The sequence below is a fragment of the Seriola aureovittata genome, chromosome 19 (genome assembly GCF_021018895.1).
Source record: "Seriola aureovittata isolate HTS-2021-v1 ecotype China chromosome 19, ASM2101889v1, whole genome shotgun sequence".
Lineage (NCBI taxonomy): Eukaryota > Metazoa > Chordata > Actinopteri > Carangiformes > Carangidae > Seriola > Seriola aureovittata.
The window spans coordinates 18,099,982-18,218,124 of NC_079382.1; the positions used below are offsets into that span (position 1 = coordinate 18,099,982).

General features: G+C 40.8%; 2 protein-coding genes across 3 annotated transcripts; both read left to right on the plus strand.

Moving 5' to 3' along the window:
- Positions 1-2,481: 2,481 nt before the first annotated feature.
- nudt14 (nudix (nucleoside diphosphate linked moiety X)-type motif 14) lies at positions 2,482-29,595 on the plus strand. Its single transcript, XM_056405832.1, has 5 exons — positions 2,482-2,854; positions 13,352-13,395; positions 18,698-18,762; positions 19,969-20,263; positions 23,049-29,595. Exons 1-5 carry the CDS (start codon positions 2,774-2,776, stop codon positions 23,296-23,298), a joined length of 735 nt encoding a protein of 244 aa, XP_056261807.1. The 5' UTR covers positions 2,482-2,773; the 3' UTR covers positions 23,299-29,595.
- Positions 29,596-39,383: 9,788 nt separating this feature from the next.
- On the plus strand, positions 39,384-87,916 carry jag2b (jagged canonical Notch ligand 2b). 2 transcript variants are annotated; one of them, XM_056363232.1, is made up of 26 exons: positions 39,384-39,836; positions 40,463-40,783; positions 59,234-59,288; positions 63,837-64,094; positions 65,342-65,402; positions 67,955-68,085; positions 70,018-70,137; positions 70,423-70,536; positions 70,724-70,837; positions 72,205-72,318; positions 72,756-72,802; positions 72,897-73,070; positions 76,224-76,386; positions 76,483-76,644; positions 77,044-77,157; positions 77,316-77,429; positions 77,679-77,792; positions 78,750-78,866; positions 79,516-79,543; positions 80,123-80,208; positions 81,500-81,613; positions 81,814-81,929; positions 82,534-82,791; positions 82,880-83,011; positions 83,681-83,831; positions 83,959-87,916. In XM_056363232.1, the coding sequence occupies exons 1-26, from the start codon at positions 39,768-39,770 to the stop codon at positions 84,483-84,485; spliced, it is 3,774 nt and encodes a 1,257-aa protein (XP_056219207.1). In that variant the 5' UTR covers positions 39,384-39,767; the 3' UTR covers positions 84,486-87,916. The 2 variants fall into 2 exon arrangements, with proteins under 2 accessions (XP_056219207.1, XP_056219208.1); XM_056363233.1 differs by lacking the exon at positions 72,205-72,318.
- Positions 87,917-118,143: the final 30,227 nt, after the last annotated feature.

Genomic DNA, 118,143 nt, shown 5'->3' on the forward strand with positions numbered 1-118,143 from the left:
ACTGCGGTTCATGTAATGATCTACAGAGGTTTTTTTAGGAACAGAAAACCCCATATGTCTCCAGTCAAAATGATATTTTATTAACCAGTATCAGTACTTTATGAGCATCTTCACATAACACAATGAATGGGTTTCTGATCCATTTCTTGATCCATTTTACGGGAGTATATGTGAGTCGCCATATGCATACATGTTGAAAAGTATTAAACTATACCATAAAAGTTCTGATTTCATAAAGCAAAAAAAATGAGAGATGGACAAACAGGATGAGGTTGTGAATTAAGAGACAGTAAGACATAAAAAAGAAAAAGAAGGATGAACTACACGGACAGACAGGAAGAGAAAGTTTTGTGGCTTCAGGAGGCTCCAGGTTTTGGTATTGTACTAAGCTCAGGGAAGTCTGGCCTGCGTCAGCCGCCTGCAGACAGTAATTGGCCACGACTGTCAGGACCCTGCACTCGCATGTTTATGGAAGGATGGGATTAACACGTTATGGGCCCCAGTACCCGTCTGAGAAGCTGATAAGATTTTTGGAGGCCCTTTTTGTGGGTGATGTTTAGATGAGGCCCAAAAGAGGATCCAGTGTACGGAAAGTTCACCATGCAGAAAAAAAGTGCAGTATTCACTTTCTTCAGGTGACTATGTTCAGGACACAGAGAAGTGATTTATTTGCAACAACATACATCCATGTACTTCTTTATTCTGTAGTGTCATTTTATTCTCTCGTTCTTGTGCCACAGTTTCTTTGTGTCCACTGTTCTGAGAATGGCAATAAACCAGAGCAGGGGGACTCCTGCACAATACTTCAACTCAGCAGTCCCTCCCGTCTTATCGTGCACTCCAGCTTGGCCGGATTGGGCAATATAAATTGGACGTGCCCAAAAGAGACGCCGGTTCCTCTTTTGGGTCTACACATTGTTTCGTCTAGGCCTGTATTTATTTAGATGTAAATCAGCTTGCAAAAGTGTTACGTCCTGTCCTTGTGTAGTGGGCGGAGGACTGGTGCTCATTTGTTGGAGGAAGTCAGCTCCATCGAGATTGGAGCTCTGCGGATTGTTTTCCATTATAAGGCTGTTATTGATGTGAGAGGGTGACATCATGCAGCCTCACCCTTCAAGGCTGGGTCAGTGAGAAAGAACTCCCACACCAATCTCTTACTCAGCATCATCGTGAGGATGCTGGGCTTCTCATCATGCTGCCATGAATATGAAGCTGTGTAGGGGTTTTAAAGGTGCAGCCTGTCAACTAAAGAGTCCCACAACTTAAACTCAAAACACACAATCGGATTAATCAAATACATTTTTTATTTTTTTATTTCAGTGGCTCACATGGATGAATTATGAGATATAGGTAAAAGACCTGGTCTTAGTAGTAGTTTTGGTCTTGATGCTGCTTTTCAGTCTTTGTAGATGTTTTTGCATCACTTTGCAGTCATTTCTCAAATGTCTGCAGTCATTTGCTTTTCTTAGTCATTTTGCATCTCTTTAAGGTGATTCTGCATTGCTTTATGGTCATTCATTCATTCATTCATTCATTCATTAGTCATAACGCTTTATCCTTGCATGGTGGCTGGAGTCAATCAATCAATTTGTTCGACCTGTACAAAAGTGAAAGTGTAAAAGTGAGAATGGCATCAGTTTCCTCATCTAACTCTTCTCAAGAAAGTAAGGAAGCATGTTACCCAAAATGTCAAACTATTCGACTTTGGAAGTAATAATACAACTGCATCCCACGCTCTTAAATCTCCTGACGATGACCATGAACACCAGTAAAAGCGCCACAAAAGAGCTAGTAGACTATACAGTATTTCAGTTGAGAAACACAACCAATGCAAATTGGCATCTATAAATAAACGGCTTTCATTATAAACTAGGTGTAATACTTAAAGATTTGGTCTTTAAATAAATCTTGTTCATTTATTTTCACTAAAAGGTGCAAAAGTGCAGTTTAAAATAATTTTAAAGCTTCTTCTTTCAAAGCATGATGCCCTTGATGAATAATGCACTTTGCCTCTAGGACAATTAGTAACAATTACGTCACCTTTTTTTGGCCTTCTACTTGTGCTTCCCCTGAGCCAATCAGTGGCATGTTAAAAACACCAAACATAACGGTGAGATGTAGCATTCATTACACCAGGGTTTGTCTTTGTCTTTAGTTCTTGGTTGTCATCTGTGTCTACTGTTAAGCATACATTTTGATCATTTTTGTGATTGTTTCAGCTAGTGTGAGCTGGGACAGACTCCAGCCACCCCTGCACAGGATGAGCAAGTAGATGCATAATGGATGGGTGAACATTAAACTGTACGGAATACTATTTTAGTTTGTGCTTGTTGGCCTTTTATTTACATGAAGTTTGTTGTTTGTTTGTGTCATTTAATGGTCTCTGATTATGAAGGAACCAAAAAAATCCCACACACTGCATTCACTTTATTAGCAACTTTTCAGCATGCAAAATACATTAGGATGCAAGAGGGGGAAAAAGGAGGGAATAAAGAAGAAAGAGAAAGATGAAGAAAAGTTGTTCTCAAAAGATGTTATTTCTACATCATAAAAATGAAGTGAAGAGTCTGCAGGCAGTGTTGTTTCAGAATGTGTTTGAATCTATATTTCTGGCGAGTAATTAACTATCATCCGTAGTATTGCTCATTTCCACTCTCGCCATCCTCGCTCCTTTGAGTCTCATGTCCTCTCCCGGCTTCCGTAGACATTCCTTCACTGTCAGTTAGTGTGCGGTGACAGACAACCATCGCTGAGCCACCAACCCAGCCAAACTATGGAGGAGATTAACAACATTGAAGTCGTTCCGTGCACAGAGTCCGACTATTTGAAACCGTTCAGGGTGCACTATAACCAGGTGAGTTAATTCTGTCTGATAACGGTTGATAGAAGCTGCTGGATGCTGTAGGCTAGCCCAACCCCCTCCCATTCATTATGCTAGCAGGCTAGCATAACATGAATGAATTATGACCTTAAACACAGACGTTGACAGCAACAATTGTCATTACTGTAACCGCAGTGACACAACCGCTGTATTAGCTGTGTTTTCATATATGGTGGGCTCAACAGTTGCCACTGTGGTTGACGTGAACCTGAGACGGCTAAGAGGCAGCTAGGGGCTAACATTGCTAACGGTAGCTTGCTGCAGAGGTTTTTTTTTCTTTAGTTGAGCATCACGTTAACGTTAGCACATGCTTTACATTAGTGTAAGGAGGTGTGGATAACACGGGTCAGCAGTGTTATGTACCAATGGAAGATGTTGATGTCCGTTTGTTGAAACCGGTTGATGTGATCTCTTAAATTTGTCTTTTTGTGAATGTAGTCTGGTTGTTGTAGGATCTGCAGGTGAGAGGTCTTTGACACCTTCAGGTTTACATTGAGCTAAATTGACCATTTATATGACGGACATTGTAGAGCCTTTGCCTGTTTAAACCTATGGGAATTTACACATTTAAAATGACTCTGTAATATCTGGTTAACCACACTATGATCAAAGTACAAGTCCAGGATGTAACATGAAAAACTGCAGGGAAATGTGTTTGCAGCTCAGGACAGGCGCAATATTTTGCATGAAAGACAAATTATTCAAAGGCTTTGTTTTAGCAAGTCTCTATGTCTTATAGTCCTTCTCAGACCTGTTAACTCTGACAGAGTAGAGCTCCAACAATTAGTTGATTGGCAGAAATTGAATCAGCAACTATTTTGATAATTGCATAATCCTTTTAGTTTTAGCAGGTTCTAACTTCTCATATGTTAGGATTTTACCTTTTTCTTTGTCACCAATGATAGTACACTTAATATGTTTTGGACTGCAGGTCAGACAAATCAAGACATTTGAATATGACAAATTTATATCTTCCTAAGGTAGAGAGTATATCATCATTTTGCCCAACCCTAATAGGAAATCAATAATGACAGGTTAACATTGAAGCCTAAAAGTCACTCTCTAATATCAAACATATCTTATAGGCTCGTGCAGCACTTCTTGTATAGATTCAGAAGCCCCCTTAGGTCTACTTCTGCTCTGTATTGAACCATGCTGGCATATTTAGTGCTTTGTAGAGGTATAGTGGGTGCAGGTCTACTCACTACTTCATCCATCCTCTCATTCATCTATCCATTTTTGGCTGCTTATCCAGGTCATGATGGCAAACGGGGCGGGCAGAGTGGATGTTGTATGACTGAAATCTTCTTAACTTAACATTTTATCAAAGGGGTTCAAAAGCTGTCACACTTCATAGTAACTGTACCAGTGTTTAGCAGTAGACACTCAGTATTTTTAGTTGCATATTGGAAATGGAAAGGTATGAAATTATAACCCTACAGCATCAGCCCACGGTAATATTACCATGGCTTGTTTGTCTGATTTTTATAGGTTTGCCATGTGTCTTTGAACTAGAAGAAAGCAAAGTGTGATGACTGTGTGTCCTGATGGTCTTGAGCAAAGTGAGAAATGTTGCCTTACCCAAACAAAGGCAGCAGTCCAAGACGAAATTATTTTTAGGTTTCAAAATATTTGTGCAGTTCCGCTGTTCCTGGGTTATAGAGTTGGCTTCTGTTTTGTAAGATCTCAATAGTGACAGTAGCACAAAGGAATCATTGTGATGAAACTCGCTCTTAGAAATCAGAAAATGCATGGACCTGCTTTTTGCTTCCATTATAGATGAAAGGAAGATGCTATTTAACCTAGTGTTGATGTAGTCAGATTTATGTTGTTATTTTTTAAGTTGTTCTAGAAGTGTTTGTTTTAAAGTGGGAAAACATAGAGAAACTGCAACTGGTGTACATCTATGATTTGAAGATGCTCTTTTGTGGTGTTGCCTTCAATTTAATTGGAAAACTTAAGTACCAAGACTCACACCTGTGACGTGGGGGGGGGGGGGGGTTAAGCTTGTCAGGAGAATGGTGGAACGGGTTAAGACAGCAGATGGACGACAAAAGAGATGATGGTGGACTCCCTCTCCGTTCTGCCCTCCCTTTCATCCTCGTCATCACTCCTCCGCAGCTCAGGAGGGGTTTGTTCAGGGACTCCCAACAAAGGCTTTTCAGTCACACTGAGGGAGCATCTCTTCCCAAAACCTTTTTATGTTCCCGAGTACATCTGCAGCCCAGCCACTGGTCAATAACTGAAATCTACTCACACGCACAGAAACCCACTCTAAAAGTGCATGTCACGCGTAAGAGGCCCTCTTCATCATTAGTGTGTATTGGTGTTTTGTCTCCTCTCCCTTGCCTCGCTCCACAAAGCAGGTGATTGTCCCTTGTTGACTCTGGGAAACCCCTCTTATCTCTGTCGCCTGGTGCTTATGTTGAATTACAGGTTGATACTTAGAGCAGGATAATTGCCTTCCATTTATTCATTATAATGATTTGAATTATTCATCTGTAATTATGTATCTCGTGGAGCTTACGATCAGTGGCCCCTTGCTCCTTCAATGAATAAGATCTATTATTAAAACACACAATTTCTCACATGACTAGTTATTTATTGGCTTGGGCTTGAATCATGGCAGTAAAATGACCCTTGTGTGTATGAGTGTGTGCATGTATTGTAGATGAAGAGATGATTTATGGCGTAGTTAATGGTGTTTCAGTTAGATAACTTATTAACTTTCAGAAGAATTGTATCTTATTATGCAAAATTATTATAAATATTATGCATGATATTTTCCCATATCATGACATATATCAAGAATGCAACAGTAATTTTTTTGTCTACCAGCTACTGGCAGCTAATGATTATTTTCATCATCGATTAATAATCAGTTCTTCAATTATTTTATTTATCATTTAGTTAGTTAATTAGTTAGTTAGTGGCACTTTATAGTCCATAATGTGGAAAATCTGATGATCATTTTCTTGATTAATTGGTCAAACTTTATGTCTAGAAAACATCAGACAACAGTGAAAGATGTCCGCCCCACTTTGCAAGATGACATCTTCAAAAGTCCTGCATTGTCCGACCAACAGTCCAAACCCAAAGATATTCAATTTACTATATTAAGAAAAGCAGCAAAGTTGCATTTGATAACCTGGAACCATCTAATTGTTTTGTTTTTTTCCTTGAAAAATGACTGAAACAATCAATCATCAAAATTGCTGCTGATTTAATTTTTTTGTCTGTCCACTAACCAGTAAATCGACTTGATATTGCAGCTTTTGACTGATAAATGATCTATGATCCAAATTTTCAGTCATCGACTGTTTCAGCTCTTTACCAGTAAATACCTCACATCAATGCTACTGAATGCACCATTTTGGCAGACGCTGTTTAAAAGCGGTTAAAACAGAAATAGGCTGTAAACGGTTCCTCCTACCAGTCAGGTTTGAGTAGAGGGACACTAGCATGTAAACTGACTTTATTTGATTTGAGGTTTTCATGCTTTCTGTGGATTTCACTGGAGGACACAGTCATGTGGGTGTGTACTTGAAGAGTGCGTCCTTGACACTGTATTCGGCACTCATACATAGGTCCCACTAACAAGGCTGCTTTAACGCTGCACATCCTGTAATTCAGCTCGATCAGTTTATGCAGGTGCAGATGCTTTTGTCATTGTCATTTTTAGACCTTGCTGATCATTAGTTCACTGGTTGTAATGTGTGGATGATACTCATGTCTTTGTCTTTGTTGAGGCTGGTGAGAGGACAGAGAGTGGAGCTAGAGCCACAAAAAAAAAAAAAAAACTGGAGAGCTCATGTTGAGAATCAAAGAGTGCTATTGTGTTTGAGGAGGTAGTTGATTTTTTTTTTCTTCCTGCTGCAGCTGCCGGCTTTATAGTGTAGTAAGCACAGGAGGTGTGTGTGTGATGGTTATTAGACTTTAAGTACCTAAAAGATCAAGACCATACATCCCTTCCTACAATAGCCATTCACACAGGAGCATTTCTGATGCCCAAAGCCAGAGGGACCACATTAATTTCAAGGTCCTGTGTAGCCTGTTCCTGCTTCCCTTCCTCTCCCTCTCCCTCTCTCTCTCTCTCTCTCTCTCTCACGTTCTCTGTCTCCATCCATGTCTCTCTCTCTCCCCGTGGGCTAATCTCTCTGTCGTAATCCATGTCGGCCATGATTCCCCGTCTCCCCTGGGCCATTCAAGCTGTACCCGCCCCCCTTCTCTCAGCAAGTGGCCCGAGTAATGAGGAGAACCCCACCATCTGTGAGTGGTGACAGGACACTAGAGAGGGAAGGTGTGTGTGTGTGTGTGTGTGTGTGTGTGTGTGTGTGTGTGTGTGTGTGTGTGTGTGTGTGTGTGTGTGTGTGTGTGTGTGTGTGTGTGTGTGTGTGTGTGTGTGTGTGTGTGTGTGTGTGTGTGTTGACACATTCATACTGTTTTGTCTGTCATTCTATTGTTTTTCTTTATCCTGCAACTTTCTTTTGGAAATCACTCTGGATGACTTTCTTTTCTCTTTTGCTTTCTTGAAGTGATTTTTCTGTCAGATTTCATACCTTCCACCATCTGCTGTAACCACAACCACCACCTTCTGGTTACAGTCGCTCACATTGACACTGGAAGGACAGCGCACTTTTCCTGTTTGTGCTGTAAATCAGTTTCAAACTAGATCTGTGTTTTTTTCACACTAAAAAGCTGTGCTTTTTCAAGAAAGAGTGGATGAGTCTGAAAATACCAGATGGTCTATATAAACATGCTTTGTCATAAAAAAGTTGATGTTATCTAATGTCTTTTGTCTGACCAACAGTCCAAACCCTATACAGATTCACTTCAGTGTCATGTATGACAAAGAAAAGCATCAAATTATCACATGTGAAAAGCTTAAGAAAACCCTTATTTGATTGTCAGAATGGCAATTAATTTTCCGTAAATTAACTAATTGATTAATTGACTGATCATTGTAGCTCTTATTCCATGTCATGTGTGGACAGAAGCAAAGTTAAAGAACAATAACCTTTTTGTTTCAGCTAAACACTCATTTTACATGTCAATATACAAAATCAGGTCGTAGCTTACAGCCACTGTTGGACAGTAACACACCATCACAGTAATGTGATTACTTTTCCCCATAATGAGTAGTTATGCTTTGTTACCTCAGCTCTGTTAACTCAATGTGTATATATATATATATATATATATATAAGTGTACAATGTTGATTTTGGTTTGGTCTCTCTATGTTCAGCTGACTGGTCTAAGATGTGCTAGATTGGGGCCGGGGGTGTGAGGAGATGCTTAGCCTCTACCAAAACAGGAGAAATTGGACTCCCAGTAACTCCAAAGTTGTCTCATTAAATGTTGTGTCTTCTCTAGCTGACATGTTAATAGTAGCCACTAGTAAACCCACATTCAGCATCCCCTGATCTCCGGGCTGCTGCTGCACAGCCACTGGCGCTAAGCTAGCATTCGATGATCAGTAAATACCTCCAGACAATAAGCTGGCTGCATGTTAAATCATAATGTCTGTGTCATGTCATGTGTTGTGGTCAGGAAAGATTCAGTAGGTTTTTTGACTAAGTTACGGGAACTGTCAGTTGTTTTGCAGTTGCCTGCCTCTACTGTAATATTTCATAACCACAAACCATATGTTTGTTTCTAGATATTTTTGCTCCATTTTTAAAAACAAAAAACTTTATTCTACACAAAGAAACTTTCTAACTACTGAACATTTATTAAAATATTTACTTAAAGGATGCTAACAACAGAGAGAATAGAAAAAATGAAATGCATGGCGATATGATTATACAGATAAATTAAAGGAAAACCTGGAAAATTAATAGAGAAACAAGACAATACCCCCAACCATAGAGGACATGGGGTCACTGAATGGTTTGAGAATGAAAATGATGAATCATATTCTATGACCAGATGGCAACCCAGTTTAACACCTATGGGAGATTTTGGACTGACGTGTCAGACAGCGCGCTCCACCAGCGTCATCAAAACACCAATGAGGGAATATCTTTTGGAAGAACGGTGTTCATCCCTCCAGCAGAGTCCAGACACCTGGACTCTGAATGCCAAGGTGTACTGAACTGGTGGCCCAACACCTTACCGAGACACTTAATGTTCCTTTAATATATTACCTGTCTGTACGGTCCCATAGTATCCTGTTGAATGACTGTAATATATCATAGCTTTTTCCGACAGCAATGTAGAATTCAATGCAACATCACAATCATCATCATTATAAAATGATAACTTTTAAGTGGAAGATTTTGTCATGTAAAAATCCATTCATTGACAGGAAAAATGCTCTTCCTCATACATTATTCAATAACCACTCCTTACAGAGCATCAAGACACGAGAAGTGCATCCCCGCCTCAGTAATGACAAGTAATTTATCACCCACACGCCTTCGCACTCATTTTCCTTTCATCGATGAAAAGTGAGAGGGGCGCGGCTGGCTTGGCCTCACGGAGGAATGATGTGCGTGTAAGAAGCTCGCACACTTTTGTTGACATGACAGAGCAGCTACACCAGTTGACTGTCTGCGGCGCGGCCAGAGCATCTTTCATGACATGACTGCACGGCGAGGAGTTTTGATGATGTCGACGCTTTACTAATGGTTGACACTGGGAGGAAAGGTGGCAGGTATCGCATCTTGCTTGATCAGGTTCACATCTTGTGAGGTCATAAGCATACGGATCCGTGGAGCATGAACCTGCAGTTTTAGTTTATTTTAACTAGATCTGCAAGGCAAAATGTATCCTCTTTGTAAATTAAATTTCCTCACTATCACACACTTTTTATATCACAATTAAAAAAATTAATTAATTAAAATCCCCAAAATGTAATTTTTATCTGTTTTTATCTAATTAGCAATGATATAAAACAGTGTACAATATATACATATATATATATATATATATATATATATATATATATATATATATATAACATAGCTTACATTTTTAAACAATTTTTCAGACCTGGTGGTAATTGATTTTTTTTTTTTTTTTGTGTGTCAGTCTTACCTACAGACGGGTGATAAATTAAAGGAAAAATCAACATAAAGTGTCTCAGTAAGGTTTTTGGCCTCCACGTGCTGCCAGAACAGCTTCCCTGCATCTTGGCATTGATTCTTCGAGTCTCTGAACTCCACTGGAGGGATGAACGCCGTTAGAGATATTCCCTCATTTGTTGTTTTGATGATGGTGGTGGAGAACGCTGAGGTGTTCAATTGGGTTTGAGATTTGATGACTGCAACGGCCACAGCGCATGATTCACATCGTTTTCATACTCATCTAACCATTCAGTGACCCCATGTGCCCTATGAATGAGGTCACCGTCATCCTGTTTCTCTACTCGTTTTTCCTTTAAGGTGTCACCCGTCTGTAGCGTTTACAGTACTTAAAGGTGACACCATAGTAATACCAAAACTAAACCTACACAAACTTTGGCTTCATGCTCTCATTTCACACCACAACATAGTGATAGATAGTTAATGATGCGTGAGCGGCATTATGCTAGCTTGGCTTCACAATGAAGCCCTGTGGTTGTGACCTGTTAGGTCGTGCACCAGTCGTTCACTGTTTGTTGACAGTAGATCTACAGTGGTCCTCATCAGATGTATCTGTAGCCCAGCTTAAACAGAAACTGGGTAGAAGTTGGGAAGGATTCGTAGTTTCTATGGATTGAGATACGGTTTTCCTGATAAATGACACAAAGCATTGCAGTGCTGTCTTCAGGCCTTTTCCTTAGATGCACTTGTGACTGTATACTGTTATCATCTCTGTAATTTTAGGGTTGGTTATAGTATTCAGTTGAAAATACCACTGAACAATTCAGTGATTCATACTGAAAGCAGGTTAATCTGCTGTTAGACAGAGCTGGTTATAGGTCTGCAAAGCAACAGCCCTGCTATAAATGCTACAATTTGAAGGTTAAGTGTAGAGCTGAAATTATTGGGCAAAAGATTACCCGCCAACAATTTTGATAATCAGGTAATTGTTTTAAAACATTTGCTGGACGAAGCTTGTGAAATGCAAGGATTAGCTTGTTTTCTGTATTTTGTGTTAATATTGTAAATATAGCACATTTGAGTTTTTGATTGTGGAACAAAACCAGTAAACACCCAGGGCTATGGGAATTGTTTGTTTGTTTGTTTTAACATTTCATCAACCAAATAAGAAGTTCATCAATTAGTTAAAATAAAATCAACGGATTAATTGATAATGATCTTTTTTTTTTGATGGGGTTGTATCCATTTTGGGGCCAAAGTTTGTGGCATTTAGTTACATGATATTGTACAGATGTTTCTGCTGTTTTGTCCACAACATACAGTGTTTCTACAGTAATATTAAACCAGCCAGATTTATAACATAATATTATAAATCCCTCATCTCTTTAAGAAGTGCTTTCTTATGTTTGACAATGAAAAAAAAATGTTTGCACACATCAGAAAGTTTTGGATGGAAGGACACAAACTCCTGCACAGTCAGTCAGTTGTACTTAAAACTGCAGGTAAGGGTTTTATTCCCTTCAGATAGAAATCTAAACGTGGTTCATTGCAGCTCTAAGTACGTCTTTGGCACAGTGGCACATCCTAACTCAGATCCTGTTGCTACAACAGTAGCTCTATTATGTTTGATTCTATCAGTGCAATTAGCTTGCCATTTCACCTCCTCCCATGTCTTGGGTGGTGCTGAAACGCACTTGCACACAAGAAGGCACGTCTATTGTAGGTGAAATAAGCCTTTTCTTGTAAAGCTGTCATCTTTGTGTCTGAAAGAGCTCGTGGGTGGAGGGAGCGATGTAGCCTAAATTTGAATCAAGGCCATATTTCCTCAGGCATAGAAAATGTAGGCCAACTTTACCATATTTATACAGCATGTAATGTGGAGACAGGAGTACGTGCTAAGCTAATGATTCTGTTTAATTTACTTATCTGTGCTGATTTGATGTGAACAATAAAAAGTAAAAGTCACGTTATATTGAATGCAATTTTTTTTTTTTTTTTGTCTCTGACTTCCCCGTCCCGTGACCCTCAGCTCTAAGCCCACTAGTTCCTACCAGTGTAAATCTTTAAAAACAGGTCACAAATATATACTATTATTGTATTGTATTGGTGCACATAGTTAGAGATAGTTGTAGATTCCCGTATATTTCAACCTGGTGTATTTTCTGTGAGGTGCTCTTGATCAGCTGTGATGAGCACCTGTTGAAAATGGTCGGAGGAGGGACAAACCAGGTTATCGGGGGATGTGCTGGAATAACTCTGATCTGCTGGCGCATCTTACCGGACCTATAGCATGTGCGACTCGCTTCTTGATGCCAGATACCACAGGCATCCTCAGAGGTCTTGTAGAGTCCATGCCTTGGCGGGTCAGAGCTGTTTAGGCGGCATGCCGAGGACCAACAGCATATTGGGTGGTGGCCAAAATGTTTTGGCGTTTTGCCTTTAATTGATAGTATATGGTTCAAAGTCAGACAGGAAACGTGGGGAGGGAGAGATGTTGTACTTGACTTAACAGATTTTGCATGAGACAGTCCCCGACTATGTTTAAATGCTAATATTTTAAACTAAAAACCAATCGGGCTGAAGTCTCTCTTGACAGTCTTTTGTGGAGACCGAGCCACAGCTCTAGCCATTCATACATCAGTGGATGAGAACTGCTTGTTGAGTTCACACCAAAAGTAAAGTCAAATTAAACGATGAATGAATTCCTTATCATTTTGATTTTCCTTAATAGAGTTTGGCTGCCCGAACTGCAAGTACCTCGCCTCACCTGGTATGAATGAAAATGAACCAGACTAGATCTCAGGACGCCAGAGATGTACACACCTGTGACGGCAGTTCAATTGTACTTGCGCTGCTGGAAATTTAGTTGAGGCGTGTTCAGCTTCACATCTCGTTGATGTGATGATGTGACCATAGGGCATATAAACACTTAGTTACAACAACTTCTTTCACTTAAGTTGAATAATTACAGGATGTGTTTCAACATTTAGTCATCAGGAATCTCTCCCTGAACATACAGCTATTTTTCATGTTCTGCTGACGGTTAAAAAAAAATATTATGCAAGTAATGTAATACAGTTCTATAAACACTTAAGTTTGCAGTTTCTTTCATGTGCTTGTTGCTGTACTACAGTTGATAAAGTTTAAGAATGTCATCTGATGCAGACACGCAGATGTTTTCGTAAGGTGTGGTTTGTGATATTACTTCAACGTGCCCAAGCAAGCAGCAGTTGTGGGGCAGTTGTTGCCTTTACAGTAATCAAATTGAATAAATCACATATGATTTGACATCCTGTCATGCTAGTCATATGACACAAAGGAAGTGAGATGTTGTGATACACTGATTGCGTCTTATTGCGCCTAACTGCTGTCTGGTGCTGAGGGGGTTGAAATAGTCTTTATTGTGTTTATTTATGCTGTTAATTTTGTGTTATTCCTTCACAGAATGGCACAAAGAAATCCTGGGACTTCATGCGAACCCATGACAGGTAAAAATCATTTCTTTCATTACTGCTGGATGGAAGCAGTGCTCCTTTCCACTCTTTCTGTGTCCACACATAAACACACAAATCTGTCAAAACCATTTTTCTTTTTTCAAAATGGGCTATATAATAAAACCAGATTAGACACTGATGTGGAATAGGTCTAAAACACAGTGGAGTTTGGTTTGCACAGCCAAGACATCACTTCTAAAGAATGTCTGCCAATAAAATAGCTCTGAGATGTAAAAACATCAGCATGTTCATCATGTCAGGAGACATATTGCAATCTGAAGAGCTTGTCTCTAAAGCATCTGAATCTGATCTAGCTCTGGGGGATCAACGGATGAGGATGAATGTGGTGATGTGAGCGCTGAGGAGCTTGATTTGCACCAATCCTGACCCGTGCTCTCCGTGTAGCTCTAAATCTTATTTCTTCTCTCCGTCCTCTGCTTTTGGATGTTATTGCAATGCAACTGAGACACACATTTCAAGAGAAATACTGTCTGTCTGTCTGTCTGTCACAACAAACTGCTGTAATTTTTAATCCTAGTTCAGGGAAGCTTTCTGGTGCAGCATAAAATATATATATGTAATAGTAAAGCAATATGTTCATACTGTGTGGGCATTTCAACAGAAAGTCAAAGAAGACAACTTGTGTGTCATCACCTGTAGCTGTAATTAGCATCTCTTCCTCATGGTATTTTTATTCTGTCCTACACTGGGAGGATGGTCAACCCAAACCAACCTTGTTTTTTTAGGATCTAGCGCCCTGTTATTCTACGTGGAAATGGCTATAAATGTCTGAGCTTCACAGGGGACACTGTAAGAGAAATATCACACATTTGTGTCAAAGCCTCGGTTCCTACGCTCTGTTTTTGCTCAGGGTACCATAATGCCCTGAGGTAAGTCTCAGGTCATTTAAACCCTCTTTCCTCCACCCCTGACCCCAAAAAGAGGTCCCTGTAGTGATAGTACCACAGAGACAAAAGCAGTAAAGAGAAAATAGCCCATGGGAACATCCAGCTATTCCTCAGGTGGAAATTCTGCCTAAGTGTTATTCCCCCACAAGCGGATATTGAATGGATGCAGGACTGTTTTGCATTTTTGTTTAAGTGTGCGTAACATTTTTCTTCTCAGCAGGCGTCACTCGGTCTTTAATGTTCAGGTACACCAGCGAGAAAAGTGAAAAACAAATCTGAGCAAAGACCACATAAGGTTGTAAGACATGTCATGAGAGTTGCTGGAAATATTTAATTTGGTGAACGTCTTAACGAAGATTATTCTCTGCTTACATTTTTTGCAAAGATTAGTTTTTTTGGTTTTGAAACTGATTCCTCATGGAATGAAGGCTCCCAGTTAAATAACAGTAATTTGTCATTAAGGTTCACAAACATTCACCTTCAACTTCTTTTGTTATTACTCTACCAAGTAACTGCATTTTGATAAATTCTTCTGGACAACTTAATCCCTTGAATGTGCAATTGACAAGGCTAACATTAAGCTTCAGTGGTTCTACAACGTGCTGACGTCTCAGTGGCCACCGTTACTTTGACACCATTCATCAATCCTTTCATTTCCCACCACTAAAGTCTGGCTGTGAGTCCAGTGATAACATTATGAGCATGGCGGCCCAGACATCCCTCTCCATGTCATGTCCTGTCGCTCTTCCATGGGGTTCCAATGTCTTCCCAGATCTGATGAGATATTGAATCTCTCCACAACGAAGAGTGTGACTGAAACTTCTCATTTTGCAATCAAATTTATTCAGGTACTACCGAGAACTCTTGGTGATAAGTTGGAGCTGGAGGGTAGATTGGTAAATTGGGAGCTGCATCCTCGGACTCACCTCTTCACCAATCTGGTACAACGCTGGCTTTACCACTGACGGTACCAGTCCTTCCATCACTCTCACACCGCATCTTACCCTCATCCCGAGCCACTGTTCACCCCTTTATTTGGGGCATTGCATTCCTTCCAATGGGACTGGGAAGGGGTAATGTTTTCCGCCAGATGTGCAATGGGCGCCGATAAGGAGGTCCTGGCCCTCAGTCGCACTAAAGGTCTCAGCCTGGTGAAGCCGACAGAACTGCATCAAAAAGCAGAGATGCAATCTTGAAGTCTTTGTACAGGACACTGATCAGTTCTGGGCTGTGCCTTGAGATGTCGTCCATGAAATTGATTTGTAACAAGGCAAATACCCTCCAAGAACTTGCTTCACCAACGTCTAAGCTTTACTCTAAAGTTACAAAAATACATGTTTGCAAATTCCCATCGCCTTGTTATTTTGACACCTATGTGTTTATGGGAGTGTTTGCGTAGTGGTGCTTGTTTATTACTGGAAGTGACTTTTAATGAGAGCCAGAGTGTTTGTCAGTGCAAGAAATTTAAGAGACAGAAAGATCAAGTCATTTGCATATTTTGTGGTTTCGGTGCAGTCCTGCTCATGTGTCTTTGTTCTCTTCCATGCCATTGAGTTGAGTCTTCATCTATCTCCAGCCAGGTAATACCTGTGGAGGCTACACATCATTCTGCTTTTCATGTTTGGGATGAGTTTGGATCAATTTGTAGCACACAGTCAGTTTATTTTTAATCAGTATTAGTAGAATGAACAACAGCTGCAAGGATTCATTTTTTTCAGTAATTATTCAAGAGAAAAACAGCAAAAAATGAATTGGTATCAGCTTCTCAGATGTGGGGATGTGCTGCTTTTCTTTAGTGAAGTATATTGAGTACCTTTGGGTTTAAAACTGTCGATTGGACATAAATGCATCACATTTAGTTACAAGAACTACAGGCAAGTTTGTCTGTAGACTTGTTGGTTGAGTCATTGCCTCAGTTATGGTATTGAAGATGGATTATGTAGAACTTTACACAGTTTTTCCCCAGTACAACAAGAGCCTGTTCTGATGAGCTCTGTGTTGGGATCAGTACTCACCTTAGTCCTGCTCCTCATTTGTCTCCCATAACCCACTTTTTCCCGCCGTCCAGCCAGAAGCCCTGCAGAGAAAGCTTAACGGTGCGTGAAAAGTCCTGAGCGTCCGTTTAGCCTGCTTCTTGGTTTAACCATTAGAATTTTTTTTTCCTGCAGGAAGCTGTAGAACAGCAGTAATGGTGTGGAACAGCACTACAAAACCCAGACCTCAAGGGACAGCTCTCATGCCTCAGGCTTGTGTGGCCCACTTTTGAGCTAAATCTACCATATTGCCTTATCCATACTTGTGCTCTACAGTGGTGATGCTCTTTCTGATCCAGCTGTAGACTGTCACGTACATGGCTAATGGTTTTTCGTAGCTTAAATGTTTGTTAGACACATTCAGAAGATTTTCAGAGAAACAGATTAATTATGATTAAGTTCTAAATTTTCTGATAAATTCTCTTTGGAAATGTCAACATAATCCATGCACAAAAGCTAAGACTTACGTAACGACATTATTAGCGATGCTTTATCAAACTCTGATAATTGCCTTTTTGTGGGTTTCTGTAACTGGTTGGCTTGGATGTGAGGCCCTGAAGGCATCAGTATACATATAACAAATTAGTTTGTATGATGTTTTGTTCTGCCTTTCTCAGCAGTTGTTTCCACCTGTTCAGAAATGCCACAGTGCAAGATGGCAGTGTCACGCCTCCAAGGTCTCATTTAGAAAATTCTGTCTTTTGCATCCTTGTAGTTTGAACACAATGAAATGTTCAAACGGGTATGACAGTGCACACTTTGGGACAGTCTCTACTTGAAAGTGTTCACCATATACACATGATTCCTCCATCGGTAAAGGGCCTTCAGACACAGGTATATGATGCGATAATCACTTTTTGAAGCATATTTAAAAATGGACCAGAAATTATTTGATCAGTAGCCGAGTCAAAACTGACTCAGTCTGCTCACATTGCAAGTGTTGTGACTTCAGCATTATCAGACTTCATTTGCTCTGCTTAATGAATTACATTTTTATCTCCAGCGGTGGAAAAAGAAAGTATAAGTCATTTTACTTTCTTAAATTGCACCTGAAACGTGTTGAGTGAGTGAAAATAGAAGTTGCTAAACAGGCTTTAACTGCAGACACAAAACTATTTATCAAGACAACCAGGTCAGCTGACATTGTTACACACTGTTTCATTCAATAACTGTATATACAGTATATATATGGCAAACAGTTATTAAATCAGTGCCCCAGGCGCTGCAGCTAGAATCAAACTGTAGTAGCAATCTCCTGGTTCCCTCTCGCCATGGGAAAGACAGGGCAGGGCTTCCTGCCGCCTCAGACACATCCGCTTTCCCAACACAGACCCCAGGCCCCAAGTCTCCACTGGCAGCGACAGTCACACTCATATGCACACACACACACACACACACACACACACACACACACACACACACACACACACACACACAGAGCAGTGACCCACCTGTGTGTACGATTCACTGGGTGCCAGTGGGGAAGCAGATCACATTGACCCTCCTTCTTATTTTATCTTTCTCTTATTTCAAAATAGTCTTACTCTTACTTTGCGAACATGAACATGGCTGTGTATGCAGTGCGCTTCCATTTTTTGGACTTTATCTGACTATGTATTTAGTCATTATCCAATAAGAATTGTCCAAGGAAAGATGAACTAGGTGGGGCATGGTATCATGGTACCACGTATCCTTTGAGGGTTGCGGGGGAGTAGGAGCCAGTCCCAGCTGACATTGGGCGAGAGGCGGGGTTCACCCTGGGCAGGTCACCAATCTATCACAGGGATGACATATAGAGACAAACACACCTACAGGCACCAACTTAACCTGCATGTCTTTGGACTGTGGGAGGAAGCCAAAGCACCCTGAGGACACCACGCAGGCAGGAGGAGAACATTGGGGGAGAACAGTGCTAACAACTGTACCACCGTGCTGCCCCTTGTTCATCCATTCATCCTAATAATTGTATCCCATATCATTTTTAAGGAGGCTTGTTGCTGTTTATTTATTTATTCTCATCAGTCAGGCCTAAAAGAGATTTCTTTTTTCAGATCCACAACCAGAGAATACATGTGGATCTGCTGTCACAAAATGTTGGATTTTCTCCAGGCAGACACCTCTTTTAATCCCGAACCGCCCCGCTTACCCTTCCCTTCTTTCTAATAACTGGTGCTTCCATTATATGGAATTCTTTAAAAGGTGATCCAGCCATGAATTACTGCCCGCTTGAAGCTAAAGTCTCAGATATGCTGAGAGAGATTATCTCACAAGTGATAAATCATTTAGTCAGGGATATATTTTAAGAGAAAGTGATCTGAGCATGATATTTATTTAACGTTTTTCTCTTTCCCCCAGTGTATCAGTGCTGATCTTCAACACCACCTCACACTGTTTTGTCCTCGTCAAGCAGTTCCGTCCAGGTAGGTTTTCACCTCACAAACCAACACACCAGTGCTACTGTACAGTACCGTTTATTCATTTTCTTCTTGTCACCAGATCTAGATCTAGATTGTTATATATCCTGTGGGCACTTTCACTAAAAAAGCAGTACATTACAATCCCTGTTTATTCAACTGAATCTTAGTAACAATGCCGACTCATAAATAGACCGCAAGAGGCCCCGTTACAAAGCAGCCTAACCTCCTTTGTTAGAAGTCGCCAGGGACTGTTCCACACCGCAGTGTGCTAAATTCAAGGAAGTCTGGGCACTGATATATTTTTTTTCCTCTCCTCTCTCATTGCTGTAGGGAGAAAAAAAAACTGTTCTTTATCTGAAAGAAATCAAGTGGTCTACAGCCAAGAATGGCATTCATTTTCAAATAGGGAGTGTACAATATTTTTATCAGCTTGTTGACATCAGAAAACAAATGCATAGAAACATATTCAGGGTTTTCCCCCAGGAACAACATTTCTGACGTTAGCAGAAGCACTCTTTACTTCAGGTGGGGCAGGACACCTCCACTAAAAACTGCTGCTGGAAACCCTGGCACTACCTGATACTGATATTGCTCTGATGTGATACCTGAATGATTACATTGCATGTGCTTAACGTGTGAATTTGACAGCGACCAACCCGAGTTTGGGTCTCACTTTCTGTGCGTTTCTGAAAAAGTTATTTATGAGTGAAAGGAGAAAATTTCTCAATTTATATTTACAGCTGAAGCAGGGAAACTTTCAAGGAGTAATCTTTGTGCTGAAGGCTTGCAAGATTATTTTCATTATTGATCTATTGATTGTTTTTCCATTTCATTTATTAATCATTTAGTATTATGTATGAGTACTATGTATTCTACATTTGAGTCGATGTAATTTAAATATCTGACTCAGCTCAAGCATCACAGTAAAAGTATAATATCTAAATACCACTGGAGGAAACTAAATGTACATAGTGGTAAATCTGTGAATTTAATTGTATCTGTATCTGTCAGTATTTACCAGAATGACTCAGATATTTGTAAAAATGTCAATATTCTGCCTCTGTAAGTCTTACTTTAAGTTACTGTGAATAATAAGAATCATTGCGCATGTTTTTGGTGATGTGGATAAAACAAAAGTTATAGTAATGAGAATCATTTCTTGCTTGCACCCAGGTAATGACATTATATTCTCTCTTTCCCCACCACCAGCCGTATACATGAATGAGTGGGAAAAGACCAAGACGCAGCAGCCTCAGTCGGCTGAGAAAACCGAGGAGGGTGCTGCCGAAGCTGCAGCCCCCGAGTCTCAGGAGGGCCAGTCGGCCTCGGAGGGGGAGAGCTCTTCTCAGTGGCCCCCGGCCTCCGCGGGGGTCACCTATGAGCTCTGTGCTGGGCTGGTGGACAAACCCGACCTCTCCCTGGAGGAGATCGCCCGGCAGGAGGTGCTGGAGGAGTGTGGCTACGACGTGCCTGCCTCTAAGCTGAAGAGGATTACTTCTTACAGGTTAGCAGGTTCACTTAACAGAGGCCTTTAATGTGTTTTTTACTCATGAACCTACCCATTCCCTAATGCTTTTCATTGTCTTTTGAATATCTGCTTTAATTACACTCTCTGGATTTCATCTCCCTTAACAATTAATTTCCTGTTGTCCTATTTTGTATAATTTCCATGTAATATATCATTTCTGATCTTCCTTAAGCTATGTTCACTCAGAAATAACCTACATTTGCGGCCTTGTTTCTTTTTGTAGACTTATTGGTGTGAAATTCAACTAAAAGGAACCATTTAAAACATCTTTCAAAAGTCTTATAATGATCCTGCACCCAAATCTGTTGAGCACTCAACACTCACCCCGCTGTATACTTGAAAGGTTTGCTGGTAAAAAGTTTGTTGTTTTATCTCTAACCTATGGAATTACAAAAGTATGTTTATTTAACCACTCCTGCACCTCCATCCAGTCCAATCCGACATCCGAATCACGACCCACATCTCCAGCTTCTTCTTTTTTTTTAAGTAGTTCAGTGGGGTTTGGTGTTGTGTTCACTGACGCCTGACAACAAAGCTAATCAGAGCTTTGTAGGTTAAGAATGGAAACGTCACGTCCCTTTGCTAGAGCCAGAAAAATAACTGCAGCTTCCACGTTAAATAAAAAATGCTGCTGGCGGCACCAATACATCACATGCTAATATGGCTAAATCTGTCATTTCTCTATCAAGCCTCACACTCGCCGTCGTCAAGCTCGCAAGAAGGTGTGTGCATTGGTTTGTTCACATACGCGTCCCGCTCTTCCATTGGTCAGAAAGAACAGGCTCTTGTGTCTGGTGTCAGGAAGGAAGTGCTTGAGTGACATTTTTGGTTATGTCTTTTGAAGGAAGCCCCAAAATGATAAAGTAAAAGTGGCGAGGTTATGCGAGTGAGATGAAAAGAAGCGTTAGGCAAAGCCATCCATCTTTGTGAGTATATCATTAACAAGCTACAGTGAGACGCCGCAGTTTAAAGTGTCAGGAGATGGAAAGTCCCACATTAGACGACAGCACCTGGACAGCTTTGACTGATGCTTCCCGTAACTGTGCTTTTGATTTGACTCACACTCCTCCTCCAGCTGTGTTGGTGTCGTCTATGGCCATTGTTATGTGTGGGCTGCTTCTATTAAAGAGATGGGTATCGTCTTAACCCTCATGACACCTATGAGGGTGTGTTTGACAGAGGCAGAGTAAATGGTGAAGCTCCTCACTAATAACGGGGCAAACCAAGGTCACAAACCTCTGCAGCAGATAATTACAGTTTGGTTTAAATGACAAAGAAACTCTAACGACTAATACTGGTGTTGGTGTATGTTGCATATTATCATATCTCAAAGATGGAGAATTACAGCTTTCATATGTGAATGTGTCACCTCCGAACATTTTCATCATATAGATCAGCTGCTCAGATCTAATCATCATCAGGTCGAACTTAATCCTTTTTGAGCACTGACCAAACTGTAGCTGCAAAAACAAACTGAATTGACAATTTGTTTCACATTGTGTTTGTATTCCACAATTTCTTGTTTTGTTTGTCCTAACCAGAAAAGTGGTGAGAGACATATCGTAGTTGACTTGGAGGCTTATGTGGATTTAGGAGTTGTTATTTCTGTAAGTCAAAATTTCAACAACTTATAAAGCTCATCCACACTTTTCATGAATGTTAATCCTGCTCTCTAAGCTCTGAGTCTGAGCTGTTTCTCCTGCCATTGAAAACAGTCGTCAGTGAACTCAACAAAAAGACCTATTTGGAAAACTGAACATATCTGAAATGTGGGCAGCAATTCAGAGTTCTTCAGAAATGTGTCAGAAATGTAGCAGCAGAAAACAAAACAGTCGTATTTAAAGCTGAAAGCTGGCACTGAATGTCAGATTCTTATTTATCATTTAGTTTTTCTTTTCTTTTCTTCTAAAAGCATAATTTTGCTTGTTTTAGAGAAAATATCTATTGTATTTGTATTTCAAGTTCTTTGCTGCTTTATGTTAAAGGGGAGCTAAAGAGGCAGATTGTACATGTCAGCTCAATAGTCATAAATGTCTTCTGTGTCTCTGCTTTAACTATCAAGTCAAGTAATCTTGCACTTTTTTATGAACACCATACTAATACTAGGTAATTCCTCCCTTTCCTCTCCAAGCAGCCTGAGTTCTTCATGTCTATTGGATTCAGAGCTGGAGACTGGGGAGGCCACTGAAGTACACTGAACACATTGTCATGTTCATGAAACCACTTTGAGACGACCTTTGCTTTGCGACATGGCTCATATTCATGCTGAAAGTAGCCATTAGAAGATGGTGCATTGTGGCCATAAAGGGACTCACATGGTCAGCAGCAATATTCAGATAGACTGAGGCATTCAAACCATGATTGATTGATAAGAAAGGGTCCCAAGTGGGCCAAGAAAACATTACCAACATCGTTACATCACCAAATTCCGGCCCTACCATCTGCGTGCTTCAGCAGAAACCCAGATTCATCAGACCATGTTATTATCCAATCAACCACATGATCGGCTGATTGGATAACTGCATTAAAAAGCAAGTGTACAGGTGTTCCTAGTAAAGTGCTCGTGACTGTATGATACTAAATTGTTGGCGTGCCCTGATAAACTGAGAAGATACTGTATTTAAGAAAAGGTACCAATAAGAGTATCATTTTGGTATTGGAACTCAATTATCTTATTATCAGGAGTTTTATTCAGGAGTCTTATGTGGAATCTTAAAATACTATAGAAACCATTTTTTCCTTTTCCATGTTGTTCCACCAGGTCAGGTGTCGGTGTAACGGGTGCCAAGCAGACCATGTTTTACGCTGAGGTGTCCGATGACAACTGCGTGAGCGCAGGTGGAGGTGAGCCCCGGGAGGGAGAGCTTATCGAGGTGGTCAAAGTCCCGCTGCACGAGGCCATGACGTTCGCCTACAACGAGCGTATACAAAAAACCATGGGTGTCATTTTTAGCTTCATCTGGTTCCATAATAACATGTCTCCCAAGTACAAGATCTCCACTAATGTGTAACTAGTATTAACCAACCCGCTTTCTACCATTTATTCCAAATTAAATCAAACACTGGCCCAGCACTTCCTCTCTTCCCCTTCTGGCTCTTCATCCTGTGTTGCCTTTTTTGCTTATTGGTACATGATGAAGGGTGGGCCCCTTGTCTTGTTGCCAGCAGGTATCTTTAAGTTTTGTCCTGTCTACCTTTTTAAATTTTATGTGGTCTTAATATTTTTCCTAAAAAAAACAAACAAAACAAACTTGCCATAGCTGTTTGCCTCTGGCACTTTGTTTCATTTACTGTGCCATCTGTTACAAATGGCTGGATATCACTGATTTCATTTGCCTGCCCTTGATTTAAAGGAATGCTCCACTGGTTTTTGTTGTGGATGTTGAATGTTACTTTCAGGATATGTTACTGGCTGATTAAAAAACAACAAAAACATTTCCCTTTCCTTTTAACCCTTCCTGCAAAACCCACTGTTCACTGCAAACTCTGTGTTTTATGCTGCGTTCATGTCACATCGGAGTTATCGTTATTACAAGTTTCCGACTTGTAATTACAATAGGTAACCGTGTTTTTCCTGAAACACAATTTTAGTCCATGGATTTGATCTTATATTGTCAGCCCACTATATTTTTAAGTCTCACAAAGCCAGCTCTGTCGTCGTACAACAATCTTGATGTCATCAACATAAGTTGCTTCATAAGTCCCTTCTCTACCAATCCATCCCATATGACGTGAACTCAGCATTAAACCACGATGCTAACTAGCCATATACCCCTGGTTAGCTCGGGTTTGCTGACATTTTAATGTGCTAGCATTTGCATTGGAGCCATATTCATGCAAACGTTTATATTGCATCTAATGTAATAACAAGACACAGCAGATGAGCAGTGGCTACTTTTTGCAAATGTTCACTGATGACATAGAGGCAAGGCAAATAAAATAAGATAGAATAAAAACAGTGGAGTATTCCTTTAAGCCATGATCCAGTAATGCAAAAACTATGCTAGTCAATTGTGGGGCCTTGTAACTACGCAGGTGTTAGGTGTGTTTTAACCACCAATTGTTCAGGCATGCCTCAATTAATTTCTCTGATCCACAGCCTTTAAGCAATACTTATCACAGTACCCCGGGCTAAACAATCACTCAGTGTCGCTGAACTCAACTCTCACTCTGTTGGAAATCCTTCATCAAGTCAAACCAGTCGACATATTTGCAGACTTTATTCACTGCACAGAAGGAAAAAAAAAAAAAAGCATACACCTACCTCTGCACCGAGGGCCTAATTTCTGTTTTCAGTGTGTCATTGTACTCAAGCACAATCCTGATTTGAAGCATACTGTACTAGATTAGTAGAAGATGTAACACACTGAAATCCACTTCAAATGACATCCTCACGTTTAGTTAGGACTTCAAAAAGCTGCAGTGGATTTACAGTTTGTTTTCAGAACCAGATGTTTTGTCTCTAAAATGTCAGTGAACAACCTGAAATCCCTTTGACATAGAGTTTTTATTGACACAGAGGAATTTCTTTTTAGCCTCTATTGCATATTCTTCTTTCTGAGATAAAGACAAACTGCAAAATACAGCAAGTCTTCAAAGGTCAAATCCTCTATTTATTTATTTTTTTAAATCATTTTCATTACAAGTAAGTCATTTCTAGGGAGTTAATTTTATCCCTGGCATGTTACGGTTACATTTTGAACACAATGCAGGTTTAGGAGCATGTTTGGAAGGAGTTCAACCATCTAACAGATTGCCTTTAATCATAATTCATTTGGGAAGGTCCAGTGTAATACGCAAAGTTAATCTCAACAGCAGTTTGCCAAAATCTCAGGTCCAAAATCATCAAACCTTTGGTCATATTCAGGGAAAATCTCTGAATGTGATGATGACCAGCATGTCACTATTATAGTAATATATCTCAAAATCACTTGCAGCTTATAGGCAACAACGTTCTTACTCTTCTTACTATAGTATATGTTAGTATTTTTCTTCATTCAAAAAAAGGGCTGGTACTTCTTTTATTATTTAATATGTGATGAAACAACCCCCCCTCCCCTCCACACCCCACCCCACACACACACACACACACACACATGCAGACACACGCACACACAAACACACACACACACCTTGTTGTTTTTGTTAGAAATATGCAAGTACTGAAGCAAAGCCTAGTGTTTTTAGAAAACGACTGCTCACTTAAAAAAAGAAAAAAATCTTACATTACTATCGGGATCAGAGTTCAGCTCTTGGTGCACCAGCAGAGTTTGGAAGTTGGAAAACACAAAGCTGTAAGTTGTTGAAAACTAACCTGCCTGAATAACTTGATGGTTTTGCTGAATTTAGACATAAAGAAAAAAAGAATGCTGTGTGTTAATGATATTTGGTTATTATTTGTATGAATTTTAAGTGCAATGTTGCTACAAAATGCTAACACCTTAAAATATTAATAGGTTTTAAAATAAATATACACATGTCTTATTAAACGAAAACAAAATCTAGTCCTGATATTGAAATTTGTTGCCAATTAATTCTTTCTTCACCCAGATTTTATTCTCTGGTGTGAAAACTAAAAATGACTTGAGGTCAATTTACGAATGAGTCCAGGATTCATTTGTTGTTTTCTGCTTTTTGAGCCTGAGGAACAGCTGACAATCAATTTGTCCTCTTTTACCCATAAAACCTTGTGTTTGTTTGTTTGTTTGTTTGTTATGTTTGTTTTGTTTTTTTGTAGGGTTTTTTTTTTTTGTCGTCATTTTCTTTCATTGGTTTGTTTAGTGTATGTCTTTGTCCCGTCTGAGTCTCACAGCAGGTCTCTGAAGGAGGCCTGAGCATCATTTTCAGGCATCTCAGTGCAGTTATCTGGTGCCACTTGAGCTCTAAATGCATCGTTCTCCTCTGCACAAACAAAATCAAAAGAATTTGAATGAACAAATCTAAATATGTTTGGTTTCACACACTGAGTCAAATATTTGGAAACGTAATTTTCGCCCAAACTGTGTAGGAAAATATGCACATAACCCTGAAGCCATATTTATCTCACCCTACGCCCAATTCCCATTCCTTGATGTAGGATTGTCTAGTTTGCTGGAACTGCTTGAATTATTTTTATTAATTATTTTATGTTAATGTCTTTGCTAAATTGATTCATATTCTCTCAGGAGTAATGAGGTGCCCAGACCTGATTAATAATAGATGTCCAATAACTACATCAAATTCTCCTCGTGTTGTTGGTATCAATTGAGATTCAAACTACAGGATGTATCTACTTTAACAAGTTTAACATCAGGACACTTTGGAAAAATGTGGAAAGCACCTTTGGAAAATCCTGAAATGACCACTGGAAGTTAAACTAACAGGGCTGTCATACGACACTTATTAACAATATTTTTTTAACTGCACACTACATCATGATAACGAGCCACTATAATATCTTTAAGTGTTTTTTTTGTAGCTTTCAGAGAGTTATTTATTTGGCACCTTATCCTCATCAGACCTCTTTCCTTTATTCTCCTTATTTCATCCCTTCTTCCATGTGAATCTTTTCTTTAGTCTTCAGGTGATTAAGGTCCACGTGGATCTCAGTAGTTCAATGGAGAACCTCACTGAAAGATTTCCAATGGTGCTCACAGTTTTCCATTGTCTAGTTCTTGTCTGGTCTGAGATGAACCCATCGTGGAGACTTTTTGTCTTGAGATGACTCTTGAGAAAATTATTTTGTTGCCCACCTTTTAGCAGAGTTTACAGGGGTTAGCCATAATCATCGCAAAGTTGACAAAAAAACAAAAAAAACAACCCTAGATACTGTATATTCAAACAGTCAGTTTGCTGAAATGAAGCCATCTGCTTCTGATTTGGCTTGACCTAAAATGTGACAAACAAAAAGCCATTTTAACTTGTAAGGCCAGTCTGTGACTTTATGTGCCTGTCAGACGCGACTTCTCTTTTGTATAAAATTTTGAGGGAAGTCGTCACTAAAAATGCGAGGCTGTGTTGCCGTCTACATTGGCTTGTCACTGTGTCAGCCAGTAAGCCGACGCGGGTGCGGATTTTCCCACAGCTTCCCTCCATCTATTATCTGAAAGTCAAGTGCATTTAGTGACTATTATAAAAGACGCACAGTAGCATTAAAGATTGACCGACTGAAAACGACAGTGACATTGAGTCTAACGTCTAACGTTGTTCCTGAAGCTGTAGAGAATTCAGTTGCCAGAAGAAACAACCAGTGTGGCAGCACTCCAGGTTCAGCTGGTTCAGCCAGGTTCTTTATAAAGGTTGTTGATAAACGGTTAAACTTAAATTCATGGTAGGCCTGTATTTTTATTTTTGTTCAGCCTGTGGAGTCAACATTCACGAGTTGATCTACTTTATCAGACCTGCAGTCTATTTTGTACTCAAGCATTTTTTATTAGTTTTATAAGCTGTTTAAAAGTGGCTGGCTACGTCTGTATCTTATTCAGTTTCGAATTTTCTGTGTGTCTTTCTGCATGAAATACAAAAATTTGAGTTTAAAGCCAAACTTCAAACTTTCATAGTGTTGAATTCAGTCTTAACGGGAGCCGTATAAAAGTCAGTAATACTGGCGATCGGCAGAGATCTTAAAGGAAAAGTTTGAAATTTTGAGAATTGCAGTTTTTGCCTTTTACAGTTAGATGATACGATTGGTGCCACTCTCATGTTTGTACAGTAAATATACAGTAAATAGATTCCCAGCCAGGGGACTCTCTCTCTCTCTCTCTCTCTCTCTCTGTACTGTGAACTATCAAATAAAGTCAAAAAAAAAAAAAAAACTTTTATAACCCCCCAATAAAGTTGCAAAATGTTGTTTTTACACTTGAGTTTTTGTACGGACTAAACAAACAAGATACAGTGTGTTAATTAATGAACTGTAGGTGTTAGCAGTTAGCTGTGGCTATCTGTCTCCCCCCGTTTCCAGTCTTTATGCTAAGCTAAGTTAGCCAGCTCCTGGCTGTGGAGTCATATTTACCGTACAGACAACACAAGTGTGGTAGCGATCCTCTCATCTAATTCTAAACAAGAGAGTGAAGAAACACATTTCCCAAAATGTTTAACTCACCTTTTTAATTATACCACCACGACAAGCCGAACTTTCCCCTCTGCGACAAAACTAAATGCACTTTTGACAGTTTAGAGTGAAGTTGCAGACTGTGCCACCGGTAAGCCATATGCTACTTCTGTTAAATACACACAGCAAGACTGATACGTGAGGTAAATAAATGGTTGTATAATTCATTCCTGCCTATGCTGGATATTAACCATTAGCCCAGCATTGGACATTTCTACCTCCATCACTCAGGCACATGATGATATGATATTTTGTGTGCGTTCGCTTGCTTCTAAGGCGTTGACATATCAAATTCTCAGCCACATGTCAGAAATGTCAACACTCAGTGGTTCTTCGTGACGGAAAACTTTATCCATCAGTACCAGATTTTTATAGATGTACCCCCCATGGCTATGCTGTAGTTGCTTCTTCAACTGTGATTGTTTTTTTGTTTTCTTTTTTCGTTCATGGTTTGTGCACTGTTTGACAATTTCTTACTGTATTATCAGTGATCACGAGCTGAGCTGCAGTTTATCATGAAAATGTGGGGTTTTTAAAGGTGCTATGTGTAGTATTATCTAATTAAACCAGATGTGATCTACTCAATATTCCTTTGTTTCATTAAACATTTAGCGATTCTTGATTTGCTCATGAATCCTGTGAAAAGCACTTTTGATGAAGCCCTCTCACTTTTGCTTCTTTATTTGCAGACTGGTAGCTGAATATTCAGAAGCAACAATCAAATCTGCTGCTATGAAGCAGCTTAGACTGACTATAAAGTGCACCACATATATTAACCCATTAGGTACTGTAATATCTAGTGAAATCCTACACATAATACCTTTAAGTGAAAGAATTATTATGAATTTTCTCACAGTAAAGATGTAAAGAAATTTGTCCAATTGTGATTTTCTTTTTCTTTCTGGTGTCTTACACTGAATTTGTGTTTTTAAAAAAAAATATTTTCTGGAAAAAAAAAAAGTACAAACACGATCATTGCAGTTTTATGAATTTATCATGTATTTTAAGCTTTATTAAAAGTGTATAATTGTGGGCAGTGTTTTCAGTAATGTTTGGGTTTTGTTAATTTATTACCTAATTGTTGAAATATCTAACTTTTAAAACATGAGACTTGGTACATACATACAGTATATATTTAAATATGGTACTTTGCATGTGCACTAACTGTCTTGGATTAAACTGCATTAAGTTGAAATAAAATGGGTTTGATGCCAAAATATCTTCTTTTTTTTTCTCTTCTGTCTTAGTTATTATCACAGTTTTGAACGTGTCTGTACCGTTAATGTCATTTCTTTTTTCATTGACACCTGGCAGTGAGAATTTATGGGTCAGCTGTCAAAAACGAAGAAACGGTGTCTGCTACACTGAGTAGAGAGTGGAAACCTGTTTAATTAGAGACGTTGATGTTTTTGCCCCCGTTGGGACATTCTTCACTCCTCACTAAACTGGAGTAAGATTACACCTACAGGAGTATCTAAGCAACCTTTAAAAGCCTGCAATTATGATAACTAAATGTTGTTAGAACGTTTTACATCCTTACTTCACTTATGAAAAGACTTATTTTTCTAACATGCAGTGACCGATAACATTGCTGTATATGTTTTTAGAAACTTTCATATAATAGGCTACTATATAGTTTCAGAAATATTATGTTGCATTATGAATAGGTGGCTTTTATTTTGGTTTTTTAAATTGGACATAAAATGTAATTGCAAAACATATTAGAAGCGTTTTAAAGCATTAAATTAGGCTTTGAAGGCTTGCACATGCCCTTTCATTAACAGGTATGTCCAATTTGGCATCACTTAGTGCTTTAATTCCTCATATGTAGCTTTTATAAGCATTTAATACACACTGTAATGTAGTAGTAAGCAGTTATACATGTTTATTAATGTATCTGTCAATAGCTATTACTCCTCCTGTGGACACTCATAAGTATGAACAGATACTGAATGACAATACAATAAAACATATGTCTTCATAGGAGAAGTATGACAAATAATGTACATTAATAAACACATTAAGATGTCCATACAGCTGCTTATAACTGTATACAAACATTAACATTTAGTAAATGTTTGTACGCTGTTCATGAAAACTGGTTGGACTGAAAGTAATATGTTACAGTTTCCTGAAACTGAAAGAACAGACTTCAGCAAGTTTTTCTGTGATTAACTCGAAATCCGCAGCGCTTCCCCTGCTGCTTACATAAATCTGCTAGCAGCCATTATGCAGCCCGTTGATATACATCACCTCTCTTGAACAAACGCATCCTGATAACACTGAACTAGATGTGGATCAGGAAATGAGACGACACATTTATGCAAAGAATCCCTCTGTGGAGATAAGCCGAAGCCTGATCTCGATGGGCATCTTGATAGTGTTTTTCCAGCAATGAAAGCCGGAGTTTTTCACATTTAGCGAGTGGCAAAATAAAAGCTGTTGTACTTCGGAGATGATTTTAATCTGAGGTGGTTCAGCAGAGGTGTGTGTGTGTGTGTGTGTGTGTGTATGTGTGTGTGTGCGCGTGTGCGTGCGTGCAAGAGTGGGGAAACAGGAAGAAAATTTTCTTTCTTATAGAGTCATTGTTTAAAAACTCTCTGAACTCTACACATTGAGACAGGAAGTCTTCTTCATTTATGAAATATGGCCCGTCTGCCAAACGTGACTCTTTGTATATCGCTTTCACTTTAAATCCTTTCTTTTTTCAAATGCCAGCACCACACACACACACACACACACACACACACACACATCTTAAAAGCATGTTGCCTGGGAACGAAATGGCAACAGGTCACACTCACTTTCCCTCATACTTGAATATCACGACACACTTGGGCCTCTCTACGAGTAGTGCACCGGCAAACATCAATATTTTTTCATATTCTTGTGTAGCTTTTAACCTTGATAACATGGAGCCTGAAAGAGAGGTTTTCCAGCTCTACCTTTGTATCCTCCACTGACTTCTTCTTCTACTTCTTGCTGCTGTTGCTGGGTGGGTTTTAAACGGGAGTCAACTGGCAGCTCATTGCTAGAATTAAACTGTGGTGAAAGGAGCCAAGGTATCAGCTCAACACATGTTAAGTTGTACATGAATATTAGGGGTTGTTTCCATTAGTAAACTGTCTTTTTAGGGGTTTTGAGTTGAGATTTCAACCCTCAGGCTACTTAGCAACATAATGAAATTAAGAGGCGTCTAGATGATTCTCCACTGCAAATTCAGTCCACTAACAAGACTACTAGTATAAAGTATATTACAGTTTCACAAAGCCTCTAGTGATTTATTACATACCAGAAAGCTGTTGTGTCAATAGATGACGTGTATTGTTAGATTTGTCTTACTATTTGGGCACAAAATGTAAAGGGTATAAGGATATACATATTGTTAAATCAAAAGAGTTTATCATCTCCACAGAGAGCCGGAGTGAAACCTGAGCTTCTGGGTTTGTAGACAGCAGAGATTACAACTAAAAAATTGGATAAAATACTTTACATATTACAAAAAAAATGTACTTTTAAGTATTTTTAAAACGAAGTACTCCATTACTTTAACTCAAGTAAAGATTTGACTGATCAACTTTCACTTGTATGGGAGTAATATTTGACCAGGAGGATCTATAGTTTGACTCAAGTACTAGAGCTGTGTACTTTGTCCACCTCTGCTAGAGAGAACCTCAGGGTGCTAGTAGTGAGCAGCTCCCTGCTGATCAAATTTATTCTTCCAGAGATTTTGTTTATCACCAACAGTTCAGTAAACACATCCTCCCCTTGCCACCACCCGAGCATCTTCAGGAAGTTGGATGGATGGATGGATGGATGGACGGATGGATGGATGGACGGATGGATGGCTACTTAAATTGCGTCCCTGCTGCTTTCATGTTGTAACTGGACACATGGGATGTCTGTGTTCTCCAGAGACCATCTGGATATGTGTGTATCACCACAGCAGATGGATTACCATCCATCTTTTCTGAATACAGTCCATTCACAGGTGGGAGCTAAAACCTGCCCTTTGAAGGAAGGACAAGATCCAGCACTGCAGTCACAGAACACACCGAGGTGCACAAAGCCAGTGTAATTCCAGCGCACTCTGACACACTCTCCATCTGTATGCAAATGAGACTACATAAGGACATGTGCTTTTTAACCTTTGTCTAGCTTGTTTTCTTCTTTATCTTCATCGCAAATGTCTTTTGTCTACTGGAGCTTATTTTCTACTGTTGGGCACTTAACAGCTCCACTGGAGCCTTTGCAGGCCAAAAGCCTTTCTCACAGACATTTAAAATAGATTTCCCAGCTGAGGTGTTTACAGCACCTCACAACCATTTTGACTGTTGTAAGAAAAGTCCGCTTTTCCGGCCAATATGTCATGTTAAACAAGACAGTCATGCTACCAGCTCTGTGAGACCGTACTTACAAGTACTTGCAAGTATTTAGTCAAAAATTTTGATTTTGACAAGATATTGGTGCCAGAATAATTCCTCATCTGGGAACCTTGATCCAATAGTTAACACTAGATGAGAAGTCAGTTCGTCTGGGTACAGCGGATATCTTCACCGATCCGACAGTCAGCCTCATGGTGGCGCTACAGAAAAGTCAGATTTCATGGCAATCCATCCAATAGTTGTTGAGATATTTCAACACATCTGACAAACCGCCGCTAGCATGGCTAAAAAGCAAAGAGAAAAGTAAAAATATTTTCATCTCGCAGTCCCTCAGATTTATCCTATGACTGACCCCTGATCAGATCAAGTCATCCATCATGTCGTTTTTTTTTTTTTTTTTTTACTTTTTCACCAAACCTACCCTTGAAATTACTACAAGATGTTCTGCTCCTCTGCCCTCAACCCCTGAGCAGTTAGGTCATAACCTTGGATTAACATGGCATTGTGCTTTGAGGAAGAGCAGAGGAGGGACTAGTTCAAACTGATAAACAGCCTTTGATAGGAACCAGGTGAATACTCACAACCTGTTTCTGTTTTAAAGAGCTAATATCGAGCTAGCCGTAAAGGTTTTGCTGCTCTGTTTTCTTTGCAGCCTTATCAGCGATGTATATTTACGAGGTCCTGCGCTGCGTATGCTGGGACGGATTGGGAGGGTTTAGAGCACTTTGGTTTCTCCATATGAGGAAAGAGGCAAATGGTAAAATATTATCTGCTACATTAATTCTGACAGGAAAGAAATGTGAACAACATACCACATATCCTCTTTAGTCATATCTTTTAATCAGTGATTTATAGGAGGACAGGTGGCATTGAGATAATCTGGGCATCATATCTCATCTCTCACAGACCCGTATCTGTGATAGAAGGAAGCAAACGAAACAATAATTTAGGTTCAAAGGGCTTTAGGATGCAGCCCCCGCAGCTTTTCCCTGCTTAAACTTGTGTTCAGCGTTGAAGATAACCACTGGGTTTGTGACAACACAGTAGAAACAGCGAGTATTCAGTGTTGCCAGACCATCACAGACAATACATAACGTATAATGAAAACTTGTCCTGAACCATTTATTTTGTTGTCACATCTCTCAGTATCTAAAAGGTTAAATGAGGACTGCCACTAAAAATTCAGTTACAAAGTACGAACAAGAAGAGCAAGACCTGTCATTAACTTGTCCAACTGGTTAACATTGTAACTGTGTTTTTCCATTGTCTGTGTGCGTGTGTGTGTGTGTGTGTGTGTGTGTGTGTGTGTGTGTGTGTGTGTGTGTGTGTGCGTGCACGCGCGGGTTTGGGGTGACTGTTTCCCTGTTCACCCAGTGTTACTGAAACCAAACTATGCATTTCCAGATAGTTTGGAAATGCCTGTCACTTTTCCTCTCCTCTCGACAGTAACATGTCACCCACAGACTGGCACGTACTGTATGAAAGCCGAGCTCTCCGCATGAGAAAACACGAATGCATGCAGCACTATCAGCAGAGCAGAACATAAGGGTATGAGAGAGGTACACTCTGGTGCCAGCGGTGACTACATGTCTCATCCTAATGCTGCAGGAATACCCTTTCCACACACTCGATAGCTCAGTCATCTAAAAGAACTGACGGAAAAACCAGTGTAACTAAGGACACTGACCTCGCTCTATTTCTATCTGGTGAACCTGGTATTTATAATGTTTGTTATTGATAAACCACTATTTTATCCAGTGTCTTTTTGGGAGAAGGCAGGTCAAATCATAACAACAGGGTTAGCTATGTGAAAAATGTCTTCAAAAGGAACTCGTGAGGTTGTATTTTTGATACGGGAAGTTGAGTATGTGATATGCTTGGTGTTCAAATGATCTAGTGCTAGCTAGTTTTATACTTTTTCCTCTGTTGTTCACTTAGCAGTTCAAGTGGTGCCTTGCACAAGGGCAAATTTTCTATACTTTCCCCAGCTGATGAACTATACTGTACAGGCTGGTTCACTAAGGATTACTAGGCTTTACTAACTCGCAACCATTTTGACAAAAGACTGACTACGGTTGTAGTTGGATGGTGAGTAAGGCATAAAATAGACAAGATGTTTTCCACTTTCTTCCTCTAACAAATTTATGAGCCTATAATGTCAAGGTTGCAGGGATTGGTCCTTGGTTCTTGGTTAGCTAGTTAGCTATTTTAATTAGTCGTTTGTTTATGTTTGTTGTCACACAGCTCTGACTATGTAACGTGCAATTTCTGCTTTGCTCTGGCACTTTAAACTTTGTCTTCTATTGTATTACCACTATTGTATTATCACCAGCAACAACATTGCTGTATAATGTAGGTTATTAATTTTTTAAAACCGTACTCGGCATTTGTATAACTGCCACACAGTTTTTATCTGTCAGTGTGCAGGAAAAGCTACATTCCTCTGCCAGTTCCCCCATTCTTTCCTCCCACGTTTAAACTATGGGTAGGGATTTCTGCAGCGTATAAGCACAACTTTTACTCTGGCTACAACACCTTTGATTCTTTGATTTAAATAGTTAAGGAAGTGAGGTGTGCGCACATAGTTCCTGTGGGGGAGAAGCTGATGCTTAATGTGTTGATTTGTCAAAAATGCAGAAGACAAATAACTGTGACCTCCTCAGTTCCCTTTTATGCATCAATTCCACTCTCACTCCCCCCCTCATGTTTCATTTTCCTCCACAGTATCAACCAACAAATACAGGTTCAAAGAACTGTTGGAATAAACAAAGAGAAAATTATTAAAGCCCCTTTTTGAATCTACAGTATACTCAAGAAAAAAAATGTCCTCTCCAAGAAACTCCAGGTCAGGAAACAAGTTTGGTCAATGATGCTGAACCCTAGAGGTCACCAATCATGGTCATTAATTATTCAAAGCCCCTTTTAAAAGACATGTGTGTGTTTGAATTAATCCACAAGGGAAATAAACTGCTATTAAACAGTATTGTTTATATGTGGTCCATGAGGACGGAGCTCCATGATATTGCTTTGAGATGAGGCTTCATTACATTCATCCGTCCATCTGCACTGTGGAAAAGACGGCTAAATATTTAGAATTCAGTATCCTGTGGTTTAACCATTAGAGGAAGACACAATTAAAACCAAGAACACATCAGCAAATGAGCATCATCTTAGTAGCCGGTGCGGTGAGGTAGTCATTAGAGCTTGATGAAAAACAGTATGTCTCATCCCTGACCCATGCCGTCACCATCAACACCCCCCAAACGCCACCAGACACACACACGCTGCGTCCCCCGAAAGATGCTTAAAGATAAAAGAGAGTCGACCCGTCAGCCGTATGTACAGAGCCTGGAGATCTGAAAGGAGAAAAGCCATGAAAAATGGATGAGAGAAGAAATCCACTTCACCTCCCCCCTGGAGGCTTGCAAACCCCCCACAGCGCTCCCACTCATAATCCCGTCTCCTCCTGCACACACACTCCTCTCTCTGTGCCTCACACACACATGCATGTGGTGTATGCAAACAGGAAGACAAGGTGGGCACACACCACCCGAGGCCCGTCGGTAGACAATATATTCAAGAGATATTAGATTAATATTAGTCTTTTATGACATGTTAGATATCATCCATGGCTAATGTGAAAGAGCAGAGCTTCATAAAACTGTCTAAGGTTTAAATTTACAATTTCAATTGTTCTCATTTTGCATATTTTCTTCAGCTGCATAGATTTTCAGGTTCATGTTGATTCATTTCATATGTAAAGGCAAAATGTATCCAGGTTCCTCTGATGGACCACTCAGGCTTAAAGAGATTCTTAACAAATTTCATTAGTCACGGTTTCAATGGAGAGGCTCATATTAGCGAACCTTTATGGTCTAAATGCTCGTACAGAGGCAATTCCACCTTGCCATGAGAACACGTCTGGGCTAAGCACTGAGGGCTTTCAGTTTAATGGGAATGGAAATTAAAAAATACATTTTTAAAATATAGATTCAGCACAAAAAATGATTATTACAGTCTATGTGCAAGATAGGCCAGACCAGAGTCTACAGCCATGCTAGCATCTCTGTGAGGCTAACATCAGCATGCTAGCATGCTCTCAATGACAATGCTAACATGCTGATTGTTTAGCAGGTGCAATGTTTGCTATGTTCACTTTCTTATTTTATCCTGTTAGCATGTTAACATTTGCTAATTAGCACTAAATGCAAAGCGCAGCTGAGGCTGATGGGAAGATCATTAGTTTTGAGGATATTTGGCCATAAACAAAGTACTGGAAGAATTTAAATTTTGACCTGATGATGGTGTCACATGAAAAATTGTGAGTGATCACAAAAGTTATTTCATCCTGAGGGAGACAGGAATTTGCTGTGAACAAAATTTCTATCCATCTAATAGTTGTTGAGATTTTACTCAAAACCACAAATTTGAACTTCGTGATGGCCCAAGAGGAAAAATCATGTGATCACCAAAGTCAGTAGGCTTCATCCTCTTGGCACCATGAATGTCTGTGCAGGATTTCATGGCAATCCATCCAAAAGTTGTTGTTGAGATATTTCAATCTGGACCAAAGTTGTGGACTGACCGACTGACCAACATTGCTATTCCTGGAGGGGACGCTGCTTGTGTGGCTCAAAATCCATCTGTGACACACACACACACACACACACACACACACATATATATACTCTTACACATTGTGCCTTCACCACCTGAGGCCCTTTACAAGGTGTGATCCAACTTAAGGCACTCACATGTACTTGTGACAGCGTGTGAAATGTTCCAGTCAAAGCGGCTGCAGCGGCTCGGCCTATCGGCCGCCTCCTTCAAGGCCTATCTGCCGGGCTGGCAGTCGCCTGATGAGAAGGAGACAGAGACATGGAGTGAGGAGAGTGGGGGGGGGGGGGGGGGGGCTGTCACACGCACTTTGATTGGCAGCTTCTCTCTCTCTTGTTGTGCTTGTCACGCAGCGAGTGAGGTGTCTCCTGGTGGCATGTTCAACTTCTCTTACACCTCAGCAGCGATGTTAAAGAAAAACTTGGTGTTGTTGTCATAGTTCTGGCCTTTATAAACTGGAACAATATTGTGCTGCCCACTGTCTTTGGCCAGTGTAAAGCTGTTTCATTTGGGCATTAATAAGTTTAATTTTTGGCTAATACAATGTATATGTATCTTGGCCAAAAATACAACTGTAAGACTGGTTGTAGAAAGAAAGAATAGTCTATTTTTCCTTAAATGACCTTCAAACAATCTCTAATTTCTGCAGTTAATATTAACTACAATCAAAACAAAAGAAAGCTTTTTTATGAGGGCCAAACATACAAAAGCTTACAAAAACTTAGAATATCACACCGTTACAGTAAGTCAAAGCAATTATTCAATAGACTGGTTTCCAACCTGCAGGTATTGGCTCCGTATGAAGCCTGATAAGAGTTTTTAATGGAGCTTTTGTATTTACTTTAAGATGTCTTAAGATCTGGCTAATGTTCATTTATTTATGGGGTCACAGTCGAGCAATACTTAGTCCAAATATTTTGGTACAATAATTCATCAGACTCTGGAACAGAAATTTAAAAATAAATGTCTGTAAACTAACATTAAGGTTAAGGGCACACTGAGTGGTCTTGATTTGTTCGTCATTATATTTTGTCATTTTATTAAGTACATGCTTTTCACTTCAGTCTGCAGTTACTATTGCATGACTTTAAATGTTCCTGCAATAGAAAGAACATGCTGGTCATGGTGACGGATTACCTGGTGAACTGGTGAGTGGTGCGCAGACAGTAGAGGGCGCTCTAATCTGCTGCAATGGATAGGGTTGAACTGAGGAGAGTCTCGCCTTGTTGATGAAAAAGTGCTGCGTCGTTGGGGGCAGTTTTACTTTTGATAGCCATTAATGCTGCAGAAGCAGATGATGTACAAACGATCTGTTCTTGGCAAGAGGATTATAGATTTTATAGATTATAAATTGGCATTAATAAACTAAATCTTGCAGTATTTTAAGCATCTTCTCCTCTAATGAAAAGAAACTAGATTAATACAGAAAAAAATCCACTTGCACGCTGAACATTCAAGTAAAATACACTGTGAGGCATTCACAACCAACGTCCCATGTCTACTGTTAATCTAATGTACAGTATTATCACATTATCATAACCAAATCACGTCAGTCACCAGCAATTAGTCTTGGCCACAGAAATGTCGTCTACCTGCAGGGCGGGTTTGTAAAAGGTTTGCTGAAAAGTCGTATTTAAATTGACTGAAGTGACAAAAAACTTTGTCTTTTGTGCCAAATATGCACTGAAATTAAATCCAACACAGGTCCTCATTTTAAACAACAGCCGTGCTCATTATAATATCTTTAGGGCTGCGTTTAATTAAAGTCGACCCCTTGCTTTGTTTGCTCTCTGTAATGCGGTTTGTCTAAATGAAGCTCTATAGAAACCCAGTATAATTCAAGTTTTTTGGGGAGGAGGAAGAGGGTGAAGAGGAGGAGGAGGTGGTGGTGGTGGTGGTGGAGGAGGAATAGAAGGAGGAGGAGGAGGAGGAGGAGGAGGAGGAGGAGGGTTGGTGGGGGTTATAATACTATTGTCCGCCCCTTAATCTGGTTGGCTCAGAGACTGCCCGCAGGCCAATTTGTAAGTGGTTTGCGTAGCTGCCAATCAAAGCAGACATCCTCTCCTCAGGCTGTGGCCACGAAACATCTCAGTTGCTGTGTGGAGAGATTTGACGGAGGGATCCTCCTGTGCATGGACCGTCGCTGCGCTGCAATCCGCCGCCTGCCTGCTCTCTCTCTCTCACTCACACACACACATACACACACACATACACACGCACACACACGCATGTAATGCCTCGGTGAAATCTGGACGTAGACGGTGGAGAAAACACGCATGTGAATATTTTATTTTTGCATGTCAGGAGAGGAGGAACTAGTCGCCGGGTCCGCGGCTGTTTGTCTTTTCTTATCGCTTCCCCCCCCATGTTACTCTAATTAATCGGAGGCATGCGGAATCGCACCAGGATTAGGAATTGCTTCCCAATAGTGTGCCTGCTGTTGACGTTATGGACCGAGGTAAGAAGGCTGTTAATTTTGATCAAATTTTTTTAAATTCTGCTCCACATAAATAAATTAAATGTTTTAAATTTACCAATGTCAAAAGTTGGTGGGCGTGGGCAGACGTATTTTGCTCTCCGGCACTGCATATTCGCATCACATTAATCGATAATTGAATTACGTAGCCGTCAGTTGTGGAGCATGTGATCATGTTACCATGACAAGATTGAAGTCTGAGGAATTGACACAGGCTTACTCTCCATTTTGGTTACAATGCTGATCCCTGCATGTTTATTTCTTTTATTTTTTGGAGGGGGGAGAATTAGGCCTGAGCCAAACAAGTTGTAAGTTGCATTGAATCAATTGGCTGCTGCAGCAGTTAATTTGCTCCCATAACCTGGGGGGGAAAAACCCCAGGCTTCAAAGTGTAGGCTGTTCACGTGCTCCATTCATGATACAACAAATTATATTTGCATATCCATCCCGTCTATATAAACCTAATATTGTTTTTTAATTGAGTCATGCACTGTTTAGCCACTTGTCCATCTTTACGCATCAATTGAAGTCGCCTAAATCACACTGCAGCCTGTTTATAAGGGCCTATATATAATTTTGGCATTTTTTTTTAAACATGTTTTTTGTAGGTGTCCCAGTCAACCGGCTATTTCGAGCTGCAGCTGATCTCCGTAGAGAATGTAAACGGCGAGTTGGCGGACGGGGAGTGCTGCGACGGCTCCAGGAGCTCCCAGGACCTGCGCTGCACTCGAGACGAGTGCGACACTTATTTCAAAGTGTGCCTGAAGGAGTTCCAGGTGGAGGTCGCCACCAACGGCCAGTGCACGTTTGGAGCTGGATCTACGCAAGTTCTCGGTGGAAATATGTTTTCTTTTACGACCACAAAGAATAACCAAAATAAAATCGACAATGCTGGCAAGATTTCGATCCCCTTCCAGTTTGCGTGGCCGGTGAGTGTGATTTCTTGCTCCACTTGAGTCTACATGAGTGTTTCCTGACCCCCTTCCTCATTGGAAACAGCATAGTGCAGAACCTCCTTTAAAATATGGGCAATTTAATATTCACTTCTTGATGCATGTGTACACAAACCAGGGGGAACATGTCATACATCCATTAATGAATGGTGAGGAGCCACTCTCCCATTCTGCGTGCATCAAGTACACTACAGCAGCACTGATTTGGATTAAAGTTCACCATTTCAAAATAAGAATCCTAAGATTTCATCTGGCATTGTCTTGTTTTGTCTGACCAACAGTCCAGAAATATAAAATTTATCATACAGCTATTAAATGTGACAAATTCTGGTTGGAGAACCTAGAACCAGTTTGTATTTTTGCTTGAAAAATGATCAGTCATTAGCAAAATAGTGCAGGTGCATTTTCTTTTGAGGGACTAGTCATTTAATTGACTGATTGATTGCAACTTTGTTCCTGTGCAGAAAACTCTAGAGCTCCACAGTGGAAGGCTTGACAGAAAGAACCTTTTAGTAAAGTTGCAATTTTATCCAAACAAACTGCGTCTTAATGGAGAACACTGGTGCCAGATTTACCACAAGTCCTTAATGGTTTGGTTAAGGTCTTGAGTCACCTTTGCCAAGAAGATAGACTCTTTAAAATGGGGCTTCCTAGCAGCATCCTGTCCTTATGAGAATTGACACACATCACGGCTAAACGATCGCGTGCTTCCCAAGGATCCGATTGCAGCTACAGTGGTTCGCAGTGTCATCTGGGTCATCTTTTAAAGTTGCCCTGATATATGAGGGCTGGCTTTGTTCCAGTCTGCCAGCTTGCACCTGCCAGGGCCATGATAGGGTAATTAGACTGGGGGAAACGCTTTGATATGTAGACCCTGGAGGGGGAACTCTGTTACTTCTCGTATAGAGGAACGCTTATGGCAAACCTGTTCACTTCTTGACCTGGCTGATTTGGTTTACTTGGGCTTTTAGGACTGGTCTACATTTCTTGCTACTGCCAGTTTTGTTGGATGACTGTGAGAGAGAGCGGGCAGAGCACAGATAAAAGTTGATTTAACATGGAAATAAGTTGTTTATGGTTTGAATTTCTACAGAAATGGAAACAATTTTTGAAAAGACTCTTAGGGCTTAATTTTCACAGGAGTGTAGTCTGACATACCAACAATGGCACGTGCTGTATGTGCAGGCACAGCCTCGTCGTTGGATGGATGCTCCAATTAATTCTCTATTATAATGATGAATGAGTGACATTATTCTGCGAGTGTGAAATATGTGTTCAGCTGAAGTGAACGACGCCTCGGGGCAGCAGTTCGGTGTGCGCTGGTGGCTGGTTTCTGACACCTCTCTTCCTCCCCCTGAGCAGCCCACAGCTTCCTCTCCTGCTGTGGGTGCCAGGTGGCCCCCGGTGGCCCGTCCAGGGCAATTAAGCTCGTCTGACTGCAGATGAGTGATAGCTGATGGATTAGGCATGTGAGTAAGGTGTGCAGGCAGGAAAAATATGCTAAGTAGTTGTACTGTAGCACAGAACACACTAGTAGTTGTTTGTTTGAGAGGGATGTAGTTATGATAACATTCGGTTTTGGTTGTTAAAGAAATTAAATGAAACTTTTGTAAAGCCTCGGACAGAGTGATGTAATTAGTAATGTTTTTAAGATATTGTTACATGTTCTTTTTCAGATTTAGAATGAAGTGGTGAAGTTGTAGCAAGACAAAGGAGCTGGGCTATAATATGAATTGGAGGCTGTACTGACCTGGACACAGGCAATTATTTAATGCATGTAGAAGTAGAACTGAAACGATTAGTCAATTAATGTGAAGCTGGAATGATTAGCTGATGGACAGAGTATATAATTTGCAAACCTGATGACAGATGAACTGATTTTGGAGACATTTTTGAGTAGTCCCAGCTTTTTAGTTGTCAGGGTTTTTGAACATTATTGGTCGAACGAAACACGACATCATGTCAGGCTTTAGGAAATTTTGACTGTGAGATATTGAAATTGATTAATCAATTCATTTCAGCCATTTGTGTAAGAAAATGTTGTCGTCTTCTATGACAGTAAACTGAATATCTATTGGCATTTGATCATAGGTCAGACAATTTATAAACCAAACGATTAATTGATTTATCTAAGATAATCGGAACAGGATTAGTAGCCTTATTTAAAGGAAAACCTTGAGCTGCTTTATTGTAAATTAAACGGTAAAAATGTTTGACGAAATTTGATAAACCTTGAGTTGCATAATTGGTACGTCCTGATCATCAAAAGCTCTCTGTGTTAGTACCGTGAGCTACTGAAATCAAGGACATATGTTTTTGTAGTCGTCTGTGCTGAAGGCATCACTTTTGATTCAGGTTTTGTCTTTGTTGAATTTAATGATTTTCAGGGCGTCTCGCAGCTGTGTGTTGCTTCAGTCAATTAACAACTGCCTTTGCTAACGTTTTCAAGCTTCAGGTGCGATTTCACACTGTAAAGGCCATATATTTAATGAGGGAGGCTTTTGTTTAGACCATCAGGTGGGGAGGTGGTTAGGGGCAGCATTTACCAACCGAGCAAACCAATTTTCTGCGGCCCACCCTTTTTTAATATTTTTGAAGTGTATATAAAACATCACACATCTAACATCCACCATCACTTTCTGTATGAGACACTGTGAGTCTCTTATTTGAAGCACTGACTGACACCTCGAGGCAGAGGTGAAGAGGGCTATTCTGGTGTGTTGTCTTTCTGTTAAGTGGCGCAGGCTGATAACGGTGCACTATTCCAGTGCCAGATGTCACAACAAGCCTGCGGGGTCACTGGCTGTGGCGTTGTCGCTTTTCTCACTGAAGAAACAAAGATGCAGTGTACTATTGGCTGTGTCATCTGGCCAACTGCCCATTTTAAGCCCCATGGAAACCAGTGAGGGCTGGGCTCTTCTGTCATCCCCAACCCAGCATCTGAAACAAAACGAAAATGAAAGTCGTGTAGGAATTATTCAGACATTCTTTTGTATCTATTAACATGTGTTATGTCTTAGGATAAAAGCTGCGTTTGCTGCCTTTTTCTGATCTGGGCAAATGAATGTGCAACACAGTCATGTCCTGAGACAAACAATGTACTTGTATCATTCTCCTGAAAAAGATGACATAATTATGGCATGTATGGCATCTTGGCTGTGCAAGTGTGTACAAGTTAGTCAGGTTGGGCAGTGAAGAGATATTTCATTTCAGTCAAAAGTCAGACTTATTTTCAGTAATTCTTCCAGCATCAGTGCAGTTCATATTGAACCGTTTCAACAAAGGGGGACACAGTGATTTTCAAATTGATCTTGAAATCCTGAGTTATGAAAATACGTTTTTTGATGTGTTTTTTAATTTTGTAAATTGGCACTTAAACCAATTCTCAAAGAGGCGCTTTTCATCTCCTTTTTCAGTGCAGGGCAGTCAGCCTGTAACAATGAGTGTCGTCCATGCATTTCTGGGAATGGGTGCTGCTTCTGTGAGGAGACAGGCATCATTGCCTCTTGGTCCAGTTATTATCACACCAGTGTGATGCAGTCACTAATGGCCGATTTTACTCAGATTGCATGATGCTAATCCATTCTTTGGAAATCTTCCAGGCTTAGTCTTGCCAGCATACCAGCAAAGAGACTGACTACTGATGCTGCTGCCACCTCTGAGCTCAGCCTACTCTGTTTTTCTCTACAGCTCTGAATTTACAGTAAATGTTCTCTGCTGCTGCTTCATTCTCCTTATGGGTTTTTAGTCTATTATTAAGTTGTCATTGATATTGTAATCCAAACCTTTGAAGCTGAGAGGTTTTGTTTAGCAGTAAAAATGCAACGTAACAGTGTTTTTAAACCCCAATAAGAGAGACTCAGGAGGCGGCTGTTTTATGGGGATTAAACAATTTACCTAATTGAGTCTTTAGATTGTACTGATGAAAGAAACAGACTTTTGGATAACAACAGTTAAGTATTCTGCATTATCAGTAATCTTTTTTTTTCCCCTTTGTTCTTTTGTTTACCCTCTTTGAAACTGTGCCTAGGTTTTTGGGAAATTAATCTTATTTAGTTTCTTTCAGAGAGTGATGTGAAAAAGATTAATAGCACAGTTATTCAGTATGTTGGGTATAGAGCTGGAGCTGCGACGTTGTTAGCCTATCTTAGCATAAACAGGAAGAAATGGCTAGCCTGGCTATCGCTAGCATAACTAAGAGTCTACAGCTACATGCTAGCAACTCTCTGAGGCTGTAGCCTACTTAGGCACTGCTGCACTTTTATCTAAATGCTAACATCACCCTGCTAACGTGCTAACAAAGTCAGTGCTAACATTACAATGTTTAGTACCTATATGTTAGCATTATATAATGTTTACTGTGTTCTGTCTTAGTTTAGCATTTCAGCATGCTAACATTTGTTTACTAGCTCTGCACGCGTAAGTACAGCTGATGCTGATGGGAATGTCTCTACCTACTTGTGGTATTTGACTTTTAAGTTGCTAAATGCTCCACTGCTTCACCAGCTAAGTAATTGTCTATCTGCCCTTTTGGTGGTCGTAGTGTACAGTAAGTTGTTGGAGCCTTTTGGCCAGAAGCAGCTACCTGCTATGGTTATTATGACAATACTAATTATAGATGCTTTAAGAAAGAAGCTTTCAGATTAAAGTTATCAGATCGTGTCATTACTGGAGCATGTGGACATGTATGGTATGCCTGGACGTCAAATATTAACGGCAGACCTGCAGTCAGCTGACCAAGTTAAGACCTCGTTTGGTCGATTTGATTGAGTTTCCATTTTGTTGGCCTATGCTGTATGTGCACTTCAGGAGAGAGAGGGCGGAGAGAGACACGTCTCACTTCCATTTGATCACTAATGAAATTGCCGGTGGAATTTCTCTGCCTCTCTCTCGCCCTCCCTGCCCCCCAGCTACATCAGCCGGACGTCCGTTTGATGTGAGCCTGCCTGTAACTGTATCTGCTCTCAACTTGGATATCTGTCAGGCGTCCGTTCTCAATCGGCTAGTAAATTGATGCATGTAGTTAGCCAGACCTGTAGATGATCTGCAACAGACACCAACCACATCAAGAAGGTTAATTGTTGCTTAGCTTTTGAGCAGTTGATTTTGAATTAGAATTTAAAACGCGCTGCCTCTGGAGTTTATCGAGGATCAAGGGATAAAGTGTCTGCACCAATTTGGTTTGTGTGGTCTGCAACTCAAACTCAAACACGCAGTCAGTCTCACAAGGCTGATCACCTCAAAAGTTAAAGCAACACGTTAATCTGCACAGACCTGCTGAAAATTGTTTTTCCTGGAACAACTATTTGAATGGTTTTGGCTCGCACCACTGGCCACGTGTACATTAGATACACACAGTGTTGCTATCATAACTTTTTTTGTACTGCTGTCAAGCTCTGATGTGCATGTCTTTTCTTTTGTTATTAAATCAAGGAAAAGCTTTATTAAGTTTGTCTCTCTAATTCAAGTCTGACCTCTCACTTTCACTTGTCATTATTTAATGCTTTCTTACTCCATTGTGTCACTTTGTACATTATTGCTCAGTAGCATCTTGAATGACGTTGATTGTTCAGCATCCAACCATGACTGGACTGTATGGCTGGATGTTCATTAGCGGTTCAGTATGCTCAAAATGAACTTGTTTTGTACTACATATTGTCTGACCACGTCTGAAGGCAAAAGTGTTTATAGCTGCCACATTTGGAGGCGAATCAGGAAGCCAGCAGTCATCGTCTCTTCCTTAATGTATCACACTTCCTCCCTGATACCTCAGTCTCACCGCAATGAATCACATAGTGTCACACTTTCTGACACGCAGTCCTCAACACATTGTTGTGTTTGACTCTATTGTACACACAAAATGACATAAGTATTTGTGTGAAGAATGATGAGACAGCGAGAGAGGGAAGTTAAAATCCAAGTTTCAGAAGGTCATAAAGACTTGACAGATGCATTCTCCAAATTGCAAAGTCAGGAATGTATAGGGGGTATGGGGTGTCAGACGCTGTTTGATAATCAAACACTTTCACTGACCCCTTTACTCCAAACCCTTTATCAAAGAGGGAAGCTCAGTGACTGATTTATGATGTCTAATTCTAAATAGTTATCTGCGTTGAAAGGATAAGTCGCTTGGGACAAAATGTTCTGAAGAAGTTCTCATTGGCCTGTGTATAGATCTCCATGGACAGATATTTGAATGCGTAAAATTCCAGTGCAACCAAAATTTGTGCTGGACGAGTAGCTGAAAATGTTCACCAGTGTCACCATCACTGCCAAGTCCAGAGCTCATATGCTCATATGCTCATATTGACACTGAAAAAAAATCTGTGAACATTGACAAAAGGCTACCTACAGTATGTTTTTCTTTCAATCTCCTTTTTTTGTAGGTGTATATAGCCTTTGGGATTTTACTGAATTTTGGAAATTTTCACAAATGCATATCAAGTCAGCTCTCTTCATTTCTTTTCCAGTGTTGTTTCTGGTTATTTTCCATGCTAACGCTTGCAGTTCATGCTGATGAGAAAACAAGATCCAAGCTGCAAGTGAGGGGGAGAAAATCGGGATGGAGACACTGACAGATAAAGTGTAGTGGTTATTATTGGAGAGAAGTAGGACAGAGGCTTTAGCAGTGGCTCATTCAGACACTTAGGGTTAGACTCTATCCTGTGCATGTACTGTATGTCTTCCCCCTTCCCTCCCTCTCCTCTCGCCTTTGTAGTTAAAGCAGTAGCTATATTTTGGATGCACACACACACAAACAAAAAATCGCAGAACCAAAGGCTAACAGAGGCTGCTATGGTTAGACACACCTGATACGGAGCATGTCAGAGCTGTTGCTAGGAGACGGCCACATAGGCCTCCAGTAAACAATTATCTCTCCTCTCTGTGGCTCCCTCCCCCCATCCTTACTCTTCTGGTCCCAGGGCTGCTGCGTGGAAAGCTACTCACGCGGGTCTCACCTGTGATTCAGCTCAGCTTTGCATTGATTATGCAATTAGCCAGTCAGGCTGAACTCCCAAGATGACATTTTTTTTTCTTTCCTTTTTCTTTCCGAAGAGCTCCCTTTTTCTTGAAGTGGCACTTAGGGTCTGATATTTGTATTGCAAGGCTTCAATTGGACATGCACAAGGATGTAAGTGCACGCCTTGTCTTTTTATGCGCTGCAAAGAAGGTTTGCTGTGTAGTAAAATCTAAAAATATCCTGATATATGCATCAGACAACAAGGTAGCATCCCTCTCTCCAGGGGGTGCCACCTTGGAGAAGAATTTTATTGGCCGTGAGTCCCTTTTTTGATATGAAAGCTGTTTATATGTTTAATGTGGAAATTCTTATTGTTACAGTATTAAAGTACATAATACTGGTTCTTAGAGTTGAGGGTTTGGAAGGACAGTAAGGGAGGCCATTCTGCAGTCTGAGTAGAGGTCTCCATGCCCACAATAGACTGGTCAATATCCAACACGGAAGCTGGCAAGTAATGTACTCAGTAGTTATTGATGCATCTGGAGGAGAAAAGGCTACCCTGGAAATGTCACGAGGTTCTAGTGTTTTCTGCTTTTTCCTATCGCCATCATGCACACAGTAGATGCAGCCCAGTTTGAAGGAGCAAGACCTGCCTTATAGCCAGTTTTGATGTTTTGAGTTTTTTTTTTTTTTTTTTTTTTACTGCCCCACTTAAGCAAAATGTGAGAGGGATCCTGCAACTAGTGCATCAGTTACCTGTGGTCACTTATCAGTCATAGTGACGTTAAAGCCTCTTCACGAACTAGATGATTCCAACATCTGTTCCACTCGTTTGTGGCAGTAACAGAACAGCATGAAATCTGTCTGAATTTTCTCTGAATCATTCTTTAATAGATAATCCATATTATTACATTATTTTGAAGGGGGTTTACATTTAATCTCTTAAATTATATTTTTAAATATTTATCATACATCAGGCATAAAACACCTCTTCTAATCATTGCGAGTACTTGTGATAGCTCGATGTCTTAAAATAACCTTTTTATTGCGTGCTGCCTTATAGAAATTATTTATAGTCTGGCACAGTTGATGACATTTTGGCTTCTGATCTCTCAACAAACACTTATGGACTTTCTGATTTACACACATGGAGTATGGCTTCTAACGACCAGACTGAGAACATTGATAATGTTTTTTTTTTGCATAAGCATCAATGTCATTCCAGCTCATTTGGATCTTTCTGTGTTTAATCAAAGAAGAAGAAGAAGTAGTAGTAGTAGTAGTAGTAGTAGTAGTAGTAGTAGTAGTAGTAGTAGTAGTAGTAAGATGCCCCTGATGCCCTTCCCCTTCAGACACTGCACATTTTTGTCTTGCGTACCGTTGCCAGAGTTCACAAGTCTGACAGATGTCTGTGTTGTTGCTTCGCTCATTAACAAAGATGCAGTGTAGCGTTGACTGTGTTATCTGGACAGCTGCCCTGTGGAAACCCGTGTAGACTGAACTCTGTCATTGCCATCTGACTCGGACTACATTCTTAATATTAAATGGATCTGTGTTATGGTGTCGGGAAGGAGGCAACAGGGATTTCCTAGGAGAACACTTTGTTTTCTTCACTCTGTGATTTCACATCAGCCACAGCGTGTACAAGCGGGACAGAACAGCTTTTAGGCAGCGTCGTTCTTTAGCGGCTGTTTTCTTACTCGTCGCCTCAGGGAGGTGATTTTTGTTTTGTGATATGTTTTAGTTTGAGCAGTAATTTGTTTTTTGTAATTTTTTTGGTGGGGTCAGTGGGTCAACGAATCAGCTATTCAAATCAGTACTTGCTTGGAGCAGTTTCTGTGTTCATGAATATTCAGCCTGGTGTATTCAGAGTTTTCCAGTGACTTTTCCGCTAATTTTGGGCATATTTCTGTCTGGGCCAAAATGCACCAGTTTCCCTCTGGTACTGTCCTCCTTACCTAGTTAACTCATAGAGCTGTTAGTCCAAACTGCATCTCTGAGTTCATTTAAATCAACAGTTTTACAATTAGATGTGTTGCAGAATCTGGCTTTCTTAATCGATTATTAGCTGTCAGCTAGCCTGTCTGCCATGACGGTCAATGTGACTGAAAGGTAGTGATGACAGTGCTTGTGGGAAAACATCACGTGTCAGACTTGGCCTGCTGTCCAATTTGTACTCCAAACCAACAGGGGGCAGCATATTACCAAAAGGTTGGTGTCCACCGCTGCCGTAAGGAACGAGGAAATATGCTCTATGGTCCTTCCTCCCCATTCGCCTGTTCACAGTTACTACTTGTTCACTCTCTCCTGACTGAAGTTAAAGTGGATGCTAAAGTGACTCACTGTCACCTCTTGAGGTCAAAAGTAGTATTACAAGACAGGACTGGACCGGGGCTAGCTGGTTAGCATGCTAAATGCGTATTGCCCCTTTGAATAGAGCTATGATGACATCCTTCATGTGTATGCTACCAACAAGCAAAAATGAAGTGGATGAGATGCATCCTGTAGCCACTGTATGCTCACTATTCTTCTTCAGGTTGGTGCCTCAGTGCAAACCACAGAGGAAGCAAACCACTGCACAGTGAGGAGCCTGCCATCGACCAAGTGGCTTCATTTTTGAATATTTAGACCGACATTTACATTTGTTATGGGTGTCATGGAGACCATGGTCTGAGTTGGGCGTAGTTTGCCGGTTGGTGTAAGTAGCTCTTGGCACATTTTCATAGGTGCAGTTTACTCATTGAGTTTCCTGTATTAACAGGATTGTGAGGACCTTGGGTAAAGATGCAGCGAGGTACGCAGTTAGCAACTCGGTTGTCCCACCGTTCCACCATCAGAGCGGCTGGCAGCTTTTCACTATTGCATGATAAATGTGCAGCGTGTTCAAATGAACTTTACTGACTCTTTAGCTCTAGTATTTAAGATGTTGTAGACTGCCGCTGATTGTCCTTCGTGGTACTGTATACTCAGCTGACAGCAGTCAAGCCAACAACATGAAGACCAAGTTAGTCGGCAACGTACTCCTGCTTTTACACATAATGAGGAAAACAACCTGAATCTGCCCGTGATGTTGATCATTAGAAGACTTAGTACTGTGTTTTGAAGAGGACGGCATGTCTTGTCTGTTATAGCAAGAACAGTGAGCGTGTTATGATGTTGCAGGCATCCCTGTGGGTGCAGTCATGAGCACGTTAAAGACACCTGGTTGGGTTGCCTCTCCTGAGTCTGAACTCAGGCTCCACCATGTGTTTATCTCTGCAGTATCTGAGCTCCTTTATTTTTGTCTTGCCAGAGTCAAGTATGTTGGGAATATTTTGGCATGAATTTTTTTTGAGCATCGCATGCCTTTTTATTATATAGTTGACAATAGAGGGATAACAGGAAATGACACGGAGAAAGATGCGCAACAGAGGTCCCCGGATTCAAACTGGGGACATTGTAGCATTGTGTTGTGTGCCTTAAACCTCAACACCAGTGCATATTTAAGTGTAAAACTTGTTGAGTTTGGACTGGGAGGATGAGGTTAACATCCTCTTTGTGACAGTGAATGGGAATTGTAGTTTTTAAGAAGCAAAATGTTTTCTCATTTATGGAAGAAATTATTCAGCTGTAGCCTCAAACAAGCTGCAGCCTGAAATAAAGGAAGTTTTTCTCTAAATTTAGGTTGAAGCTGGCACCTACATCTCAGGTATAACTACACGTGTTGTTTAGATGTTTGTAGTTGTGAGGCGTGTGTCTCTTCACTGTCTGTGCATCGATTTCATCTGTTTAAATACACTGTGCGTGCTGTGTTGCTGTGGCCCATTGCGTCCCCTGCGTCCCCTGCCTCTTGTTAAATGAATGGTGTGCAGGTGCTGGAGGCTCCTTGTGGGGGTAATTAAAGCATGTCATTACATGGGCAGTTAAATTGTCACTGTACTGTTGAACCTGTTTGAAATGATAATGGGGGCTCAGCTAGAGGCGGTGCCGTATTGCTCTCCAGTCGGGCGCCCTATTGCTTCGGATCAGGAATTAGCCTGTTAATGTTTCTGAAGCATGTCTATTGCCCTCGGACTTCTTAAGGCAAATTAACACCTGAGGAAGTCATTGACAAATATCTGAGAGACCGCGAGAACTGAGGTTTAACCCGACCTTTTTAAGTTGTTTGTCACATTCTTCTTGGGTCACATGACGATGAAGATATGACCTGAGTGTAAAAGATATTGTCGCACATTTTTATTGTGTCTGCCGGCCTCGGCTAGTATTCTCAGGTAAAATGCTTTAAATAAATGCTTTTCATTTAACCTTGTTTAGTCATGCAAGAAACTGAGCTCAGTTTAATGTTTGGTTTGTAACCACCATGCGGCTTCAGTTTGTGTTTGATGTCTACTCTGACAACATCTGAGTGTTGCATGTGAAGTCATTTAGTTTTTTCTATGCAAATGTGCATGTGTTGGTGTTTGTTTTACGTGTTGCATAGTCTTGGATCATGCTGGTTAATTAGCACCAGGAGGGGGAGGGGTTTGTTGAATTGGAAGTGCATGGGTAATGACCCTGTTGGCATAGTAGCAGCATGCTCAATGGGCCGTGTGTGTGTGTGTGTGTGTGTGTCTGTGCGCGCACAGCCGGTACACACCAGCCAGCCAAATGCCTTGCCTTCAGTGCGACATCTCTTGGCACACGACTCTGGCAAGCAGCTTGTGTGCAGCCCTCACTCCCTCTCTCCCCAGCAGAGATATGACTGTCTGTAACCTGCCTCCACAGCCACACATGTAGCTGGAGTAGTGTAAATGAATATTGTCTTGTGACGCCTCGAGTCACAGGTCAGTGGTGCTTAACTTGTCTGCAGAGGTTCATTAACACGGTGAAGACCACTGCTGTAATTGGGATGCGTGTGTTTAGTTTGGTGCATTCCCGTGAGGCACTGTTCTCGGTGTTTGTTTGGGGGAAGAGTCGGGCGCGCTGGCTGGATGCAGGCTTCTCTCGCTGTAGAGCTGAAATGAATAGTTTGTTAAATTGTGTTGTCAATTTACATTAATCAACAATTTTGATTGTCAAGCAAAAATGCCAAATATTCACTGGTTCAGCTTCTCAGATGTGAGGATTCAATGCTTTTTTTTTTTGGTTTCATTTATTTAAATTATTAATAATTATTATAAGGAACTATTTGGATATGAAATAGTTCCTGCAATTGTCATAAATTGCCATAAATGAACTGTTTACAGCTCCTCAAATGTGATTATTTGCTGCTTTTCCTATTATTCTATGATATCAAACTGAATGTATTTTAGACTGTTGGTTGAACAAAACAGGACACTTTAATATGTCAGCTTGGGCTTTGGGAAATTATGATGACCTTTGTCTCATATTGCAAAGAAAATGATTAGAAAATAATGGGCAGATTGATTGATAACAGGTATAACTGTTAGTTCTAACCCTAAGAAATGTCACTGGCATGGGGATGTTAAAGATGTTAACAAGACAGCTTCCTTTTTTCAGCATCTATCGCACGGTCCTGGATGGTTGGATGGGACTTTTTTTTTTCACTGATTATGAGGTGAAACTTAAGTTTGAGCTTAATGATCCATTATTATATAAGAATAAGTATCTTTTATGTCTTAAAAACCCAAAATACAAATCTAAAACTGCTCCTGTTGCAGGGTTTGGCATTACTGGTTGAAATGTTGGGTCAGATAGAAGGGGTTAGACTGAATAGGATAAAAACTGAATGTCATTACACATATTGATAGTTTGATTCTTCTTACAAAAGATTGTTGAGCTCCGGTTTTGTCTACCTGGAATCCAAAGTTCAGCAATGGCCAGCACGGATGTCAGAAAGGGTCCAAACCCATCCAACTTCTCCTACCCTGTCTGCCAACATCATCACCACATTTGCAAGGATTTTGCCACTGGAGGTCTTTGATCTTCGCCTCTGAACAGATTGAGGAGCTGGACCAAGAGAGATTTATGTTGAAGTCCAATCCCCGTGAAGCTTGTTCAGTTCACCTCTACTTTTTCTACTCTTTAGTCTCAACTGGAAGAAGTTGCTCCCTCAGCCCCCCCAGACCCCTCCCAGCTTCTCTCCCATTGGAAACCTCTGTGCTCCTTTGTGCTCTTTGAGTCTGTTTAGGCTTTGTGACGTTCAGCCTGTTCGTGGTCCCATGCATTAATGACCCTCAGTATCATTAGGAGTTAATGATACCAAATTATTTCACTTCCACTTAGTCTTAACGACTAATTTGAATAAAAGATGCTAGTGGGCATTTCAGAGTTGATTAACTAATTAATTTTATGGGACTATCTTTCATTCTATCATCCCTCACACTGAGACAGCTATTATCCATTAATCCCCATTAAGAGTGATAGAGTGCGGCTGTTATTCATCCATATTTTTTCCAGTAATTTTTAAGCCCAGTGTCTGGAGAAGGCGGATGCTTTTGTGCCCGGTGGCCCTTCCTCTTCAGCAGAGACGGCACACAGCGTGATGCCCTCGCTGGAATAGCGTAGACTCAGCCCTAGTAAAACCAAAAGCTGGGATTGACATCACAGATTAATGAAGATTACATGCAGTGATTACTGGCCACGGGATGAATCGTGATGACCTCATGTCCCATCAGAAGGCAATAAATCAGGAGATGTCAGTGGAGATCCCTGTGGAGGAGCTGGGAACAGGGAGGTGGACATTCGGGTCACCTCTCAGTGACGTGGGAAACGAATAGCTCAAGGTTACTCACAGTGTTTTCAAAGGGAGAACTCATCAGTGAGTTTAAGAGTTTATTGTATGAAAGGCATCAAAAAAACAGCGACGAGGAATAATTCCCAAAGCTCAGTCCACATTTGGGATCCGACTTTGCCCCAAGAGGCAGAAATAAGTCAATCAAACCTGAATTCGTCAATGCAGATGCACCCTTCCATTGATGGTGAATTGTTGCCAGGTCTGGGATCTGGCATGGGATTACACACCAGGCCTGGATCTCACATTCTTTGGTATTCTTCGAATGCAAACGCGCACATCGCCCCACATGCAGAGGGCTGACCCCTCTTTTGAAAAAGAAGCGTGCAGATCCCATGCTTAGTGACCCCAGCCTTGCCCTGGCTTCCACTTCCCACTGCCACCTCTCCCCGTTTTTTTTCCCCCCGTCGCTTTTCATTTCAATGGCCACCTTCCGCTCACTCATCCACCCCTCATCTGGCGTGGGAACCTACACCTGTGGCTCTCCCCAGACATTACCATCACCATCTCTTCCTCTGCCCTCACAGGATTGGCCCTTTTTTGTGATGCCTGAATCGACTTTACCTGGATTCAATAAAAGAGCTGTTTGGCATATTTTTGTGCCATGTGATGCAAAAATGGCACTTACATCATTTCAAGCAGACACAAATTCACTGAGTGCATGAAACATAAACATCCTTTTTTTTCTTTTCTCCACCGCGCCCCCCCTTCTTGACTTGAAAACTAGGATTTCTCTTGGTAAATCCTCTAATCCATTAGGGGAAGGGCCAGGTTGGGTTTTTGGAGATTTGACTGACGGAGGATTCTTCGTAGTCTCTGAAGTATCTCGCATTGTCAAATGTTGTTGACGTGTGTGTTTTGAGCTGAGACAAAGGGCAGGTTAATAAAGTTATCTATTTGTATTATAGGTAGGACTGGTATGAGAAACACCGTCTGCTTTTGTTTTGTTTTTGTTTTTTTTGTTTTTTTTACTTCTGCCATGTAACTGTCCTGCCCAGGCTCGGTAGCACACATGCTGACGCTAATTGTGCTCGTGCTGACTCTGTCTCTTCATGGACAATGGTTTTGATTGGGATTGGGGGTGAGTTACGGTGTTGGGACAAGGGTCTTTGTTCAGTAGCCTTTCCCCCCCCCTTCCCTCCCCCCAATCCTCCCCTTTATCCCCCCCCTTGCCCGTCCATCTATCTTGTTCCAACCATTTGGGCAGCTGTCATTTAATCCAGCTAATCACAGACTGGGATGGTCTGTGGGAAACCAGACTAGTCCGTGGCTTTGCTCGAGCCCAACACACAATGACTCAGGGGACTATTTAACCAAACATTTACAACATGTAGGCATGCGAGCACGCCCGGCTTCTGGGTGAACCCAAAAGGTGCAGGTCACAATACGGCCAACTGTTCTGTCTTTGGCCTTTTGATGAGATTTTGTTGCGACGCTTGCGTAGTCTCACGATCTCGCCATACAGACGGGCATCATCCTAAGATCAAGATCTCCAGTCATTAATGCGTGCGCTGCCACTCGTCGTTCCTCTTGTACGCATTGGCACACACACACACACACACACACACACCCACCCACCCACCCACCCACCCACATGCTCAGACTGGGCCAGCCAGCCCACCCCTTTGTGGTGGGGGGAGGGGGGAAGGGGACGGGTGGAAAGGTCAGAAGCCGAGCTACATATCGTGGGATGATCCACGTTCATGTCAAATAATCCATCTTTGAGGCCGCATCTGTTGTGCGTCTGCGGTCGGACGGGGATGGCAGAGCTTCCGGCACCAGCAGCAAGAGCATCGCCCCGTACACGGCCTTCCTCCGCCTAAACCCCCACACACACACACACACACACACACACACACTCTTCTCTACCTTACCCCTCTTCTCTAACTTCAGGTTTCTCCTCTCAACCCCCTCCTCTACCCCAGTCATAGTTTTGGCCGCTCATGTCTCGCCAGCAGCTACAGTCTCATACAGCTGTACCACCCGTTGTCCAAACTCTGACCCAAGCCCTTTAGCTCACCCCTATCCCGTCATCTTCCATCCCCTTCTCTTGTCACCCGTGGTCTTCCACAATAACACTCCCCTCCCCTTCCTCCCGCCGCCACCCACAGCCAGACAAGCCTACTTAATCCTGCAGCCCAGCAGCAACCAGCTTGTTGGTCCCCCAGATCAACAACACAGACACACACACATTTTCCAATCCCCCCGTCATTTCCCTCTCCCACTTCATTCAAGCGACCGCAAACTCCCTCAAATACTTGCCTAATTTTTTTTTTTTTTTTTTTTTTCCTCCATCCTCCCAGACCAACATCCTATCAATGACTTTACAGTGGAGGTCACAGCAGTCACACTGTGGCTACTACAACTGTCACTGGTGGTGACGTAATGAATGCTATTTAGGTCAGCTGGTTGCCTAGCAGTGTGCAGCACACCAGCTAGATTACTCCTGTGATGCTGGTTAGTTTGGTTAGTTTGTGTGTGTGTGTGTGTGTGTGTGTGTGTGTGTGTGTGTGTGTGTGTGTTTTCTCAGACCAGGTACGGCTGTGCAAAAAACTCAGATTAAAGAAAGTGCCAATTAAATTTGAACATATATTAACAAAATATAATTTTGTTGTGTTCAAATACTTTGTTATATTACAACATAAATAAGAATTGTTGCTATTAATTGATTAGTCCATTCAGAGAATTAACTGGCAGTGATTTTTTTTTATCATTTTCAGTCATTTATTTTTTTTTTTTTTGGCAAAAACATGTCACTGATTCCAGCTTCTGAAAAGTGACTACTTGATACGTTATGTCCTATATGAGAATTCAATGTATTCAATTGAAAATTGTGTGGAACAAAAAAAAGCAGCAAGTCCTCACATCTGACTGGAAACAGCAAATCTTCAGCAGTTTTATTTGATTAAAAAGTACAAATAGAAAATCAACCTTGTTGTTGGTTAATTTCCTAATCAATTCATCACAAGGTAATGCACATTCATCGAGGCGCTGCTTCTGTTGTTCTGGTCGACAGCAAAGCATAACTTGGTGTGAAACCAGATAATCCCCTTAGCCACTGATTTACCTCGCTGTCTGACGAGCAAGGACAAAGCCAGACAGAGTTCATGTCACACAGCTAATGTTGGCAGAGCAGAGTGACCTTCTTAATGGGCATCGTATCTGCTGAGGCTTCATCCGTCCTTTCTTAACATTTCTTGTTTTGCTTAGTACATTAGTTTTTAATTGGAGGAAATTGATTTATATTAGAAGAGACTTAGGAAGAAAATCCAAGTGGGTTTCAGTGGTGGTCCTTCAGAAAACAGAAGGTCTAGTTTGTCTGTCTGGGTCTCAGTAAGAACCAGGACAGAATAGTATCTTGTCAGGTAACAACCGCCCTGTTAATGCGTCAGGTTTACACAGTTGCTAACATTGAAATGAGAGATTTTTGGGGACATTTGCAGTTGCTCAGTTCTTGTAGAGAGTTGGATGCGAAGATCGATACCAAGTTGTAGTTATGTCACTGTGAGCTCACCTGCACATAGCCTCCAGCAAAACCAACATTTTTTGTTTGTTTTTTACCTTTGGATAGAACCAGGTCGTTCCAGTCTTAAGCTAAGCTAAGCTAACTACCATCGGCAAGAAAGCAAACAAGCATATTTTATAAAATGTTGACTCAAGTGACAACCACCATGTGCCTGTGAGTGTTTATTTTAACCTTGGTTGCCCTTCATTGATTTTTAGAACCAGGCCAGATATCTTCCAGTACCGTGATTGTTCTGGCGTCCGCCTGGTTAATTGTGTTAATGATGAAGTATTTTCCATGTTGCAGCTAAATGTCGTGTTTACTGACACTGACGTTTTGCTGCAGAACAGACTATCTTAAAGCGATGGTAGTGCTTAACACACTATCTCAAAGCGACTATCTGTGCGTATCTGTGCCAGTCCAGTTGAACCCCATGATGCGAGCGTACACACACACGCAGGTCACCTTGCATCCTTTCCTCTCCACATCTCTGTCCCGCAGCTTCTCTCGGCGTCCTCGTCCTTAAAGCGCCTCTTTCTCTCTTATCTCTGAGCGATTGGGTTTCATCAGCAGCGCAACTCGAGCTCACTTTCCGGGTAACGGGGCCAAGTTACGAGACTCAGTAGTAGCAATGCAATCGATTTTTGCATCATCTCTCGTGTGTGTGTGTCTGCTGATGTTTGTAGTAGCGTTGCCTCACCTGTCTTGTTTCAAACACAGACATCAGTTTTGCCAAGATGAATCAGAATTTTGTAGTCTTTATGAAAAACTAGAGAAATCTTAAATACATTTCTACATTCGAAGGATTCCTTTGTCTTTTTGTTTGAATGGTGCCGTTTCTGTTTGATGTAGTTCGCACGGGAAATACCAATTTATTGTGGAAATGCTAGAATGTAAGTTGCTAGTTACAGTGCTCACTGTACGATTGTTGTAGTGTGGTGCATCCTGCCCACCATATATTCACACCATATGCAACTTGAGATCGTCGATGCCTAAACAGGGGGATTGTTGTGGGGGGGGGGATTCATGCAGCCCTGCACTGCAGCAGCGTATTGACATTTGTTGGTTCCCACCACCTACTACATGGCTATGTATTGTGACAGACGCTGCAGACCACAGCCACATGAATGTGGACAGCAGCATTGGGACGTGTTTACTCTTCAGCGTCCAACATGTGAACCTGAGTGAAAAAGACGTGATGACTTACTGTTTGTTTTTTTTCTGTCTGTCTGTCTTTGCTTTTTCCAGCGGACGTACACGTTGATTGTAGAGGCCTGGGACTGGGACAACGCCACACGCAGCAGTAAGTCTAAACTTCACACATATATCTCAGTGCTGTGACTTGCATCCGATCAGCCCATAATCATGAACAAATAAGCTTATAGGATTTCTGCAGAAAGAATGTAAAGAAATTTAAATTCATATTATTATGAGGAATTTCTTTCTAAAGAAACATTAAATCATGATTAATTCTGGATCATGAGCATATGGGCCCTTCTGATCAGATCTTTTCTTGTTTCTTAATATTTTCTATCATAAATTGAAACTTGATCTAATTTCTGCGTTAACACAGTGTAGGTAGCAGGTTGAAAATATGTTGTAGAGTATGCCGTATCCTATATAGAATGCAAGCCTCGGTTCCTCTTAGCTACGATGGCTGCGGCGCTCAGCACTGACCAGCTGTATCCTGTTTTCCTTTGCTTATGTCCGCTGGGTGGACTCCTGTACAACCTCTCTTTTCCCGTCTGAGCAGTAGCTGAGTCTGGGAGGAAGAGGACTCATTGAGGACTAAAATATATGTGTGTGTGTGTGTGTGTGTGTGTGTGTGTGTGTGTGTGTGTGTGTGTGTGTGTGTGTGTGTGTGTGTGTGCGTGCGCGTTTGTAGCTTTGATCTGCGGGGACGGTGGCATTTTTCATGAGTCTCAAATACCTCTCTGTGCATGCAAGCATGAGCGTGGATGTGTTAGTACGCCATTCCATACTGTCTGTCCCTCTGCAATCCAAACTTGTGTCGTTATTTATATGAGGTCATTACATCCTGTTTTGTCCATAACATCAAACGCATTTCCACTCGCGCGTTCAGACAATGGAGAAGAAATAGATTTTGACATCATAGCTCTTTTGATTAGACTGTTGTGTAGTCTCCTGTTTCTCCAGTAATTGTGCACATTTACAGTAATTAGTTCTGATGTTTCTGGTTGATATACTGTTGTTCCTCCAGTTGATTTCCTGCCAGCGAGAAGCACTTTAGTCTCGGCCAAATGGCTGTAAAGAAAAGCAATAGATGTTTTCTGGGTGTAAGGATGCAAGACATAAGAAACACATTTTCAGCTCTTCCAAATGGACTCGTTTTCATTGAGTTAAGAGCAAAGCTTTTTCGGAGTGATGCCAAACTGCTGGAATTTGATTAAACTGACCTTTTGAAGCAAGTTTGTTGTGTTCTGTGTTGCGTGGTTTTAAAAAGAAGCAGAATTGAGCCTGCTGTTAGGCCACAGGCATCAGCTGACTTCAACCTTAACGTCACGGGTTCAAGAAACTCAAAGGTCTGGAACAAATGCTCCTTTCAACCTCTGTGGAGGATGATGACCGGGGGAATCCGCTCGTACAGGCAAACATTATGAGAGGTCACAGTGAGCTACAGCAGTGATAGTAAACCGTTGCCCAGCAGGTGTGTGTGTGTGTTGGGCAGGTCGCGCTCGTTACGTTAATTCTTATTTGATGCGTCAGGACACACAAATGTTTTATTAGTAGAAATCGGGGCTGGGTTTTACCAGTTAAGATTCAGGAGGCAGACACCCACCCACCCACCAACCCCTTTCTCCTCTCCCCCATTTTTCTCCTGTCAGTGGAGGCAGGCGGCCGCCCGCCCCGAGTCTGGTTCTGTTGGTTTCTTCCCTTTTTAAAAGGGGGTTTTTCCTTCCCCCTGTCACCAAGTGCTTGCTCACTGTGGTAATACAAATGAAATTGTATTGAATCAGTTTCAGAACTCCGGTTTATACCTATTCTAGGTCCAACACAAAGTTGGACCAACACTGGATCAGCTCATAGCTCATGCCTTTGCAAAGGTGAAGACGATTGAGAAGCTTAAATTCTAAATTTTCCCCTTTGCTGTTGTCTGTGGAGCTGTGAGTTGTGGCATTTTATCCTTCCCCTCAGTCACATTGTCAACAGACATGGTGTTTTTGTTTCATAGATAAGTCGACGTGTGTTTAGTTCACCATCCAGTGCCACTGAAAGCTGGAGCTCCACCAATTTCTGTCAGTTAAACTCAGACGAAACAGAATCCCGCAGGTTGAGATCCTGCTGCATCTGGATGTTTTAAACGTGTACGTGTGCTTTTTGATTCATGGATGTGTCGGTGTCTGTTGCAGTCTGATGGACTGAAGTGCAGGACTGAAGGTGGAGGCAGACAGGTACTTCTTCAGGCTGCTTCATGCCCTTCCAGGCAGCCATGCTGGTAATGCACAGCGATCTGTTAAGTGTTATAGATACAGCTTGTTTTAACAAATAAGTTTACTGGATTTGAATGGTCAGTTTTGCATTTTGATCCTGCCTCTTTTATCTCTCTGACCATCTCTGATTTTTTTTGTTTAACTTGGTTAACGAGGAAGAATAACTGATTGAAATAAATGCACAAAGAGAGATACTAAGTGAAATAAAATGTTGAAATACATGACTGTGTGTATCTGGAAGACACAGGAGCTTGTTCTGGGACCTGAGTCAGCACCGGCCTCGTGCCTTGTCCTACGTAAGAGCCGACCAGTGTTTCTGGTCTGTCAGTGAGATTCCTCACCTCCAGCGTCATGTCCTCCGGTGTGTCTCTGTTCCCTTCCCCCTGTGTCCTCAGGAAAGGCAGCCGGCTGTTTTCCTTGTGTTTATCGAGCAGGAAGTGGAGTGGACTCGGTGGCCGGGCTCAGTGTTTAGACACCGAGGTAGCAGAGCTCGGCTTGGGCCCGGAGCCCATTGTTCTCTATCTGGCAACTGCCGGGGGTTATTTCTGTTATTGTTGCTTAATTCTGTCTGACATTGTGTCAGTCCCCAGCAGAGGAAGGTGTGTGTGTGTGTGTGTGTGTGTGTGAGTGGGTGTTTGTGTGTGAGTGGGTGTTTGTGTGTGTGTGTTCGTGCTTGCTCACTTAAAAATGTCTATGGTGCATTGCAGTCCAAAGCCATGGAGAAAAGGAAATCACAGACCCCCTATTTCCACAGAGATTGTTTGCCAGCTTTGATCCTACTGTGATAAAGATTGCTTTCTTTCTGTGAGCTGGCGCTGCGGCGAGCCCCACAGAGGCAAACAGTGTTTAATGCAAGTGTTGGCGTGCGAGAGGCTAAATGGTAGCATCCTCCCGACATGACGGTGCACGCACAGAGAGCTCAGGGGCGCTGGTAATGTGTGCCATCACCAGAAAATTGATCAATTTGCAGACAATGAATTTCAATTGCATACTTAAAATTCAGCTGGTACTTTCCACACACACACACACACACACACACACACACATACACACATACACACAAAGTGATATCAAAGCGTCTGTCTGCTGAATAACAATGCACTGCTTTTTCTTGTGAGAGAGTGACTTTACAGCAGAGTAAAGGAGATTTCACAGTGTCAGTGTTTCAGATAAGTCCTTTTTATCACCCGACTTAATGCCGCGGCTGCTGGAGCTCTTCTGAGCTGTGTGGCCAAACAGCCGCTGTGTGGACCGAGTGCGTATAGCTAAATAATAACTTGGAGCGTCATATTCTTGAACAGATTGTTTGTTTGTTTAGCCAAGGAGATAATCCATCCAGATCCTGATTTATCTCATGTTCAGATCAATTAAATTGGTAATTTGGACACTGGAAGTTAACACTCATCTACTACACCTACACTAACATCCATCTGGTGAACACACGTTCATCATTCACTCTCTCGTAGCTCTGTTTTTGGTCTCCACCGGCTCCTGAGGGAAATATCTGCCTCTTTAGCTGCTAAATGCGCCGTTGTGTGTGTGAGTGTGTGTGTGTGTAGACACCCACTGTAGCAGGAACTACCCCAGAGGCAGGTACTCAGTGTTTATGTCTGTGGACAGATGTTATCCATGCGATAGCATCACAGCTGGAAGATACAGTCACAAAACTTCACAGTTGTGTAGTTGAGATCAAAATTAAGATGGGTGTCCTTCAAACAATGAGCACTGATGCAAGATGGTCTTTAGTTTGTTGTTGCTGTTTTTCTCTTTTCATTCTTGGATTAAAAAACTATGGTGAAAGCAAATGTTGATTAGTAAGAAACCTGTGTCAGTGTATCTTGTTTATCCAGCAGTATTTCCAGTTGTCACTGCAGGAAACCCACCAGTGCTCCAGAAGTCCAACCAGAAATCCGTATCTGAGCAGAAAGTTTTTTTTTAACCAAGCCACTCATATCCCATGAAAGAATTAGACTGTAGCTTTTCACAGAATTCAGACTGAACAAAAAGCACTTTTGAGGATATATATCTGCTTTCAGTGATCCTGCAACAGCAAAATGCATTGAAGTCCAGGTGCAAATAAACGTCAGTGTATTCAAGACAGTTTTATTTATACAGACCAATATCACAAATATTCCTCAAGAGACTTTACGATCTGTACAGCATACGACACACTCTGTCCTTTGACCCTCAGTTAGGCTGAGCAAGAAGAAACCGAGGAGAGAGGTGAATAGTCTCGTTTAAACTTCATGGTACGCAGGCTTAGTTTCTCCGTAACTGTATTCATATTGGTCTTTTTATTCTTCAGTGGTCTTCAGTGTGCAGCTGTCAGTGGGGAGGAGACACCAAAATATTCACAGCTTGACACACAACTGACTCGTCTCATGTCGTCTTTGTTTCAGATAAGGAGGAGCTGCTGATCGAACGCAGCATTCGCACCGGCATGCTCAACCCCGGCGACCCCTGGCAAAAAATCCTGCACGACGGGCCGGTGGCTCGCCTCATGTACCGTATCCGGGTGCGCTGTGATGAAAACTACTACGGCAACAAGTGCAATAAGCTGTGTGTTCCTCGAGACGACTACTTCGGGCACTATCGCTGTGACCCCTCGGGGGCTCAGGTGTGCCTAGATGGCTGGATGGGCCCAGACTGCAGGATAGGTGAGTCTGCCAGCTTCATCATGGGCAAATCTCCGAGTCGTGGTACCTGCAGTAATGTTAGAGTAGTAGTTCATAAAGACAGTTTCATGTTTATCTTCAGTCTGCCGTCCATTAATTGAGAAAATAACCTGCAGATCAATCACCTTACGTACGAGCGGTGTGGCCCACTGATGGTCCGTTCATGGGACGTCATTTTCAACACGTTCTGGTTTGGTATCGAATAATATTTGAAATCACTGCTACGTATCTGACTTCACAGCTGTCATCTGCTCGGGCTTCCCTAAGTGCAGCGTGTTTTTGGTGCACACAACAACAAAAAAAGTTTGAGAGCGTCTGAGTGCTGCATTGTGGGACGGCTCGAGGAATTCAGAGGAAATAAGATTGACGTCAAATTGCGTGATGAACCTTTATCATTAGCTGTCCTGTGATTATCCAGGAAAGGAAAAGATTCCAGTGCTGCTTCTGGCTCTTTCAGAGCTGTATAAGTTTCTCGTCACCTTCAGCTCTGGGAACTGACGGTCATTTATATATATTTGTTTGACATTTTAAATGCTAGAAGATTATGCAATCGATTTAGAAATATAATCGGTAGATTATCTAATTAAAATGATCATTAGGTGCAGCTCTATTTATAAATCTGCAGTGTGCAAAGGGATCAGATCATTAGCTGTAATTATAAAGCTATGTGATTAAAAGCTTGTATGTAAATTAACTTGAGCCTTAGTCATTGTCCAAGTCCCATTAAAAAGCATGGTGGAGGTGGAAACACAGCCTGCCGATGTTAACATGCAGTAGCGTCGGGGGTCGGGGGCGCTTTTGGGTGGTGTTAGAGAGAGTGGGGGGCCTCCATAAATCACCCAACTGACCTTAGAAGACGAAGGGTGAAAAGAGGAGGGGGAGCGCACAGGGGCAGGGTTGCTTTTTAAGAGGGGGGGGGGGGGGGGGGTCAGTGTTGTACATGCAGGCTATAAAGTTGTACCCCCCCACCCCCTCCCTCCTCCCAACCCTGTTCAGGGTGCCATGAATTCTCACGTCTTGTTGCACTTGTTAGAAAAGATGGCAAACAAACAAGCCCCCCCCCCCCCCCACCCCCACCACCACCTTTCCACGCTGTTGCCTCCTTTCACTTGCTCCCTTCATAATACGTCTATAAGAGAAAGAAATGTAAAGATACATGCCTCCCAGTGGGATTTAAAAACCAACCTTTTTAAATTGTTTCTCTTTTGTCTTTTTGTTTTTATTCTCAGCGATCTGCAGGCAAGGCTGCAACCTGTTACATGGCACCTGCACCATCCCAGGGGAATGCAAGTAAGGTTGTTTTGTGGCTTTCATACAGAGAAATGTGACTCTTTGGCTTTTAATGTTCTGCTTTTATCTGGGCAATAGCGCTGCCTTGTGTTTAGATCACCATCATATTGTTCATATAGTTCGATTTTTTTTTCTTTCGGTCTGCTTGTAATGGAAAAGTCCAAAATGCGACTGCAGTGGTGTTTTTTTTAGACCTAAATCTGAGCCAGAATGATGGAACTTCCGGAGCCAAACGGAGGCACCTTCACTTGTCGGAGCCTGTTGTGTGTGTGTGTGTGTGTGTGTGTGTGTGTGTGTGTGTGTGTGTGTGTTTTGTGTCAGCCTTCCCTTCCCTCATGGGCATCTCCACCTCGGTTCAGAAGAAAAGGGCAACGCCGCGCCTGCCTCCTTGTATTTTTAGCCACCCCGAAATCCTCCACAGAATACCAAGCATCTCATCAGCTCGGGCCGAAAAGAAAGGGAGTCGTCGGTGTGTGAATTTGACCACTGTAAACGTGCTGGGAATTGTCATATCCCCTCCCCATCCGCATTGCAGTCCTCCTTGAAGGGCAGGGGGGCAGGAGAGGAAATGAATATCCCACCGTGTTATGTACTTTTCCCAAAGTGGAAACCAGAGTTAAGATAAAATGACGTGGAATGGCCCCGTTTCTCCACGTTTTCAGGATGTGGTACATCCCGTCGTCATTTGTGTTAAACAAAAAAATCATCGCCCTCCTCCTCCCACCTGCCGGATGCAAAGAGACACTTGCCTGCAGTTATAAGGAAAAAGGTTTTGACTCGGAGCCAGGGAATAGCGGGATGACCAGTTTTAGGAAACTTGATTCATACTTTTTTTTTTTTTTTTTTTTTTTTTTTTGTGTCTTCCTCGATCAGCAGGCGACATCCTTATTCCAGTTAGCAGACAGAGAACAGAGGGAAGCAGCTTATTCTCATGAAATGTCAAGTTCCAATCAACAGGAAAGCGACATGAATAGAGGAGCAACAGTGAAGACTTCTTCCTGCAGTGGCATGAATTTAGTGAAGCCTCAGCTCACAGAAAGCTGAGAGCATTAAATCCCTTACCGTCTCCTTTCATTCCCTTTATTTCCCCACAGTTTTTATGGGCTGAGCCCCATTCGCCACTGGCTTTTTTTTTAAGAAACACAAAAGCTGGTACTTGCCTGTTGTTACGATTCTGCATTGAGGCTTTTTATTAGCAAACATTAGACCTTGTTCTTGCATATTTGTCGGAGGCTTGCCGTGTCCCAAGGATCACTTGGGTAAGCAGTGTAGCGCACTTTTTTTATTTACTGAACATTTACTGAACACAATGCTCTGAACATTTTGCACCTTTTGACATGCCAACATGCCAAGATGCAGGAATCCAAAGTCAAAAGAAGCATCATGCCTCTACATGTAAAGGTTTGATGAGTCATTGCAACATCAATACGGCCAAGAATTAGACGGCAGCTTGGTTCCTTTGAGCTTAAAAGGAGGTAACAAGAGTTTCTGTTAGTGTTATCGCTTGCACTGCTGTCAGACCCTCTGAAGCTAATCATATACAGTGGGAGAAGCATGACAAGCATTCTCCGCTGAACCCTCCACCCTGCAGCCTGAGAATGGCAGAGATTTCTGAAGGCTCTCGTCTCACAGAGAGAGGCAGCGGTGCCGTCTGCAGGAGGCCTCAAAATAGCAGTCAATTGACAAGACAGCTGGCTCGACGACACCGCAGCCTTGGAATAGCCGGGTGCTGTCATGAAGCTGCAGGCGTGTGCACATACACACCGTAAACACACACACGCACACAGTCGTCTCCAGCCGCTTGCACTCAGAGCCCCCGCCGTGCCACCCTCATAGTCAGCCCCCGCCCACCCACCCATCCAACCAACCAACCCACCCACCCTGCTCCCCCAAACCCCGGACTCTAACCCACGGAAGCGGCTGGAAGTATTCTTAACCCCTCCTGCCCTGGAATGTCACCCTCCACTAAAGCCCCCTTTTATATAGCCTGTTCAAGGCGGGAATGCTGCGCCGTTATTCCACCGCGCTGTACTGTGGTACGAACACGGAGTGGGCGGCTTGAACGAAGCTGTTTAGACCTTCAAAATAAATAAATAAAAAAACCAGGATGATCTGCGTTGAGAAAACAGGAAAAACACAGGATTGTTTATGTTTTGCTGATTTAAAAAGAACGTCACAAATCACCATTTATTGAATATGTTTGTTTACATCTTCATCATGCAGGTCGATACTGGACCTTTTTCTTTTTTTTTTTTATAATACATCCTCTGTTGAAAAAGTGAACTGCTCCTTTTTTAAAGCGTATTCAATTGAGACCTTTAAACATTTGCTTTTGCAATGAATATGAATACATAAATAATATCAGACTGTCATCGCATTTACATTCATCTGTCTGTCACTGAGGGCTGAGGAGTGTATGTAAGTCATGTAAGAGAAAGAAATAAAATGACAGCCAGTGAAAGAAGAAGAAGGGATTCTTCTCAGAGCAGGTAAAGGGATTAGAAGAGGGGAAATGATTTATGGTGTTTCTTTTTGGCGTCTGTGTTTAACAGGTGTAACTACGGCTGGCAGGGCCAATTCTGTGATGACTGTGTGCTTTATCCTGGATGCATTCACGGGACCTGCAACCTCCCCTGGCAGTGCAAGTGTGAGACGAACTGGGGTGGCCTGCTGTGCGATAAAGGTATGGAAAATTTTTTTTTTTTTTTTTTTTTTCTGTTTTGCAATTTCATCACCTCCCACACAAGTGGCTTGCACAGTCCTCCTCACTTCCATCCTGCACGTCCCCTCCAGCTACAGCTGCCTGTATTTGATGAGTCACAAGTAAGAAAGCTGCTCAGAGCAGAGATGCAAGAAAAATAACTTGAGAAGAGGCGATATATCACCGTGCAAAACGCTGTAGGAGCGTTGTTCTCTATTGTTTTGTGCCGTTTTAAAAAATGTGGAATGTAGTTTAACTTCAGGCGTCTTTAAACTCAAATCCATTTTCCACCACATTAAAGAGCAGCGGAGGCATATTCTGTTTTAAAGTCTCTAATTTGAGTCTGTCGCCCTCAGACATGTAAAGTAGTTAATTGACAAAACATTAATCGATTATCAATAAATTGTCATTTTTCAGCAAAAATCATAAAGATTTCCTCTTTTTTTCCCAATTTTCTCAATTGTGAAAATTTGCTGCTTTTTTTTTTCTTTAGTGATATTAAACTGAGAACCTTTCTGGGTTTTTGACCAATGGTCTGACAAAGAAATCAATTTCAAGTAGTCACCAATCACAATGGATATTTTCCATAACATTTGACATTTTATAGACCTGGAGATGGTTTTAGGATATTTTGGATCTCAGCTTGATACAAAAATGGATCAAAAACACGCACACACACACACACACACATACAGTATTTAAATGTGTGTAAAAATTTGAAATTGAAAAGAAATGATTGATTTTATACATCAAAGATACTTAGGATTTATTAATATCAGTAAGAGTGTTTTGGCAGTTTTCATAAATTCAAAGAAACTGCCTCCACCTGAATCGTCTTCACTCCTCATTTTGACTCTGAGACGCAGAAGGAGAAGAACAGCAGCTGGATAGTTTTACTGCCGGTGTGATCCGAGCGGCAGCGGGGACACTCGATCCCCCCACATCCCTTCGTCACCAAGGGCTCTTCAGGGGATGAGAACGGGTCCTAAGATCCCGAGTGGAGACAGATCCCTGCTCATTTATTTACCAGCCTTTAGGGTGACCTGGCCTTTAGCCTGAGGGATGGTGTGCAGGGATCAAATAGGGTTTAGTTGAGCTTACTTTGTGCGTGGCATGGAAAAAAACCTGCAGGTAATGAAGAGGACGAGGTGTTTTGTAGAAATAACGGGATGAATTCCTCACAGCTGAATAAAAACTGAAAGTGAGACCGGTCTAAATGATGACCACCTGGCTGTATCCTGGAAATACCTCGACCACGACCATCTGCAGCAGATAGGTCGAGAAAACGCCCTCTGCTTCCTGTCAGGGCTGACAGCTGGTGTCCTATACTGAGTGAAGACTCCGACAAGCTTCCAGTGAACTCCCAACACCAACCGGATAAACGGTGAAAGGAGCAGAGAGCTGTCAATCAGGGTCGATCCAGTTAGCGAAATCTGAAGGCACATTTAAGGCTCCAAAGGTTTTTAAAGTGTAAGATGAGTTCATCTTTATTCCTTATCCACAGTGATGGCTCAAAAGATGATTAAACAGCAAAATAACAAGCTATCCGGGTAGAGTTAGGGTTAACAATATATTTTCTTTCTTCAGTCGTTTTATTTCACAGTCTGCAATTTGACAAGCTCCAACTTTGAGCACAAGTAGAACAGGTAGAATTTGTTTTCAGGACAGCACAGTAGCAAGGCTCAAATCACAGTGTCAGAAGTGTTTTATATATAGACAGATGCACATGGGCAGACATCAGTAACATACTGTGTTGCACAAATAACCACTGTATTAGTAGGAGGGCAGATCATGATGCATAGATGTGGGGGGGGGGGGGGGGGGTATATCCTCGAGTTTGGGGTCAGAGATCACAGTCCTGACACTTGATACACTGTGTTAGTATCTTAGCATCTCTCTCCTCGTCGCCTCCAGATCTGAATTACTGCGGACGCCACCAGCCTTGCGTTAACGGAGGAACCTGCATGAACACCGAGCCGGACGAATACCACTGCGCCTGTCCGCAGGGATACTCTGGCAAGACCTGCGAGATAGGTGAGAGAGAGCGCTCGCACTAGAACTAGCACTGCTGTCTTTTTTTCATCTCTTTCTTCTTTGTCCCTGTCAGCTTCTTTCCCTTTGTTCTACCAGGTTGAATTCATTAAGACAATGATTCATGTGGCGCTTGCAGGAAAATGAATAGTAATAGTCCGTGTGTCTGATATGAAAATGTTGCCAGTATTACGACTAAAATATCAGAGTTTGCCATGAATAAAACATTTTTAGACTTCTACCTGAATAAACTTTTTACTTTTCACTCACTCGCCTTCTTTCCATCAGCCGAACACGCCTGTGTGTCCAATCCCTGCGCCAACGGCGGTACGTGCCACGAGGTTCCCACAGGGTTCGAGTGCCAGTGTCCGCCAGGCTGGGAGGGTCTGACCTGCGCCAACAGTGAGTCACTGCACTGCTGTCAGTCATTATTCCCTCTTTGTTCATACACACTTCCATGCCTCTGTTCCTCGCTTTCCTTCTGGATGTACCTCAGTAATATTTACTGACTCTTGCGCTAAGCTTTCTCACCATCTGGTATGTACCATTGTGCACATGTCTGAGTTGAAGTGTGTGTGTGTTTTCTCAGATTTGGACGACTGTGCGTCCAGTCCATGTGCTCAGGGTGGAACCTGTATCGACCGGGAGGATGGCTTCGAGTGTGTGTGCCCCCCACAGTGGGAAGGAAAGACCTGCCAGATAGGTGAGTTTTCAGCCACATGAAAATCGTATTTTTGTTTTAGTATGTCTGTCGTTCATTTAAACAGGGAGGTGTGCACCTGTGGCCATTTCCTTCCACTCGCTGCTCTGGATAACTGTATTTTGGGATTAAAATTGGCAACCAGCAACCCGAGCCCCATGGCCAGAGTACAAGTAGTCAATATCCTGAACGAGCCAGCAGCTGCCCACAGCTCAGTGCAGTTTTTATTTTGTTTTTTTTTTTTCTCAATGACTTTATGAGCTGCTAGTGTTTCTATATCCGGCTGTTTGTTCGTCGCTGGCGGTGGCACTCGTTTCTATATTGCGCCCATCCCGACAGGCGGACGTGACCGGCGTGAAGCCAGGAAATGGATTACGACTGGTAAACAAAGTTGGGGAGGGGGGGGGGGGGGGGGGGGGGGGGGGGGCGGGCGGTCGGAGGATCGGAAAGAGATCCCAAGTGTTCAGTGTCATCTTACCAGCTCACATCTCAGTTTACGGGCAGCTATTGGCCTCCTGTCTTACCTGGCGATTGGTGTGTGTGGGGGTGTTGGGTTTCAGAGAGAGAGAACAGGTGTGTGAGTGAGCACAGCAGGACTCCCTGCGGAGTACCCCCCACCCCACCACCCCTCTGAATATTTGAGCAGCAGTGGTTTTCTTTGTTGTCACACTTCTGATGTCTTTAGACTTGGTGAGTGCAACTGTACCTTTTGTGCTCATTTCATCCATATCACACAGATTAATATATATATATATATATATATATTATATATATATATATATATGTGTGTGTATCTGTGTGTGTGTATTTTTTTTTTTTTTTTACATCAGCTGTTGTTTCTCTCAGGCTTTTTAGGATGAGTCATGTGACTTTATAGAGGCCGTTGTTGATGGGTATGGCAACAAAAGAAATATTTGATAAAAAGGATCACAAAGAAAATAATTTTCAGTTTGATGTGTTACTCTATATATACCAGTAGAAGATATATATTTTCATATTTGTCCAAGCTCCTCGAGGACCCACAGAAGACATTGTGCAACTGCTTCCATCAGGCTGAGCAAATAAACCAACTGTTAAGTGTAAAATTGGGGAAGTGCCATTTTAAAATGCAACTCATAGAAGTAAAAAAGACTTTCTTCTGTCACTTTTAACCAGTAAGGTTTTAGGGAGATGTGGTTTTTAATAGCATGTGCATCATAACATGGGCTCAACTTTTTTGTTTTTTTTCAGCTACATTGGTGCCATTTCTTTCATTGTGTTCATGAGGCTTTGAAGGCTGAATTTCTGGCCTCTATTCTTGCTCCCTGTACTTTCCTTGGTTTGTTTCAATTGATGGACTGGGTCTCCTTCTACCTCCTCCTCCTCCACAGATGCAAATGAGTGTGCAGAAAGCCCCTGTGAACATGCTTACTCTTGCAAAAATTTGATTGGCGGATATCACTGCATCTGTTTTCCGGGATGGTTTGGACAAAACTGTGACATCAGTCAGTATTTCCTCCTCAAAGTCACTTTCTTAAAATGTCTTTCCTCCCCGCTGGCGTCCTCTTCCTCCTGGCTCCTTTTTTTAACTGCCTCCCGCTCACTTCCTGGAAACACAGCATTAGGTGTATTTTAGCGTCACTTCCCCACATGTGGTAACCTTGTTCCTTTCTCGTCTTGGCAAACTGAAGCTCCAGCTCTGAAATCATGACTCAACTTGCATGCCCAGTTCCTCCCTCTGGATCCACTGCATGCCCAGTTACAATCTACAAGGTCTATCGGGCACTTTCTTGGCTTCACTAGTTATTTCTTTTCCAAACTTTGACTTAATATGTGCACATCCTACATCGTAAATTTCACCGAAATAATGGATGAGGTGAATTAATTCCTATATGGATAAAGTTTGTTTTTTTTTAATGTTCAATGTCTGTATCCTTTTCAGAGATCAATGGCTGCCATGGTCAGTGCCAGAATGGAGCAACATGCAAGGTATGGAGGATTTCATTTGCAACTTGTATGTAATTGGGTGAATTTATGGGTGTTAGTTGCACTTTTGACTCTTCATTTTTCTGGTTTTCTACAGGAAGGCGAGAGGGGTTACCACTGCCAGTGTCCTCCGGGTTTCGTGGGCACCCACTGTGAGATCCAGAGGAATAAATGTGACAGCGGGCCGTGCCAGAACGGCGGCCAGTGCCACACAGTGTTGGACAGCTTCGTGTGTGAATGCCCACCGGAGTTTGGTGGACAGCTGTGTGAGGTGAGTGTCATGTTCCACTTGTCCCCAGCATTAAACAGTTGTTGATGCGGTGACAGTGTGTGAGCTGGCGGTGGCCATGGGATTAAAGTAGGGACGTGTTAGACATCTGAGCACCGCCTTGACTGGCAGGTCTTTACAGACAGCTGGGCAAGAACTTTTTACCTGTTCGTTACCTTTTGCATTGATACACATTTTCTTACTTTTTTCTGTGGGGTTTGCTCACATGAGGATTCAATGTGGGATTCACCAAACTCTCTTAACTAGCAAAGCGGTCCACAACTTGAGATCAGGCAGTCGTGGGCATGAACAAGAAGATAAAGAGAAGTAGGCGATGGTCCACTGTGCAGCAGAGCGAGCTCCCATGGACAGGGACACGCATGAAGTCCCCAAAGCAGCAAAGTCTTAATTCTACTGCCAATCACTGATCAGTATAAGTTGCCGTGGCAAAACATACCAGTAACATCGCACAAGGTAAAGAAAGCCTTGTTGAACCTCTTGGCCGGCCATGGCGATGATAATATTGTGAAAAGAATATTAATACTAACTTGGCAGCCATTTGGATTTTGGAAAATATACACAAAGTGACTTGTAATGCCATGCTAATGCACAAACCGCATCTCCATTACAACACTGTGACCTGAGCCAACAGACTCCCCTGATGTGCCAAATCATTACTGTCATTGCCTAAACGTTGTGTAATACTGTATGTTCCCAACCCAATAAGACAAGTTCAGCTTTTATTGCAAACTTGTGTTGTGATTTAAATTTTTATTTCACACAGTCATTGCATATCAGTGTCCCTGCTGCAGCCTTTTTATATTTGAAGTGTGTGTTTGAAGCTAAAGTAGGTTAGCAGTGAGGAAACCGACACTCCGCTGCATCTCTTGGGCCCTGAATGGAGGACATTGCTGGTCAGGAGCCAATCCTGATTTAGTATCTCTACTATAAATATGAGCCTCTTTTGAATGAGGTGACGCTGGATTTCTGCCCGCATACTACAGACCTCTGATGCCTGCCGTGACACGGTGTACATTCCTGCCTTGCAGTGCCAAAAACCACCACGCCTCCGGCATCATATTTCTCTGATTAGATGTATAAAAGTTTGATTGTGTAATGGTGCTCTGCCCGTTCTCGATTTGATTCATGTCTTCAGGAGAAATAAGGGCAATTTTGATCCCAGAGGAAATGCTCAAGAAGGCGCCGCACAAAGAGCCACAGGATTTATTCTCTTAGTCGCCATCATGTAAGACCAATTTAAAAAAGATTTGATTTGTACTTTTGGATGGGAGAGTCAGTCGGCGGCTGATCTGGCGGCTGTCGACAAGTATTGGATGTAATGCCATCAAATTTGGTTCAGACATTCATGTCCCAATTTTATCCAATACTTGACGACCACATAACCTGCAAAGCTAAGGCCATTCAAACAAAACTCAGCTGTACTGTGTGCAAATTTTAGCATGCTAACACGCTAAAATAAAAATGGCCATAATGGTCATCCATTTTTATGTTTACTGAGCAACATTTAATCTTTCAATATGTTGAGAGAATAGCTTTCCTGGAGCTTTTGATTCATATCTCATGATCTTCAGCAGCTAATGTAGATGCTCACATTTTCATTTTAAAGAGACAGTTCCTGAGGACTACATGTCGAGTGGTCAAAGCGCCATTTGCATGATGAAGATTTAGTGGTAAAACCAAAAGCTCCAGAACAGCTGCTCAATGGACCTCATGGTGAGATCTCAACTACTGTTTCCAAGGTTAAGAATGAACCTCATCTTAGAAGCAGCTTTCAAAGTCTTTTTAAAAGCATAAAACAGAAAGCATAGTATCACAAAGATCTCCAATATTCACTGTGAACTCCTTTGTGAGGATCCGATTATTGATTTACACTTAATAATGCATTTGTTGGGGCGTCGTGTAGCGTAGTGGTCTAAGCAGGCGCCATGTGTAGAGGCTACAGTCCTCGCTGCAGTTGGCCCCGGTTCGAATCCCGCATCGGATGGCCTTTTGCTGCATGTCATTCCCCCTCTCTGCCTCCCTGTTTCCTGTCTCTCTCCACTATACTATCAAATAAAGGCATAAAAAGCCCAAAAAATATACTTAAAAAAAAAAAATAGTGCATTTGTTTTGAATATCCTGCAATATCTGTTTTGTGAAAGACGTTAACGTCCTTTTTAATGGCACTAGCGATCATCAAAAGTGTTTTATTGCACAATTTATTTGTGGTTGACCACAACTACGACGTTGCCTTGTGGGTTTTCCGCTACAACTAAATTCCCGTCCCTTTTCTGCTGCAGGGAAAAATGTCTCTGCTGCACTGAACAGCGCAAACAGTTACATTAATGTGCTGAAGATTTATAGACACACTCGCCCTGAGACGGGATCCCCTGACCACACACGTGCAAATGGTAAAGAAAAAAATGGATCTGGCCCTGACACTTAGGGTAAAATAAACTGTGTGTGACCACAGACTTCAGCACCCTGTTGCCCTACTCTAACTCCACCGTTCAGCACCTTAAATGGCAAAGGGGTGCAACCCAGAGTTTATGCCCAGTAGGCTTCTGTTTACATAAAGTGAGAGATTTTCACTCCAACCTCTATATTGCAGCAGGTAGAAATGGTAAAAGATGTCACTGTGGCCTCTCGTGCAGTTCTCTCCGTGTCACGCTGGTATGACAGATGATTTATCTTTATTATATTCACTGTGGCTCTGCATGATGTTGGACCAGAGTCAATATTTGCCCTCAGAATGTCTTATCGTTCTCTGGCCTGCTCAGTTTCTCTTTCCCTCTCCTCTGCCAGGCGTCTGTCTCAGAATAATCTTTCAAGATTAAGCAGGACAGAGATGTAAAACCAAAAGCGTGGATCCCCTTGATGAGCTTAGGGAACGTTTCTGAGGCTTACTTCGCTCGTGCACTTACCTTTCCATTTGTTCTGAGCAGCAGCGGCATTGGCTTGAGCCAAGCTAAGCCTCTCACCTACACAGACTTGAGCTCTCTTTTCTCCAATGCTCATTTGGCTTCACTTGCTTAATTGTTTTACTAATCACCAAAGGACCATTTTGGTAAAGTGATGCTTGGTTAGTGCAGCAGTGGCCTACACAGTTCCTGCCTGCACCCTCTAGTTTATATCGGCTCTACTTGGTTTCTACAGATCCCTACCTGGTCCCCCTCAGACGCTTGTGACCCGAATCCTTGCGAGAACGAGGCCAAGTGTCACAGCATCTACCAGGACTTCTACTGCGCCTGTCCTGAAGGCTACGAAGGAAAAACCTGCGAGCGGCTCAAAGAGAACTGCCAAACCACCCCATGTCAAGGTGACCGGAGCCGTATGCAGTCTTACAGCATGGAGACCACTGTGGCATGTTGGAAGACAAGCAATGGGTTTCAACCATGTCTTAATTTCCTCACAGTTATTGACATCTGCACTGTCGCTGTGGCGACCAACGACTCGGCCGGAGTGCGGCACATCTCCTCCAATGTCTGTGGCCCGCGAGGACGCTGCATCAGCCAGCCAGTGGGAAACTTCACCTGCGTCTGCGACCCGGGTTTCAGTGGCATCTACTGTCACGAGAGTAAGTGGAGACTTTTTTTAATTAATTAATTAATTTTTTTATTTTTTTGGTTAATTTATAGGTCATTTTTAAATCTTTAATAGATGGTTTTAAAAACATAATATTGTTGTAAGCAGTTTAAAGTGATAAACATATGAAAAAATGTAAAACCATTTATGTGAATGATATATAATTACAGACATGAACAAATAAGTTATTGTTGACAGATGGATAAATAAACACTTAACATTTCTTCATACTTGTTTACACCTGTATAATAATGTGTTATCTACCATTTATTAAGTTCTTATATATATTCTACATATAAACGCTAAATAGGGGGTAAAAAAATCTTCAAACTGAACACAATCCTGCAGAAAGTGTTCTATCCCTCTAATCTTGCCCCCTTTACTAATTCAGACATTAACGACTGCATCAACAACCCCTGTGGAAACGGAGGGACCTGCATCGACGGGGTGAACTCCTTTCAGTGCTTCTGTCCTGACGGCTGGGAGGGTCGACTGTGCGACCACAGTGAGTTTGATCGCCTCCTCCTTTGACCCTATCTTTGCTATCTAAACTAAAAAAGAAAAAAAGGTCATGTCTGCTGCTTTGCTCCGCTCTGTTTCTTTGCACTAAATAAAAGACTGTGCAGTAAAGATCCAATCGTGTAAATCTTCCCTCCCTGTCAGACGTCAACGAGTGCAGACACAACCCCTGTAAGAATGGCGGGCGCTGTGTCGACCTGGTGAACGACTTCTACTGCGAGTGCGCCGACAACTGGAAGGGCAAGACCTGCCATTCCCGTGAGTTATGTCGACTGTGTGTTAATGGGTGTGTTTATGTTCATATGTTGCAGCAGCACCCCCCCACCACCAACCCCAACTCCACCGTGCTATACATCTTTGTATGTTTTGACAACTGACGCATGGTGTTGGATCACAACAATCATCCTTTTTCTTCCTGATGCAAATAGTAGTCCGTCAAATGGGAAGAGTGTGTGTGGGTGTTTTTACCATATGTGACTTCGGTGTTGGCGTGTTTTCCCCCGCCAGGCGAGAGGCAGTGTGACGCAACCACCTGCAGTAATGGAGGCACCTGCTACGACCACGGGGACGCCTTCCGCTGTGCGTGTCCACCCGGGTGGGGAGGAAACACTTGCAACACAGGTGAATCTTCAGATTGACGTATATCAAAGTCGGAGGAAGCCAGTGATTGATGATGTCACTTACATACTTCAGATATTCAGTATCTTTTTAGATGAGAAAAGAGAAAAAAAGAAATCCCTAGCATTACAAACACTTAGTTTCATTTATTCAGCCAAGTATCGTCTTCATGTTCATGTCTTGTTCGGAGGAGAGGCCATGTTGTTTTTGCATTGCCCAGAATGGCATCAATAGCAGTGATAAATCAGTCCTGGTGGCGTCATTTTCAGTCGACACAAAGGCAGCGTTTACATAAACATTTTCCATGACAATCAAAGAAACATTTTGCTGATTTAAGGGTTGAGCTTTTTGTAAACTCGCCTGCAACAAACTCGTACAGCTCCTTCAAAACCCATCTATGCTTTTTACCATGTTTATTTTGCTATTTTTAAAATAAATTTAGCTAGGTAGCTAGCTCCGTAGAAAGAAGATCTGATTAGTCAGATGTTTCTCCAGCTGTCTGAAAGAACCACCAATGAGCTGGAACTATTTTAATCACGGAACCTGTTTAAATCAGACATGAGTGATGTTTTAGAGCCTGGGACCAGCCGTATTTAGGCTAATAGATGCTAAAGCTGCATTAAAAGCCAAAATAATACTAATGGCATTTTCAAGTACACTGTCCAGACAATATTTGGCTCTTAACTCATTTCAGATTAATTCAGGTCGGGGCTTTCCACTGGTACAATTATTGGTTTTCCCAATAAAACAGTTACTCATTCAAACATGTCTTGGGCATTATTCAAATGCATTAATCTTTCAGTCGAATTAATGCCACGTTGCGTGTTTTTCTGCAAAAAAATCACAACCAGAAACAAGATTGTCATATTTGATTTATGGTATAATCTGTTTCTTTAGATTTTTTTGACAGTCTGAGTGCACCTCTGTGATCTTTGGCTTATCCTCCCTCTCTTTCCACAGCCAAGAACAGCACATGCGCCTCCAGTCCTTGTTCCAACGGTGGAACCTGTGTGGGAGGAGGAGACGCCTTCACCTGCATCTGCAAAGAAGGCTGGGAAGGCCCCACCTGTGGCCAAAGTCAGTTTGTCTGCATCGCTTTGCACATAACCAACACAAAAATCCCAACGCTCTCATCTACGATGTACTTAATATACATTTTAAAGCCAACCAACCATTAGAAATAATTGTTTTGTGAATTATGTTCTGAAGTAAATAAATAAGAGCTTTAAATGTCAAAGTATCACAATTAACTAATGTAATGTAAGTTGCACCGTTGGGGCTGATTCCCCATGTAATGCAGTTAAGAGTAAAGTAAGTTATAAAGACCCCATATAAATGACATGAAGGCCATTACTTCCTGCTACTCAAATGGGATGCGGCTTTTCAAATTAAATGTATGCGCTTGATACAAATTGCAATATTATACAGATGCCACATGATTAAGCTATGTTAGAAAAGTCTTTTTGTTATACTTTAGAAATGCACAAATGTATATAACATCACAGCAGATCATTGGTGTGTGTGAATATCTGAGAATATGCAACATATATGATGAGCTACACAGAGGAAACAATAAAAAGCGACAGAGAACCCTTGCACAAGGTTTTAAGCCGAATAGAAACTATGTTGTCTTGGATTTTATGTACAGAATGGTGGGGGGAAAAAACTACGTAACATCACATAAATATGTTGCTGTCTCACGTCTTTTGCTTCTTCTCTTCAACAGATACAAACGACTGCAACCCTCATCCATGGTATGTATCGTTTCCTGCCCCCCTCATCTCCACACTTCACACAGACCTCAGGGGTGAAGGGCCGCTAAAAGCAGTGGAAGTTGTGCTTAAATCAAGCCTCAAAGGGGCATCTCTCAGTGGAGGGGGTTCGTATATTGAATAGGACAGAGAGAGGTGGGGAGAGAGGTTTTGGGGTGGGGGTGGGGGGGGGAAGTGGTGGGATAGCAAGAGTCCCACCTACCCCATGGTGAGTGCAGGGGAGGGGGGTCTACATGTCCATTCTTCCCGTGCGACCTGGGGAGGGGAGGGGGGGGTTGAGCTGGTCTTTGAGGAGCACTGGAAGAGAGGCATGATGAGAGGAGAGGAGGGGAGGGGAGGGAGTGGACACGCCTATTAGCATCTGAAAGGTGGAGGCTGGTATTGATGAGTTGAATTGAGCCTTGTGACCCCCACCATCATCACCACACACACACACACACACACACACACACACACACACACACAAAACCGATGTGGCTTTGTTGCCGCTGGAATGGATGTGGCTCTTGTGCAGCCTCATCTAACAGTTTTATTTATCTATTTATTTATTTCCTTTCTCAGTTACAATGGCGGTATCTGTGTGGACGGGGTCAACTGGTTCCGATGTGAGTGCGCTCCTGGTTTCGCTGGACCAGACTGCAGAATCAGTGAGTACTGACATGAAGTTTACTTAATCATATAACACACTTTTTTGGATGCAGCGCAAATATGCAAAACCCCCAACTCTCACATTTTAAATCACGACACTTTCATTTACCAAGACCCAAAACGTAATCATGGCACCTAGTATGATTAAGAGGAGGGAATGATGGAGCGAGGAAGGACCCAAGGAAAGGGTGTGTGGAGGGGGGGGGGGGTCAAAGAGGAGATGGACACATTGACACCTAAATGCAAGACCAGGTTGCCGCCCTCTCCCTTTTTCTTGGTCCTTTAACGCCTCAGGGGTCAGAGGTCGTCCCTCCTCCATACTCACACAGTCACACAAACACACACTGAAGACAAATTACCCAGTGACCCTGAAATTCTTCTTCTCTGCTCCTTTGTTTCGGCCGGATAGCGTTCACCTTTGCTGTCAGGCTTGAATTTGAGAATTCTCATCCACACCGTGTTCATGTGAAATCTGGATGACAAAGCCCCGGGTCCTCAAAGATTTTGGTGGGGAGGCACATGTCTTTTAAAGAGAAAGTTGATAATTAAACATGTGCAAGATTTTCACATCCTTTAATGAAACATTATGTAAGAATTGGTTCTGTGATTTTAATTTTCCCCAGACTGGTCTTGATTGGCTCCTATTTCTGTTTTGATTGACAAATAGGTCATTTGGTTTATTCCTTTTTGGATTTTTCACAAAAACGTGAACATTAATTTGTGATTAAACTGCTCATATTTCACAAACCTATGCAACCTGTGACAGTGGGGTCACAAGATGGCATCAAGTCCCAGTCACACTAGTATTTAAAATGCACAAAATTTGCAGCAAAATCAATTTGTGGATTTGTGATTTGTGGATTGGTAGGCTTGAGTTCAACTTTAGTGACATTTGAGGAAGCTGAAAGCCAGAGAGTCCAACATGGAGGAAGCTAGCATAGCTTCTTTGCTGTAGCAGTCACTTATATACCTCCTCTGTCAGCATGTAAATTGCGCCATAGAGGAAGAATGCTTTGCAGACAGTTACGAGACAGAAGTTTAAGATATAAATTAGATGTTTGAAAAAACTGTGTGAGCGTATTTGTCGGTAAGATAGCTTGTTAGCTTGGTCCCAAATAAACAGCCCAGAATAGAAAATGTAGAACGAGGTAGAGAAACAGCAGCTCACCAACCAGCTCTCTAAGTAGTTCCCATGTCACAATGTGGTTATCAAGGCTCAATAAATAAAAAGCTAGTTGGTATCCAGCGCCTGTTGTCCAAGCTAACCATGATGCTCTCTTCCCTTCACAGACATTAATGAATGTCAGTCTTCACCCTGTGCCTACGGAGCCACATGCATCGACGAGATCAACGGTTTCCGATGCATCTGTCCACTCGGTCGAACAGGAACCCGATGTCAAGAATGTAAATAGATCTCTGTGCTCTGCCTCACTCATTCAAGACATACTCTCTCAATAATTCACTCCATCTTGTGGGTTATGTCCTTAAAACCTGTAGTCTGCTAATTTCAGTCTATAATCAATAAAACAGTTCATCATGTCTCTTTCTGTGTGTGTGTGTGTGTGTGTGTGTATGTGTGTGTGTGTGTGTGTGTGTGTGTGTAGTCATAGGTATTGGGAAGACTTGCCACTACGGTGGCCTGCAGTTTCCTCATGGCAGCCGCTGGGAGGAAGAATGCAACAACTGCCATTGCATCAACGGCAAAGTGGACTGTACAAAGGTAACATGGCCTTTTTAAACACACTGGGATTAAATGTCTGCTACTCAGAAACAAACTCTTCTTATTTGACTGGGTATGGGAAAAAACAACCACTAACCAGGCTCAGATAGAGTAAAACAAAGCCATAAACTTGCAATCAGCAGACAGGGTGATAAATACAGTGGTCTGAATGGTCTCAGATATAGCCACAGATATAAGTACAAAGGGTGACATCATGCTAATTTCAATTTCCTTTTGTATCTATTTTAGAGCATTTAATTACATATTTAATAAACTTGCAAAATGTAATAAACTATTTTCTAATGTACCAATGTAACAACTATCTAACAATCATTGATATTATAAAAGTGGTAAAGTTTTCAGTCAATCTGTGCCAATAATTAATGAGATTAGAGCTGAAGCCATTAGAGCTGAATTAAATCATTTTAAAATGTTTCTGCTTTTCTTTGTCTTATGTTGCAGCCCTAAATTAAATTACAATTAGAAATTAAATTACTTGCTAACATTTGCTGGTCATAATGTTGCATGTAACATGCAGGGTAATAGCAATATAAGTGATTTGTGGGGTGACATGTCGGTGAATATTTTGACCCTGTGACACCAGGTGCTGTGTGGTCGTCGTCCCTGCCAGCTCCAGTCATCGGGCAAGGAGCAGAGACAGCACTCCTGCCCGGCTGGACGGGAGTGCTTAAAGCACAGCTACCTCACCTGCTTCTCCCCCCCTTGCCATCAGTGGGGGGTTTGCGCCATGGCTGGACCCCCACTTCCACAAGTAACCACCAAGTGCCAGCCAAACAGCGGGCATTTGGACAACAGCTGTGTCCGCATAACACTTGTTTTCAACAGAGACAAAGTACCAGCAGTGAGTCATGTCTTCACATATAATATTTCTTGTTTCAGAAGCACTGTTGTATTGTTGCTGATCAGTGTGTGTTTATATGCGTATGCAGGGAACAACAGTGGAGAATATTTGCTATGAGCTGAGATATCTTCCTGACATCCGAAGCTTGGCAAAAGACCACGCCCTTCTCCTGCTCTGTGACCTCTCTCATTCAACTCAGGATGCTGTAGAGGTGGCTATAGTAAGTGAATGATCCAAACTTTGGATGGTTATAATGGCCACGATACTCTCACTGTGTGCAGCATCATTAAAACTACCCCATTTCAGCTATGAAGCACAGCGTCGAAGGTCATTAGTTCTTATTCCCAGTTTGGCTGGCACAGATTTAGTTGGTTGGGACCCAAATACCCAAACAACTAGAGCTGCTCTTTGGCCACTTCTACAAGGCAGATAACCATACGCACACAAGCTGTTGCATTGAATCAATTTATTTTTTCAGTTCGCCAAAAGTATGGGTCAAAGAGACACATTTTGTCATTGGTGGCTATACAATCCTAAATTATTCCTAAAGGAATATCTTGAAATTCTCAGGGGTTTATTCTCACTTCTAAAGATACAAGAAAGTGAATAAGCTGATCTCTCAAAGAGCCAACCCGTTCCTTTATTCGACTTACTTATTCTTCACTTTTGCGAAACCCCCACTGACCCCTTCCTTTGTGTCCCTTTTGTTTTGGATGACTTTTGGCTTTTTAGACTTTTAAGACATGACCTATTCACACATACTTTGGAAGCTGAAGTGACACATTGCCATGAACAAGATGTTAAACATTGCAGGGGTTATGATACAGATTAATGCTTGTTCCTGGCTGTTGTGTCTCATCTCTTCCCTGTTCTGTGGTTTGTTTTTCAGTCTTTCCAGCCAGAAGATCTACCGGACCACAGTCTAATCCAGAAGGTATCCAGTGCCATAGAGGGCACCTTGTCGAGGCGGCACAACAGCACTATAATGCTAGCAGTCACTGAGGTCAGAGTGGAAACGCAGGTCTCGTCCCCCTCAGTGGGTGAGTAATAAATTAACAAAGGTGTCCCACAAGGGTTTGTTATGGGCCTCCTTTTGATCTGGATTAATCCACTGATGTCTCTATAGTTGTCTTTAATTTCCTTCCATGTGCATCTTGATGTCAACAGATTACCTGGTGCCTTTACTATGTGTGGTCTTCTGCTTGCTCTGCCTCTTCTGCATCATTGTATGCGTTTGGTGGACGCGCAAACGGAGAAAAGAACGCGAGAGGAACACACGATCTGCCACAGATGAAAACGTGAACAACCAGTGGGAGCCACTCCCGCTTGTCGTGGGACGTCAGCAGCAGCTGAAAGAAAGCAACAGGGAGGCCGAGCAGGAGCGCAAAAAGCTCATGGGTCCCTCCTATCGGACGTGTGATGAGGGGGAGGAGGAGGAGGAGACGGAAGGGGAACTTGAGCTCGACGAGGAGTGTGGTGGAGCAGAGGCAGGGAAGCAGCCAGGTTATAAGTACTCTAAGACTGCAGTGCAGTCCAGTGGGGGAGTGATCTGTACCCTGCACAGCTCCAGTTCACCCCTCAAAGCGCCCCACCGGACCCCAGGCTACAGCCCCAAAGACAACCGCTGGAAAAATGTCAGTGCCGTCTTGACTGGTCAAAAAGACCTCAGAGACCACTGTGTACAAGACATTTAAACAAAGGACTCGCAATGTGGAAGCGAGAGAAGCTGCAAGGCAGCTGCTATTATTTTCGGACTACTTTTGGAAAGAAAAAAAGGCTTTGTGTTTTGATAAGCCATTCTTTGCTTTGTTTTCATGTTTTTGTCACTGTCACCTGAAATGTTTTTTTATTCAGGAGGCTAGAGCACAGTGATCATCCTTTTTTGCTTCTGTTCACTTATTTTTCTTTGATTCTGTACAGAAGGAGCTGAAATGTAACAATTTTTCAGGAGGCTAAAGAAGCTCCCTGCAATTTTTGTTTATGGAATTGTACCCATTCAAGAAATGATGAATCATCAAAAAGGAGAAAAAACGACTTGTATAAAGATTTTTTTTTTTTTGTTTGTTTGTTTACAGATGATTATGATTTTGTTAAATTGTCAGCGGGCTCCTGTTCAGTGTCTGTGGCGGGCAGATACACATTAAAGGGACAGTAAAGGAAGGGTTTTGAGGGAATGGACTGTTGCAGCCACAGCAACAGAGGAAACCTTCCCTTTGCGCTGTCTCTTTTCCGGCTTTGCCCACCGATCCACCTGTGGCCGTCATGCGCCAGCCTTACCAAAACATTTGGCCTGGAGGGGGAGAGGGGACAGAAACCCCAGTGCCTACTATGTGGCCTTCCATTTTTTTTCTCCTGTCTCTCAGTTGTCTTGGCTGAAAAACTCTGTTTGAGGATTTTTTGCAGTATTTGAGTTGGTAGCAAGTGCCTTTCTACGAGCCGTGTCAAGGCTCCAAGTCGCGCTGCCCAGTTTGACCTCCTCGTTCTCAAATCTCAAAGGGATATAAGTGTACATTTAGAGAGTTCAATTTCACAGCAACGCCATACAAGGTATTTGATCAAAACAGAAATGAATACTCTGTACATATGTGTAAATACTAAAGGAGTCGCTGTGTATATTTGAAATAAGTAACTTAAAGACAAGTCACACATTTTTATTATTATTATTATTATTATTATTATGATTAATATTATTTTTATTTTTTTTACAATGCCATTCCTTTTATTTATGCCAGTCGAAATAGGCAGGTTTTATAACACTACATATCCAGAGTCCCACAGTTAAGAACCTTTACAATGAGGTACCACCTATGAAGGAATTTCTGAAGGGTTTATAAATGGTTTGTCATGGGGACGCATTTCCTTTGTGTTGTGGTTTTTTTTGTTTGTTTTTTATTTTGTTTTTTGTTTTTTTGGGGGTGACAAACTCACATCAACAGTTGCAACTACTATATATCGTGCGTTTGAGTAAAGTTAATCAGTGATGCTTTTTGGACACATAAATAAATTAATTTGCTCTTGGTATTTAAGAATTATCTTATAAAACAGAACAAAAACTTGGTCATGTTAGGACAAAAACTACTGCTCTCTACTGACGAACCTTCGTACAAGCTACTATTATGGCGGCTCCTCAATCAGTGATGTCAGAGTAGGTCTTCTTCCTGTACAGTTAATGGTGAACAGCCTTTTGAGACATCACAAAAAGGAGTACAACTTTCTCCAGAGTTTTTGGCTTTAGAGGGCACAACAGCTGCATCTGAAAAAATATTTTTTGATCCCAGTCATTGCTTGCCATTTTACACTCTAGTCATTTTTTGTTTCACACTCTTAATTAGTTCCCTGGTTTTGGTTGGATCAGGATTTGCTTAAAAAAAACTTCACAGGCAGTGTTGAAAACTGCCGATATAAAAGCCTTAAAGAGTTTTTCCCTGCAACACTTCAAACCATTTCTAAACCCATCACAAACCCTTTTGTTTCAGGTGCCTTAATGTAACAAGTAATGCATTATTTGTGTAACAGTCATCTTTTTATGTTGTTGGTTTGTTTTCACTATTAAGGAAAGTAACTCTTTAAAACGTTGTGTGGTGTATTGTGGCGTGTTTTATTCGCCTGAGTAAAGTGCTCTCCTTGTCTCACTTTGCTATCATGGAGATTTCTAGAATAAAACACTGATGGAGGTGATGGAAAAAAGAAACAGTCCACCATGACTCTTTGGACTGTCATGAATGTGGATATCAGTAGGTCAAATGTGGACATCATGCATTAGCTTCATGTTTGGTTTAAAGGCTTTAATGAAGGGAACAATATTTGCTGATGCAGATTTCTTTTTCTTTTCTTTTCTTTTTTTTTTTTCTTTTTTTTTAAGTTTTTTTTTTAAGTTACCAACTCATTTCAAAATGACAGTTTTACCCCTTTTCATATCATGTCATTGTCTCAAAACGCCATCGTATTTTCTGTAAATGGGACACAGCAAAATAAAGAATTAAAGATGCGTCACTGCTGGTGTTAAAAGCTGAATAATACATATTGTATACATTTTATTCTTCAAGGGACATAAGGTAATTTTGTACAAAGCAAAAAAGTTTCCATTCTTTTAGTGGATGTTTAATTGTTATAAATAATCATCCCAGTTATTTATTAAAGCAGTTTTGACACATCTTGATCACACTTGTAATATTTGGTTTGCTAAAGTTCCACTTTTGACCACATCACACGGCCTTCACCAGCAGATGGAGTTTGGTCAGTTGTCATGGTACTTGGTAACTTAACATGTCAGACTTTTTAAGAGCTTTCGTTCATGTTTAAAAATCAACGAGTTCTCCAACTGAATCAACCATCGAGATCACTTGTTCCCATCCTTGGAGCCGACCAGTCGGAGCATGCCGGAGGGCAGGCGTTCGGACCTTCGATGTCTTGGTAACAATAATTAACATGCACATATACGACACTGTCTGAAACTCTGTAGTTCAAAAACAAACATTCAATTACCGCTAATCACCATAGGTGTCAAGATAACGAAACAAAGATCTTCGAGATTACTACTTTTAAGGTTGTGAAACAGTCACGGTTTGGTTAAATTTCAGCACAAAAACTACTGAGGTTTAGGAAGAGATTGTTAACATAAGTACATGTGTAAGATTAGAAAGCCTTTCTTGTCACGGTTACAATAATAAAATGCGGTTAAAGTTGTGGAACGGTTATGGATAAATGAAACAACTTTGGCACTGATTACTAACAATGCATCAAATGACTAAATGACAGTGTAATATGAAAGGGGAGACTTGTCAGGAACAACCCACAGAGATCTGCTACCGGACACTCTTGGGTTCTATGATGTGGTTTAGCACCTTTAACTTCATTATTTTGGTTTTTAATCCCACAGTTTACCTGGTTCGATTCACTCCCATGAACCTTATTTCCAGCGCCAGGTTGACGTTTTCAGGGCAAAGGCTTTAGCAGGCCAATTTTGATGCTAACAAAATTAGCAACTAGCATTTAGCAGCCAAAGACCAAGATGTTTCCCTCAGAATATGAGTCCAATCGAATGCTGATGTTATTCCATTATGTAAACAAGCAACTGCTTGCTAACACATTGCTACAACCATTAAAACAAAGAATACTTCATTGACTGAGATCACTTTGTATATTCCACCTACTCACTGCTTGTTCTGAACACATTTTAACAGCATCTACATATTTAATGCCTCGGTTCAATGAACTGTTTCACTTGATTCCATCTCTTTATCGTAATTAATGTTTAAATGGTAAAATTTGACATATGAAAGAGAGCCTTTCTCCAATGCTTTAAATGGCCGCTTTACCCGAATCACAGAAGGGTAAACACATTTTGTCACTTCATTAGGACCAGGAACAGTTCACAGTGAGGTTTTGGGATCATCCTGTCTAAATGGGACACGTTTTCAGATGTAATTTTTCAATGCTTTAACGCCAAAGTGCTAATATAAACTTATTAATTCTGTTGACAAGAAACTTTTTAAAAACAACCTTTTATACGTTCACACTTCAAATCAAGATTTACTTTCAACCTATAACTGTTGTCATCTACACAAGAATAGCAGTCTTCTGAAACACCGCAGCACTTGCCCTTGCCCTCATCTATGTGGGCTGATGGATCGATCCAGTTTCCTCACCAGCCTCCTCACCGTCCTGCCATCAGTCTGGCTACCACCACACCAATCGAACCTCCTCTCCTGTTCTGGGCCGATCCGGTCTCCGCCAATGAGAGGCTGGCGTGATCATCCTGGCCACATAAAGATGTGAATGTTTCATGAGTAATGTTATGATGCTGGGCAGAGTGGGGGGTGGGACAGTTTTCCTCCTGGCTCCCATGGGTGCCTATGGCTGGCGCTAATGGGACCGTTCGTTGTCGGAAAGGCCGGATCGACTTACACAGCTTTGTGGAAGTGCTGGAGTCATGGTGGGAGAAGGGAAGGGAGCTGATAATGTTTATGGATATATTAATATATGGACGACTGTAAAATCACTTTAAGAAGGGTTCGGTCACATTGTCTGCGCCTCAATTGATCCTATTATGGGATATTATGGAAATGAACTACTTTCATATCAGAGTATTGTGTTTTGTTTTTGCAGAAATGGGGCTTCCATGTGTATTTGTATAATATCATGTAAGTGCTGACTCTCACATAGGATGGAGGCCCTTTCCTGTTTCAACACGACAGCGCTCCCATGCAAAAAGTTCATAAAAAAATGGCTTCCACAGTTTGAGATAATATGACTGGCCTGCACAGAGCCCTGACCTCAACCCCATCCAGCACCTTTGGGATGAACTGGAATGCCGACTGTGAGCCAGGCCATGCATCCCCACACATCAGGGTTCAACCACACTAACGCCCTTGTAGCTGAAATGAGCAAATCCCTGGAGCCGCCTTCCACTATCTTGGTGCAATCCTTCCCAGAAGAGTGGAGGTTGTTACAAGAATACATCAGTGGCCATGGTTTTGGAATGAATTGTTCAACAAACACATATGCTTGTGCATATACTTTGTTCAGGTCTCTAGACACTTTTGGTTGTATTGTGTGGAGTCTTGGATTAAGTGGTTCAGATATTCGAATTTACTTTCAAGTGCTGTGAGTTTAACCTGTAAGTGTTGTTTACAACATAAAGACAGTTATTGTAAGTGCTAGGCAGTATGCTAACTGATAGCTGAGAACTTTTATTTTCATTCACCATCAGTTAATAACAGTGACAGCATGTGGATATTTAGCTGTGGAGCTTGGATGTTCCTCTTCCACATGGGTTTAATCTGGTTGCTCCAGTTTCTTCCCACAGTGCAAAACCATTAGGTAAAATGAATTGTAACTAGATTGCTTTAACTTAAGTCAATTTTATTTATACAGCCCAAAGTTATATATCAAAAAATGCCTCTAAACATTTTGCAATCATTGTAGCATATGACACCCTCAATCCTGAGACCCTGCAAAAAAACAAACAAAAAAAACTCTTGACTTAATTTGAATTTAACCTACTTTTGTGTCTAATCCCATCATCTGTCATTTTAGTTAAACATTTTGAGGTAATGTTTTGGATTTGGTGTCTTATTACTTGCTGTGGCTGCTAATCAAGATAAAAAAAACATTCATTTATTGACAAGTGTTGATACAAGGTAGTAGTAGTAGTAGTGTGATGCCAAGTTTCCTTTGTGCCTGTCAGCATCAATGCACCCCCCACTGATCCCAGACTGCATCAGTAAACTGACACCAGATTCCAAAAGTGGCTCCTTGCAATAGCCAAGGACATCTCAGTACGCTGCATTTGTAAACACGTAGTACTACCACAGAGCTCAAAATGGCCGAAAGCATTCAGCTACATTGTGGAGGCTGTGACTGCTTCATTTATCTGACTGTATTAAAGCAGAGAAGGTTGCGGGCTGTTTCTTCTGTACACACAAAAAACAGGCCGACTGCAGTAGAGTGACTGACAGTGAGATGGTATTTTGTGTGTTCTCTGCTGTGGCTGCTCTGTACATCTGTTGATGTGGGTCTTTGGGACCATCTGACGGTGGAGGCAGCTGGGTGACAGGATTTTAGGCTAAGCCCTTCGTCCATTTAAACACACACACACACACACGCACACACACACACCAAACATGGCCCGTACGGGATATCAAGCTGGCACGTGCTGGTGGACAGCGGGCTGCAGCTGGCACTGTGGGCTGACTGAGGCAGGGAAACAAGCCACTGTGTCCTGACTGTCTCTGTGTGTTTGTGCACTGTTGGCTGGCACTGCAGGTCTGTTTTGCCTCTGCAGTAAACCCCACATGTACCCTTTGCACCAGGAGGTGGGTGGGTGGGGTGGGGGCAATAACTTGGCAGAGGGGCAGGAATGGCTGGGGTGGGGGGAGTGCAACAGAGTGTCTTGCAGTGCCATAGCAGCTTTTCTGGGACAACTGTTCAGTGTGTGTGTGTGTGTGTGTGTGTGTGTGTGTGTGTGTGTGTGTGTGTGTGCATGTGCATGTGTCAAAACACACAAATGTGTTGAGATGACAGTTAAATGATTTGTGGGTTAACGTGGCAGGTACACCAAGAGATGTAACTGGATATAGAAAAGTATATGTGAATTAAAATTAAAATAAAGGAATAAATGAGGAAACCTTTATCATTCTGGCTTCTATAATATGTAAATAATTAATTGATTATCCAAATTGTTACTGATAATTTTTCTGTTGACCAATTAATCATTTAATGGACAAGTTAATGGACATTTAATGGTCAATTAACACCAAAATATATTTCTGGAGGTTTTACGATAAACACAAAAAATATCGCTGCTGTGAAGTGGCGGCATTTTTATGACACATTAATGTTAAAAGAGCTACAAATATCACCTTTACCTTTTTACTGGACTGTGCTTTGTTTCCCTCCTTTGCTGTAACTTAGTAAGTTCACAGCCATGGACGTCATACAAAACGCATGTTGGGTTTTGCAGGGCACAGAAAAAGGTCAAAGGGGCAAAGGAGGGTAAACAAACTGTGAATTTGCATCTACTTTCATACGTCAGGGCCAGGAGCCCTTGTGCGCACATACTCACACCTGCACACATGTTCATGCACTGGTGTGATGCCAGCACATGTCAACTTGTTGGTTGTTCGGATATCTGGTTAGAATCTGGCCTTTAGCAGCCAGTGGGGGAAAACCAAGCACAAGCTCATATATCTAGAATATATATATTATACACATATGTATATATAAGGCACACACATATATAGCCTATGTTTACGTGAACAGGCAGAAGGAAAGATGGTGTGCTTGAGACTGAGCTTTTTTTTGAGGTTTCATCATATAGTTTTCCTTCCTCTGTTTGCTTCCACATATTCCATGCATGTATGTTTGTACACGCTCAAGTGACAGTGTGCAGTGCAACCCAACACCATGTACAGTAATATGCAAGGTCAATTTGCACCTCTCCCGGCCTAAGTGACACTAGGGAGTGTGAAATACCCTAAGGAGCTACTCTGAGGTAAGTTACAGTATGTACAGTTCATCAAAATTAAAAGCTAATATGTGTAGAGTTGGCGAGCTAGACTGAAAGCCAGTGGTTCCCACTCATGGTGGCCTGTGACCCCGTACAATAAAAGCAATTGAGGCGCTGTGTCACGTTTCAGATGTCTATGAGTTGTCAGCAATTCCACCAAAGAGACATTTCCCCTCAAGACTTATATTTCATTCAAATAATTGTGTAAAACAAATTCACAAATAACCACAAATACTGGAGAAAAGTTTAAAAAAATTCTAATTTGTGTATGTTTTTTCTTCTTTCCTTTACTAGTGGTTATTACAGATTTTTGAACCCCATTGTATATAATATCATTCAATGTATTTTGACGGGCTTAGGGATGTATTATGTAACATATTTCTATAATATATGGGCAAGAGATATATGTCAATGTATGAAATTGTTAACATTGCTAATATATTCACATATATAAACAATATATATTGTTTACAGGTATATTGTTTACATATGTGCTTTTATTTATGGATACTTCTGATACTTCAAGTAGCCTACATTTTGCAGATAATAATCCTGTACATTAGGATATTGAATGCATGACTCTACTTGTAATGGAGTATTTTTACTTTGTGGTATAGTATTAATTACTGTAAGTAAAGCATCTGAATACCTCTTCCACCGCTGGGCACTCTCATGTGACATACCCTAGTTACTGTAATATATCCAACCCAAACTTTTAAATATGGTGGTTTTGGCGATAATGCACCTGCAAGCTGTTTGCAAACGGCCACAAAACAACATTAGAAGAAGAAGAAACCGGAAGAAATATGGCGGTCAATTTAAGCTGCCAGATCGGCTGTCCACTCTTTGGTTGCTACGAGCTTCTGCTACGTTGCTCGTTTTCAAATCTTCGTATGATATTTATGTAAAAACTTGCTTTGCTACCACTGCTGCTAATGTTATTGTAGCATTTTATAGTCAAGCTAGCCTGCTAACAGTCCAGACATGTCCTAAACAGCGTTGTGGAGGTTGGTGCCACACTTGCAGCTAGCTAGTTAAACTACTCTTTTGTCATTTGTTGTGCCTCCAAGTCTTCCCAAAGGATTTACTCTCTGCTGAGATCAGGAGGACAACAGCCTCTCTTCAGGTCTGTGAGTACATGCTGCATGTGTGAACTTGCATGTTTTAAGTCAATGTTTTGGTTCTGTTGAGTCATGTTTATGGGCTGCTTGTGTCTTGGCCTCCATCTTGGCTGCCTTTACCGTATGTTGCTACCTGTGGCACTAATTGCATTTGCATTGTGCAGCACATTTTCCACTAGTCATTGCTCTTGGTGTAGGTGAGGGTTATATATATATCTTCCACAGATATTGTATGTTGGTTTTGGGGATGTAAGTCAGTCAAAATAAAAACGCATCAACACAACAAAGCTCTTGGCCAGTACAACATGCTTTAATTAACCAAACATTTCTGGCTACCTTGCCCTCATTAGCATGACTTTAAGGATGTAAACATGACTCTTCCCTTGCACACTGTCCATTCACATAATTATTTAGCTGTAATTCATATTGGCATCATTGAAATCATCAACATGGCTTTTGTCACACATGGAAGGTCACATGTTTACACTTTCTCTGCTAACAAAATACTGAGCTAGGCATTAGAGAAATATCACAACTCTGATTGTGTGACAGTTTCTTTTACTCATACATCATATTTACATCTAAACTTTATATTCATAGTATTTAGTAAGTGTTCTGGAGCTTTTGATCATTCCGTGTGACCTTCATCAGTGGATGTAGATTCTTCTTCTTCTTCTTCTTCTATTTTATCATTCAATCACATTTTATCCATGTTTGCTTAAAAGCTGAGGTTCACCTGCCACTAAAGATCATGTGATATGATCAAAAGCTCCAGAACAGCTACTAAATGGACTTTGTCGCACGGTTGTTTAATTGACTGCTGTTTCAAAGGCCAAGAAGGTACTATAAACCTCAACTTTTGAACTCCAATAGAAGAGAAGTCCTTAAATTATACACAATTACATCACAACTTAAACCCCTACTACTGAACAAGCGAGTAAGTGCACCTTGTTTGGAGATGGTTTTGACTGTATTCATTGGAGTGTGAATGCTAATAGGGGTTAGGTTAGGCCATTTTGCTGATCTCTTCATACTGGCACTCCTGTGTGACTCAGCCTTGACTCACTTGTTTCATAATGAATAAAGAAATAATGAATGAGTGGTTTTGTAATATCACACATTCCTCGGTCGGTTTGGGCATGTTACAGAAATATGTTGCCCTAAGCCATGTCAAGTACAGGTGAGGGTGTTCGAGAATAATGCTGGAGAGAAAGTGACTGAGCATGTAAAACAAAGTGAAACTCAAAACAGAGATGCTGTCTCAAACATTTACACTTAATGAGCCTTTATTCCGCAAAATAGAGAGTATGAAAACAAAAGTTATGCAGTGATAAGTTTCCCCGAATTCCCTTGTTTTATTAGTGGGTGAGCAGCTGAACTGCAGCATGTAGGGGCTTGGTGCCTTGCTCAAGGGCATTTCATTGGAAGAACAATTGTAGAAGTTTCCTGCATTCCCTTTTTTTTTATTTTTTTTTATCATGTGTTCCTTCAGTGTTCAGTTAACAAACACATTGTCATGGATGAAATTAGGGCTTCAGCTAACAGTTGTTTTTATTACCATTCAATCCCTCCTTTAACTGATTAGTTGTTTGGAGTATAAAATATCAGACAGTGCCGATTATTTTCATTATCAATGAATGTGCCATCTATTGTTTCAGTCATTTCAATGTCGTGTCTATAACATGTCAGAAATGAGTGAAAAATTAGTAAAAAAAAAACTCACAGGTATGGATGTTGACAGATGATCTGTGTTAAGTAAATGTGGAAGAGTCGTTTCATAACTCATGTCCCATGAAAAAAAAACAAAAAAACAAAACAGGGGACATACTAGCAAAGTGAAGCATCTAGATGCTGGACTTTCCAGGTGTCTCATGCTGCTTTTGAACCATTTTAATGAAGACCAGGGTCAAGATGTTTCTGAGTTTTGATGATGAAACGTGTCTGCCATCTGAAGTTGATCAACTTCCAAGCACACCATGCATTGTGTCCACTGATTGCATAACCGACTATGGGACCATCAGAAAAAAACAAAGAAACAACTAAATAAACAACTAAATAAACTATCTGCACCTATGCTATAATTTTGAAAAGTAGAAAAATTAAGTTAAGGTAAAGCTGAATGAATGTTATAAGTATATGAATGTTTTCTTGTTATTACAAGCCAAATAATGGTATTTTATGTTTATGACAGTCAGTAAGACTGATCTTTTATTTTCCTCTTGTGTGCTGCATACAGGGAGTTCTCCCCTGACAGTTGGACACTTCATGATTCCAGTGGAACAGACCATCATGAATGGCAGTGTCCTTGTGCACCATACTACTGCCCTCAACATCAGTTATCCACCAGAACTGGGAGCAACTCTGGAATTGTTACAGAGGTAATACTCATGTTTTATTTCCAATTAATCTTTGGATAGTGTGATTCAGCCGAATAATAAAAAATGTTATGTTAAATTTAACTTTAAAATTGCAAAATATAATGTTGTTTTTGTCACAGCTTAGTCATTTTGTTTGGTTTGTTTAAAGATCCAGCAACCTGGTAATTTTACATCAATATATCATATTTCCTATATATGACATAGAATTTAATGCTCAAAAAATAAATTATTTTGTTAAAACGTTAAAGTCCCGTTAAACTGACATGAATTTCCAGTCAGACAAGGTCATGTGAGAGAGTTATTTTGTGTCTGGTGTACTCATAACTTTCAAGTTACTGTACTGCTATAAACAAAAGTTTTGTGTGCAAGCCGTCTCAATAACCTTTTAAGTTGAGTAAATGAATTGGGATTTGCATGGTAGGTATGAAATATATAATATAGGTATCAGTGCACGAAACCCAAAAAAAACAAACAGATATTTTTATTTTATAATTTAGAAACCGATACCAGAAAAATATTAAGATCCTGATTTAAAAAAAAAAATGCAGTTAGCAGCCTCAGAAGACTAATTCACATTTAAATGTCTGGGGAAAGGCGAAAAGGACACTCTCCAGAAGAAAAAAAAAAAAAAAAAAAACAATTAATCAGGAACCCATTCGATCCTTTAATCAATTCTCTCAACTTGACACTTGACAGGCACGACCTTAGGTAGCTGATCAGAGGTCAGCTCCATCTGTACTCAATCAATTCCATTACAATGACTAAATGAAGGGATAATTGAAAGTTATGCAGAGAGTCCCACGTGAAGATAATTGATTGCATTCTTTATGGCCAATGATGCCATTCATTCATTAAGACTCTGAGGGATCTGAAGTTACATTTGGTTGCGACTCTTGTCATTCACTCACGTAAGAACCCAGTAGACGAGCATGGACGCACAATAATTGGACTTTTTCCTTCAAATTGATAAGCCTAGATTTGTAGGTGCCCATTGCCCAGACAAGAGGAAGCTATTTGAACACCTGGCATAGTGGAAATCAGATTGTGGAAAAATATAACGAGACTAGAAAAAAACCTCTTTATTCGAGGTTGTTTGAGGTCATGCTAGGAGTCGGCAGTTGGCGTAGAGCAATAAGGGCACAGCTGGGAATAGCAAGTGGATGGATGTGCCGCTTGGCAAGGTGCCCGATGTGACAGCTGACTTAATAAGGAAGGCCTTTTATCCAGACGAACATGTCGTCGATGCTGCAGCAGCCTTTCTAACAGACAGACGGTTTCTCTGCTGCTGGACCGGGGGGGAGGGGAAATGTGACCTCCGATGGACCCACCTTCCCTTAAAGATCACTGGCTGTCAGTAACGCTGATTGTGCTGATTCCCCACTGCTCATCATAACTACACAGTTCTACTAAATAAAACTGATTACTTAAATGCATTACATCTGCAACTAAACTGTTTACTCAGCCAACAATTTTCTCAAATAATCAATTAATCGTTTGGTCTATAAAAAGTCAGGGCATTGGCAATTCCTTTTTTATTAGAAGAAATTACTTTAACAATTAATCATTTATCAAAATTGTTGCTGATTAGTTTTGTGTCTTTCAAGTAATTGTTTCTGTAATCTCTAATGTTGTGGTTGTCAGTATAATCATTACTATATTACAATAGTAGATGATATCTGTCTATGTTTGCACCTTAAAATAGGTACGGACAGATTTGTGTTTTTATGTTCAAAATATTAATGAATGAATACTGTTCATTTGTGCAAAATGGAGAATCTTAAACGGCCTGTTGTATTTGATTTAAGGGATAACCGACATGAAAATATGAATTGTAAGTATATGTTTTATACCAAAGAACATTTAGCCATGCTAGAAATCGTGCTGCAACTATAATTGTCAATATAATATTCAAAGAGGTATTCATTTTTTTTTTTTTTTGGTCATTTGGGAGCAGCTCAAGAAGCGGTAAATACGACATTAACATATTGTGACCTTATAAAGCTAAAATGGCAAATATGTTAGCAAAGCAAACAGCTGCCAATTTACTCACCGAGCAGACGTGGACCAACATTAGCATTCATTTGGACCACTCGGTGAGTCAAAGGCCGATATTTCCTCTCCTCTCACCAACTACTGAGGGAAATATCTGGTTCTTTAGCTAAATGCTCTATTGTTCACCAGCTATGCACTAACTTTGTCTGGAAACAGCTGCATGCTGGAAACAAATGAACCAAATGTTAAATTTATGTGTAAAATCAAAACGGCAAGCTGAAAGATTGTTCATACAAATATTGATTAGTTAATTTTTAATCTGTGAACTTTTGCTATTAACCAATTAATAAGTTAGTCTATACGATACCTGCATACAGTGAAAAATACCAATCAAAGTTCACCCCGAGCCAAAGGTGATGTTGTCAAAAATCTAGGTTTGTCTGAAACCCAAAAATATTTCAATTATTTAGTTCTATTAAACAGCAAAAAAACAGCAAGTCCTAATGTTTGAAAAGCTGGAACCAGCTATTTATTTAAGCATTTTTGCTTGAAAATGACTTAAACTGTTAATCAAAAGTAAAAAATGTTGATTAATTTTCTATCGTTAGACCAGTACATTAATAAACTAATTTTTTCAGCTGTTGAAAGCAAGAAAAACACAATGAAATGTCCGCAGAATGTAAGATAAATGTCTAGTTGATATTTTAAAGCAAGATTAACATTTTTTAAAGTGTTTTCTCCTTTAACCCCATCATTACAGGCCTATCCCTTAACCTTTAACCTTATCTATTTCTAATTCACATCCTTATTATAACCCGTAACCCAACTCTTAATCCTAAACAAGCTAATGAACAGATGAGGGCTGACAAAATGTCCTTACTCGGGAGGATTTTCGTCGTCTTTCTATTATCATGAGGACAACACACACATGCAAACCACCAGAGTCAAGTGAGTTATCCACTCACCCACTGCCCCCCCCCCCCCCCCCCCCCCCTGCTCCCCTGTCTGTCTGACTGAGTTCCCGTTCCCATCTACCCAGAGAGCCCAGCCACTGGAGATACTGAGAGAAGAAAAACACACTTTGTTTTTGACGACATTAAAGGCAGGCAGCCTTGTCACAGTGTGGCTGTGTGTGTGTGTCTGTGTGTGTTACCTTGTTTGATAGGGAAATTGGATCTAGACTTGAGAGGGGAGTGTAATGCGGTTAAAGGCATCATGAAAAGCCAGCTGTAACAGGATTTCATCCTCTGTGGAACTCTGACTGACTGCTGCCGTGAGGCAAGTCATTAGGGAAAATCCATGTGTGGGAGCATATTCGGGTGTGCGTGTTTGTGTGCCTCCTGTGCCGAAACTGTAAGTGGGTTGGTTTATATTCTCGAGAGTCTGAGTTGTTGAATCTGTTGTGCAGTTTTTCACTTTGTACAAGGGTCAGACCAAATGCTCACTGATGTCATACTGCAGTACCTGTGCCCCGACGTCGATAGAGCCAGTTAATAGATGTGATAAATTAGATGCATATGGTTGAAAGATATGACAAATGGGTAGATAGGAACATTTGGTTGATCAGTGCAGTGTGATAGAAATGTAGAGCTTTAATTTGTTGAATTAGTTTCATGTTTGAATATTGTTCATATTATAATTGTTTGGTCTATAAAACAACTTCAAACTGTGAAAAATGCCACATCAAAAATGTGTTTACAATGAACTAAAGTATAAGAATCACAAACACAACAGCAAATTCTCACATTGGTTAAGCTGGAAACATCAAATGTTTGATCAGTAATATAGTTGCAGCTCTAGATAGATAGATAGATAGATAGATAGATAGATAGATAGATAGATAGATAGATAGATAGATAGATAGATAATGAGATAGATACTGTAAATTGGTGACTGATGCAGTTGACAAATAAGTTCCAATGTTGTTTTAAGATGAATAGATATGATATGTTTGATAAATACATATAGTACCATATGATCAATACAATTTTTTAAATAGCAGCGGATGATTGATATTGCACGATCAATGGATAGGCACAACAGATGAGATAAATACTGATTGGTAGATCCGATCTATATCTATATCAATCCAGCCTTTTCTCCTGATTTCAGTACCTCATATTGATACCGTGTGCGGATGTAATTCCACTGCTTTTCTTTAATAACATACTGTATGTGTGTGGATATGTATGCTGTGGCACTAAAAATTGAGTCAGTGACCTGCCTTGACTAGGTGAATGAAACTGATTGTCGTAATCGGCGGATTGGTGCATCCCTTGTAGATAGTGAGTTAAGCAAAAAACCCACTGGATCTAGAGGAACTAATGCTTATGGATATGTTTAGGATTTATAATATTTTTTAGATGTAAATGAAGCTGTTTGAAGACTGATTCTGATTTGTATTTTACACAATATTCTGACATTTGGACGAAAACGATAATCTGTTATTTGAGATATCACTAATCCGACTAATGAATGATGAAAATAATCGTTAGTTGCAGCTGTAGATAAAATATAATATGGAACTGTAGATGGATGTGATGTTGTGCACTCTATAGGCGTGTAGATAAATAGAAAATGCACCTCTAGTGCGGTAAATTGTGTCCTTCCACTCATTTGTTTTTAAGCTAGAAGCTATTAGTGAAACATGATTTGCTGCGTGTGTTTTCATATGCCAAGGTGACTGTACGTATGTGTGTTTCGTGGAGAACAATTTTAATAGCTTCTTGCCAAGGTCAGCGCCTTTGCCGTGCTATGCGTGGAATGAGTGAAGGCCTTCGCTTGCAGTGCCTTCAGCTGACTCCAGAGAGTCGCGCTCATTGTGTGGCAGCCGAGGGGGAACAAAGACATTTCCACTGGAGGAACTTTGGGTTCCTGTCGATAAGGAGGGCAGCGTTGTGAGCCCAGGCCGTGTTTATATGCTTGAGTACAGTGGGGATCTACGCTGCAGCAGAGGCTTGCACTTTCCAGACAACAAGTGGTGGCTGTATAAATAGTCACCCTTGGAGAAACTTCAAAGGGAGGGAGAAAATTCCACCCGATGATCAAGATTCCCAGCCTAGATGAATCGTGTGCGTTTATCAGGGTTTAGGGGTTTAGGCTCAAACAAAACAAAACAAAACCTGAAATCAAACCTGACTTTCAAACCATTTGAAACCTTCCAGTATTCACAAATGTGATGTCATATCTTCAAGTACAGTAACTAGAGGAACTCCATTAAATTCTGACCATTTACTTTTATTCAGTTCATTTGTTCAGTGGGAAATATTGTACTTCATTCATTTCATTTATTTGATAGCTTTAGGTAATACTTACTTTACAGATTAAACATATTCATGCAAAACATGTTGTTGTTTTATGAAATATGATGCATTATTATAAATGAAAATGCCTGTAAAATTGTTACAATTTGCTCCAGCTCCAACGAGCTTAAACATTAAAATACTCCTTTAATGCATCAATGATAAAATATCAGAAAATTTTTAATTGTGGTTTTTTAAACCACTGCTTATTATGACCCTTAGGCCTTTAATCTAATCCTAACATTCAGAAGTCCTTAAGTTTCTAATGAAAGTAACTCATCATACCTACCAAGATTCATTGTGAACACTGACCGTGTCATCCATATACCGTATGAGCCACATTGGCATGGCGTTAAAACTCTTTGACAGCTCGTCAGGGGAAGTGGGTTTATGATTTTTCACAGATCCATTCTTGCCAAAGTGCATTCCTTTAGTCTTTCACCATCAGGAGTCTGTGATTAACCATAAGTCAGTCGGTTGACAAACAACAGAACAGTTTAAACTTACTCATATGTTCTCAAAGAAAATATTTCTGTACCCAACAAGGGGGTAAAATATAGGTTTAAACTTGAGGCCATATGGGCGCTGTTGCCCCCCACAGGCAAGTTTCTGTACAGTTTCTTGACCAAAGTTCCTTGTTCCTTCTTTACATTTCAAACACAATAATGGCAGCATCCTGTACTGCCTCCAAGATTTCTGTCCTTACTGTGCGTTTGTCCATCTGATCAAGGTGCAGAGGACATTTCCAGATTTTTCATAGCTGTGTCATGAGCTGCTTGACGGTGGGTCTGTCCACAAACCCGCAGATGTCTCAGATAAGTTTAATGCGTTTATTCCCCAGTTTTCGTCATAGGCTGTAGTTTCTTGTGTTTGCTGCACAGCTCTGTCTCTGATTCCATATGTCATATACTTTTATGCCCAAAGTTGTCTTTGTGTAGCTTTGAAATGCCTCCATTATTCTTTCAGTACGGGAGAATGAATTGGCTCTTGATATTCTGTTGACCCTTTAAGTAGCTGTAAAACTATATAGAGTGCATGAAATGTTTGTTGTGTTGTTGTAGTTGGTTATAAGTAATGCCTTATGGGTTTTTGATGGGTTTTTTGGCATTACATTTCACAGAGGTTAATTAGGGATATCTGTCAAACTGAATTTATACTGAACTTTGTCTTTGAGACGTCTTTTTTCCTTTGGTTGTCTGTTGATGAAGTTTGGGGTGCTGTAACTCTTAAAAAAAGCTCTTACCTTTGTCTTCTCATGGTCACTTTATACCAAAGTTTGTTGATATTGTTTTCTGACTGGTTATATTGTATAAAGCATTAAAGTTTGTATTTCATTTGAGAACACTAGCCATCCTGAACTTCATACTGTTGAGACCATTATGTACCCAAGCCCTCTAATGACATTCACACACTGTCTGCTGCCTTTCCTGTCCACTTATCAGTCGCTAATTGCCAATAATGTCGTGGAGACAACATTGCATCTGAACTGTTTCATTCCCTTATCCTGGTGTTTAGCCACTGGCTTTCATGTAATATGTTCCCACGCTTGGCGACGGGACTTTCCAAACTCTGCAGACAGTTCAGGATGGGACATTTTAAGTTTAACTATGCTAGCATTAGCTTCTGCTGGTGCATTTTTTTAGTTTCCACTAGAGGAACTCTGTGGTTTAGATTTGGGACAGTTTTTTGGTTTTATTAAACCCATCTTTTCTCAGCCTTTTTACAAACAACTTTGTGTTGCCTCTGACACTATCTGTAATGACATCTGTGTGGAGATGGATCTGTGGAGGTCAGCCAGAATGACCATTGGCTTCTTCATCACCTCTTCTATCACGGCCGAGTGGCCAGTTCCAGGAAGAATCCTGGTTGTTTCAAACTTCTTCCATTTCAGACTTATTGAGGCCACTGTGCTCTTTGGATTCTTCAATGCAGCAGAAATGTTTTTGTAGCCTTCCCCAGATCTGTGCCTCGGCACAATCCTGTCTCTGAGCTCTGCAGTCAGTTCCCTCCTCCTCATGGCTTGGTTCTTTGCTCTGATCTGCATCGTCATAGCTTCGTCATCGTTTGTCATAGCAAAGGGTCTGAATACTTATATCAATGCTATATTTCAGTTTTTCCTTTTTAATAAATTTGCAAAAAAATATAAAATTCAGTTTCACTTTGTCATTTTGGGGTAGGGAGTGTAGTTTAATGTGGGAAAAATTTACTTTAAAATTTTTTTTAACATAAGCCAGAAACATGATTTAAAAAAGGGGGTCTGAATACTTTCTGAATGTATTGTATGACAAAGAACAGCATCAAATTGTCACATTTGAGAAGCTGGAACCAGCGAATGTTTTGGCTAATGACTGACTAAAATGATCATTCGATTATCAGAATAGCTGCCATTTAATTTTCTGTGGGATTGACCAAATGATTATTCAACTACTCGTTGCAGCTGCAGTCATGACCCATCGTCCAAACAGATTTCTTTGCTCGACTTAACGATAGAAACTAGGCTGCAATTTTCACTTTCTCTGGACATGAAAAGTGATGAGCGCCATGCTTTTGCTGTGTAACTTTGGTCCCGTAATAAAGCTCAAAAAGCAGGGTGTGAAGGGAAATGGACAGGGCTTCAGTGACACCAAACCCACATCTGACACCTGATAAGGAGCATGAGCGCGGCATGGACACCAGCAGGCGTGGAGCCAAAGATACTCCATGGCGGCACATTGATGATGAGGGCTGAGAGTGCTGAGAGGTGAGAGACGTGTGGAAAGGAGAAAGGCTGATGTCTTCACATTTGGCCTATCGGAGGTTTCCTGTCTGTGCCAAGCGTGAGAATGTGTTCAAATTCACTACATTCAAATTATTCATCTTTCTATAGCCTTTCCTAATAATAATCATCATAATCATCATAAGTTTCAACTTTCAACTTTATTTTAGTGCTAAAAGTACTTTGGTTTGACGGCAGGAATAACGTACAGATCACAGGAATACACTGACTTTGTCAATGAGCTATATATAAAACAAATAAAATACAATATAGGAACTACAATATTTAAAATGCATAAGAATAATTATACCTTTTTATATAAGAAGGGAATAAGATGTGAATAAAACAGCAGCAGATGAAGCCAAAATGGAAAAAAACCCACTACCACCCTGTTCATAAGAAAGTGGAAGGTAAGATTAAGACCAGATACATATAGAGCCAAATAAAGTGAAGCCGCTAGTAACACAAATGTAGGTGTGCAAGTCTTTACTAGATTCAGTGTTTCAATGGCCACAGGTGTAAAGGAGAGTCTAAAACGCTGTGTGTTTATTTTGGGCTTCCTGTATTGGTGGCCTGAAGGAAGGATGACAAACTCCTTGTGAGGAGCGTCACGCACCTTGAAACACACTGTTTTCTTGGAAAGAACAAACGGTCCTGGACCTTTTCACAGACGGCATCGGTGTTTGACTTGAAGCAAGGCTTGTAGTACCCAAGTATTTGTAGTCTGGAACATTTGGATCAAGCCTAGTGAGCATACTACGATGTACATATAAACATAGATACAAGTAAAATCACACCAAGGCTGATGCTTTGTAGCGAGACCACGGTTGCATCCTCAGTAAATCTTGTGCTGATGGTTTTATAGTGTTACCAATACTCCCTCCTTCAGTGGCTGTTTTGACCCGTGCTCATTGATTTTCTCCACAGAGGGAGTCAATGCAGAGATGAGCACTACTGCTGCAGCAAAGAGGGTCAGTAAGTTTATAGCCAAAGGAGGGAGGGAAGGATTTCTGCTTTACTCACACTCGCACAGAGGAGAAAAGAGCTGGTTTATTTTTAAACTGTGGCCTCGTATAACATTTTAAAATATGATAATATCTGTGTTTTGGGTTACAGTGAAGAAATGAATGTAGATTGCTTGTTGTGGGACTTAAGCTTACTCAGTTTGGTTTGTAATCTCTCCTTATAGATGTGGTTAAAAAGGCATCTTGGCTGTTGGGTTTTCTCTGCAGGTGGTAAAAATGCACACCCACAATGGCTTAGTTACTTGTATTTAAAGGGAAATTACCATACAAGCTGAAAAGAACAGAAAGCTTAATCTTTAACATAGCCGCTGGCATTTTAGCCTGTTTATAGTACATACTGTATATAGTTCTGTAATTCCAAGCAAGTGGCTTCATCATTAGTCAATCTTTTTAGGAATAAAATTGTCTTGTCTAATTTGGCTTATATGGACTGTATACTGATAAAATTTGATAAAAAATGAAATATAATTAACACGCTGATGTAACATTCTTAGATTTATTTCAAGCCAGCAACAACATGTCTTGACATTTATATTAGCTGTAAGACTGCCAACAGTTGTTTGCTCCAAAACTGTTGTCACTGAATATTACTGGCAGACAATCCATCTGACAACTCAGACATACAGTCGCCAGTTTATTAGGTACACTTAATAACTATAAGGTTCATTTTTTAAACTGGACTTCTGTGTCTTACACTACACTAATACTGTGTATCAGACTGAGCTAGTTCTGCCTATTTCTGGCTACTATAATATCTATATTCTGTATTAATGGCTCCGGGGGTGGAACAGGTCATTCAATAATCGCAGGGTTAGCAGTTCAGTTCCTGGCTCCGCATATTAAAGCGTCCTGTGCCTGTGTGTGTGTCTGTGTTTTCTTGTGCAGTAAAAGCACAATACAAATGCAGCCCAACCATTTAAGTACAGTATAAATGTCCATTAAGCAAAGGGTCAACAAGATACTTGTCTCAGGTATAAAGTTGTTGCTGCATTCTGAGTAGTTTTTAAAACAATAATAATTAATGTGCAACAGATTTTAGTATTTATTTTGTGTATGTGCTCACTATTACATCTAGTTGTGACTAGTGTAGATCATACCATGATTGTCCAGCACAAAGCACATGAAGGAGAGAGGGTCATCAGAGGGAAGAACAGGCTGCTGTGTAGATGTAACGCTAATGTGAGCATAGAGAGCTCTGTAAACATACAGCCATGGTACTGATGGAAGTTCAAGTGTGTAAAACAGAGAGTGTGTTAAGAGGCATTAGATTACATTTATAGTACATGCACTTGGCACTGTGCTAGTACTGTATTTGTTGTAGCTACACATGCTTATACTGACCCCTACTGTTGGACTACAGCTCCTACAACTGTCCTCAACACTGTTTTTTCATTGTCAGGGAAAAGCTAGTTCCCTTCTGCTTTGGCTCAACACAAAACTCTCTCTTTAGGGTTCAAACATCTGACAACTCAGACAAAAAGAGAAATTAGTTAAACTGCTATATATATATAAGTAATGTGTTTAAAGTAATGTGCTTACTATAGATGAAACTGCTCAAATGTATATAAAGTAGGTGAGATTAGCTCCATTTCAACCTGCTAATGGTTATATGGATATTTTATTTGATAATATTAATCATAATGAATACTTTTGCTTGTGATATTTTACATTTTGCTTTGTATTTAAGTAGGATTTTGTTTAACCCTTTTAGTCTCTTATTCCTACAGCTTGCATTGTACTACATGCAGGAATATTGTGACTATTTTATTGCCTGTTATGTCGTGTCACGTCCTTCTATATGTTCTTTACTGAAAACAAATTCCACTGGCTCTGGAAATGTTGCCAATACAGTAAAGTAAGGAGAAAGCAGGCTTTTACTTCATCGTTCAAGTTCCATCAGTTTTTATAAGAGATATTGTGTCATGCCTTCTTCAAAATTATACCAAAAAAATTAAAATAGAAAGGCCATTATACTGCACGACCACAGGGTTGCTTAATCATTACCAGTGTCCCCATGCAAAAGAGCAAAAGCACAGCAAACTGCCTAATTAATGGAGAGTCCAAACATTCCTGGCTTTTATACTGGGACACAAAGGAAGACCTTTTTTTTTGTGGCTCAGTAATAAATCAGTAGCAGCAGTCAGTCAGTGACACACGAACACAATGTAACAGTGATGTTTCTGCAGCGGCCACAGCCACGGAGGCGACTCCAGCATCACACATTTCTCACCTCCTCAGTGAATTAGCACTAACCATGAAATCAATTGTGAAAAGAGGTTAACTGTTAACCAGCAGCGGCGTTAGCCAATCAGCAAACAACTGGAGGGGTTTTAAATGGTGCCTTCATTGAGGAGTCATAGAGATGGATGTGCCAGTATCTGCAAGGAGATGTTTGTAGATTTTTCTTTTGCAATATTTTCTAGATACAACTTATATAAAAAAAAAAGTAGATGAAATATGTCAGAGCCACCAAATTATGTTAATCTTGTTTTAAGCACAAGTTAATGAGCTTTCAGTTTACTTGCACACCTGTAGTTTAAGCCTCAGAAGGGTATAAAGTGCAATGCATGCACTCACAGTGAGCCAGTCTTTGGGTGCAGGTTGTAATCAGTACCAATGCACTTAAGATTCAATCGATTTTTTTCCTGTGTTTTAGAAACAAAACTCAGGCAGAATGTTTTAGAATAAGTGATAAAACGAGGACTCTGTGTATGAGAGAGCAGCAGCAGATGTGAGCAGAGAGCATCCAGAGGGGGGAGGAGGGTGATTTGTTGAAGAGGAGGGAGGGTGTCTAGTGACAGAGAGCTGTCATTTCCATCAGCCTCATTAGTTAATTATATTGTCAGGGATCCCATTAGTGTTTTTACAGTTCACTGAACTCCTCCCTTTGTATCAACATCGTGTGTGTGTGTGTGTGTGTGTGTGTGTGTGTGTGTGTGTGTGTGTGTGTGTGTCTTGTAAGACAATATGTCTGCCACATAGAGGGATAAAAGACATTTATTTCTTATTCATAGTATTGTTTTGTTTTAAAGGTTTGTTTTTCATCAACAGTTTCTATGGTTTTATACTGCAAAGGAAAATAGTTTTGTTTTGCTGCTACTTTTTGTATTTTGTATCTTGTATATTTAGTATTTAATTGTACATATTATATTATATTATATTATATTTTATTTTTTTCCATTCTATTATTTATCTTCTTTAAGTGTTTGATTCTTGTCATTTGGCAATCTGTTTTTCTTTCTTTGTACTGTCCACTTTGCTGCTGTGACACAAGGAATTTCCCCACTGTGGGACTAATAAAAGGAATATCTTATCTTAAAACGTTTTTTCTCTAGTAAATAAATGACAAAAGAAAAACCAACATGAAGTGTCATAGTGAGGGAGTGGGTTGCATCAATTCTGCCGGCCTCTCAAAATTAATTATTAATTATTATTATTATTCACTTACCAATAACCAACAATATACATTATATTGCCAACAATATAAATTAATATTTTAATTTGAACAGCCACATCAAGCCACATAGCGTTTATATCACAGCCTTGACAAACAACCTGGTTATGTGTTACAGTGTGATATTTTCTACTGTAACGACATTTAGAGCTTATGGGGTACAAATGTATAAAATGTGCCACAAAACGAATGTTGCCCAAGTGGAAATAAAAACTTCAATGATTAGGCAACAGTCTCTATATGGTGTAAGTGAGGAAATCGACCACTAGAGTGTACTGTCAACCCACATGAAAACATTTTATTCCAGGCCAGATGCATCCGTCCATATACGTCCTTTGCTAGATAGACATTATACTTTCTACATGGGACTGAACTAATATTTAAAGAAGGAAAGAACAGGGACAGACATAATGGAGCCCACTCACCATGGACTCCGTACATTATTTAGTGTATAAAGATATTCTTTGAATAATATTTGACTTCCTGGTTATATTCATAAATAATAATAATGATAAGAAACATCAACAAACTGTGTCCATGATGCAAAGAGAAAAATAAACAAGGAAAACTGAAGAAGAAGAAAGAGTCTATTAATGTGTGTAGAAGTGCTCCAAACCATTCACAGTGAATTTATTCAGTTTGGAAAAGCTCTCAGAGCGATGTCAGCTCTGAGTGGACACAGAAAAAACCTCTCAAATCAACATTTTGCCAAACAATCGCTGCTAAAAGAGTTTCCTGGCAGGCAGTCACTCAGAGAGAGTAGACATACATTTACTCACTCGCTCCTGCACATAACACACAGGAACACTTCACACGAGGAGGTGGTAAAAGGTCCTGATAAGACAAGAGAATATGGCATCAAAATCCCAATTAATGCAGCTTTAAAATGCAAAAATGACACAGCGAACTTGTTAGCAAACAGTTGTCTGGTTAGACATTCAGAAGACGCGGAGTAATGTTATCATTTACTTGAAGTCGTCGTGTTTCTGGCCATCTGCCTTTAGCTCTGCTCTCTGCTAACTCCTGAGGGAAACATCTGGCTCTTGAGTGTCTTAACTCCCCACTGTGTTCACCAGCTAGTCTCTAACTCTGTCTGTGTGCTGCACAGTGTGTCAGGTAGCGTACAAAACCAAAACAATGAGATGAAAGATACTGAAATGCTCCTTAAAACTGAAGGGAACTGCCCTTTTACATTAGGTGTAACCGTATGATCCATTGTTACTATGAGAGTGTTGATTATAGCGACTTTCATTCAGGAAGAAATAACACAGTTTAATAATACAAATTGAAGCTGAGGGTTTCAGCTGTATCTCACTGTGTATTTCTGTCACTTGCTATTATGCTATTATAGGGGAAACATATGATAGTGGATATTGTTTCGGTCTGGCAATAAGTCAAATCTTTCCAACACAAAGCAGTTCAATGACTACACTAAACTTTTTGTCATGTGGACACATCCTGGATGAAATTCGAAGTTAAATATATAATGTATTGTCCCGTCTATGTAACTGGCCGATAAACTTTTAGTCTTTCAAGGAGCCACAAATCATGAACCCACAGCTCTTCTTGAGTCTCACACTCCTCCTCAGTCAGGATTGTGTGATTCACTTGCAAAGTGAAACTCAACCAAACCATTAAATGGCTTTTAACAACATAACTTGATTTTTATGCATCCCCAGGGCGGCTTGTGTATTAGAACCGGGCTGACTTTGTTGGTTAGGTAATGTGATTTTATAATGAGATTTAATGAGAAAATTCTTTTCAAAGTCTTTATTTGGAGGCGGATTGTAGAAGATGGACAGATGTGGCTTTCCTGGAGAAAAGATGAATATAGTTTCTTCTGAGTGGCTGTATCTTGAAAATGCACCAAAAAACAAACCAAAAAGAAGGAACAGGACTATAAAACTAGAATGATCTTCAAAATCCATCCAAACCTATACAAAAAAATACAGAGTACGAAAGCCCCAATAACATTTTTTTATAAATTCAGAGTTGTATAACCGTGTGGGCTCGCTGGCTCCTTTTTTAAATCCCTGATGGTTTTAATTGCTCATGTTATTGAGAGAATATAAAGCACAGGAATAACTAACCTCTTCAGCCTGTTACAGGAAACCAACAGCAAAATGTTCAACGCACTGACTGACACAGACACACACACACATGCATTCACTAAAGCCTCCCTCTCTGCTCTGTCTCAATGTCACACACATATACACACCTACAGTGTCTCACGCACAATCTTCAACCTTTTCTTTTCCGCCGGTCTCTCACCTTCTTCCTCTATTATTACTTTTCTTGTCATTTGTCTCTTGTTATATCACCACCTCAGTAAGTACGCTTCAGTCCATTTACACCGTCTGCTTGACGCTGCTGCCATACGAAAATTGCTGCTGCAAATTAGCCTAACTGTAGAGCAGCTATAGGCCCACTGCATACTGTTTAATGTCCTCTTAAAGACATGCAAGCTGCTCTTTCAGTGCAGAATTCAAACACCGAAAAGTTTCACTTTGGAATCTCAAAATCAATCTGTTCAAAAACCCGAAGTGAATTTTGAGTTGAAGCAGTGTTGCAAAGTTTTAGGAAAATTTGGTGACAATCGTACAAACATGCCGTGTACATCACAATCATCCATCTAGGACAGTTCATTCACCCCAGAACCTCATGCTTAACAGTTTCACAGTATTAGTTTTAGTGGTAACAGTGTTAGTCTTGTCCTAAAGAAGAGCACAGACCTTTTCAGTTAGATAATCATGATAAAAAGTTAAAAACAGCAATCTGCATGTCTGGATACCAAATAGATGTTAGTGGGAAGAATTAGTATTATATGATATTTGTAAAATTTTGAGTTAATTGACCCTTTAATATATTTGCAATACAGATTAACCAGCATGCACTGTGTTCCCTCATCTTCACTTGGCCACTGCAGCACTTTTTGTTATTTCTTACAGGTGTTATGAGTCATCCTGTATCATCTTGAGCATTTTTGTTTTCTTTAATAAGGGAGAATAATTTTCTTTGTACCTTTTTATTACAGCAGTGAGACCTTCAGCTCTCATTTTCAAACATAGTTATAAAAACCTACATTATTTGATATGAACAGAGCAGCCCAATATTAGATTTTCCAAAATATTTGATGGAGAAAAAAAAGAAAAAACTTTTAGTTGTTGAACAGTGGGTAGGTCTTGTGTAGCAGTGATTTTGTCTATGGCCAATTGCCTTGTTTTTTATCTTAAATCAGTATTGTTATTGTAGCGCTAACGCCACAATTTAGAATTTGCTGTCGTTGAAAGGGGGCACCAGTCTGTATACGTCAAGAGAACACAGCAGGACAACAACTGGGTGTAAATAAAGGAGTTTATTAACTGAACTACTATCTACAGAGTAAATGCAAGTGTAATAATAATCATAAAGATGAAAATAATAATGAAATGAGCGGTGTGATAAGTTGGTAATGGGGGGAGAGAATATGTTATGGCTGTACACTGTGGCTATACAGCTAATGATGCTGCGTCTACGAATGAGATTTGATGATTAAATATTGCCTACATACATAACTTATTTATTTGTCATCAGCATATTTCTGCTGTACCACTAGAGCAGTAGACATGCACATTTTTACATGCTTTTAAAGCAGCAGCTAAAACCTAAACTTTAAACGGGCAGTTGAAGAAGTCTTACCACAAGGTCCATTTAGTGTCTGGTGGAGCTTTCGGCTGCATCACATCATTTTCATCATCAGCAGCAGATGGAGTTTGCCCACCTGTCAATGAAACCAACAGGGACAAGAAGTACTTAAAATTCAAAAAATTTTACTGTGTCTCTAGACGGTCTGCTGTCAAATTAAGGAAGAGTGCTTAATATATGAATAAATAAATTTATCTTTAAAACAAACCGTCAGAAATCTACTAAATGGACTTTGTGGTGAGATAGTTTTCTTAACAGATTTAGTTTGTTTTCATCAAGAGTTCTGGCCAACAGTGAATCCTCACTGATCCTCTTACTTTACAGAAAAATCACTTATCATCATGTTCACCCTTTGAAATCTGTGTTCGAAACTCCGCTCAAAGAGAGACGAACCTGCTCTAAGTCTGAAGACATAAATCAATGAAGTCTGACCTCGACTTGGATTTTTCCTCTCTCTTCTTTCTGTCTTTCTTCTTTTTCTTTCCTCACTGGGCACTTAATGCTTTATTGTTCTTTTAGTTTATAGAGTATAATGTTTAACTGCTTTGCTGAGTCATGCTGTTTCTGTATCCTTCCACAATGATTTCTTGACCGTCGATGCATCCTGACCACACATCATAAATCTGCAAAAATTAGTAATAACATAACATAGTAATAATAATTCAAAATAAGAAAAACAATAGCAATGGTTAAAAAACCCACTTATGGGCATTAGACTTAAAGCAGCTAAATAAATTACATTAAAATTACATTTACAATAATTGCATTATATTTAAATGAATTACATTAGAATAAATTACAAGACACAGAGTATTAATCTATAGAAGACCGAATAATAATCTTTATAATAAAGGTTTTTAAAGATTATTTAAAAGGCATGTCAGCCCAAAATAAAAAGCCTGTTAATCTTCAGCCTTCACCGTGGACAGGAACAGTCAGAAAGGTTTAAAATGGGTAGTTTAAGCTAAAATCTTTGAACAGACACTTAACTAAATTAGATATGATCCTTTACCTCTTATCTTTGGTTCAAGGTATGTCAAATTTTGGTCATAATGGAACTATTCTAGTGGGGTTTTTTTAGTACTTTTCAAACAAAATGCTTTTAGAGAAGAGGAAAAGGCTGAAAGCATTTTTAATCGTCTGCCCACACATCATTCCTGTATCTAGGACTATAACTCCAACAAAACCAGCTGAATCATTTTACACTTCCCATTTCATCCATGCAGTAATTAAATCGCAGCAAATAAACGGTTCCCACACTGGTCAGCGTCCGAAAACAAGCTGCCCACAGTGCCCTCAGCGTAACCTCATGTGCCAGGTTGCCACATTAAGAGCAACAACTTCCCACTCTCACTTCTATAAAGCTCCCAACATGTGATGCTTGTCCTGTGCCGAGCCTTCAGAGGTCAACATGAACCGCTGACCTTCACAAGACCCTGCCTGCCTGGAGGTCGGGCAGTTTTGATTCCTTGTTTTGATGCTCGCGGCCTGGGACAACAGTGATTGATGTATTTGTTTATGAAGATTTTCATACAGACTTTTTTCTGCCCCAAGGCCCCAAAGGTTCATTTTGCACACAGTTTGGGGCTTGTATTTGTGATCATGTGAGGCGTAATAGCCGATCAGTCCTTGGCTGTTTGGCAGCTTTAGTTGCATATACAAGCTATAATACAGTTTATGTAACAGCTTATCCCTAAACGGATGTATCCAGCAGTGAAACGGAGGGCAGCTCTTTGGGGTTATGAGTTTTGAAGGGGACATAACCTTCTGTGTTCCTCTTACTGATGGATCCATCTCTCCCAGGGCACAGAGGACTTCTCCTTTCTCTGTACCAGCTGTTTCCGCACTAAAACACTGTCTTAAAAAAAATGTGTCATACACACCATCACAGTGTTTGTATAATATAGTCCATCATAGTCAATCATACCAGGGTCCATGTCAGCAATGCGCCAGACTGTTTTTATGATGTAAATACATCAATAGATGCCAGTTAAAGTCTCCATCCCTGATCAGAACGTCTCCATCGTGAAGATTCAAAGCACAACTCGAAGTTGCTCACTGTTAAACTGACTGACAGGTGGCGTAACACACAGACTAATACAAATTGTGCGACCAATCAGCAATAAACACCAAGAAGGCCCGTTCTCCTCTGCTGGAAGCAACCGGTTCCTCTTGGCTTCACAAGAAGAATTGGAGACACAAATGTGTTTCTTGAAATAAGCAAAAATGAGATATACACTCAAATGAGTAACTCTACAATTTTTTAGGATCTGGACCCTTTCTACAATACCACGAGAACATACCCACTCTTTAGCGTGAATGGCCAAGAAGGTAACTTATGGACAGACATGAAAAGATTGGTCCAAATGTGGAAGTAGCATCTGACAGTCATGCTGGATGGGCCAGACTTGGGCCGTGGAACTGGTGCGTATACTGGGCCATAAGTTTCATTTTGCTGTCTGGGATAGGGATCAACAGCCAGGTCAACTTGCAGGCTTTTTCTCTCTGCAACAGTTTTATCTTCGGATCATAGTGGGTCAAGGAAGTCGGTATATTATGTGGCCCAAGTATAGGCCAGATGTACGTTAGCTGTTTCCAGGCGACTACTTTTACAGTCTTTACTTTCAGCTCTGACTCCGAGAAAAGTGTTTGAAAAGATTCATATGGATTAAACATCTTGTTCTGACATATGTCGTTTTGTGCAAAGTCCTCGTTTCCCAGAATCCCTGCAATGGCTCCTTCCCTTCCCCCTTTGCTCCTGATGGTGAAGAGGCGTACGTCTTATAGCTATTAGACATCATTGTCTCTTGAATGTAAATTTATATTGTTTTGGGACATTTGCAGAAATCAGTGATGCTGTTGCTTTTCTTGGGAGGCCATTCTCCTTTATTTTCACCCGTAGAGACTGAGGGTTGGCAATGAGAGAAAACCCGGAGAGAGTGGCTTTGACTGGGAAACACAAACTATAACGACTCTTGTCTGTTTTTGGCTACAAAAAGAGGATTTGATCTTATCTCGGATTTTTGACTTTTGTATCTATTCATCTCAGTGTATGAACACTAATGGAGAAACAAGCACGGTGAAGCTGATGGTCGGCAGCAGCAGGTAGAGCGAGGTTTCTTTCTTAAGCCATGGCAAATAAAAGAAGCTGATGGCCTGAGACCCTCTAAAGCACAAGCAGTGCCATCATGGAGCGAGCCGAGTAAAGATAATACACCTTGGGGACAAAAGTACAAAAAATAAATAAATTTCTACCTGTCAGTAGAAATTCAAAGTAAAAAAATTGACAGGAAGCTGGCTACTGACAGCAAAGTAGGGAGGTTATGAAATGACTGGAACAGAATCTCAGTAGTGTTCATTAGTTATGTGCCATCATGACAACTGAGGGTTAAAAGCTCAATTTTAAGGGCAAATTGCTCCTTCAAACCCCCATAAACCAAATGACAGAAAGACGGCAGAGGCCATACTTACATCTTCTGGCACAATTTGCACCTTGCGACCCGCGGTGCACTTATGTAGGTTTGGTCATAATGTAAAGACTGTAGTCCATTACCTGGTAATGTCAAATGAGCTTCTGAAGCACTGATAGACTGCACAGTCACGAACTGTAATCACATAAATTGGATTTCGAGAGGCGAGAAATGAGCGCATCGTAATTCTGGCTGATTATCTCGGCAGGTGTGATGGTGGGCCATGACTGGGAAAAGCGTTTTTTTCCCCCCTTTTCTCCTACTTCAGAGAAATTGGCATGGGCCAAAATGCTATTTTTGGACACACACACACACACACACACACACACACACACACACACACACACACACACACACACACACACACACACACATACACACACTTGGAGAGCAATTGTAGAGGAATAATTGAAACTGGAGAAAGTATTTCAGGTACTGGCACAAATAAATGTTGAATTATGTTCTATTTTACATCAGCATCATTTTGTCTTTAGTGATATTACAGACCTGGTCAACCTGCTTTTCTTGTAATCTCAAAGCTAGCAGGGACCAGGCACATAAACAATTTAAGCCATACAATTAGCAGAGTGGCGAGTTAGCAAAACCAAATTGCCATGATGATGTAAAATGAGATGGCGCATTTTGCACAGTGACAGTTTGCCACAAAGTGGTTATCTCAGTGGGGTGGACAATTATCAGCCAGTGCATCCCCGGTCCCTTTGGACAAAAGCTCCTGCCAAATGAAAGTAATGTGTTTGTCTTGTAGAGCAGACATGAACACAAGATGATTTGTTTTCAGGTTCACACATGGACAGTGACATAAATCCATTGTTGTTACCTATAAAAGGGCTTTCTGGCGATTTTACACCAGTTTTGTTGTTGCAGTTAGTGCTGAAATTATAGGTTGTTTTACAGTAAATTATTCATCTACATTTTTTGCAACCTTTTGACGATGTAAGTTAAAGATACAGTAGCTCCTGGAGTTTCTGACCATCAGATAAATAAGCCGTTCTGATATATTTGCTCATTGCATGTACATGAGCATGGGTGTATTTTTTTTATGTAATGGATTATGTGAAGAAAATTAGAATTGACTGATATGTCTTTATCATTATTATATTATTTTTAAATCAGCAGCCAGCATAGGTCTCAAAAATCCTGTACTGGTCAGGCTTTACTAGTAGTGCTAAAGAGCAAGTGGGTCTGTGTTTTACTCTCACTAAAGAGCAAAACAAAAAACATTTGTCAAGGAAAAGCGGTTAAATCTTAAAACTAGTAAAGTCATATTGCATTTCTGCAAATTTGTATGATATTATTCTGGATGACGCAGGCGACAGAGAGCCTGAGTTAAGGTGGATTTATCCTCCAGTAGAACTATTGCAGTATATAAATAGATAAAGTATGTATGGCATTGTTTGTTTGTTGCTGCTCTTTGTAACCTGCAGCAGCAGGCGGCAGAGTCATTAGCAGTTTCCTCCTTGGAGGCTTTGCTAATGAGGAAAGCAGAGGTCAAACTTCCGCTCTGCCTCTGAGGCCCAAACATGTATTGGTGGATAACAAAAAGAGTCAGTGGTGCTTACTATAAATTATCAATTTATTTATCTTATTTCAGTTCATTACTGCCCAAAAGTAGATATAAATAGTAAATAGTTCCTCATCGTTACATATTCTCTGAAAAGCATGCCCTTAGTGTGAGGCTGCGCTTTACTCTGCTCTGTTATATTTCAAGATTTAATGATAGCATGTTTCCTTGATGTTTTTCATATTGTCTTGTTATTATCAGTGATAAAGAGTCTGATCATCTCTTTATGGGAGCTCCAGTTGAAATAAATATCATGCCTCGACTTTGAATATTTAAGCATTGATGAGGATAAGATGCTTTAATACTTGATTCAAAATTAATAATTCACAGAAATACCCACACAAAGATGGAGCATTGGTGTTTATACAGCTATGTAGCTCTGTAGATTAGAGTGGAGGTTTTTCTTTTACATGTATGAAGCGTTTATACAGGATTTTTTCTATATATATTTTAGGCTAAAGCTACAATTAATGTTTTTAACAGGTAGTATACAACACAGCTGGAACATTAAGTTGATTAAAAGAAAATTAATTGACAACTATTACTGATTATTTTATTATTTTAATATTAAAAAATATATATATTTGCAGTTTCCAGGTTCTCGGATGTGAGGACTTGATGCTTTTCTCTGTCTTCAGTGATGGTAAACTCAAACTTTGGTTTTTGGGTTATTGGTCAGACAAAACAAGACACTTGAAGACATCATCTTGGTTTGTGGGAAATTATAATTGACATTTGCCACTATTTTCTGCCATTTTATTTACAAAATAATGAATCAATTATTTGAAAAAACTGGCAGATTAAACAGTAATGAAAATAGCTGTTAGCTATGCTTTTTGTCAGTTATCTAATAATGTTTGTGTCTGCAGCATTCATGGAAACTCCAAAATGTGCGCCAAGTGGATGTCCCTCAAAATTAATTAAATCAAATAATAAATAAAAATATATTTAGTTGTGCTATTACTGTTGCAGTTTCTGACTTAATCTGAGTGTAAAATGAACTGAGTGGTCTCAGTTAGGATCAGTTTGTCTTGTACTGAACTCTGATAACACCCCAACTAAGGAGGTGTGGTTTATTGTGATTTCTTCGGGTGACATTCTCTGATCAGCTTCAAGCTCACATAGTAAGACAAAACCGGAAATAGTGCGATTTCCTCCATACTAAAAGCACTATGTTATGAAGCGTGTGGTCTAGACCTGCTCTGTTTGAAAATTGCCTTGAGATAACTTCTGTTGTATTTTGGCTCCATATAATACTGACTTGATATGACTTGACAATCTGCTGATTTTTTTCCTGGTTACTTGATTGACTGATTTGTGTATTAAATGTATAAAATAATGAAAATTCCTCGCTAGAATTTCCCATAGTCCAAGGTGACTTCACCACATCTTTTTTTTTTTTTTTTTTTTTTTGTCCGACCGAAGATATTCACTTCACAATCACCTCCTGTATCTCCCACCTGCACGGACTGAGGCTCTCAACCACAAAAAACACTCACAGGAAAACTCTCCACAATGTCAACAAATGATCAATAAAGGTTTATCTTATCTTATCTTCTTGCACACTATACAGTCTTAG

Coding starts and splice junctions, on each gene's coding strand:
- nudt14 (XM_056405832.1), top strand. CDS start 2,774: ATGGAGGAGATTAACAACATTGAAGTCGTTCCGTGCACAGAGTCCGAC. Junction 2,855..13,351: donor TCAGGGTGCACTATAACCAG/GTGAGTTAATTC, acceptor ATTCCTTCACAG/AATGGCACAAAGAAATCCTG. Junction 18,763..19,968: donor CGTCAAGCAGTTCCGTCCAG/GTAGGTTTTCAC, acceptor CCCCACCACCAG/CCGTATACATGAATGAGTGG.
- jag2b (XM_056363232.1), top strand. CDS start 39,768: ATGCGGAATCGCACCAGGATTAGGAATTGCTTCCCAATAGTGTGCCTG. Junction 78,867..79,515: donor AGGCCCCACCTGTGGCCAAA/GTCAGTTTGTCT, acceptor TCTCTTCAACAG/ATACAAACGACTGCAACCCT. Junction 81,930..82,533: donor GCAAAGTGGACTGTACAAAG/GTAACATGGCCT, acceptor CTGTGACACCAG/GTGCTGTGTGGTCGTCGTCC.